A 144,179-nucleotide genomic window follows, 5' to 3' on the forward strand; every position below is an offset into this window, starting at 1 on the left:
AGCGAAAAATAAAGCTAATGGTCTAAGCTTTTCATCTGCCTGCTTCTGTGCCTCCTTACCCCCGGTGTTGGGCCGGACCTGTGAATATATATATATATATATATATATATATATATATATATTACCTACTGGCGGTCGCCAGTAGGTATATATAGTTAGGATTTTTTCCCTATGGGATTTTTGAAAATTCTATGTCTAATAACTTTGGCGTTTGTGGACGGAATTGGTTGAAATTTTCTGGAAAATGGAACATTTTGTTTCTGAGCAGCCCTTGGAAATTTGGGGGGGTTTCGTCAAGGGGGGCCGAGAAAAAAGGGGGGTCCCAAAACGTGTTTTTAACATTGAGTTTTCCATAGGGCGGTTGGCCTCACTTTTAGCCCGAACGGCTGAATGGATTTCCATGAAACTTGGCAAAATTGTAGGGACTGGTAGCCCGATGTGCCTTTTCTAGGTCTCAATATATGTGCTCCAGTGGATTTTGAGAAATTAACGTTTAAAAAAAGATATATATCTGTAAGCGCGATCCGGGCAGCGCTCCGGTCCGCGGACCTTAAGCGTACCGGAACTTCGCGTAGCTAAGCTGATTGGCTCTCCGGTGTCTGTCAACATTCTAAACAGTCCGGAGCGGCCGCCATCTTGTCTCTCGGTAGGATTGAGAGACAAGAGGAGGCCAAAACAAAGGCGAAAATGACCATAAGGGGGCATACTAGATCCTCCCTGACCCCCTAGGTTTAATGTGGAGGTTTTAAAAGGGCCCCGCGGGGCAAAAAAAACAAAAAAAAATTTTTGTTTTTTTTGCGTGGGGAGCGCCCGGTCCGCGAACTGGGAAGCGTTCTGGGCAGCGTACTGCAATGAAAAATGAATGATAGACTTTTCAAATGCTGTATGTTAATTGATTGTTGTTTTTGTTGATTGTTTTTTATTTTCTTTATTTTTTAAGCATTTTTTTTTAATGTGATTGTGTTTCATAATTTATTAAACTTTCTAACATTTCATTGTCAGAAATTTCATAATTATCATGGAATATACATTGTAGTCTCTGAGGGTGTAAAATGTCCTCATTTGCAAGGAGGTTATCTACTGCTTGTACACATTGCAGTAGTTCATTGTCCCAAGTTTCATCGAAAAATTCAATGTCAATTTGATCAATTGTATCAATCAATTCTTGGCTGCTCTCTTGCAGGTCCATTTCAAAAGAAACTTGGTTTTCGCCTTCCATTTTGCCTGAAATTTGGATTAAAAAAATATATATTAGTAGAGATAGGGCAATGTTGGGAATAATTTTAGATAGGCATTTTTTATCAGTGAATTTATCTTTGGGCAGTGTATAGTATCAGAGTGGAAGTAGGAATATAAAAAAGTGTATGTGATTTAACGTAAGTAAATTCATAATTATACAAGAGAAGCCTAACTCCATCCATAACTATAACAGAGAAGTCTCTCTAAATCTATAACTACTACAGAGGGATAGTATATATCTATCAGAAAAAGTTTACCATATTAACTTATAGTGCACAATATACTTCAGTTTTAAAAATAAAAACTTACCTTTAGAAAGAAGTTGAAGGAATTAGTGAAAATACTATTGAAATGTACAGCAAGAAGTAGTAGTCAAAATGGCTGTGTTTTCTTCTCTTCCTTTATATATATTCAGGTATATAACCAATGAAATGTCAGGTAAAAAAAATAGAAAATGAAAGTAACATTTTCATTGGTTGTCAATTCCAACACTTCAGATGTGTTTTGTGAAGTAATTTACCTCAGGGTATTTAGAGAGGTCTACAGGCTAAATGACTAAATGGAATTCCAATCAAATTTGTGAAAATGGTAGGGATTGGTATGTAGTATGAGCTAATCTATATTTGGTGAAATTATTTCCAGTGGCTTTTCTGTGAACTACTTTCCCACCTTTTTTGATGGTGCGCTTCCCAGAGAGCGACCCGGTACGCGAACCGTTGAGCGCCCCGGTTCGCGAACCTTAAGCGTTCCGGGAGTCCACCATTTTGTGTTTCGGTCGAATTAAGATACAAGATGGAGGGCAAATAATGTTCAGAATGGGTAGAAGGGGGCACGGTAGAGTTATCTTGACCCCCTAGGTTTTCTGAGGGTGGCTGAGGAGGCTTATATGTGCGAAAAAAAAACATTTTTAAAAAAAATTTTGCGAGGTTAGCTCCCGGTTCGCGTACCGGGTAGCGCCCCAGGGAGCGTACTTTGTTGGAAATTAGTGAAAAATGTTAGAGTAAAATAATAATTGTGAGTGATCAGATGTAGGGTAGCTCTGAGAAGAGCTTTTGGGTTTATGGTACATTTAGGTACTTATAAGTAGGTACCAATGCACATTCTTAAATTCAGAGTGAAAACTCTGTTGCCCTCATCTGAGAAGTGAACTCCATCTCCTCTGTAGATATCTTGCATGTAGTAACGCAAGTTATTGTTGTACAGGGAGCCCATTCCATGGTCTCTCATGTAAGCTGAAACAGATTTGTTTACATGCTTCCTCGACTTCTCAATTTGTGGACAAAATTGGTTTGACCACCTCCATTTCTGTCTTTGGCATATATTTGAATATACCAAGGCAGTCTGAGGAAAAAGTGCCATTAATTGCTCAAAGGTGTCCTTTAAAAGCATTTCCAGACCTACACCAGTCAAAGTGCCCAAGTCATTACCTCCACAGTGCACAATTAACAGGTCAGGTTTGGGCAAATGCATAAAGGTTTTCACCAATGGTATCAATTGGTGACATTTTAATCCTCTGTGGCCAAACCACTTAATTTCCACATCTTGTAAATTGAGGTTAGGTAATTTCCTGTTTTCAACGTACCTTTGAGCCCAGTGAATATAACTATGTCCAACAATCCAGACAGAAAACATGGTGAGAGAAGGTTCTCCTGCAGTCAGATGAAGTGTGGCAATGAAATGGCAGTTGAAAAAATGAGAGTTTAAAATGAAAAAAACTGTGGAGTTTCTGTGTTCATGAAGCAGTAACAGTGATTGGTGGATTTTGATTGCTGAAAACAGAAAGTTAGGGTGCACGGATGTGTTCTTTGAAAGATGTATTTTGAATGGTCAATAAAAAATCATTAAATGAAAGAATGCACTGGATATGCAGGTGCACTGAGAGTTCAGAGTTCAATTGCAACAAAGTTGTGTGAACTTGCAAACACCAGAAGTCTTCCAAGAGGTGGTTGCCATGCAGAAAAGACAGAAAGGGCAGAGGGGGGAAGGGTTTTCATTTGAAAAAAAGTGAGGGAAGAGTTTTGATTGGGTGACATGAGAAATATGTGTGAAGAATTACAGCATTTCTGTGCTTTTGATAGCTGCAGACTCTGGAGTGCATACCTTTTGCTCTGCTGAAGACAAATTGGTGTGTTTCTGAGACTGTTTTCAAACTCAAAGTATTTGCTAAGGTGAGAAAATATTTCTTTAATTTAGATAGAGAATAGTGTGCTTTAAGGAGAAAATTATGAATTATGTGGCGCAAATTGCTTGTAAATATGCTCCCACCTGTGCATGGAAAATTTAGATTTTGAATGTTTGTGTTACATAGCCATGTTAAAAGTGACCCAACCATGCAGGAAAGGCAATCAAAAAACGCTTTTATGTGTCTTAAGGACATTTTAAGTAATTTTCCCATGTGCAGTGTTTTGAAATTATGATTTGAAAATCGTTTTTGAGGTAAAGGAATTGTTTTTAAATTTATGACAAGGACATAATGGTGTATGCTTCTTTATAAGGCAATTGACTGTCCCTGATGTTATTTTTCCCATTTTAATGTAAGACTTTTCTCTGTGGCGCAAATTGCTTGTAAATATGCTCCCACCTGTGCATGGTAAATTTAGATTTTAAATGTTTGTGTTACATAGCCATGTTAAAAGTGACCCAACCATGCTGGAAAGGCAATCAAAAAACGCTTTCATGTGTCTTAAGGACATTTTAAGTCATTTTCCCATGTGCAGTGTTTTGAAATTATGATTTGAAAATCGTTTTTGAGGTAAAGGAATGTTGTTAAAATTTATGTGCGCCATATGCCCCCAAATTTCTTTTTCAGGGGTGCAGCAGGGTGTTATTGAGACACCCCTGCAGCATTGGAAAAATTCCTAATTTGCGATGAGCAAATTGTTAATCGCAAATTGCACCTTCATTTATATGAGCCTCCTAGCCCATGGAAATGAATGGGTAATTTGCAATTAGCAATTTGCTCATCGCAAATTTGGAATGGTAAAGAATCGCTATTTATTCCTTAAAATTCGCTATTTTGGAAATGCAAAATAGTTATATGATACATATGGCGGTTGATGTCTAAGAAGATAAGAAGCTTAGGGATACATTTATGATGACTGGCGCAATGAAGTTGACATCACTTACTTCATTGGTAGAGCTTTACATGTATTATGTCCTCTGTATTCTTCATCAAGCGTAACTTTAATCTGCAATCCTGAGTAGGCCTCACCTTAAACAAACCTCTGGATAGGCCACATCTTATTGTCATCCTGAATTAATCATTTAAAATGCTAGGGACAGATTTATGATAGGTGTATGCCTCTTTTGCGCCACTTAGAAAACACTGTCCATGGGGAAATGACTTAAAATGTCCTTAAGACACATGAATGTGTTTTTTTAAAACGTTTGCAATTTTTTTGGGTCACTTTTAACATGGTTATGTGACTCAAACAGTCAAAATCTAAATTCGCCATGCTCAGGTGGGAGCATATTTACAAGGAATGTGCTCCATGGGGAAAGGTCTTATAATGTAATATGGGAAAAATGACATCAGAGACACTGAAATGCCTTATAGAGAAGCATACACCATTATGTCCTTGTCATAAATTTGCAAACCATTACTTTTCCCCAAAAACGATTTTCAAATCATAATTTCAAAACACTGCACATATGGAAATGACTTAAAATGTCCTTAATTCAAAATTTGCTATTCCTTATTTTGCGATTGCACTGAAGGATTTGCAAATTTTACGATTCCTTAAATGCAATGTATCAAACAAAAAATATGTAAAAAATGATATTAAGGATTTGGAAACTACCACCAACTTCTAGTTTGTGGTAATTTGCGAATTCTTTTCAAAAAGCATTTTTTTCCAAAAAACAAAAGGTCCCATATGACGCCCATACATGCCCTTAGGGCATGTAGGTGTGCCATATGCCCCCAAATTTATTTTTCAGGGGTGCAGCAGGGTGTTCTTGAGATACCCCTGCACGCTTGAAAAAATTCCTATTTTGTGATGAGCTAATTGCTAATCGCAAATTGCAACCTTCATTCCTATGAGCCTCCTAGCCCATGGAAATGAATGGGTAATTTGCAATTAGCAATTTGCTCATTGCAAATTAGGAATAGTAAAGAATTGCTATTTATTCTTTAAAATTTGCTATTTAGGAAATGCAAAATAGTTTGATGGTACATATGGTGGTTCATCTGTAACAAGATAAGAAGCTTAGGGATACATTTATGATGACTGGCGCAATAAAGTGGACATTACTTACTTCATTGGTAGGCCTTTACATGTATTATCTCCTCTGTATTCTTCATCAAGCGTAACTTTAATCTGCAATCCTGAGTAGGCCTCAACTTAAACAAACCTTTGGATAGGCCACACCTTATTGTCATCCTGGATTAATCATTTAAAATGGTAGGGACAGATTTATGATAGGTGTATGCCTCTTTTGTGCCACTGTGCGTCACTTTTATGATGCAACGGCGGTGCTAATTTGCAATTAGCAATTTGCTCATTGCAAATTATGAATGGTAAAGAATTGCTATTTATTCCTTAAAATTTGCTATTTAGGAAATGCAAAATAGTTTGATGGTACATATGGTGGTTCATCTGTAACAAGATAAGAAGCTTAGGGATACATTTATGATGACTGGCGCAATAAAGTGCACATTACTTACTTCATTGGTAGGCCTTTACATGTATTATCTCCTCTGTATTCTTCATCAAGCGTAACTTTAATCTGCAATCCTGAGTAGGCCTCACCTTAAACAAACCTCTGGATAGGCCACACTTTATCGTCATCCTGGATTAATCATTTAAAATGCTAGGGACAGATTTATGATAGGTGTATGCCTCTTTTGTGCCACTGTGCGTCACTTTTATGATGCAGCGGTGGTGCAAAAGATTTGCTATGAGGCAACAACATTACAAATTGATGCATTTAGGCAGATATGTCATGGTGTAAAAAAAACGTACCACATGAAACCGATGCAGCAGTGATGCAAAAGATGCACCATGTCGTAAGACAGGCCTCACTTGGGGCCATATGTATCAAGCTAATTAGCATTCGCAAAGATCAAAATTCTACGAATTTTGGCCTTTGCGAATGTTAATTAGACAAATGGTATGTATCAAACAAGTTTGATGCAAAATAAGGAGTAGCAAAATTTGCTATTCCTTATTTTGCAATTGCACTGAAGGATTTGCAAATTTTGTGACTACTTAAATGCAATGTATCAAACAAAAAATATGTAAAAAATGACATTAAGGATTTGGAAACTATTGTGGTAAATTGGTGGTAATTTGTGAATTCTTTTCAAAAAGCTTTTTTTAAAAAAAACAAAAGGTCCCATATGACGCCAACACATGCCCTTAGGGCATGTATGTGTGCCATATGCCCCCAAATCTCTTTTTCAGGGGTGCAGCAGGGTGTTCTTGAGACACCCCTGCACCCTTGGAAAAATTCCTAATTTGTGATGAGCAAATTGCTAATCGCAAATTAAACCTTCATTCCTATGAGCCTCCTAGCCCATGGAAATGAATGGGTAACTTGCAATTAGCAATTTGCTCATCGCAAATTAGGAATGGTAAAGAATCGCTATTTATTCCTTAAAATTCGCTATTTAGGAAATGCAAAATATTTTGATGATACATATGGCAGTTCATTTCTAACAAGATAAGAAGCTTAGGGATAGATTTATGATGACTGGCGCATCACCAGGGATGTGCCAGTCATCTTGCGCCGCTGTTCCGCCACCCATGGTGTGCTGCATTTACAATGCGGCGCAGCATGGGGCAAAAACGGCACAGATGCTTGACGCATCTGTGCCGTTAAGGTGGCGCATTGCTGGAGTTGTATCGCAAGTGCGATGGAGCTCCAGCAAGGCTCAGGGGTGCACCATCTCCACAATGTTGCGTCAAGACCTATGCCTGCTTCAAGCAGGCGCAGGGTTTTGACGCAGGTTTCTCCTATCTGATTGTAAATGCGGCACACCATGGGTGGCAGAGCAGTGGTGCACGTTAACTGGTGCATGCCTGGGGATGTGCCATTTAACATAAATCTACCCCTTTACATTTAAGTATGTGCAGGGGACACAGAGTCGGTGAGGCTTATCCAAGGTTAAGAAGAGATGAGTCCTGTTCAGTGAAAAATTAGACATAGGCTTCACCTGCTCAGCATCGCTGGACATGGCTAAATAATAGCTGCAAAATGTTACTCTTGTTAAACAATTTTACTATTATAATCTGTGAGATTTGTCTCTTACTCTGCAACATCTCATTGTTGTTATCTTTCTTTAAAGATAAAGACAACCTCAACATGAGCGACAATCTGCAATCAGTTGATTTTGACCTCATCTTTGAACTTGTAATTGAAACATCAGTGGATGTTGATCCCTTGGATGATTTAAATCCTGAGGATGAAGAAGAGCGTGATGAGGATGCAGATTTGTCCGAATTATATGATATAGGATGGGAAGCTGACCTGCTTGAGCCTTTGGAAATATAAACATTTATTTTTAAAATTTATAATTAATAAAAAGTAAAAAGGTAAACCGTTTAATTTAAAAATAAAGACACCTTCAAAAGCAGGTTATGTGTAGTGTCTTCAATAAAATATTAAAATATGCTCATAAAATTAGATCAGATTCACATATAAAATAGCATAGGTAACATAAATATAAATGTCATTTCTTTTCTGGTATTTCTGTTTTGTAAATTTGCCAACGACTAAAAAATCTTCTAATTAAAATGTCAAGTAGTGTGTTAAGTTTTTGATCACTGTTACTGATTTACTGTTTGGTAATAATGGTTAATAACATTATTTATTATATTTTTCCACAGATTCAACTGCAGATCATTTCAAGATTTCACCATGCCTACAATAGAAAGACAGATAAAGGCTGCAAAACGTCAAAGACAGCAGGTGAAAAAAAATACGCAGCAGTCCTCTAACAAAAAGATTTGTCAAGTCACGAAGAAAGCACCGGGTAAGAGCACAAAACAATTTATAAGAAATATGTGTAGTAAAAAAAATATTACTACAGAAAATGTTTCAGTCCATAAAACGAGAAGGAAATCAAATGGAAAGGAAAGGCCAATGAAAAATGTTACTGCTAGAGCAAGAGATAACTCTGTGCATGATAGTAGAAGGAAACAACAGTTTAGGGAGATTCGTAAACGAATGTTCCGGAACAGGATAATTGGCAATTTGTTAAAAAATATTAAGAAACGTCAACAGAAACTGGTTTTTTATAAGAGAAAAAAAAAAGTTGAGAAAGTTATTGATCAGGCATTTGAAATTAAACGTAAGTTATTTATTTTGATAATCAATAGAATTAGGAAGCTAAACAAGGCAATTTTTGATTTCAAAAGAAATAGTAGATGGAAGAGAATAGTTAATCGTAGTAATTTTTGTGAAGTTTTTTCTGGAGAATGGATGCATAGTTCAAGCTGTGAGGCATTTTTTAATGAGGAGAGTTATTTCCAGGATAATGATTTGGTGCATGCAGTTGACACCAGTGGTCGTGCTTATGAAGTGAAAGATGGTTGTCCAGTTGAAAAAGAAAAACTTATGACAACAGAGGCAGAAGAGGTGTTAGGTAATGAGGTTTTAGGAAGACGTGCTAAGGGTCCTGTGTACACCTGGAAGTGTAGTAGTATTTGCAGTGTGCGACAGGATTCCATCAATTTGCTTTGTGATTTTGTACGGTCATTTAATAAGAAAAGTTTGAAGCAGAAAATGATGTTGTTGCAAGAATTAGATCCTTGCAGAGTAAGAGAAGTGACAGGTTTGCATGGACATTCACTGGCTTGTCTTTCCAGGAGAGTATGCCAGAGTATTTTTCATCATTTCAGGATGCTAGCAGTGCATCATAACAAAGTGAGGAAATTAGTTAGAATGTTGTATTATGCTAAGAGTCCAGCAATTATGCTTAAACAATTATGCGCTGCTCTTTTGCATGGTTCTGAAATAGATGTGAAGAATATATGTGAAGAAATTGAGTTTTGTTACTTTGGAAGTAAAGAGGAGAATGTTGAAATTGAGCAAGAAGAAGAGGGTCATGTGGAAGATAGTGTACAGGTTTCCAGTACAGATAATTTCCAGAGGGAAATTGCGACGTTTGAGGTGAAATCAAGTGAGAGGCCTAATTTCACTTGTGTGTGTTGTCGACGCACTTATTATAAGAATCAGACTAAGTTAGTGGATTTATATGCAAAAAGTGAAAGGGAAAATAATAGTGAATGGAAGGATTTTGCAACATACTTGATGGTAGAAAATTGTTTTGATTTGGGATTGGATCAACGTGTGTGTACTTATTGTTCTTGCAAATTAAATCAAAACCAGATGCCTGCTAGAGCAGTTCATAATAATCTGGAATTGGTTGAGATTCCTTCTGAATTGAAGGATTTAAATACTTATGAATCTATTTTGATTCAAAGTATCCATCCCTTTCAGGCTATTGTAAGAATGGAGCCAAAGACAGGGAAATTGCCTCCATCAGATTTACAGAGAGGATTAAAGGGAAGAGTTGTTTATTTGCCTCTAGATTTGAAGAAAAACATTAACACAATTGGAGTAGAAAAAGTGGAAGAGGAACCTCTGGTTATCTTAGTTAATGGGGTTCCGACAAAGAATAAGAAAATATGGCAAGATTTAGTAGATGTTAGGAAAGTTAAAAAGGCAACATTGTATTTGAAAAACAATAATAAATACTATAAGAATGTATATGTTGCAGAAGAGGAAGTAAGTGAGGAAGAGGATAGCGATTTGTGTGCTGGTCAAATTGAGAAAGTAGAACCCTCTACTAGTGAAGAAATATATGAACATTATAGTGTTCATCCTTTGCATTCCAAGGAAGTCATGGGGAATGCTATTGAGTTGTTTCAAATGAAACAAGCCAAAGGGAGTCCCATTAGTGTTTGGGAGGAAAGTTTGGAAGCTCGGTGTTTCCCACAGCTTTTTCCAACAGGTCAGGGAGGAAGATATGATGAGCGACTTCATCAAATTCCTGCTTCTGAATACCGGACTTTGCGATTGTATGCAGGAGATGCTAGGTTTCGACAATGCATTCCTTATTTGTTTCATCTCCTGTTTGAAAGCGATCTGTCTGGACTGTCATATGCAGTGAACCACATCTTGAAAAGTGGTATACACATGCAAAACATCTCGGCAAGTGACTTTATGGATAAAGTCAATGTCCAAGATAGTATTTTGGATTCTCACCTGATTAATCTCATGGCGTGTCAGCGTGGTACTAATGAGTACTGGTACCGTCGTCATGGTGATTTAAAATGTATGCTGAGGAATTTAGGTACTCCCACATGGTTCCTCACTCTGAGCTGTGCCGAGTATGGCTGGGAAGACTTACTTGAATTTCTACGAGAGGCAAATGCTAACGTAGATAACATCGAATTCAAGACACCCGGAGAACTGTGCTCTTTGGATCCAGTCAATGTATGTAGGTACTTCAATCATAGATTTGAAGCTATGATGTCTTTCATCATGAATAAGAAGAATCCACCTCTTGGAGAGGTGTTGGATTTCTTCTGGAGAAAAGAGTACCAAGCAAGAGGTGCTCCTCATATACATATGTTGCTGTGGATCAAGGATGCACCTAAATTTGGAACGGATCCAGAAGACTCAGTGATGAGTTTCATCCAACAGTATTCTACGTGTGCTGTTCCAAACGCAAAGGAGAAGAAAAGCCTAAGAGAAAAAGTTCTGCGTTTCCAAAGCCATCGATGTGGAAAGTACTGCCGTCGTAAATTCCGAAACAAGGACAAGTTCTACACTAAATGTCGTTTCGGCTTTCCACGACCGGTGATTTCTAAAGGAAGAGTAAACAGTTTGATGTCTTCGCTGCGACACAATGTCATGAAGAAATCACCTAAAAACACTTACAATTTGAAGAGGAACGAAGAGTCCAAGTACATCAACGACTACAACCCGGTGATTTTGTCCATGTGGAATGCTAACATGGATATACAGTTTGCGGCTGATAACTGTATGGCTGTGGCTCGGTATGTGACGTCTTACATCACCAAAAAAGAGAAGACAGAATTGAAGGATATGTGGGAGGACATTTCCCATGAAAAGAGCCTCAGCAAGAAGTTGTACAGTTTCAGTCTGAAGATGTTGTCGCATCGAGAAATCGGAGCGTACGAATGTTCTGACCGGTTGTCTTCAGCAAGTCTCTATGCCAAGTCCAGGAGTATCGTTTGGGCGAGTCTTGGTCTTGCTGCAACGCGTAATCGAGTTCTCAAACCTGTGCGGGAAATTGAGTATTTGGCGGAAAAGGAGCCAAACAATACCGACATTTTGAAGACAAACATGTTGGATACATATTATCCAAATCAAAGCAGTCACCTCGAGAATGTTTGTCTGTATGAGGTTCTGCAAAATTACATATTCAAGAGGAACATCAAAGAAGATACTGAGAAAGGAGTGTATGCTGTAATTGGAAGTGAGGGATGTCTGGTCAAGCAAAGAAAATGCCACTTGGTAAACCATCGAAAATTGAGTGGCGAATCTCCTGAAAAAAAGGAGTTTTTCTATTTAGCACTTTTGCAACTTTTCAAGCCTTGGCGTGCAGAAGAGGAACTGCTTGGAGATTTCCTCTGTTACGAAGACTCTTTCAATGCCGCCAAGGAGACCATAGAATGTCCTGCTTTTCCCAAATATGTAGAAATGTTGAATGCGGAAATTGAGCAGGAAGCAACAATTGCAGCCGAGATTGCCAGAGACAGTTCTCAGGACAGTCAGAGTTCTGCTTCATTGAGTCAGGATCCACTAGGAAGACATGTTATCGAAAATGAAGCTGCCACTGCTATGAATGAAGTGGAAAGAGCCATGGCACATGCTCAGGAGGATGCGGTTAACTTAGAAGAGTTGGAAAGACAACTCAACGTTGAGCAGAGGAAAATATATGACGAAGTTACCATGCAAATTGATCATGGATTAAGTCATGATAAGAAAGAGTGCTCATGTACGTCGTTGAAGCCTGTCCGACTGTACGTGAGTGGAGAAGCGGGAACTGGAAAAAGTTTCCTCATTAAAGCAATATCATGCTATTTGCAGGAAAGGACAGAGTCATCGCTGTCTTGTGTTGTCACTGCTCCAACTGGACTGGCAGCACATAATATTAAAGGGATTACTTTACATCGTTTACTGATGCTGCCAGTGGAGCATGACAACAAATTACAATATCACAAGCTATCTGGAGATGCTTGTTTTGAAGTTTCAAGAATCTTGAGGAAAATGAAACTTCTTATCATTGACGAAGTAAGCATGGTTTCCAATGTCATGCTTGCCTTTGTGCATTTGAGGATGCAAGAAGTTCTCAAAACAGAGTATGATGTGTTATTTGGTGGCAAACACATCATTGTTTTCGGAGATCTTTTGCAGCTGACACCAGTGAAAGGGCAACCTGTGTTCAAAATGCTCACGCATGAAGATACCAGGAAGTGCCTAGGCAGCATTGGCAACGTCAATATATGGTTAAACTTCAATTATGCTGAACTGCATGAAAATATGCGTCAGGCGAAGGATGAAGTTTACAAGACTATTCTACAAGATGTTAGAATTGGAAAAGTGACCGAGCATGGAAAAGAAACTTTACATGCACGATTACTGTCAAATTTATATCCAGAACAAGATGTTGTGCCTGAGAATATTTTTCAGAAAATTACTGAGAAGAAATCTGGAATATGTTTGATGCCAACTCTTGCAGAATGTGCCAAATTTAACAACAAAATGTTGCATTTAGAAAAGCAAGAGATTGTGAAACTGGAAGCTATTGATAGAGTAGAGCATATGGGATCAACAATTATTTTGTCTGAGAATCTGAAAACAAAATTGGATTCATTAGAGAAGAGTATATCTAAAACTGCAGGTTTTGAAAAGACTCTGAATGTGTGCTTGAACTGCCGTATAATTTTAAGAAGGAATTTACATGTTGAAAGAGGTCTGGTAAATGGATCAATGGGTAATGTTGTTGATTTTGTGAAATACAGAAATAGAGATGGAATTGAATTTTTTAAAATTAAATTTGATGGCATTGAGGAAGTACAGCTAATTGGTCGTTGTTCTGCTAGATTTTTGCTTGTAAAAGACTTATATGTTCGCCGTAAGCAGTTTCCTGTTTGCTTGGCATATGCGGTGACAATCCATAAATCGCAAGGTTTAAGTGTAGACAGTGCATTGGTGAATATTGGCAGTTCTGTGTTCAAGGAGGGTATGGCATATGTGGCATTGTCACGAGTTAGAACTTTATCGGGATTGTACTTGATTGAGTGTGATGTCACAAACATTTGTGCGGATCTAGATTGTGTTAAGGAATACAATAGGTTAAGAAGAGAGTATGCGCCACATTTGCCTCAGTATCCTTTGTTTGAGAAACGTGTGGTAGGCCGGAAACGAAGAAATGAGAACAATACTGGGGAGGTTGTAGCAAAAAGACAAAAAGTCAATGAACCTAAAATTACAAGCAGAAACAAAAAGGATTCTGTTGAAGATGTTGTTGGTTTTCAGTTTGAAAACAGTTCTGGTGTCAACTGCTATGCTAATGTAGTGGTTAATGTTTTGTTTTCTCTAGAAAATGTAAAAGAAGAGATTGTGGTCAATTCTGATCAAAGATTTTGCAGTTTGTTAAATTCTGTGTTAGAGAAATGTAGCACTGATAGAAGAAACATAGAAAGTGTGTCTGAAATTCGAAATCTGTTAGACAGATGTTCAGGCCAAACACAATTCTCTCAAAATATTCAGCAAGATTGTCAGGAGTTTTTAATGTACATGCTTGATGTATTACATGCTGAAGGTGTAGATGTAGATCAGCTGTTTGGGCTTTCTTATCAATGGCAGCATGACTGCGAGAACTGTATGGTATCAAGTACTACTAGTGTAGACTCAGAAAGATTTATATATTTAACTTTGCCAGACAGTAAATCAGTCTCCTTTAATAAGCTAGTAAAAGCAGCTGATCACAACATGGAGTGTAGCCAATGTAAATCTGAAATGATGTCCACATTATTTATACGAACATATGGCCAGTACGTCATTTTAATGTTCCAACGATGTAGGCCTGATGGAACAAAATTGACAACTTTAATTAAAAATTTTGTAGCTTCGCAGTTGTCAATATCAGGAAGGACTTTTGTAACTGCAGCAATTATATATCATGACGGCCCTTCAATAACATCAGGACATTACACAGCTTATTTAAAGTCTAGAAATGGCTGGTCATTCTGCAATGATTCTGTTTTAATTTTCAAAAAAAAATTGCCGTATGACCTTAAAAACTCTTACCTGGTGTTTTTAAAACCAAAATTTTAGGGAAATAATCTCGGGATGTGCTCTGTGGAATTTCAAGAAGTTCTAATGGCTCCTACACAATTTGGCCTTGAGGATAAGTGTATTTCAGAGACATAACTTCTAACCATAGGACTGGACATCATGGAGAAATATGTGCACTTTGAATGAGTTCAGAAAAACTGTTTCTTTTTATAAGCTAATTGAAGCAGCCAATCAAAACATGGAGTAGAGGGAATGTAAGTCTGCAATGCTGTCTACTGTTTTACATTGCTTTGTGATTAAAAGTGATGTAGAGAATTAAATAATTGTAGTAGTCATAGAGGTAGTGTAAGTCTGCTTCATAGTAAGCAGTATCAGTGTCATAGGAAATGTAGAACATGACTGAGCAAGAAGGGGAAGATATTACTATTCCAGGATTGTGAAAATGATCTTCAACATTTTAATTCTGAAAGTTGCGGAAATGCCAAATGACGGGATTGGCTTACAAGAAATCCAAGAGTTATAAATGGCTCTGACCAGATTTGGCCTTGAGGAAACTTGTGGTAGAGAGCAAGAAGTCATTTATTCGATGTAACGTGTTTTTAAAAACGATGGAGATTTTCTTTCAGAAAGTGGCGGGCTGAAAGTAATAACAGCACAAAAGAGTGTAAGCTGTTCATAGGACATCCTTGGACGTCATGGAAAGTAAGTTAACTTTAAGGAGTTCTGAATTCTGATTTCTGATGTTGTATGGGTTTTTTAAACACAATCATTTTGATTGTGTTTTTTTTTCCCGCTGTTATATGATGAATACCTTTAAGTCACTGTTTTTAGTGAATTTTGATACATTCTGAGAACAGCAAAAATAAACCATTTAACATGTATAATTAATTCTGTACTGTTTGCATTTATGATGTACATGTAGAACTGTGTAGGAGGCATGGAGAAGGTGAGGCTTCTGTAAGTGTCAAAGGTGTTGCATACAGTGCTGCACTTCTGCGTATTCTTTCATATGCTAGACTACATCTGCACAATGAGATACCTAAGCAAAGGAAACGCAAGTGATGTGATTGAGAAATGAGCAAAATAAATTGCACGTATTTCAATTACATCACCTGTGTTTCCTATCATTACGAATCACATTGTGCAGATCAAGTTTAGGTCTGTCCAGGGAAACATAGGAGGTTTGTACTTTGTTGAAGAGTGCAGTGGACATGACTCACTTCATTGGTAGACTTTCACAGATATTATCTCCTCTGTACACTTCAACAAGTGTAAATCTCATCTTGAACTCTGAGTAGGCCTCACCTCAAACAAACCTCTGGATAGGAGACATGTTATTGGCATCCTGAAGCGACACTTTTCTGAAACAAGAGCAATGCAAAAGATGCACCATGTTTTAAGATAGGCCTCACTTCATCTGCATCAAGATACTGTTAGTTTAAAATGTATATCTTTAGGACTGTGTAGGGGGCCTGGAGAAGCAGAAGCTTCTGTCAGTGTCAACGTTGTTGAAAAACTATTTGTCCTTCAATCTTTTCCCTTGTCTTTTGTAATTTTTAAATACATGTTTTAATATTTTTCAAATGTTGGTTCTCTCTTTCACAGATTGAAAGTATAAAAACAAAAAGTGAGTAATTTAACGGCAATTATAAGGTAAATATTTTGTACTCTTTTCGTTACATTTCTATCACATTCACCTACTATTAGTTCCACTGCTTCACTTCTTTAACCCTCAGTTTCCTGCCTTTGCTACTTTCCTCATTCCTTTCTCTATTACCTACTTACTCAACTCCTTCCACTCTTTTTCTCAGTCCCTCTCTTCTCATAGTTCCTCAGTCTTGTTCACTCACTCAATTACTTTCCCACCTTTTTTTTTGGACCGCTTCCCGGGAAGTGGCCCGGTTCGCAAACCAGCAGCGTTACGGGAGTCCACCATTTTGTGTTTCGGTCGAATCAAGATACAAGATGGAGGGCAAATAATGTTCAGAATGGGTAGAAGGGGGCACGGTAGATGTATCTTGACCCCCTTGGTTTTCTGAGGGTGGCTGAGGAGGACCATAGTTCTTCACTCTTGTTCACTCTCTCTGTTTCTATTAATGTCACTGTTTGTGACTGATCAAAAAAATTTTTTTAAAAAAAGAACAGTAACTATAAGGGAAGGAAACAGACAGTTATGTTAAAAGAAAGACAGCTATAGGGAGTAAACTAAGGATACTGTTACCCGCAATCCACTGCTGATGATGTTACTGACCATGTCATGAATGATGTAATATGTGACATCATCAGCAGTGGATTGTGGGTAACAGTATCTCTTGTTTACTCCCTAGAGCTGTCTTTCTTTTCACATAACTGTCTGTTTCCTTCCCTTATACTTACTGTTCTTTTTTTTTAAAAATAATTTTTTTGGTTAGCTTCCGGTTCGCGTACCGGGTAGCGCTCCGGGGAGCGAACTAAGAGAAATAGAGGTTGGCAGAGTTCCAAATATTCTACCAATTTTTTTATAACGGGGAGGTAGTTCTGAAAAGAACTTTTTTTTTTAATGTTTTTGTTGTTTTATATTTTTTTTAGTATTTTTTGAACATTTTTTTACTTTTTTTGTATTTTCTGAACGTTTTTATATTTTTTTTGGTTTTTTTGGGGGGGGGGAAACAAAAACGATCCATTGTAAAGGGCTCAACAGGAGCAACAAAAACAAAAGAATTTATTTTTTGGGGCGTTTCGGACAAACATTAACATGATTCTGAATAGCTCTCATGATCAAAATGATGCTACTTTCCCTGTAGCAAATGAAATCGCCGCAGTGCACGCACACTTGCTTCACGTGCCCAAACAACATTTGAATGTTTGGGATCATCTCCCTCGCCTCTGGTCCCGACACCTCTGGAACAACCGATCTTCTTGCCATCGGAAGGGGATTTTGTTGCTCATCACGTAGCTGGGCAGCACTATAATTATTAGGATGCCACCTACTCATATGCCGATGCATAGTGTGATTGCCGTAACTGTATTTTTTTTCAGTTCCCCTTGACAGTCTATCACCGCATATACGGCAAAACACGTAGCGTGCATTTACTTTTTTTTGCCCCTCAGGAAATTTATAGAATTGCCAAATGTAGTTCTCTTTTCGATTATACCTCCTGGGCTCCTCTGGCAAAAACCTTGGCTCTTCCTCCTCTTCCTCCTCTTCCTGTTCTTCCTCTTCTTGTTGTAAAATTACTTCAGCAGGTGGTCCTCTCTTCTTTGGATTTGGTGGAGGTGGTGGGTTAGAACCAGCTGAAGCTACTAATGAAGCCATGTCACAATGTAAATAAAGGGTCTTTCTCTCACCAAGATGAAAGTCAGAGTGAGGAAAGAAGGAGGGGTTTTCATCATTTGGGAAAAGCAAAAGTTCTAAACCAATGAAAAGTGTTCATTTTAGATCACATGACCTAGTATTACATCATTAGGAAACCAAAAGTGAAATGAACCAATGAAAAGTGTTATTACCGAGTCACATGACCTGCTGTGTTTACGTTACGCGGTCGGCGCCGCGCCCCGGATCGCTTCCGGTTCGCGTACCGCTGCGCTTCCGGGTACGCTAACGTAGCACGTCATATGACGTATCACCCGAGAACGCGAAACGTCATGCTGACGCGACGCGTCACGATGTTGTTTTCTAACGCGACAGTTGCGCAAACGGAACATTTACCGGTTCGCGGACCGGGTCGCGGCTCCGAATTGAGCTAACGGGAAGCTAACCGGTTCGCGTACCGGGAGCGAAACAATAAAAATAATTTAAAAAAAATTGTATTAAAAACATGTAAAAAATATTTTTCGATTTAAAGAAGAATACATTGTAAAGGTTTTGATATTTGCTATTAAAAAACCATTGAAATTCACTGAAAAAACCATAGGTTATAGACCATATATAGTTAGGAATTAGCATTTACAAAACCTTGAAAATTCACTGAAAAAACCATAGGTTATAGACCATATATAGTTAGGGATTAGCATTTACAAAACCTTATTTTACTCACACAAAACCATTGAAATTCCATATATAGTTAGTTGTACTAACTATATATCGCGCACCCGCAATCCACTGCTGATCATGTCACATATTACATCATTCATGACATGGTCAGTGACATCACTGATGACATCACTGATGACATCTCAAATGACATCACTGATGACATCACTGATGACATCTCAATGACATGACTGATGACATCACTGATGACATCTCATTTGACATTACTGATGACATCACTGATGACATCATTCATGTGATAATACGATGAACTTCTTCAGACTCTAAAATAACCTTAGATACACTCAGTGTAAACAGACACTCACAGACTGTCACTCATCCATGGAGTTACTCACACACCTACTCAGTCATGCAAAGAATCAATTACACCTCCATTTCCTCAACTATACAGTTATACATACCTTACTTATTCAAACATATACTAACACATATTTACTCTCTTTTACAATCCCTGATACAAGTTCACAATGATCAATACAGCCACTCACACATTCACGGGCTCTTATGCACAGTTATTTATATATGTCAACTCTCACATGTACTGTGTTTTACATATGTTCTTACTTTGACATGTAGCACTCAGATATCCATTCACTCACCAATGCACTCAGTCAACCGCCCATACACCTGTTTCCACATGCACTTTTGAATCCATATATCTAGTGAATCAACTGCTTACACATCTATGCACAGAGTCATACACCTCCCAGCCACCCACACACACACTCAGTCTCCCATACAAATACTTGGGCAACCAATCAATAACCCATATACTTACTCATATAGCTACTGATCAAGACATGCAGCAGTTTACAGAACAACAGACATAATGATGCACAAATTAAGACAGTTTACTCACTAACCCATGCACTCAGTGACACACATTTAATCACTCACTCATACAGTCAGTCACACACCTACTAAATCCTTCATCCAGACACTTATACATCCGCTCATTCTTCAATATGTAAGACATTTGAGATGTCATCAGTGATGTCATTTGAGATGTCATCAGTCATGTCATCAGTCATGTCATTGAGATGTCATCAGTGATGTCATCAGTGATGTCATTTGAGATGTCATCAGTGATGTCATCAGTGATGTCACTGACCATGTCATGAATGATGTAATATGTGACATGATCAGCAGTGGATTGCGGGTGCGCGATATATAGTTAGTACAACTAACTATATATGGAATTTCAATGGTTTTGTGTGAGTAAAATAAGGTTTTGTAAATGCTAATCCCTAACTATGGGGCCGATTAGGATCGCGGTTTTTCCGCATCCTCGGGGCCGGCGGAAGGCACCGCCGGCCCAGAGGATGCGGAAAACCGCAGCGGACTGACCAAAGACCCACCGCCACATTAGGATGGCTGGTGGGTCCTGGTTTCCGTCCGCAGCTTTTCCGCCGCGGCTGGCTTACAACCGCGGCGGAAAAGCTCTAATATGGTGATGGTGTCTGTCAGACACCGTCCACCATATTAGGATGGCCCGTAAAGTATGCCTTTCCGCGGCGGGTTTTCCGCCGTGGAAAAACATACGGAACTTCACTGCGGGGGCCCGTTGCGGGCCCCCTAGGTGAAGGGGGGGTGGGGGGTGCACATGGGGGGTACCTATGGTACCCCCCTGCATTTGCATGCAGAAAGCGGCAGGCACCGCGCGGTGCCTGCCTCTTACTGCATGCAAATGCAATGCGTGCATTTTTAACATTGCGGCGGGTGCAGCTTGAAGCTCCACCCGCCGCAATGTTATAAATAGAGGATGTGACCGCAACCCTTGCGGTCACATCCTAATTGCACTGGAGGGAACTCCGCATGCCATGCGGAGGTTCCCTCCTGCTCTGGGGTCGCGGACGGACTCAAGTCCGTCCGCGATCCTAATGACCCCCTAAATATGGTCTATAACCTATGGTTTTTTCAGTGAATTTTCAAGGTTTTGTAAATGCTAATTCCTAACTATATATGGTCTATAACCTATGGTTTTTTCAGTGAATATATATATATATATATATATATATACATATTTATATATTATTGCCAAGCACCAGCAGTAGGTAGTGACCAAGTTTCCAAAGGAAAGTTTTTTTTTTCATTTGCCTATGTCTTCAAGGTTGACAAATGTTCACAAAACTCTCCAAATAAATTCCACACTAAGAGGCCTATTAGGTTGGAGGACGGACCTGCGTCCGTCCGCCACCCCCAAGGTGGAGGGACCGTCCGCAGGGGCAGCGGCGGTCCCTCCATTGCAATTAGGATGTGACCGCCACCTTGCGGCGGGTGCTGCTTGATGCAGCACCCGCAGCAAGGTTAAAAATGCATAATTTGCATTTACATGCACATTAAAAGGAAACAGTACAAGTTTCAAAGGGACAAAAATGATTATTTACAAGGGCGCATTTTCACGTTTGCGCGAAAATACGATGCAATTAAAGCTGCTAAACCCAATTTGTCCCAAGCTTCCATCGACAATGGGCTGACCTTTTCCTCCATAGTTTCCCAGAGTTCATCTAATACTGATCTGAGCTCCAACATCGATAGTGGCTCTGAAGCAGAAGCTGGCATAAATAGAGCTCAGTTGGGGTTTACACGGCTTACCCTGGCACAGGAATTGGACTGTGTACGACAGGACCGACGCGACACTCTGCGTCCCAGGAACAAGCCTCACTTAAAAGCAAAAACCTCAACTACAAGCGCAGGCAACGACGGAAAGCCAGCGCAAGACGCCAAACCAAAGTGGAAAAAACAAAACAACAAGAAAGGGAACAACAAGAAGTAAGGGATACTTTACCAGCACTTGATTGTGGTCTTTCAGTCTTAAACCTCACTCCTACTAAACTTTCGAGTTCTGATTTGCGTATTTTGTCTATGGGCTTGTCATTTTGCCCACCTCATGATTTCAACTATGCCAAAACCCGTATAGATCTGTTTAAATATACACGCAAGTTGAAATTAAGGAAACATTTCTCAGGCAGCAAATCTCGCAAGACACAGGATAAACCCACTGAGGTTACTACGACTATTGGACCTGCAGTCAATGATGCACCTCTCTTGGATGATCTGGAGGCACTGCGATATGAACAATCTATTTCGCAAAATAGCCAAGACTTGCCCATCACTAGTTTTAAATGTCAATCTAATTTCAAACCTAAATCAACATTCACACCTCTAATGACTTTTGATAATATTGACATTTTTCACGAAGCCGTTACCCAGGAGATTAAAGATCTTTATGTTGAGACACTTGCATCTAAGAAATACAAGAACAGACAGAATCAAATGTATTTTGACTTGGTGAAGAGAATCCAGAAAGATGGGAATATGATTGTTCGCCAAGCTGACAAGGGCGGTAATGTGGTGTTGTGGCCAAGGAGTCTGTACTTGGAAGAAGCACTTAAGCAGCTAAATGACAGCAATTGTTACAAACATTGTGATGTGGGAGTGGTCAGGAAAGCTCAATCTGAGTTTTACTCCATGCTAATGGGCTGGCGTTCATCTGGCATTATTAGCATGGACGAGTTGAAATTCCTAAAGAATGATCACCCCATCACTCCAGTCCTTTACCTCATTCCAAAAGTCCACAAAGACGTTTTCAAGCCTCCGGGGAGACCCATTATATCAGCATGTGGGGGATTGTTGGAAAAAACTACAATCTATGTTGATTCTTTTCTCCAGGAGTATGTTTGTGGCTTACCGTCCTACATTCAGGACTCAAGTGATTTCTTAAGAAAAATCAAAGAGGTTGAATGGAGTCCTGAATTTTTGTTGGTGACACTAGACGTCACTTCTCTTTATACCAGCATAGTACATGCGGATGGTATACGGGCGGTACAATACTATCTGGGGCAAAGACCATTAGCATTACTGGAACACAACAAAATGGTCATTTCCATGATTAGCTTCTGTCTCCATAACAATTACTTTATGTTCCAGAAACAATACTACCAACAAGTGAGAGGTGTTGCCATGGGGGCCTGTTTTTCTCCCAGCTATGCCTGTCTGCACATGGGCTATTGGGAGAAGCAGGTCCTCTTTGGTGAACACCATGACATCTGCATGAAAAACATCATCCGATGGTACAGATACATCGATGATGTTTTCTTAATTTGGCAAGGGACACAGACGGAAGCTGATCAGTTTGTTGACAAATTGAACTGTAATCAATACAATTTGTCATTTACCTCAGAGATAAGCCCCAATGTAGCGCACTTTCTGGATGTTACTCTCGAAGTCAGTGAGGGTCAGTTACAAACCACCTTGTACAGGAAGCCCACTGCGGGTAATACGGTATTGCATGCGCAGAGCCATCATCCTCCCCACCTGATAAGAAGCATCCCCTATGGGGAAATGCTTCGAATCAGGAGGGTATGTAGCATTGAGAGCCAATGCAAGCTGGCCCAGGAGGCGAGCAAACAGCGGTTCCTTGCGAGAGGTTACAGCGTTAACATCATAGATGCTGCCATTAACAAGGCCAATGCGATATCTAGAGACACTGCCCTCATTCATAGAAAACCCCTAATAACCTCTACTGAGGGCAAGGAACAACCCACTAGATTGATTTGGACCTACAATAGACAGCATGGGGCTTTGAGAAAGATCATTAACAAACACTGGGATCTTGTCAGATTTGATCCGGTCATTGGTGAGCGTATGCCTAGGAAACCGTACATCACTTATCGCAAAGCCTTTTCTCTTCAGGACGCATTAGTTAAATCTAGTCCTGAGGTGGTTTTGTCCGATAATTGGATGCTTGGGAGTAAAGGGTTTAGAAAGTGTTCCAACTGTAAAGCCTGTCTACATGGTGTCAGCAAAACCGAATACACCGTTCCATTTACAGCTACGCCCCGCAAGATCCTTAAGCAGCTCACATGCAAAAGCGAGTATGTGGTATATGTGCTGGAGTGCCCGTGTGGACTGCGTTATGTTGGCAGCACCAAACTGCAGGTCCACAAGAGGGTGCTCCAGCACATTAGGGCTATCAATACAAACGATGCCGCGTTCCCGGTTGCCAGGCATTTTAGGGAGTGTCACGGTAATAATAGTGCACTCCTTAGATACTTTGCAATTGATGCAGTAGGTCCTCTCAGGAGAGGTGGCAATAGGGAAGGCCTCCTTAGAGCTCTGGAGACCAAGTACATTATTGAATTAAACAGCAAATCACCTTGGGGCTTAAATTTCACTGAAGACCTTCATACATGTCTTTGAAATGTCTTATACAAATTACATCAGTGTTACAGTGATACCATCTATACAAGGTTTGATTCTGGGCTAGTATGTTTTTGAATGTTTATCTCCTCTCCAGTTCCATAATGCATTTATAGCATTTTTGTCTTTAGGTTAGAGTAACAGAATATGTTCTAACTACCTGTGCTTGTGGTTGTTCCTGAAAGCAGCGTTGCAATCAATGCATCATCATAGGTTGGGATCAGCCTATGGATCTTAATTCATTGATTTTAGCTACATATGAGTAATTATGTATACACATATGTTATCACATTCACTTATTAATTTGTTTATTCACTTCGACCCAAAAAATAGTTTGGACACTTGCGTGGTGCTCCTTTTGGCATGTTAGTCTCGACTTGCTTTTCGGGGCTGGTGTTGCAAATCACATATTTGTGGTTTGGTATTTACACAATAATTGTGTTATTTGTTGGGTTTATTAACAACTGTAACAGATGGAAGGGGTCTTGTACCTGCTCTCTAGGTTATATAAAGAGGATTTATCCTTTATATTGAAAAATATTATAGAGATGCATTGTGGTGAGACTATTATGAATTTTCCTTGCAATTGGTTTCAATAACACACACTTTGCCATGCCAAATTATAATGCACTATGTCACTTTAATTGTACACATGTAATGATGAATTTGGATTATCCAGTGATTCTATATGTACTTAAAGTCTGTCTTTTATGTTATCTTTTAAGACTTGGAGGTGTCCAATCACTAGTGGCCGAATTTTAGCACTTGCACTTTAAATTTTGATCGCCCTCTCGGTGTGTCATGTGACCAAGGCCTTTCGGAGGCCGAAACGTTATGTTGGACGAAGGTGCCGATTAAAATCTTCTCACCTGAACTCTTGGGTCTCGTGTTCCTTGTTGCAGCGGCGCCTGGTAATCTTCAGCGGTGTCCTCCAGCTTTGAGCGTGTGCAAGATATAGATATATATATATATATATATATATATACATATTTATATATTATTGCCAAGCACCAGCAGTAGGTAGTGACCAAGTTTCCAAAGGAAAGTTTTTTTTTTCATTTGCCTATGTCTTCAAGGTTGACAAATGTTCACAAAACTCTCCAAATAAATTCCACACTAAGAGGCCTATTAGGTTGGAGGACGGACCTGCGTCCGTCCGCCACCCCCAAGGTGGAGGGACCGTCCGCAGGGGCAGCGGCGGTCCCTCCATTGCAATTAGGATGTGACCGCCACCTTGCGGCGGGTGCTGCTTGATGCAGCACCCGCAGCAAGGTTAAAAATGCATAATTTGCATTTACATGCACAACGCGGCAGGCACCGCGCGGTGCCTGCCGCTTTGTGCATGTAAATGCAGGGGGGGTTCCATAGGTACCCCCCATGTGCACCCCCACCCCATCTTCACCCTGGGGGCCCGCAAGGGGCCCCCAGAAGCAAAGTTTCACATGCTTTTCCAGGGCAGAAAAGCAGCAGCGGAAAAGCATGTTTCACCACACATCCTAATTTGGCTGACGGTGTCTTGCAGACACCGCCACCAAATAGCGCTCATCATCCTGCGGATCAGCGGCGGACGGAGCTGCCGTCCGCCGCTGTTCCCAACGCCATCCCACCGCCATCCTAATCTGGCGGTGGGTGTTTTCTGTCACCGTGGCGGTAAATCCGCGTCCTCCAGGCTGGCGGTGGCTTCCACCGGCCCGGAGGATGCGTATTTACCGCCATCATAATCGACCCCATATTTCAGCTTGTGTCTGGAAAGTTTTGCGGTGGACATCAAGCGGAGGCCAAGAAAAAGGGAGGGTCCCAAAATAAATTTTCCCCATGTTATAAATCCCATAGGAGTTTTGAACACGACTACAGCTCAAACCGCTGGACGGAATTAAACTAAATTTGGCAGAAAGGTAGCATTTGTTCTGCAGATCCCACTTCTTGTGATTTTGTGTAAATCCGTTCAGTAGCTTTAGAAATATTAGACGCAAAACAAATTTGTATATCTAGGGACGCAGATTCTCTGTGGATCCACCCACAGGGGATCTGCAGAGCCACACACCACAACAGAGTGCTGATTGACTGGCTGCAACCTGAATGAAAAGGTGCAACTGTCATTTTATGTTTTGGGAAATGGCCCCCGGGGCTCGAAATGTTTGTGCAAAGGGAATAAAGGGGTCAGGGTAGAGGTACCCTAACCCCATGGGTGTGTCCGAAGGGTCCCAGAGTGACTCATAAAGGTCAATAAATTGCCTTATACTGTGTTTTTCTCATGGCTCCCCAGTGGTGCTTAACGTAACCCATCGGAGGCCTCTCCACCTTTGTCCACCACTCTGCAAATATGCCTCCTGATTCACTGCTAGTTAGGGGATGAAGTCCCCTTGGATGCTGAGGGTCCTTAGATGCCAAGAACCCCTCCTGTTACCTCCAGTAAGTCCCACAGAGTTGGATTGGTGAGAACTTGTTGGAGGCCCCGCCCCCTTTCTCCACCACTCTCCAGGCAAACCTCTTAGTACACTACTGGTTTGAGAATGAGGTCCCCTTGGATGCCGAGGGTCCTTGAGTGCCAAGAACCCCTCCTATTATTAACAGTATGTCCCACACAGTGGGATTGCTGAGAGCTTGCCGGAGGGCTGAGGATTGATCTGTGAGTGGGTGTATGAGTAGTTCTGTGGATGATTTTATCAGTGATGTCATTTGAGATGTCATCAGAGATGTCATCGGTAATGCCACTGACCACGTCATTAGTTATGTAATATGTGAGGTCATAAGCAGTGCATTGTTATAGTGAGCTCAGGTAACTATCACTGCTGAATTTTGGTTTTGTACGAATGAAATCTGAGCCTAACTATAATGTCCCTGTAACCTTTGTTTTTCAGTGAATATATATCCATGCAATAATCATTATACTACAACTAATGTATCAAAATAATACCTTCAATCATATAATTAGTAGTAAATCATAATTGTATTTGCTAATTGCATCAGTAGTTTAAGTGGTATGGAAAAAGTGAGAGGGTCTCTCTAACAGGGATGTAGCCACAGAAGTGTAACTTAGAATCTTTTTCAAGAAGCGTAACACATAAGCTATACTTTTGTGCTTCACACAGCAGCCCACCTGACCAGTATTTGAGTGCTTCTCTGCATTTTTTTTAATTTCAACCAATGTGTAATACAACAACAGATATAGACCTAGAAAATGACAGACCTTACAAGTTTTACCGAATGCTTCTTAGTGGTATCAGATGAATGAGTACCAACAATGATTTTGTTATGTCTAATTAGAATTGAAAATGTTTACATTCTGAAAATATGAGACTCTGAATTAAACATTATTATGGTGTAAGGGGTAATAGTGTTCAGAGTGTGTCAATCATTTCAGTTTTCCCCTTCACACTAGTTTCCTCTGCAGTTCACCACTCTGTTAGATGCCAACATCCTTTTCTCCGCATATTATTATTAATTCCACATGCTGTATTTCTAACATGTCATTTCTTTTCTCTTCCACAATGTCTTTTCACTCTGTCCTTCTCCATCTACTTTCTTTGATCAGTTCAACTTAACCATCCCTGCACACAAACAACCCACCCACTCACTCACCTGTAAGAACTGCATTTCCTTTATCTTTGGTGCTGTTAGTATTTTGACAGCCACATACCTCTTCCACACACTTTCTCATTGGACCACAGTTACTATCATCACATGTATGGCCATCGGAGAGCGCGCTCTGCAGAGAGGCTAAGGATTGGATGGACATGTAGTATTAGCACTTTTATAGCCCACTGACCAGCAATGTGAGATGCTTTCACTGCCTTAAGCCTGATCTCCTTAGCTTCCAATTGTGCATGTCATAAATACCCACCCACAGATTGAAATCAACCAGACACCCAGATGTGACTCATTTCACAGTATGTACTAACTATGAATCATATATTGAATGGAAAAGGAAACACTCTTTGGTTATGCAATATGAAGTAACAAATGAATGATGAAAACAGGGGCAGCATCGCTGACATTGATTACCTTAAATGTTTTTACAGTCATTGTTAAGAAATTGTCTGTTAGAGTTAAAGACATTAATATAGAGCCAGAGAGGGGTCATTTTCAAAGTCAGTGCTCAGTTACTGCCTCTACCCACCTCCCTTAAAGCTCAGAATCTACTTCCTATGCCACATATTTTGTCTCAAGAACTATTTATACATAAATGCCATTTTAATCAACTTGAGACCAATCCCACGAAAAATGAAACAGTTGACTCTCCTCTAATTAATTCAGTAGGGTCAATGGACAGGAAATGGAAAATCCTTCTCTACACCACTGAAAGCACACTCAGTTGATCATTAACAAAACCTGCACAATAAGGCTTTTCCAGTTTTCTGTATATGTAGATGTATTCAATTAATAGTTTCATTACAGAAAACAAAAGTTAATGTATTAATGGAACTAGTACAAAACCAAAATCGTTATAAATGAGATAAAGCAATGTGCTTTTAAGAAATTAGGTGTCCACAACACATTTAGTAAATAATACAATAAATAGTAAATTGGCTTAAATAAGCAGGGAGGGATGTAAGCTTAAGATGAAGATTGGCTCGTCCCCAAAGAGCACATCTTTTATATTGTTCTTGACACAGAAAGCACACAAGTTCATAGCATGAATGGACAACATTAAAACCGTTGCTTGAGCATTAAAACAATCTATTAAATTCAAAACAACCCGCACATCATTTTTATTGTCTGTAAATTGGATTATTTGTTGTACAGAAGAATTTGTACTTTTTATGAATGCACAAACACTAGAAAATAAAATAAAGCTTCTGCACATTCATAACAACAGAGGATTAGTGGGTAGTCTTGCAATGTTGCAACACTAGTATGTGCTTTCCCCAGTATAGAGATAGGTTACAACAGCACACAGGATCGGTTCCATGTTTAAATATCGATAACAAAAATATAGTTAACAAAAATATAGATGTAAAAATATCGACTACAAAAAAATCGAATCTCTATACTTAAACAGGTAAGTACAACAATATCGACTCAAAAATATAGATGTAAAAAATATAGATCTAAAAAATATCGACTTTAAAAAATAACATAACTTAAATTAAATATTTAAATAATATTAATATTATTAACAGAATTAATTAAATTACATTTATATTTTAACAAATAAACTTAATTTAATGAATATAAACACAATAAATGTGTACATATACATATATTTTCTTAATTACATTTTATTATTATCTTTATTTAGTTTATACACTTTAATAATTATATAAAAATAAACACATATATAAAACATTTTGAATAAAAAATAATATTCTGTATTTAATTAACACATTAAAGTATTAAAAAATAATAATACATACATTTAATAACAAAATACAAACATTAGTAGTGAAAACATATGATAGCGAAGGGGTAAAAATTACTATTTCCACTCCAAAGAGTGCAACAGTAGGGAAATAATTGGATAGCGTAGGGGTAAAAATTACTATTCCCACTCCAGAGGGTGCAACAGTAGGGAAAGCGTTGGATAGCGTAGGGGTAAAAATTACTATTCCCACTCCAAAGGGTGCAACAGTAGGGAAAGCGCTGGATAGCTTAGGGGTAAAAATTACTATTCCCACTCCAGACAGTGCAACAGTAGGGAAAGCGCTGGATAGCATAGGGGTAAAAATTACTATTCCCACTCCAAAGGGTGCAACAGTAGGGAAAGCGTTGGATGGCGTAGGGTGTAAAAATTACTATTCCCACTTCAGTGAAAGCAACAGTAGGGAAAGCTTTGGCTAGCGTAGGGGTAAAAATTACTATTCCCACTCCAGAGGGTGCAACAGTAGAGAAAGCGTTGGATAGCGTAGGGGTAAGAATTACTATTCCCACTCCAGAGAGTGCAACAGTAGGGAAAACGTTGGATAGCGTAGGGGTAAAAATTACTATTCCCACTCCAGAGAGTGCAACAGTAGGGAAAGCGTTGGATAGCGTATGGGTAAAAATTACTATTCCCACTCCAGAGGGTGCAACAGTAGGTGAAGCGTTGGATAGCGTAGGGGTAAAAATTACTATTCCCACTCCAAAGGGTGCAACAGTAGGGAAAGCACTGGATAGCGTAGTGGTAAAAATTACTATTCCCACTCCAGACAGTGCAACAGTAGGGAAAGCGTTGGATAGCGTAGGTGTGAAAATTACTATTCCCACTCAAGAGAGTGCAACAGTAGGGAAAGCGTTGGATAGCGTAGGGGTAAAAATTACTATTCCCACTCCAGAGAGTGCAACAGTAGGGAAAGCGTTGGATAGCGTAGGGGTGAAAATTACTATTCCCACTCCAGAGAGTGCAACAGTAGGGAAAGCGTTGGATTGCGTAGGGGTGAAAATTACTATTCCCACTCCAGAGAGTGCAACAGTAGGGAAAGCGTTGGATAGCGTAGGGGTGAAAATTTGTATTCCCATTCAAGAGAGTGCAACAGTAGGGAAAGCGTTGGATAGCGTAGGGGTAAAAATGACTATTCCCACTCCAGTGAGTACAATAGTAAGGAAAGCGCTGGAACACAAAACAATAAAAAAACTAACTATCAAATTTTTTTTACATTTTATTTCCAATATAAACATAATTAATATATACATTTAAATATATTATTATTAACAAAGATAATAACAATTATTTAATTACACATTTAAAACTATAATATCCACCACACACACCTAAAATTAATTACACAATTACATTTAATATTGACTAATTAATTAATGAAAATGTATATATTTTTTAATTAATAAATTAATGAATTACCAGCTTTCACACCATATACACTTAAAAACACCACAACACACACCTAAAATAATTACATATTTACAATTAATAATTACTAATTAATTAAAGGTAATTAATTTAAAAAATATTTATTAATTAATCAATAATAAATTAATAAAGTACCACCCTTCACACCATTTACACGTATGAACTCCCCAACACACACCTAAAATTAATTAAACAATTAACATAATTAATTATTAATTGACTAATTGAAATTAATTAACAACTAATTATTACACTATTAATAATTAATTAACACATTAATTAATCAATTAATTTTTATATAATTAAATTACTTCCCACCCTATTCCCCTATAAACCCACAACCCGCTACGGAAGTAATAACACAAAATTAAACATAAAAAACATTAATAACTAATACAATTCCAAAACATATAATAAAATAACAAACAATTCTCATTTAAAACACTAAAAACATAACATTATTAATAAATCGATATTTTTGTAAACTATATTTTTGTAAACGATATTTATTACAACTATATTATTGTTATCGATATTACTTACCTGTCAGTCGATATTCTGGTCAAACTATATTTTTGTTGTCGATATTTGTTCCACTCGATATTTCTGCAGAGATATTAAAGTCAGGCGATATTTCAACGTCGCTATTAGTACTCTGCACCCACAGGATCAGAGACCATGGTTTGCAACTGAATTCTGATGATCTTTTCTGAAGTGTAAGAAGCACACTTGTTAATGTGGCCTGGTTGTGTCACCTAAACCAAGCCTAGATTAAGCACCATGTTCTAATAAAATATTTTTCTTTCACAGGTTTAAGGTAACTCAATCAATCAATCAATCATAGCATTTGTAAAGTGCACTTCATACCCGTGAGGGTCTCAAGGCGCTGGGGGGGGAAGCTGCTACTGTTCGAAGAGGCAGGTCTTGAGGAGTCTCCTGAAAGTTAGAAGGTCTTCAGTTTGTCGTAGGCGAATGGGTAGGATGTCTTGGCAGCAAGGTGGGAGAATGATCTGCTGCCGGTGGTCACTCTTCGGATGCGGGGGACGAGGGCGTGGTCTGCAGAGCGGAGCTGGTGTGCGAGGGTGTAGAGGCCGAGTCGTCTGTTGAGGTACACTGGTCCGGTGTCGTGGAGTGCCTTGTGTGCGTGGGTGAGGAGCTTGAAGGTTATCCTCTTGTTGATGGGGAGCCAGTGCCGGTCTTTTAGGTGTGGTGTGATGTGGCAGCGGTGGGGGATGTCGAGGATCAGGCGTGCGGAGGCGTTCTGGATGCGTTGGAGTTGTGTCAGGAGTTTGGCCGGGGCTCCTGTGTAGAGTGCGCTGCCGTAGTCCAGTGTACTGCTAAATATTTCTCCCCTTCAGTACTGAATGGCATAAGAAAGTGTTGAATGTGTGAGTTCGTATGTGAAGTGAAGTGGGGCATGAGAGCAAAACTATTTGGTGTTTTTATTCTAATTATAATGATTATGAAATGCACCATACTGTAGAAATAGCAGTTCACGTTGCTGGTTTCGATTTGAAGCATTCAATAGATAGTCTGCCACACCTGGTTTAGTTTAAAGTGCGTCAGAAAAAATGTTGTTCCTACAAATTCCTTACTTATTTAAGTAATTGACTTCTCCAGTAAAAACTGACTTAAAGCATTCTTGTTTACCTTTACCTGCACGTGCCTTTAAATTGATATGTGCATCGTAATTTTCAAATAATGTTTTAATTATCTAGACCCATATTTATCAAGGCTTTCCGTCACCCTTGTGAGGGGGCACATGGTTGAAACAAGACCTAAGTGAGATTTATCAAGCCATGGAAGGCCACCTGTTTGGAGATGGCGTCCAACACTGTTCGGGATCTGGTTAGCCCTTGAGCCCTGCTTCCACGCTTCCACACTACCGAAAATCACAGCCGCCCCGCTTCGCTATCGTTTACTGCCCGTTTACTGCCCTACCCCCACTGCAGCACTCGTTTTACTCTCGTCTCCCGTCCCTCGTCTGCCTGGCCATCTCAGCTGGGCAGAACCGAGCCCACGCGGCGGATCCGGGATTTCAGAGGAGGCGCAGAGATGGGGGGATAACATATGCCAAGACACGCCGAGATATGAAAAAGGAACCTGTGGCTGAAGAGGCCGTCGACAGAGAGCAGGAGAGTAACTTTTTTTTGTTGCTGCTGTTGCGTTGAGTTGCGAAGCCACGTCTTATAAAATGTACTGAGCCCTGAATCCCAAGCCTTGAGCCTTGAGCCCGAAGCCTTGCATCACATTATATATGCTTTGTATTGAAAATCGGCCCCTCATTCAAAAACGGACTGCTTATCTATTGGCAGGGATACACAGCAACCACATACAAGTTTGAGGTTCTAAAAGAGCCACCCAGCTGCAAATTATCTTTCTCTGCGCCAGAGATTTAAAAAAAGCTAGAATGTCAGCAAAAGTGAGAAATAAGCAGGTTAAGGCTGGGGCAGGAAAGGAGTTTTTAAAAACTGGTCAGTCACCAACAGCACCTGTACTTGTATCCAAAGGCACGAGAAAGGGGAAAAGAAACACGCAGCAAAGAATGGATTTAAAAGCTAGAGCGCTAGCATTAGCAGAGAAGAATAGACAAAATGCCTCTACAAAATCTTTGGAAGAGGAAGAAGAAGATGAAGAGGCGGAGGCACTCTCTGAACTGTCGGCAGATCTAAGCATGCTGGCTGTGGGGGATGAAGAGGGCGAAGGAGGCAGAGAGGAGGACGAAATAGGGGATACTCTGAGTAGAGGGGAAGAGAATCTGGTCAACTCTAAACAATATCCCCTCTTCAGTAAACCTATGGCGTTATGGGGCAAACTTACCAGCACCCCACAACCAAGCCAGGAGGAGCAGAAGACAAAAGGAAAAGTGAGAGAGAAAGGCAGACAGCATGAGCAAGGTCAGAATTTGCCTCTCACCCCTGATCACGCTGTCAGCTCAAACCACTCACCCACAGCGACAGCCTCAATCAAAGTCGGATAGAGTGCCAGAGCCTACAGATTACGCAGATTCTACAGAAAACAGCACGGTTTCCCTTGTAAATGTACCTCTCTTTGGCCAGTTGTTAAACCTGGAGACCCAGGAGACTCAGGAAGCTCAGGAGATTCAGATGTCCCAACAGATGTTGCCAAAGATAGATAGGGTGGAGATATTTCCAGACAAGCTGGCTTCTCTACCAGAGCCAGAACTACATTCAGTGTCAGGAAAAGGAATATGTCTGCCCTCGGGGGTTGATGAAAATCTTGGAGCGAAAAGAGGCGACCAGGATATTTCAGCGCAAGAAATTTGAATAACTATTCTCCAAGAGTTAAGGGACCTGAAAGTATTGCAGGCTTTTCAAATATCTCAGCTACATAGTAGATTGACAAAGATGGGGGAGAGCCTAGGCAATTTACGAAGAAGGGTTGCAGAGGAGGAGGCTCGGGTTTCAGCCTTGGAAGACACCATAACCTCCAGGCAGAAGGATCTCCAGGGGCTGAATAGAAATAAATTACAGATGGAGTCAAAACTACAATACCTAGAAAATTACAATAGGAGATCCAATCTGCGCCTTGTGGAAGTATCGGAGGGATTGGAGGGTGCTGAAATGGTGAAATGGACTGAGTCCTTGTTGAAAAAAGTAATACCTGAGTTACAAGGTGATCTAACAGTTACGAGAGCCCACAGGGTACCTGCACATAAACCTGCAAATTGTAAATATCCTCGAACCATCTTAATGAATTTCTCAGATTACAGAATTAAAGAGCAAATCTTAAAGTTGGCAATATCAAGGAGAATATTTAATAATGATGAACTCAAAAACGTTAACATTTTTGCAGACATGTCAGCTGCCTCAGCCCTCAGACGGAAGGACTTTATTAAAATGATAGAATCTTTCAAGGCCAAAGGTGCACAGGTGATGATTGTGCAACAGTCCAAATTAAAAGTGATTGCCAAAGGAAAGTTTTTTATCTTCACGGATACACAAGAAGCCCAAACCCTTTTGGAAGGTCTTAATACAACATAAGGAAATGAGAATCATTTAAGAAGTCCAGAAATTTGAAAGTTTACTCTGAGGGGTGGAGACAAGGCAAATCAGGAAACGCTAAAGGATGCGACAAGATGGCATCCAACAAGAAGAAGGAGAAGGAGGGAACGACAGGGGGACAGTTGGGGTTCTCGTCCTTCTAGGGAGGGTGGGATGGGGGGGAGGTGGAGGGGGTGAAGCAGTGAAAAAAAGAGAGTTCACAGATGAAATGTTTTTATTATGCCTTATAGGAGTCTCTATATTTGCCAGAAGAACGAATAATGATGCTAATGAAAGTTGTTTCTCTAATGCATTGTGATTTTTTGACTTATGCATGGTATATTGCACATGGAGCATTGCACTTTAATGCACAGTTTTTGTTTTTTAGTATGCTGCTCTAATAGTTGTGCAATTTGCACTTTGAATATTTCTTGCATATCTGATATGTCAAACTGCGCGATTTGCACATTAATGCTATATTTGCACAATTGCTATAAGGTTCAGGCCGGATGTGTTGGTTCAATATTCGCATGATTTGCACTTCAAATATTTTCTGTACAGCTGGCCTGACAACTGCGCAGTTTGCACATTAATGCTATTTTGCACAATGGCTATAGTGTTTTGACCCGATGTATTGGTTTAATATCTGCATAATTTGCACAATCAAAAATGACTTGTTTTTTAGAGCATGTAGTAGTTACTTATTGTGGTTTTAATGTCGCTGGAAAGTTGGTAGGGAAAAGTACTTTGCATATTTTGCACATATTGCACTTTAGAAATATCTCCTTTGCACATAGAGCACACAATTGCACTTTATTGGATATTGTAACTTGGGGATAAAAATAAGCAATGATTTTTTCTTTTTTATTACATTATGAATAGGAATAAGGTGAAATTTTTGTGTTTGTATGCAAATGGATTAAACAACCACTGTAAAAGGCAAGCTATAGAGACCTGGCTAAAAGGTCACAACCCTGATGTGATCTTTATACAAGAGACACATCATAGGGTCCTATCGGATTCTAGCAAAATGTTTAAAAACTGGGTGGGTTATTATTTTTCCTCTGTATCAGGGATGGCACAGAGGGGTGTGAGCATCTTTATGTGCAGGCATGTTCAGTTCCACATTGAAGGCTCACATTCAGACATGAGTGGTAGAAGGGTATTCCTATATAGGAAAATAAATCAGACAAATATAATACTCGCTACAATCTATGTGCCAGTTTTAGATGATCACTCCCTATTTTACAACTAAAGCAAGCGCTAACAGGTATACCTGGTCAAATAATATGGGGAGGCGATTTACATTTTTTGCAAAATCCCACAGTTGATTCCACTAAAAAAGACCAGAGACAAAATAAACCACAAGTTTCTATAGCCCTGCAGGGTTGTAAGACAGATCTAGATATAGTCGATAACTGGTGTTTTAAAAACCCGCTTAAACGCGAATATTCTTATCACTCAGCAAAATATGACTCATCATCCAGGCTGGACTTTTTTTTAACATCAAATAATCTCGAAACTAGTCAATATAAGCATTTAGTAAATGCATTTTCAGATCATGCACTCATAATAATCATAGGGAAGATAGACAAAGAGGTATCAAGAAGATGGTACTTCAATAAATTAAATTTAACAGAACAGCAATGGTGTGCAGAAATTGAGAATAAGATAAGGGGCTTTTTAATATAAATAAAGGTTCAGGCGCCATCAATAAAGTACGGGATGCTTTTAAGGCACATTGAAAGGCTTAATCTCCTCCAAAGATATACCAAAACAGAAGGCTAAAAGGGAGGAGAGAATGGCATTACAAACTAGATTGACCCAGGCAAATCAAGAGTACTACAGAAATAGGTCCCCAGCCACTAAACAAGAGGTACTTAAAGCTAAAACAAAAATGAGGGAATTCTATTATGAACTAGGAGATATGGCAAGTAGATTATACCTGCAGAAAAATGATGAGGAGAGTGAGTACACGGGGAGATTGCTAGCCTGGCAAGCAAAAGAAAATCAAGTCCGTAACAGAGTTGACTGCATACGTGATAAAGTAACTTAAGTCCATATAAAGACTACTTCATCTATAGGTGTGGTTTTTTAACCATTATAAAGATATTTATCAGACGACCTACCATGTCACATTGGAAACAATCAATGACTTTTTACAGGAATTACAAATTCCAAAGTTAGAAAGTAATTCTAAAGAGCTACTACTAGCGGAATTTACGAAAGAAGAGCTAGATGAGGTTATCAGCTCCCTGCCTAATTGCAAAGCCACTGGGGAGGATGGTTTCCAGCGGAATTTTTTTAAGCATTTTCTAAAATACTTAGTCCTGAATTTTTAACGCTTGCCAACCACCTACTACGAGGGGGGGGACCCGCCAGCATCTTTACGCATTGCAGTAGTAGTCAGTATTTTGAAAAAAGATAAAGATTGGGAAAATGTTAACTCTTACAGGCCAATTAGCCTGTTAAATACTGACTACAACATTTTTACTAAACTGCTGGCAAATAGATTAAATAAGATGGTAGGATCACTCATTGGGGCGGACCAGTGCGGTTTTGTGGCAGGGAGACAACTCTATGCTAATACAAATTTTTTACTGAAGGCATTGGACATTTTTAGTGTCAATAAAGTGCAGGCACAGATTTGTTTTTTTGACGCCGAAAAGGCATTTGATCTTGTCTCATGGAAGTGTCTTTTTGCGATCCCGGAGAGTTTTGGTTTTCCGAATGAATTTGTATTTTTATTAAAGCAACTCTATAGAAACTCCCATGCGCAGATTTTAATCAACTCAGTAAAAGTAGGGACATGTCAAATAAACAGAGGTACTCGGCAAGGCTGCCCCCTCTCTCCGATTTTATTTGCTCTGTTTAACGAACCATTGGCAATTGCGATTAGGGAAAAAAAACTCATATGGCTCCGGTTAGAGGAATGACTAATATAAAACTATACGAGGATGACATTGTTCTCTTCCTGGACTCGGAGATAACAACTCAGTCAAAAGTTATGAGGGTGTTTGAGGATTTTCAAAGAATAGGCGGGTATAAAATAAATAAAACCAAAACAGAAATCATATTATGCAATTGTAGTGTAAACACTCTGCTATCTGAATTTAGACAGACATATAATACCCGCCCAAAGAGATATTTAGGAATTTATGTTTCAGAAAAAGTAGAAGAGCTCTATTCACTAAATCATATTCCATTACTGAACAAGGTGAGCTTACAATTAGCACGATGGAATCAGCTCCCACTATCAATAATGGGACAGGTTGCGCTGATTTGAATGTCTATTCTTCCACTTTTTAATTTTATTTTTAGTGCCGCTCCTTGTGCAATACAGACTTCCTTTTTTAAGCAGATAGATAGCATGTCTTCTTTGTTTCCTTTGGGCGAATAAGACACCAAGATTGGCCCTTAGCATTTTCAATTGTTGGGTTGCAGAAGGAGGATTATCTCTTCTGAATATTAGAGATTACTATAATGCGACATTTGCACATCACAGTTTTTAGGTTTTTTTCTTAGACACTCAAGACGCAGATAATTTTTTTATGATAAAGATTTTAAGGGAACATAATATCATTGATCCTTCAAGAGTGACCAAGTACCCATAGAAAGTACACTATAATACCTTACAATGGCTGCTTAAACAAAAAGCCCAGTTACTGGCATATCTTGATATTTTAAGAATTAATAACTCAACCAGACTTGCGAACATATATACAGGGAAAATGGGTATTTTGGACAGGAATACATTGAGATTGTGGAAAGCAAATGGGTATGATAAGATCCAGGATTTTATTAAGGGGAATTGTTGGAAAACATGGGAAGAGACCGACAATAGGGCTTCAACATTCTAATTTAATTTTAAAATGGTCTTTTATTAGATTAAATGCTATATTCAAAGAGCTAGACATAGACAACTTGCGTTATAAATCAAGCATTAGTGAAGCTCTTAACAGCCCCACACAAAGGAAGGTCACTATCTGGATTAAAATTGTTGACAAGAAGAAATCTCTTCTGTTATATGAAAAGATTAGGGACAGATGGAGGAAAAGGGAAGGTATACAGATTAGTAAACCAACCTGGAATACATTTAACACATTTAATGCTGCTATATTTCGAGGAGCACATTTTAAACGTATGCAATATTATTTGAAGTGGTTGATTTACAGAACACCCTCATTCTTCCATAATACATATCCGCAAATAGAAGGTAAATGTTTTCATTGTGCAGAGAAAGGCACTTGGACACATATCATGTGGGAATGTCCAAAAATTCAGAATCTGTGGGAGGAAATTGAGAAATACCTCAGATGCACAATAGACCCCCAAATCTCACTTAATGAATCTATAGCAATTCTGGGCTGCTCTCCTGCCATCTCTACGCATGACGAAGGTTTATTCATCGCAGCTTTAATAGAAAGATCGTTTATTCTGCAACTTTGGAAAACAGACAAAGTGCCCACTTTCAATGTATGGAGAGTAAAACTGTCTAAAATATGAGGGATGGAAAAGAAATATGCGTTAAGATCAGGAGCAGTGAGAAAATATGAGAAGTATTGGAGTGCGTTTGAATCTTAGTGCTTTTGATATCTCTGTGCATTTTATTTAAATAAGATCTTGGGGCCCGATTCACAGAACTAACTTAAGACAAAATCCTAAACTTACTACCATTTTGATATTCACAGAAGGCACTTACTCATTTTGGTATTCACAGAAGGCACTTACTCATTTCGGTTTTCACAGAAGTTAGGAGTCCCGACTTTAGGACTCCAAAATGCCTTCTGTGAATACCGAAAGTCTTAAAGTTAGGATTTTTCTCAATTTAGTAGTAGTAAAGTTAGGACTCCTAACTTTAGGACTCCTAAATGCCTTCTGCGAATACCAAAAGTCTTAAAATTAGGATTTTACTCAATTTAGTAGTAGTAAAGTTAGGACTCCTAACTTTCGGACTCCTAAATGCTTTCTGTGAGTACCAAAAGTCTTAAAATTTGGATTTTGCTCAGTTTAGTGGTAGTAAAGTTAGGACTCCTAACTTTAGAACTCCTAAATGCCTTCTGTGAATACCGAAAGTCTTAAAATTAGGATTTTTCTCAATTTAGTAGTAGTAAAGTTAGGACTCCTAACTTTCGGACTCCTAAATGCATTCTGTGAATACCGAAAGTCTTCACATTTGGATTTTTCTCAACTTTACTACTACTAAAGTTAGGAGTCCTAACTTTACTACCCCTAAACTGAGAAAAATCCTAACTTTAGGACTTTGGATATTCACAGAAGGCATTTAGGAGTACTAAAGTTAGGACTCCTAACTTCTGTGAATACCGAAATGAGTAAGTGTCTTCTGTGAATACCAAAATGAGTAAGTGCCTTCTGTGAATACGAAAATGGTAGTAAGTTTAGGATTTTGTCTTAAGTTAGTTCTGTGAATCGGGCCCATGATCATAATCTTTGGAAGGTCTAGGAAATATTTTCCTTTTCTTTTGTTTTTCTTATTAATATATATATTTGATTTAGCACTTTGCACTTTAACGAAAATGATCTTCCTTTTGACCATAGGAATTGTGACTGTACTATTTGGTTTGAATCTTAGGTCCTTTAATATCTCTGTGTATTTTACTTAAATAAGATCTTGATTATAAATCCTGGAAGGCTTCCTGGAAGGTCTAGGAGTTTTTATGAATGTATGTATTTGATTCAGCACGTTTGCACTTTAACGAAAATTACTGTTCCTTTGATTATAGGAACTATGTCTGCAGAGTATTTTTACATTTGTTATAAAGAGCTTTTGACAATTTCTGCCCTTTTTAAGTTATGCTAATTTTTGCGTCTTCAAATATGCTGGAACTTTTATATGAGATTCCTATATGTCCTATATTTATGTCTGTCAACTCTCAATAAAAAATAATTTTAAAAAAATGAAATATTGTTAGTTTGCCTTGTTTTTTACTCTTTCTATGTGTGATGTGTTCTACAGGACACAAAGAAAGAGGATAAAGCCTTTAAGCATTGTTTTTGTGAAGGAGGGTGTACCTTGCTGCACAAACACAATCCTGCCTACAAAGCAGGCCCCCTTGCAACCATGACTCGAGGGGGCCTGCATTAGCACTAGGCAGCCAAAATTGTACAAGCGCTAGGAAAGGACAGCTATGACCATATAATGGTAAATACAGTGCATTCCTACCCTTTCCTTTACCCTTTCATGGTGGCTCGCTGCATTGCACTGGTGAAAGAATGATAAATCTGCCCCCTAGTTTTAGTCTACGCATTCTGTGAGCACCCAGCTGATAAACTAGAATCACCTTCACTTGTCAGAGATGTAATGAAATGTATGCATGCAGGCTCATTTCTATAATGCAACATGATCAATTCTAATACAATGCGAACACCTTTTCTTGCTGTTTTATAGTCATATTTTAGCTTTGTAGACCTTCAAAGGCAGTGCAAGTGTTAGACAGTCCTAATGCCGATTAAAACAGAATAGACTCATCATTGCTCTCTTTGCTGTAGCAAGAGCAAATGCCACATGTTTGTTAAAACTCTTGTTTTTAAGAACCACACCCAGCTATTTATAAATATTAAGTGTTTAAACCTACTAACAACTATATTATTGTCGCAACTATAACCTACTGTTAGACCTTGCTCCATTGGCGTGGGTCTCCCTTCCATTTTTTGCTGTTGCCTCCTGTGTTTTTGCTATGTTTTTGCTGGTCTAGAGGCTTTGGGCACGTTGCCACTGCTATTCGGTGCCAAAGTGCAAGGGCTCCCTATTGCGGATTAGTGACTCCATGATTGGCTATTTGGTTTACTTGTCAGACCCTAGTACAGTGCAACATGTGTGCCCAGGGCCTGCAAATCAAATGCTGCTGGTTGGCTTGTAGCATTGCTTGTGCCACCCACAGAAGCAGCTTGTAAAATATGGCTCAGGCCTGCCATTGCAGAGCCTGTGTGCAGCCAGGGGCTGCCATGTCGACTTGGCAAGTGCACACACTTGCCAGTCCCTAAACCTTCCCTTTTCTACATGTTGGTCACCTCTAAGGTAGGACCAGGGTACCCCCATGGGCAGGGTGCATTGTATATAAAGGGTTGGACATGCCCTGATGTGTGTGGCATGTCCTGATAGTGAATTACAGCCAATTTAGTTTTTCACTATTGCAAGGCTACCTGTTCCCATTGACCAGAATGGCCAGTCTGATTATAACACCTTATAATCCTAACTGACCCAGGGAACTAGGTAGAAATTCTAGTTTAGTATACCTGAACTCAGAATGTTAAAATACATCTTTTAGTGAAGGTGATTTTCACATTCTGTGTTTGAAAATTCCACTTTTAGAAAGTAGGTATTTTCTTGCCTAGCCATCAGGTTGTCGCTGCAGGGGTTGTGTATTCCATGTCTGGTTTGTGAGTGTCAGGGGGCTGTAGAGGGCCTTGACTCTAGGAGTCTGATGGGTCAGGGCTGGGCTGAATAGGACCTGCATTGAATAGAGAGTAGGGGGAGGAGATTTCCTTTCAGTTACCTGACCCAGGTCTGCTCTCAGACAATGCTGTCTCCACCTCCTGCCAGGAAGCTGCAACCAGGAGGACAGAACTGGTTTTGACTGGGCACAGTCACACTCTGCCTTCAGAAGACAAAGGATTTACTGGTATAAATATTGGGGTCCAGATCCCAGAGCTTTAGATCACTTCTGGGAACCAAGACAAACCTTTGCCACAGAGAAGAACCAAGAAAGCTGAAGGAGGAGACTGCCCCTGTGCTATGCTATTTCTGGGGTTGGCCTACAGTGGTTCCTTTATTTGCCATGGCAAGGGAAAGAGGACTTTTGTGAATTTTTCATCATCTTGAAGAAGAATCTCCAAGGTCGTGTTGTGTGCTTGCCTCCTGTCTGAAGTCTCAGGGATACAAGACTTCCACACCAGCTTCCATGAATCCCCTTGCTGGGAATTCGACCTCCAGAAAGGTGCCTTCTGTTGTTTGGGCCCTCTGAGAAGACTGCGTGTCGCTAGGAGCTGGAAGCGCAACGCACCGAGGAGAAATGTGTTGCCGCCACAGCAGTTGCCGTCGCATCGCCAAAGAAGCGTGCCGCAGCTGTTTGCCATCGCATTACCGACGAAGCACATCGCATCACCGGAGAAGCATATCGCCGTGGCAGAGGTCGCCTTTGCATCATCGGAGAAGCGTGTTGCAGGGCCTGTCGCGGCTCAGAAGTTACCGAGTTTGCCGCACAGCCGATCGCACCGGATCATCGCATTGCATCAAGGCGCCATCTTGTCGTATCGTCACTGGGTCGCAGTAAGAAACGACGCATCAACTCCCCACACAGTAAGAAAGCGAGCCTCAACTCCCCTGAGCAGCAGTAAGGAACCGACGCATCCATTCCCCTCAGCGTAAGGAGCGGCGCATCAACTTCCCTGCGACCCTTTTGTTTGCATCGCATGACTCATCTAAGGTACTTTGAGAGTAAAGTGTTGCATTTACCATCTACATTGAACTAAGCTATTTTTACCATTTTAAAGTCGTATTTTTTATTACAGTATTGTGGATTTTTGACATTTGGTCTTGTGTTAAGTCTAGTAAAGATTACTTATTTTTCTAAACTGGTGTGGTGTCCATTTGTAGTGTTTTCACTGTATTACTCAATGTGTTTACAAATGCTTTATACACTGCCTTTTAGATAGGCCTGTCTGCTCGTGCCAAGCTACCAACGGGGTGAGCAGGGGTTATCTAGGAGTGCAGCCGCCTTACCCTAATAAAGAAACTGAATTAATGTTTCCTAACACTACTTGTATCACTTAGGTATCTTCTAAATTAACTGGCAATCAGCTTTTGTGCACTAGGACCCAAGAGCCAGTAGTTGATGTTGAGGACAAGTTAGCATGCCATCTAACACAGCCATACCTTCTAATTATAATAATGTAGTAAAAAGAGTTCATCTGAATTTTGGAGGATTAACTCTTGGAGAGAAGGTGAAGAACAGCAACAGGCCCAGAACGCATCCCCTTTTCAACCTGTTATGTAGCAACACCTGATCTGTTATTTCCACTTGGTTGCTTGCTTTCACTTTTACCCAAGTCTTTTTGTGGAAGACAGATAATAATGTTAGCAAACAATTCGATATTCTCTTGACCATATGCTCAAACCATGAGCAATTGTGCCCCAAATGTTGAATGATGATTTAAATTCAACAAAACATACACAGAATCAACCTTCATTTAACCCTTTATGCATAATATAATTGAATGCAAAAATATGGTGTAAAGTAGATTGTCTAAGTCTGAACCGCAATCCAGTCACTTGGGATTTAGCATCAGGTAAGGCAACAAATTCCCCAAGGTAATTATTCGAAATTGTCAAGTCCCTCACCTCATTATTGACTGGCAACAACCTCCCTGAACTTGCAATGTTCTTTCAAAAAACAATCTTTAGGATATACTGTTCTTTACAAAAGATACTACTAAAGTCACCTCAGAGAAACATACTTTTACCCCACCCACCATATGCCTCTCAAACCCCCCCCCCCCTATTACCAGTGAAACACTCCCAACACTTTTCAGCAGGGAAATCGGAATCCCTTCTAGACCCAGCACCGCACCACATATTCCTTCTCAGTCTCTCACTTATCACTAGACTAGTCCCTCCCAAATTGAAACATGCTGCAGTTAAACCACTATTTAAAAAAATCTATCTCAATCCCTCTTGCCTGGGATTTATAGGACAATATCCCTGCTTACTGCTACAGGTAAGACTTTAGAAAAGCATGTAAACCAAAGCCTCTCCCTATTTTTAGAAGAGAATTCTCTCCTTCACCCCACGCAGATGAGATTCCTCCTGAAACAAAGCACTGAAACTGTGCTCCTAGCTGTTACGGGGGGGAGCTAAAGCTGTTGCTGGACCATGGAGGGTCCTTTGCCATCATCCTCCTCGACCTGAGGGCGGCATTTGGTACTGTAGACCACAAGATACTTGCACAAAGAATGAGTGAAACCGGAATAAAAGACAACGCTTTAAATTGGCTCACTTCCTTCTTAAAAGGCAGAACATTTAAAGTCTGAGATCATTCATGATATTCGGACCCTTTTTTCCTGAACTGAGGGGTGGCATAGGGCTCAGCCCCACACTTTTTAGCTTAAATTTGGACCCACTCACTGACATCGTTCAAGAATTTGGGCTGTCAATTGTCTTGTATGCCGACAACAAACAACTGGTCGTCTTCCTTTCACCTGGTCAAGGAACACACTACCAGCAGCTGGACCCCTATCTAGAAAAAGTAGTCACATGGACGGCACATTGCTGTCTCAAACTAAGGGGCCGATTATGATCGCGGATGGACTTGAGTCCGTCCGTGACCCCTGAGGAGGAGGGAACGTCCGCAAGGGCTGCGGCGTTCCCTCCGAGCAGATTAGGATGTGACCGCCAGGGTGGTGGTCACATTCTCCATCTTTAACATTGCGGCGGGTGCAGCTTCAAGCTGCACCCGCCGTAAGGTTAAAAATGCATGCATCGCATTTGCATGCACAAGGCGGCAGGCACCGCACAGTGCCTGCTGCTTTGTGCACACAAATGCAGGGGGGTACCATAGGTACCCCTCATGTGCACCCCCACCCCCCTTCACCCAGGGGGCCCGCAACGGACCCCCGAAGTGAAAGTCTGCATGCTTTTCCACGGCGGAAAAGCCGCCGCGGAAAAGTATGTCTTTCACACCATCCTAATATGGCTGGCGGTGTCTCATAGACACCGCCAGCCATGTTAGAGCTTTTCCGCCGCGGTCGGAAGGCGACCGCGGCGGAAAATCTGGGGACGGAATTCCAGACCCACCAGCCATCCTAATATGGCGGTGGGTCTTTGGAGGCTCCGCAGCAGTTTTTCCGCATCCTCCGGCCCGGCGGTGGCTTCCGCCGGCCCGAAGGATGCTGAAAAACCGCAATCATAATCGGCCCCTAAATGAGGAAAAGACAGAGAAATGCTCAAAGCCCCTGAGAAGCAAAGAAAACTAAACTAAAGACATTTACTTGATGAGGGTATGCTGTTCTTTTGAGTGTTTTGCCTGTCATTGGATAATGTCCTCGCTATCCCCAAAACTGGTCAAACATATAAGGGAAACAAATATCTACTCACACACTCACTCACTCACTCGCTAAGAAGCTGGCTGTGTCTTCCTTCATGAAATTAACCACAATTCAGTGTGAATTAGTTCCTAATTTATCAAAGCATCATGTTCAAGAATCTCTCAAGACATGATTCCCAAAGATCTTTAGTGGGTTATGGATAGGTTAGGAGCAAGCGTTTGATTGATGGTCATAAATATCTATGTGATTGTGCTGATGGAGGGAAGTGTTCCTACTAGAACTGAGTCAGCTACTGTGTGAATCTTTCTGGCATTTCTCCTCTTCCCTTACCAAATACGTCATAGGTTGATGCCTGGTCTTGGGATCAAACTACGGGTTGAAGAAGACACACGGTTGAGCATCCTTTTAAGTTTTAATTGGCTGAATACTGAAGCCAACCGGCTTCTGAGCGGTATGTGGCTTAACATTTGCATAGTGGTGTGAAAGCATCATGAAGGTCTGTTTGCAGAACAAACATCTTGATCATCGTCAGAATATTTGGCCATCAGGATAAGGGTCAGTCGCATTTTTAGAGGTTCAATGCTGTCAGTCTGCAGAAATTTGAAGGGAGCAGGCAGAAGAATTATCCTTTTTGAGATGTAGTGAATTGCATTTAACAATATTATTATGTGCCTGGGACGTAATATAAATCATCCATTTTTCTTTGCTCTTTGTGATTAATGCTGTATTCTGAGCATGGTTAACAAATATGTGCACATAATTCTCCAAAAAAAGGATGATACCACTTCCCTTTAGCATGAAGTATTATTAGTCTCAGCAAAATACTTCAACTTTAGGATATAAATACTACAAGAACCTACTGTTGGACCTAATAATTGTCAGGCAGCGTTTCCCTAAACTTTTATCCCTTTCCTCTTATGTTTTGCTGGTTCTTGCGCTGTGCTTCGAGACTCTGTTCCCTTTGCCACTGTACTGCAGTGTGAAAGTGCAGACACCCTTCCGACACATATTACGAAGTGGTGCGGACATGAAGTTTGTAAACGTAGGTCAGGCCTGCTTTTGTGGTGTGGTTTACCTATGTGTCCGACCTGGTATTGCATGCCAGTGTGCGCAGTCGCATGGAATGTGCGTTTCAACATGTGTTTGACCTGCCACATCAGGTCTTTGAGAGCGCCCTTCCTTGCGTACTCCTGCTGGACTGTAACAAACATGACCTATTGACCTTTACTGTTTACAATGAAACAGTTTACAAAACAAAATTTACCAGGCAACAGTGCTGCAGCATATTCTGTTTTTAAAGTTTTTATAAGGATGAGGTGCAACGCAAACATCAATCGTTAGATTATTAAATGACGGACAATGCGTCAAACTATCCATTTTAAGGCCCTTTATGAATCAAGACCAAAATACTTGAGTCACAAAGTATGCAAGCATATCTAAGCACCACTCTCAACCCCCTGCAGTTTTGACTGCATGGAATGCCCACTGTGGAGACAGAACTTTCCCTGTAGAGATGCAGTGTGTGGCTCTACATTTCTCCTACATGAGGGCTGATGGCAGCTGGCCACGTTCTAAATGAGGCGTGGCTACAAGACTTTTTCTGCAGGCATTTGGGAAGCATCCTCTACCTCCTCCATAAATAGTCCCCCATAATATAACCTTGTTTTATGTCACAGGTGATTTCCATCTCTAGGGTCTCAGGTTTTTGCCTGCCTTTTTAAGGTTCACCTGCGTGGTTGTCAAATCTCTTGTACTTAATATATCTAAATAGGGGGCTCTAATCACTTTCATCACCCGAATTACTGTGTTAATTCACTAACCGAATTACAATGTTCATTCGCTTTCGTGTGGAACTTTTTTTAACTTCCCCTGGCTGCCCGCATTTACAATACTTCTACAAAAGCTGTTCACGCTGTTTAAGCCCCATTCACTGTCAAGATCTCTTCCTATGGAAAAGGCAGACATCTTCTAACAGTATGCTGGAATGCTTGCTTTTTTTTGCTTAGCTGTGTAAAGCAAATGCTTTAGCCTTAGAACGTTTGTGGCATTCCCTATTTAAGCCTCTGTACCTTTCTTTGCACTTTGTAAGCATTATCGGATGGATTTTTCTTTTTTTTAACTTTTTTGTTATTGAGGTATTTTCCCCCTTTTTTTTGTACAGGGCACTGCAAAAAAAAAAAAAGTCAAAACACTAAAAAACCAAAAAAGAACATTAACATTTCATTACATTTTACCACTTTCCTAAATTCATTTTAGCACATAATACAAATTATCTGTTAACAAACAAAAAAATAAAGAAATAAAAAATAAAAAAATAATGATGGCATTATGTAGAGCGACCCAGTATTTTCCTCCTTCCACCTCCTTATAGGTTCCCAAATTTGTCTACCTAATTTCTACCTAATTTCTTCCTAATTTCTGCCCCTTTTTTCCCCTTCTTGCATAAATTGCTTTCTCTAAATTGTAGGTCATAAGTAACTTCGCTAGCCATTGATGATAGGTCGGTGGAATACAGTCAAGCCATGCCGAAGCGATGCATAACCTTAACACTGCCATGGCTACAAAGATGAAATATCCGCTTTTTATCTGCCTATCAGCATCATTTAGGCCAAGCAGTATTATCGATGGTGTTAAAGTGATCTCTATTCCTAATGACCTTTTGAGAAACAAATCAATGTCGTCTTGTGTTGCTTGCAAGTGAGTGTACGTCGCAAAAATATGTACAATATCAGCCTCCAAGCTCCCACATCTTGGGCAATTAATTCCAGTTGTCCCCCCCATTGAGCAATTCTTGCGGGTGTATAGTATAAATGATACAGCATTATGTAGTGTTGTGCCTGGAGAGCCGCTGAGCACAGAATCTTCTGCCCCATATCTAATGATAAGTGAAAGCACTCCTTCTCTATACCTAACTTCAGTGCCCATTTATTTCCATACTTTTCCAAATCATCCTGTTTGTACCATATTAATTCAGCATAAAACCTTTTAATTGTACAGTCTACCCCTCCCTGAATAATCTCAAAAACCGAATTCCTTTCAAATCCCGCCGGGCCTTCCTTTTTTGTCACTACAAAACTTCTGATTTGCAAGTATTTAAAAAATTGTCTTGAATCTAATCCATAGATTGACTGAATCTCTGAGTATTGCATCATTCCCCGTACTCCCATAATATCCCCGATCTTTGTTATCCCCTGTCTCCCCCACTCTCTGAATACTGAATCAGAAAATATATCTTGTGGAAATGCCAAATTATTATTCATTCTAGTATATGTGTTGTACTTCCCTAGGCCAAATTTCTTTGTGAATGCCTTCCAGATGTTATGCGCTGCAATAATTGTTTTTAACCTGGTCCTTTTAAAATAGCTAGAGTCCGTATATATCAGAAATGCATTTTCCACCTCTCCACCCAAGACTAAGGCATATATGGCTATTGTGCCTAGCTCATCCTGCCCTTCCATATCTGCTCCCCCTAGTAGGCCTGTCATATATTGAAGGGCAGCTTCCCAGTAGTAGAGTTTCAAATCCGGGAGAGCCCATTCTCCCCTATCCCTTGGCAGTGCCATAAATCTTAGTGCTCTTCTAGTCTTACCCTTAGCCCAAACAAACCTATTAATCATGTGCTCTAAAATCTTGAACCACTTGGCTTCAAAGAATAACGGGACTACCCTAATAAGATAGAGAAACTTAGGGAGGATCATCATTTTCACAATGTTGGTAGGTCCTACTATGGAGAGATGCAGATTCTGTAGCCTATCTAAATCCTTTTTCACTTTCGTAATTTTGGGAGTTATATTTGCTTCAACTATGGTGTCTAACTCTGAAGTAATTGTGACCCCTAAATATACTCCTGACTGTACCACCCACTGGTCAGAGCAGTCCACAATTTGTCCACTGTGGGCGCGCGACGTCCACCGGGACCCAAAACTCCAGGAACACAAAATATTGCAATATTTTACTACTAAACAGGCAGTCACAAGTGCAGTTACCTTACAGACAACAGGATCATGATTTGAATAGTGCAGGCGGTGCAGTGCCACCGGGGCCAATAGGTATCATAACTCCTCTAAACACCAAATATTGCTATTATTTACTAATAAAGAGGTAGTCACAAATGCAGTTATCTTGCAGGCACCAGGAGCATGATTTGACTGGTGCGGCAGGTGCAGTGGCACCAGGCCCAAAAATTGTCAGAACTCCTCTAAACACATAATATTGATATTACATCAATGAATTCTATTAATTCCCTCTTTCATTTCATTTTTCAAAATGTTTCTATTATTTACCTTCCCCATACCACTAGTAATAGCACAGTGTATTTCCTTTTTGTACATAAACAAGCCATAACACTTTACCAGACTTTCTGTAACATATATTGTACAACTACTCAGCAAGTTACAACTTACGTCAAAAAAACAGCTTATTATTAATCTCATAGGCGAAACCTAATGCATTTACCAATGCTTGTTAAGCATTTTGTGTAACTTGTAAGTGTGCGGACTGCAGCAGCGGTTCAAGGGACGCCCACCCTCTGTGACTGTGCTTTGAAAGTATTCCAAAACAAACACATTAATGAGGTGAATTAGATTCAAACCAGCCTCAAGCCTCTGCGTTTGACCAATGTCAAAGCTTCAAAAAGGCACTCATGTTTGCCACACTGTTAAAAAATAAAAGAAAGAAAGACCCAAACATGGATTCACCATGCTGAGCGTTTAACTATTGCACTAAATTACAGTAAGACAGCTGTAATTCAGCCTGCACGTTGCAAGAAATATTTCCCTCCAAAGCTTGTCTTAACTTTCTTTTTTATTGAAACCGAAGTCATGTGGGTCCAATTTAAACTCTTCACGCAGCACTGGTCTTGATAAGTCAATTTATCAACTGCTTTTTATGGAAAAACCCAGACATGCGATGTTTGGCAGTGTGTAATTATCACACTGTGAATGAAAAGGTCAAAGTCTAGCCAAAGTAGCACTGCTGCAGGCCACATGAAACCATTCCAACCTTTCTCTGTTAACCTCGTGGTGCTCACAGACTTGCCTCTAAAATAATTCCTCGTGCCTGACTCAACAAGCCATTGGTGTGTGTGAATCTGATGTATGTGCACATATGATTGATTTTATCAAAAGGAAGACAATCCCAAGAGGATACATGGTGCCTGCTTGCAAAGCTTTTTATTCAGCTGCATTATTACCCCACGATTGTGTAACACGACACTCAAACAAATACCACCGAAGGGTGGAAGGAGGCGCTCCGGGGCAGGTTTAAGAATACCCACAAATCGATATTTAGTAGTTATTCTCAAATTCCAGGCCGACTCCTTCTCATCCTGAAAAAAAGGGATTAAGCTTTATTTTTACCAAGCATAGGAGGTGTACATCCCTTTCGAAGGTTGTGAGGAGAAGGGAACACCCCAAACATAAATGTGGGTGTAGGGAAGTTGTTTCTCCACGAAGACATTTATTTTCTCTCTGGAGGGCAAAAAAGGTGATGTTCTTGTACACAAGCAAGCGCATGTCATCAGGCTTATTTGTACAGCCGGTCAAGCTACACTGGTGGAAATGCCAGCACACGGGCCTATCGAGGAATTCAGAAACATTTATCTGAATAACACTTGAAATCCTGCACCTGGCACGGTTTCCCAAGGAATCTTCAAGAAAGCTTTGCGAATGGCAAAGAGCCCTAAATATACATGCCTGCGAAGGTGTAACGTATTTGCAACTTTTTAAGAGTTTTGAGTCTGTAAAGTGCCTGGGCGCTAGGCCCACATACTAGAGAATGACACACACGGACACCGTAGTGGGGTGCTGGCAACTGGCCTGGAGCACGTGCACTCCGGCCCCTTTTATTAACAGGGTCACCTGACTGGTGACGCCTGTGGTGGGTGGGTGTAAATTGTGTGACATCACGGGCAGACCACTAGAATGTCTCCAGCCGGATACTACATCCCTCCCAAATTTTAATGAAGCAAAACAAACAAAAGTCCAACATGTAAGAAAAACAACTAAGCAAAAATCACCACCAAATGAGTCTCTTCAGGCCGTCTGTTGGACAGTGTTAGAGTTCTGGACAGCATCGTCAGGATGCCTCCTTTGCCTAGGCGACGTTTTGTAGACCGGCCTGGTCTCGCAGTGGTGAAGTTCATATGTAAAAATTTTGTGTCGATGCATCTGGAGCTGTGGTGAAATCCACTTCGGTGTCGGAGACGATCTCTGTGAGTGAGGCCTTCCTGCGGGGTGTCACGCTTGGTGACCCTCCGGCTCCTGACAGCTGAGCAACGTTCGACTTGCCTCTCTCGCCTGGACTCCACTGCCACTGGAGCCTCTTGGAGGGCTTTCCCTGCTGGCTGAGATGGGACCGTGTGGACTGTGCAGGGCTTCGCAGGAGCCGCGCAAAGGCGTCGCTGAGGAACTGCCAACGGACTCACAGCCAAGACGCTCATGTAGCCTCCGAGGGTGGTGTCATGGTCTGGATGTCCTCGTCGTCTGTACTCGAGTGCTGCGTCTTCCTTTGCCGATCTTGTAGGTGACCAGTCTTCAGCTGTAACCTTCGTGCTTCCTGCGCCTGATGTGGAGCAGCGGCCGACACATCTCTCCCACTCGGACCCCTTTTGCACGTGGACTTCGTCGAGGCCCTTGTCCCCTGGACTGCCACATGACTGCGTGGGGTGTGCGGGATGTTGTATAGGCCACGCTTAGGGTTGTTGCAGAACTCTCGACAGGGCCACGGTCAAGTCTTGTGTAGTCCCCAAGGGCGAATCTCCAAATGGCCCGGTGTGCTCGACTTCGGCAGGCTTTGGATGAACTGGGGCGTACAGACTGTTCCTCGGTGATTTGCCTCTCTGAGCTTTGGTTTTTCTGGGTGTGTGAATTTACTCGGGTGGTGTGATGCTCCTTGGTGGTGATGCACCTGGATGGTGGTAGCAAGATGGTAGTTTTCTTCAGTTGGCATCTTCTGTCGGGGTGACTTGAGGGAGTGAGAAGGACTTGAGGGACTTCGTGGCACTGCTCCGTTGTCTGCAGGCAGGTGCACTACGAGGTGTGGTGCTATCGATACCAAACAGCCGGTGACGGGTGAGAGGACGGTCGAACTGCGAAGCGTGGAGCTGGGACGCAGACTGCGCTGCTAGCGGCTTACCGTAGCTCCTCCCGCGGAGCTGTCTCCAGTGACGTCTCTGCACCCCGGGGGCTGACTTGTGTTGATGAACACCTTCCTCAGTGCTGATGCGAGTCTTTGGTCCTGTCACTCTTCTCTTTTCCATCTTGTGCACCTGTGTTGGTTGTCTGCTCTGTGGCGTCATGCCACTGTTCTTTCCTCCTTTGCGGAATGGCATTGTGCCACGCTCATCTCCTTCTTCCGACCATGCTCTTCTTTGGATGTGGCGTCCTGCCACCAGTCTCATGTTTGCGCCACAGGGACATCTTGCTGGTCATGTCCGGTTCTTGGGACTGTCTTTCCATCCTTTTGCGGGCCTGTTGAAGGCCTGTCCTGTCAGTGGGACTCGCATGTGCTTCTCGGGTACTTCCGTTGGCACCATCCCCTCCTCAGGGGTTGTGTGGTGATCTGGGTCTCCTCGCTCAAGGGCATTGTGTTTGTGCCTCGGGGATGCGCCTTCGTGGCAGCTGCTTTTTCCTTTCTTCCGGTGCGCTTGTCCGGACTGGTCACTTTGCGTGACGGGCTCCTTGTCTGCTGTGCGTTGTGATGTCCGGTCACGTGTCGCCATGCTGTCGGAGCGCCTGTCGCTGTAGCGGCTTGCTGCATGGAGTGTGCAACTCCTCTCTTGCCTGCTGTGGGTCACTGCCGACTCCGTCTTGAGGCAGTGTGAGGAAGGATACTGTGTGGTCTTTGGCCCACTGCGGGGCTTCGCTGTGGCGGTGGAGACGTGGGTGCTCTCCTACCTGCGTTCAGCAGTGCTTCTTTGTGGAGATGTCCCCTGGGTGCTGTCTGTGCAGTCAGGCTCACTGGTGCAGCTTTCTCTGCACCTCTAATTTTTCGTGCTCAGTCTTTCCTTGGATGCTTTTCCTGTCACGTGGTGTGCCTGGGGTGTAGTTCACGGTAGTACCTGTATACTGGGCGGAGCAAAATTATGCGATCTCTGCACTGGCGGTGGTGTTGAGCGGCCACTTGTGGTGCGTGCTCTGCACCAGTCTTCTCTTTTCCTTTTTTTTTGGGCAGGGATAGCCACCTTGAGATGCTGGTGTCTGGTGTATCTTCTATCCTTGGTAGTGGTGGAGGTGGTTGGCGTTGGTGCTTGTCTTTGGTTTTGCTTGTAGTGGTGGCTGTTCGCCACTCGGGCGTGACGCAGTCACCTTGCTGGCGGTGGCGTCAGACAGCCACAGGGGTTACATATTCAGCTCACATCTTTCTTGCGCGCATCGTGGGCTGGATAACCTTTGACTATCCTGCTTGGGTTTATCTTGGCAGAGGCAGCTTTTGACTTCATGGGCCGAGACAGGTCATGCAGGGCTAGGAATGCTCTGTGAGTCTTTGGTCAGCGCTTAGACCTTGGCTGCTGCCTTCACTTGGTGGCAGTGTTGTGCTGGCCTGGTGTGAGGGTTGAGCAGGGCAGCACTTTTCTGGGACTGTATCGCCTTGACACCTGGATGGTCCTCTCAGGCTGTTCTCGGGACCCTCGTAGTGGTGTTTCCACTTGCTGGTGGGCGGTTGCAGCGGTGTCAGCCGGCAGGTGAGACGGAGTCATGGGCATCGCGGGCCTCATTTCCCTTTTATTCTAGTTTTTTTGTTTTCAGTGCCGTAATTGTAGTGGCCACTAGGGTGGCGCTGCAGGCAGTTCCCCGGAATCTCGGCACTTCACTGGTGCTGCAGACCGCTTGGTTGCCTTTTGGTATTGGCGGCTTTGTGGCTCACTCAGGCATGGTGCAGGAAGGTGCTAAAAAGCAGAGGAGACACTGCTGTGGTAAGGTGGGGTTGCGCGCTGATGCACACTCATCTACCTAGTGTTGGGTAAAGTACCTATCTGCTGGCCATTATTTCTACCATTGACAGTCACTTTTCTTGCAGGGTCCCTCGGGTCGGAGTGCGGAGTAATAGCCGCCCTCTGGTGCTACTGTTGCCTCATTTGGCCGCTACAGTTTCTCCGGTGCTGTGTGCCTTTCTGCGCTGTACTCATGTGACCGCAATATGGCGCTCTCTCCACCCTTTCTTTCAGTGCACATTGGCTTCCTTCAGATGGAGGGGATGTCAGTCCGTGGCTCTACTCAGCGCTGGCTGCCATGGCCCCCGGCTCTCTATTACTGACCACAGGCATAGTTTCCTGGCCTGCAGCAGGGTCACTCTTCCCCACCTCACGGACGCTGCCGAAGACAGAAGCAGCCTGCTGGAAGCAGGATCACTGGACGGGACGTGTCTCTCCCGGGCGGTATACTTTCTCATGCTGATCGGAGACAGCGTGAGGAGGTGAGAGCGGCCGCTGGAGTGGCACTGCAGACGCGAGCTGCGCCATGCAGGGCAGTTAATCTGTCCAATTCTCCCCCGGCTTCTTGGGCAGCTAAGGGAAACCTTCCTTCTCCGCGCTTCCCCTTTCACAGGCTGAGGGCCGCATGAAGATCGCAGGTGCGAGTATGGGGTCGCTTAGGCAGCTGGGCGATGCATTTACTTCCTCACCTTGCTCCGGTTGAGGCTTCAGCAGGCGGCCACCGTACCTCATATCCTGGTGCCTGGCTTGGGCTGGTGCGGGGGTGATGATCTACCTTTCCTGGTGCCGGTTGCTTTAACGCATTGAGTACAGTGGTACTTGTAGGTGCCTCTACCATTGAGGGCTCACGTCGCTCCTTGCGACCATTTTCCCCTCGCTTTATTTGTCCATGGTTGATCCACATAGCGGGGGCTGCAGGTGGGGCTGCGGACCCTTGCTGGTGGGCACCGGCGTGCTCGCTCTCCGGGAGGCTTTACTCTTGCTTTCCGGTGATCGCAGTTATGCTGTCAGTAGGAGCTTTGGACCGGACTATTCTTCCCCCACCATAAACAGCGGCCATCACACGCGTGGGGCCGACCCGCTCGTCGCCATTGTAAAGTGGCTGGGCGCTAGGCCCACATACTAGAGAATGACACACATGGACACCATAGTGGGGTGCTGGCAACTGGCCTGGAGCACGTGCACTCCGGCCCCTTTTATTAACAGGGTCACCTGACTGGGGACGCCTGTGGTGGGAGGGTGTAAAGTGTGTGACATCACCAGCAGCCCACTAGAATGTATCCAGCCGAATACTGCAGAGTCCACATGCCGGCTCTCAACATAGAAGCCACTTTCTGCTGAAGTGCTTCTTTCAAGCTGAAGAGCCTGCGATTGTTCTACAAAAAACTAGTTACTTCTTTCTCAAATATGAGTTATCACAAGTGTCTCAGCTAATCACTTCTTTCCTTTGATAGAATGCATTTCTGCTTCTGTCTGCAATGTATTTATATATTATAATGGATATTTACAGTATTGAGGTGCACCTTTTTTTAAATCAATGAAATATACACATTTTGCCTCCTCAAACTATTACTCTCTTATCAATTTGGTTTGTTAATGCAATTTATCAGCCGCGGCTGCTGGAGGTAAGAGCGATGAGGTGGTGGAGCCGGGTCGGGGGAGATTATGAGAGACGCCCATGAGGGAAAATTAATTATTTATTTAATTTTCCCTCGTAGTCGTCTCTCGAAATTCCCTCTACCACCCAGCCCCATTTCCCCACTGCTCATATCTGCAGCAGCCGCGGCTGCATTAAAATTAAACTTCCTATTCCTTCCTGCCAAGTCCATTCCCAATGTGCTGCTCCAGTCCAGGTTTTTTCTTTGAACTCCGAGACTTGAAGTCTTGTGTATTCCATTATAGTACAGAATTATACGTCACAGAATTCACCTGGAGCTGCACATCATGCATGGACCTCGGAAACATGGCAGGTTTGCCTGCTTGAAATTACATATATGTGCAGACAGTGTAAGTACTAGGGGTAGGTGAATAATTCTGCTCTACCGATTGAGTTTGTGGAGTTTTGCCCACTCTGCATTCCGATTGAAACGCTGAGTTCTGTCAAAACTTCCCCAACTGCTGAGTGGCGGAGCTTTTTCTTACTCCTGGCTCGCCAACATTAAGTTGGCATGTGTGGGAGAGAATTTGCGTCCCCTTGCATGATTTTAAGGCAATGAATGCCTCCCAGTGAGATTTCTCATTGCGGGCTGTCACGGTAGGTCCAACCGTTTGTTTTAGGAAAGCTGCAGCTCGGGTAGAAAATCTACTTGAGCAGTAGAAAGAAGCAGCATCCTCACGCGTGCTGTAGGGGGCTGGCTGTGCTGATTTTACAGTGCAGAAAAAGGTCGCGACTCTAAAGATCAGCACGAAGCATGCTGTGCTGAATTTAACCCGCTGTGGAACTCCGCAGAATCTTGCGGAGTTTTTATATAACTCTCTGGAATTCCGTGGAGTCAAACTCTGAGGCTCTTGCCCACTCCTAGTAAGTACTACATAGATAATCATATATAGTTTTGTAAGAGAATGGAAGTTCTCAGAAGTTGCCAGCTGTGTGTAGTGCTGAGTCTCATACAAGAAAAAGGTATAAAGTGAAGTTGGTTGGAGGAGTAGAGTCCAGGGAGAAGCATGGCACTGCTGCAGCCCAAAATCTCTGTCTGTACTCACAGCTAAAGTTCTCTGGGTACATCAATCAAAAAAGTACAACTACAACAATCTAAAGAGACAATGTACATGGACATGTGGTATGAGTAAACAAATGAAGATGAGCAACCCCACAGTGATGGAGAACAGGACACAATCTATACATAATACTGTGGTTTTGGAAAAATTGCTGACCTTGTTGAGCTTAATACTGCTGCAGCATTATACAATTGGAGAAAAGGCATGGTAAAGTGTAGAAACAGAGTAGTGGCTCATATAAAGGTGTTATGAGAGATAAGTACATAGTAGATTTCCATCTTCTTCGACCTTCTTGCCAACAGTGATGAGCACCTCACTCTGGCACTGTGGCCTGGACAAACTGAGTGATTTTTGATCCTTCCACTTAAACTACAATATTGGCAAGGCGAGAATCGTTAAATGTATACATATATCCTCAAATAATATGACTGGAGATAACTCTCCGCATTGTAGATGAATAGAATGGAAAGCTCATACTAAGCTTTATAACCACATGCATAAATAGCAGCTGAGTTCAGCCAAATACATTCAGCATTATTTTCCGCACAACCTGCCAGCAATATGCTGCATAATTCTTCTGTCCCTGCTTCAGAATGTGGCACAGTGTGCTGTAGAATATAAATCCAGTCCAACCGACCATAGCTTTGAACATCTTGGCATCAAGACATTTTCCAATAATACCAGCACGTGCTTCTAGCACCTAGCAACCAGCATCAAGTAACATGTTCCACCAGGTCATTAGTGTATTCATAACCACTAGGTGCACATACATCCTCACGCTACAATCACAGCAGAAAATAAAACCAGTCAAAGAGAGTGTTTATCCCATGCCCAGCATACTTAGCAGTTCTAGGTGTGTTACCTATAAATACATGCCAACGATAAAACTAACCATAAGCTCCAATGTCTATGTGGACCCAAAAGACATGCACACCTTCCATCATCATCAAAAGACAACAATCACGATGCCTGGCGCAACACACAAGAATTACACCCGGCAAACTATCAGAGAAAGTTGTATATCACCATTCCTAGATATCGAGAGAGCAATCACAAATTACTGGTTATGCTAAAAGCTACACTTTATATACCACTGCTCAAACATCCCACATCACCTATTGCAAACCAGGCTTTCATAAGTAACAAGCTGCAAACTGCGGGCTTCATTTACAACTTTTTGACGCAGGGCTGCGCTGCAGGTCACATTGCTGCAAGACCCTGCTTCAAAAGGAAAGGGCAGGAATATACCTTATCTATGAGATACGGTGCATTCTGTCCTCTTTCACTGCACCGGCACACAGATGGCTGCCTTGCCAATGCAGGCACCATTCAGGTTGTAGGAATGATTGTTTTTGTGCAGGAAGGGACACCTACCTGCAAAATACCAATCACTGGAGACGTTTTTCTTTTTGCAGCACACATAGAGGAAAAAATGAGGAGAAATAAAGGTATTTGTCCTCGTTACACCTCCCCTGGAGAGGTGCATGGTGTTGATGCATTCCCAGATTCATGCTATGTTGTAAATCTGGGAATGTGTCAAGATCCATAGGCATTGAATGGGAACACACAATGCAACGCCCATGGCATGCCTCTCTGTGGCAGTGTGAGGCAATGTAACAACTTGTGCTGCGTTGCCTTAGGCCATATCTATGAGGCCATGAAAAGCCACGCAGGTTGGCTATGTGGGGCCTCGTCGATAAAGGTCTGCACTCTCTGCCGCCGGAGAATCAAAAAAAGTGAAGCTCCGGCTGCTCATGGTGCTTGTAAGCCCCTGCAAGTGCATTTCACAACACAAATTCCAGTCCATAGAACACCTATAGAAATTGTCTAGTCACAGCTAGAGGGTTGAGGCAAGAACAGTCCGCATCTATCAATATAAGTAATGTATGGGAAATAGGTACTGGTGTAAGGAACCAAGGATTACACCTATCTCTACTCCATATTTTAAAGAAAACTCCAAATCAACAAAGAACACAAAGCGGTTCAGCACACAGTGATTAACAAAAGGCACAAAGGCACAAAGGCACAAAGTGGTACAACACACCACGATAATATTTGTTCACGGGAAGACAGTCTTTATGTGCACATCCAAGAACTTCTAATACAATATTTTTCTTTTTTCAAATAGTTCTTTATTAGGCTTTTCTTCATACACAGACAGGTTGGTCAAATACAATCCAGTAGCCGACGTGTTTTGTCCCAGAGGGACTTCTTCATGGCTCCACAATGTAAAAAAGTTATTTCTCTTGGTATGGTTTATATCCTGAGATCACACATTTTGTATAGTGTGTATATCCTTGCACACAGATCGTGGTATGTGCTATATGAAATGCAGGCTCAGTGTACTCAATGCAGGGCCTGGATTTGGCCTCTTGAATGTAAATTCCTTGTTTGTAGAGGCTTGGAATTTACATTCAAGAGGCCGAATCCAGGCCCTGCATTGAGTACTGTGAGCCTGCATTTCAGACAGCACGCACCACGATCTGTGTACAAGGATACAAACACTCTGCAAAATGTGTGATCTCAGGATATAAAACATACCAAGAGAAAGCTTGGGACTCTGACAACCTTTTTTACATTGTGGAGCCCTGAAGAAGTCACTCTGGGATGAAACGTGTCGGCTACTGGATTTTATTTCACCAACCTGTCTGTGTATGAAGAAAAACCTAATACAGAACTTTTTGAAAAAAGAAAAATATTGAATTAGAAGTTCTTGGATGTGCACATAAAGACTGTCCTCCCCATGAACTCTACCTATAGAAGTTGGTTGTTCACTGATTTCACCTCAAGTCAGAGAGCACTAGTCACAAAGGTAAATGTGCACATAAAGATTTACGTATATGTAAACTTAGTTCTGCTTACGTTTTTGCTATTCACCTTCACAAGTGTATGTTTATTACTAGGTGCAGACGTACATCTCCATTCCCTCAATCCTGGGAGAGGATCATGGTAGAATAGGATTTACATGTGGATTTTGTGATGGAAACTCATAAAAAGATCTGTTTTGTATGTATAGTTTCAGACAATTTCTATGTGTCATCCTGACTCGCACACTAAAATAGCCTTACCGGAACAGGACTGTAAGTGTTGTGTAAGTAGGCAATAGTGATGTTATCCTTTTATCAAGCACTATTGCTACCAAATTGGGTATCCTGTTGCAAGGACAAACAGTATATCCATAGTGTAACATAGTCTGAAGAAGTGAAAAATATCTCAATATGGGTATTAAAGTAATGATATGGAGAAATACCACAACACAGGCAATGAGAGCATGGTATTCAAAGAAGTTTTTATGACACATAATTTGAAGGCAACAAACTTAGTTGTATGCTGCACTCTGTTGCTTCCTGTACCAGGTTTGCGCTATATAAATACCCATACAAAATCATATATGAATGATTGGGGCTACAGATTAATCAGCCGATTTTCTGTGGCTTATCTCAGTGAGCAATCAATCAATCAAAACATTTGTGGAGCGTGCTACTCACCAATAGGGGTCTCAAGACGCTGGGGGGAGGGGAATGCGGGGTGAATGTGAGGTGGTCCTGGGTCAGTCATAGGTGGGCGGGGAGGGAGTTCCACGTCTGGGCCGTCAGGTAGGAGAATGATCTACCTCCAGCGGTGGTTCTGCGGATCCGTGGGACGGTGGCGAGGGCGAGGCTGGCGGAGCGGAGTTTGCATGTTGGAGTGTAGAACGTGAGGCGGTTGTTGAGGTATTCGGGGCCTATGTCGTGGATCGCTTTATGTGCGTGCATGAGGAGCCTGAACGTGATCCTTTTGTTGATGGGGAGCCAGTGCAGGTCTCTCAGGTGGGCTGATATGTGGCTGTGGCGGGGGATGTCGAGGATGAGTCGTGCGGATGCGTTCTGTATGCGTTGGAGTCTTTTCTGAAATTTGATTGTGGTTCCTACGTATAGGGTGTTTCTGTAGTCTAGTCGGCTGGTGACGAGGGCCTGGGTGACCATCTTTCTAGTTCAGGTAGGGAACCACCGGAAGATCTTGCAGAGCATGCGCAGGGTGTTGGAGCATGAGATTTTTATTTATTTATTTTTATTTTTATTTAGAGAGTTTTATATAGCGCGAACGTGACCCTTGGGTATCAGAGCGCTTCACAGATACATATACATGAGGTAGGTTTGAGATACAACTCGCATAACATTACCATATAGTGAATGAGTTAGGTAAGTATAGATCTACATAGTAAACGTTGCACACTGATATGAGGTAGGTTAGGTATACATCTAAAAGGGATATATCCTAGAATATGTACAATTGTTTGGTAAAATTAGGCTAGTATTAACATCGGGATTACACATTTCTATATAATTTCATTCTGCGTCTATCTCCCAGGTTATCATATATGTTATTCTACTAGCCTACTATATTGTATGTTGTATTCCTGTACAAATAGTATAGTGTACCTGTGTAGCTATACCTACACAGGTTCTGGGTAGGTATAGCGCCGCTAGGTTGTTCCCCATTTAACTAGAGACTTTCTCTTTCTTCCATTCGATGTTCCATTTTGGCACATCTAAGACTCGGTGGCGGTGAAGTCCTTTCTTGTCTATGTAAGGTACTTACTCATTAGGAAGATCTCTTAGCTTCCATTTTGAATGTTGCCGTGTTCAGAATTTTCCTGATATTCGGAGGGAGTGAGTTCCATATTTTGGGGGCTGCCCCAGCGAAAGCTCTGTCGTATGTTTTCTTCTTCCAGAAGATGGGTGACCTCAGCAGCAGCTCCTTGGCACTCCTGACTGGAAAAGGAGGAAATACTACCAATATAGCTGTGCGCCAGGTAGGGTCGTGATCGTGCTATCACGTACCATTTTTCAAAATAATTCTTGCACTAAGGGACTGGCAGCCCTTAATTACCGAGCATCACGCCAAAGGAGGACTCACATGTATAAAGTCTTTACAAACAAGTAAATATTGAACAAAAGGAGTGCCTACGGCCTACCCCCCATTTCATTATACTCCTGGCTGGTCTGCCTACTCCAGATAGCTCAATCCTCTGGGCCAGGAATCTTGGTGTTTTGAAGTGGAGCACTTTGTGGGTGATACATGCCATTTTAAATTGGATTCTTGCTTCGTATGGTAGCCAGTTTAATGCTTTTAGGTGTGGTGAGATATGGTCGAACTTCCTCGATCCGGTAATGAGACTGGCTGCTGCATTGAGGCATGCTTTTAGTGGTGCCGTGGTAATTTTTGGTAGACCTGCTAAGGTTGTACATCCGTATTCAATCCTTGAGATAACTAATGATTGTATTGCCAGTTTGAGATCTGCCAACGAGATGAATGGTTTCACTTTCCTTATGTAGTTCAAGTGAAAGCGGGCATTTTTTGCCATTGATTTGATGTGGGCTTTCATGTCTAGATTCTTATCCAATGTGATTCCTAATGATTTGGCTGAGTCCACTAGAGTAGGGGTGCAGTTTAGTGCTGTGATCAATTTGGTCCATTCCTTCACCTCTGTGTGGGTCTTTGGTGGTGAGATTAATAGGAATTCAGTTTTTTGTGCATTTAGCTTCAGGTGATTACTGGTTAACCATCGTAATGTCTCTTTTAAAGCCTCATTGATTAACCTAATGTCCTCCAGAGATGCGACCTTGATGTAAATCTGCGTGTCATCCGCGTACATGTGATAGGATATGTTTGCGTCTCGGAGGATTTCTGTCAGAGGTTCGACGTATAAGTTAAAAAGTGAAGGAGCTAGTGTAGATCCTTGAGGGACTCCGATCGAATTCGGACATGATTGGGATAGTGTCTGGTTGACCAAAAATCTTTGTGATCTGTTCTGAAGGAAGGATTCAAACCATTTCAGCACATTTCCCGACAATCCCATCTTGTTGTATAGTCTGTCTAGTAATTTTTTTATGATATACAGTGTCGAATGCAGATGACAGGTCAAAAAGGACTAGTAGACATATTCTATTGAGATCTAGGGCCTGTATTGCGTCATCGACGATATGTAGGATCGCTGTTTCCGTGCTGTGGCCTGTTCTGAATCCCGATTGGCAGTCGTCCAATAGCATGAAATTAGCGATGTGTTGGCTCAGTTAGTTTTGTACACATTTCTCGATTAGTTTGGCCAGTAACAGAATATTGGTAACTGGCAAAAGGTATTAGGATCTGCTGGGTCCGCTGTTGGTTTCTTGATGATCGGGACAACTTGCATTCTGGAAGGATCCCTTGTGATAGCGAGGCATTTATTATTTTTGTCCATATTGGGATGATGATGTGGTTGATGTTTTGTAGACATTTGGCGGGGAGTGGATCATTATAGTGGTTATTCGGTTTGATATCCGCTAGTGTTTTGGCGATGGTATTCTGATCATATAGCTTGAAGGTATCCCAATGCGCTTTGTATATTGCTTCCTCTGGGTCGATTGTCAGAGTGGTATTGTTCAGTCTGTGTGGTTGGTTGGGCAGGTTGTCCGCTGCCATCTTGAGCTCTGTTTCCAAAAGTGTTGGCCTTGTCGGTGAAGAAATTTGAGAATTCTTCACAGCTCAGCTGAGTTTTAGAGGTTTCTTGGGCCGATTTTGCAAATTTGTTGGATTGTTGCTTCAATATCTCAAATAGTTTCCGTGGCCTGTTTTTGGCGTTATCCAATTCTGATCTAATATATTCTTTTTTGGACTTGAGGATCTTTTTGTTGTACTCGTTTCTGATTTTTCTGAGTGATTTCAGCTCTGGTGTTGCAGGGTGTTGTCTCTATTTTCTTTCGGCCATTCTTAGTTTCCGCCTATCTTCACTCGGTGTACCATTAACCCAAGGGTTTTTGTCCTTTCCAGAGACCCTTTTCAGTTTTAGTGGCATGGTGGTGTTAACTATGTTTGTTACCCATTCAAGCAGGTTGGTGGATAGCTGGACTTGTTGTAAGTTGTTGAGGTTTGGTTTCCTTACCTTATGTCTGGATGTTCTATAAGCATCAATCGGAACTGTTCTAATTTCCTCCCCTCGACTGTGTTCTGTGGGCACGTACACCTGTAGTAAAGACAGATTTTTTTTCTGTTATGTACCTAAGAGTCCTATCTGGCCGATTGTGCCTATCTGTTAATGGCATGGCCATCTCATTCCTTTTTTTGAGAGACTTCTGCACTAATTCTTGGATGTACTCAACTTTGGATTGTGTGCCTACAGTGATTTCCAGGATCTTTTCCATTGTTTTCAGTGTGTTTAGGATGTCCTGTGACATATTGTCAATTTGTGTCTGTATTTCTTAAATGTCTCTCCGGGTCTGAGGCCATGTATTAGGAGTGTTCATCCTCTCAGTTCGGTATTCACAGTTTGTGTTCCCATGTTTTAAGATCTGTTCCTTTTCTCGCATTCCTTTCCTTTGCGCCCTTAGTTCTGTTGTCCGTGCCTCCACTATGTGAGAAGTGCGATGCACTAACTGTGTCGTGTGATCTTTCTGTCACTTTTGGGTGACGAGCATTTCGTGTGTTCCTATCTGACCTTTGTGTTGTACATGGGGAGTTTGAAGGAGGGGTGGCATTTTCCATATCACTTGTGTCTAGATTCCTATTTATAGGCGATGTCACTTCCTGTGAGAGCAGCGTTGATTCTTCCTTCCGTGTTTGCTGCGGGGCAGTATTACCAGTAATTATAGGTATTTCTTTTCTCTCTGTAGCCTCTTCATCCAGCCTGTCTTCACTCTCCGTTAAGTCTCCTGGTGTTGTTGAGCGTTGTGGACTCACCTCTTGAGGGGGCAACAATGATTCTTCCCTCTGTGCTTGTGCCGGAGCGGTGTTAGCCAATAGTATCGGTGTTTCTGTGCTCTCTGTATCCTCTCCGTCCAAACTATCTTCTGTCTCAGTTGTGTCTCCTAGTGGCATTGGGTGTTGAGGATGCTGAGGCTCATTGGGTAGAGCGATGTCTGTGTCACCTGGTGGCGCTGCGTGTTGTGGATCCTGCGGTTCTCTCGGCAATATGCTGCCTGTGGTGGTAGAGTAGATGGAGTCTAGAATATCTACTTGTGCGGTCCGAAGATGTTGTTGATTCCTTGGGTACTCTACACATTCTTTTAAGGTAGAGAATATGTTGTCAAATTTCTCTAATTCATCATTAGCTGCTTGTATAAGCACTATTCCATTCTTGTACAATGTTATGCAAAGGTCTGCTTTGAGTCTAGGTGATGGTATGATAAATAGTTTTATGCCATGTGGTATATTGCTAACAGTGTTTTGGTTGAGCTTCTCTGTAATGACAGTGCGCCATTTAGCCGTTCTTCTGGTGAAAAATATCATGTCATTTACGATCATGCCTTGGTCTCGGTTAAAGGAGGGGTCAGCGATCAATGTGTCCGGGTTTTTCCTCATTAGATTGTGCTTAAATTTTTTGGCTGAGGTCTTGGATAGATAAGTTGGATATTTTATGACATGTGCGTTTATGCCTGCCGCTTCTAAGTTGTTATCGGCCATTTTTGCTAGTTAATGTCACGTTCTATGGTGTTAAGGTCTCTTAAAGCGGTGAGAACTCTTTAAAATGTCACCAACTATCTCCAACTGTTTTTAAGTTTGGTTATTTCTTACGTTGTTTCTCCTTTTCTTAGTTGCTAATTCTCTTGTTTGCTATATTCACTTACTCCCCTGTCTTCCAGTGGGTTCCGCTGTTGTTTATGTTTTCTTCTGGTATCCAATGTTGTGATCCTTTATGTGATCCCCTTCTCTATCGTATATTTGTTTGCTTTCTCTGTAAAATTATTTTCATGCACCTATATGTCTTTTCTTATCTCCAACCTAAATTGCTTTCTCTGTAACATTTCTTTTTTTTTCCATGCACCTAAGTGTCTCTTCTTAAATTCCACATTAATGCAAATCCTTCTCTTTTATGTATTTTTCAACAGTATAGCCTTGGTTTACGAATTGGCAAATTTGTTCATGTATTGTTAGAGTAGTGTTGTTTTCCGGTCAGGCCGCCTTTTTAGGGTTAGGCGGGCCAGGGTCTTGTTTTTCCCAGCTAGCTGTGCTTGCTTGTAGTTATTTTCTTCTCATGATGTCTGTAGCGGTCGCCAGGATGAATCCCAGGTTGCGTGCATGGTCAGTGGGTGTCGGTGTGGTGCAAAGTGCTGTGGGCCACCAGGAGTCGTCCCAAGTGGATGGGGATGTCAGAGGATGAGGACCTCCGTCTTGTCTGAGTTCAGTTTCAGTCGGTTGAGTTTCATCCATTCAGCGACGTTTTTCATTCCTTCCTGGAGGTTGAGTTTGGTGGTGGCTGGGTCTTTGGTGAGGGAGAGTATGAGCTGGGTGTCGTCGGCATATGCGATGGTGGCGAGGGGGCTCATGTAGATATTGAAGAGGGTTGGGCTGAGCGAAGAGCCATGGGGTACGCCGCAGATGATCTCGGTGGCCGCGGAGTGGAAGGGAGGGAGGCGGACTCTCTGGGTTCTGTCGGAGAGGAACGAGGTAATCCAGTACAGCGCTTTACCTTGGATCCTGGTGTTGAGGAGGCGGGATATTAGGGTTCGATGGCAGACTATATCAAAGGTGGTTGAGAGGTCTAGGAGGATGAGGGCGGTTGTTTCCCCGTTGTCAGGTAGGGTCCTGATGTCGTCGGTGGCTGCGATGAGGGCGGTCTCGGTGCTGTGGTTGGCTCGAAATCTGGACTGGAATGGGTCGAGGGATCCATTGGCACCGAAGAATGCGGTCTGCTGTTTAGTGACGATCTTCTCGATAACTTTTGCAGGGAAGGGAAGAAGAGAGATGGGGCGGAAGTTCTTGAGGTCTTTAGGGTCCGCTGTGGGTTTCTACAGTAGGTTGTTGAACTCTACGTTCTTCCAGCTCTCTGGGAAGGTGGCAGACGCAAGGGAGTTGTTTATGACGTTCCATAGGTGGGGAGCGATGATGGTGTCAGCTTTGGTGAAGATGTGGTGAGGGCATGGGTCGGAAGGAGAGCCGGAGTGGATGGTGTTCATGATGTGGGCGGTGTCTTCGGTGCTGATGGGAGTCCAAGCACTAAGGGTGGTTGTAGGGGGCGTTGGTGCGGTGTCTGGGGCGGAGTCTGGGCACCGAAGTTGTTGTGTATAATGGCGATCTTGCGGTGAAAGAACGTGGCGAGGGAGTTGCAGAGGTCTTGCGATTGTGTGATGTTGTTGCTGATAGCGCTGGGATTGAAGAGCTCTTTTACGATGCTGAAGAGTTCCTTGCTGTTGTGTGTGTTGTTGTCCAGCCATTCTTTGAACGATGTCTTTTTGGTGGTGCGGATCAGCTGGTGATGTTTGCGGGTGGCGTTCTTGAGAGCTGTCATGTTTTCTGTTGTCTGTTCGCGGCGCCAGGTTTTCTCGAGGGTTCGGCAGGATTTCTTTGATTCTTTGAGGTCGTCGATGAACCACGTTGTTTTCCTGTTGCTGAGTTTGCCTGGAGCAGAAGTAATTGTTTGGGTGGAACATTTAATTGAGGCAATAGGCCAATTGTGTTTAGCTCAGTGACGCATGGTACTGTATGTGATGTCTTTCATCTTCATGTTGGTATTGGTCTGGGTTTATCTGCAAAGCAAGGAAGAGTGTGCCACACTGGTGCAATTTGAGTGTGAGTTGGCATCTCACAGATCCTTGTCACTTGCTAGATGGTACACTGAAAGCATCTTTACAATCTTCAGAGTTAGTGAAGAATGCTATTGACTTCGTAGTCCATCCTAGTGCAGTAAAAATGTATTTGGACCTAATATACCCTGTGCACACGCTATGTATACATATGCACTATCAGTGCAGAAAGCAAGCAATAATTTAAATTAAATTAAAATTCCATAAACACCGGAAAAACACTGGTTCTGTTAGTTTTAATGGCGCGAAAATGTGTAACCACTGATAACCACTGTTTTTTTAAGGTGTTGAAAAAACTGAAAAAAACCCCACCAGAATTGACCAAATATAGAAACTGAAAACAGGAAAGCCTAGTATAGATAATGTCAGAAAGGATTTAAGTGATTCTAGGTGGTTTATGATGATGGAACATATTCATATTTTGCCAGTTCAATCACATAGTGCACCTAATAGTAGGTTTTGGTTGCTCATGTATATTTCACTGTCAGTGTTTGTGGTAAGCTATTTGGTTTAAGCATACGCCTGTGTACCTCCCACCACATGTTACATCTTTGCAAGTCCATGGTTGGTACCACCAAATGTGTATGAGTGTGTGCATGGGCCTGTGCTTGTGTTTATGCCTGTGAGCACAGTTGTTCAGATGTGCCTTGGTGAGTGTTTCAAGTGTTGTAAGTGGTGATGTCTTTGCTGTCATCTCGTCACACATAATCTGTGAAATAGACATATGAAGGAGCCCGGAAAACTGACCAGGTGAGACGATCTCGGTTCTTGAGCTTAGGGGAGGTTAGCATATCTAAGTCCTACACCGGGTCTCCACCTCCCCCCAAGCAGTATCAGCTCACAGAGAGACCCGTGATTCTCCCACAATCCTCGGCAGCACTAAACAAGTCCCTGGTGTCCACAGCTAGAAAGAAGGAGTCTGAAAACACTCCATCCTTGTCTACCACGGGGGCCATAACTAAATCAAAATACAATTAAGTCTACAAAGGGATAATTCAACACCCCTTCATCCTGAAGCAGGGTGTCCACCTCCCCCACTTATAAATTGACCCTATGCCCATGACTAAGAGGTGATATTGGAAGTGATCTGTTAAGCTTGGAGATAATCGTAACTAAGAGAACAGCTGACCCGGGTTGGGCTGTAGATCACAACTTGCCCAGAATACGGCCTCCCTCTTCTCTTTTATCGAGGTTGCTATATCATAAATCACTCTCTCCTGGTTGCATACGGACACAAAGGGACCCAGGAAGTCCATAGGTTGATGAGCTCCACAGGAGATGACAGAACAATGATTTTAAACCCTCTTGCCCTGAAATACTGACCCACAGTCACACCGGTCTGCCTATACCAGTAATGGCACCATAATCCTGGAACCAGACACTTAGGGCTAGCCCTACATCACAAGCACTTTGGCCTCCAACAAGAACTCAATCTGAAAGCATGCCCACCAATACCCACCCCTGAACAAACAGCATATCCCAACAGAACAATAAACACCACCACTGGAACATGCTGCCATCTCAGGTCCTTGCACCCATCAATCAACTAACAGACAGCAAACCAACAATGTGTGCCTATCTCCCTAAAGCCGGCCCTTACTCCCACAAACTCTCATACCTCCTTAATCTCTCACACAATAGAAGAAACAACTTCAAATACAAAACCATTAATGAAAACCCAGAGACACTCATAAATGCACACTTCTAATGCTACAAAAAAGCAAACTAATAACCAACCTCATCTTCTTCACCCATAACACACATACCTCGCTTAAAGACCTTACTCCTTCCCTCCAGGTATAACAAAACACACATATTCCACATGAGAGGAAATTACTATGGTAGCATCACAAAACGCAAAGCTGAAATTACCATTACAGTCTTCAACAACAGCAAAATCATGATCCAAGCAATGGACGCAAACCCAAATCTGCTCAACACGTACTTTAGGGTGCTCCTCAACATGAAAAACAACCTCAAGGGTAATACACAGCAATCTCACAAAACAAATTCCCTCACTTCACACCTTCAATTGGTGAGTTTAACCCCCACAACTTTCAATCCAGGCCCTTCCTCTCCCTCACCTCACACCCACTCTGACTATTTACCCCCTTGCCCCTCCCATCAACAAGCTACCCACAGACATAAACAATGACCCAGGACCATCCCACACGGGGCTGTTCCCTTGCCGATCGACCCTCACCACGTACATCAGGGACATAGCACACATGCCCTAATAATACCCACACACTACCCCAACAAGCCACCCATGTTCATTGTGCCCACCTCTATAACATACAAAATGACCCAATATACAAACCATTCCCACCCGACTGATCCTACCAACTTACCACCCCATTGAAACCCCCTCATCAGTTCCCCCTAAATATACCAAGCCCCCGTTCCTCCACCACCCAAATGCAACTCTTCCCATCTTCTACATTCCCTCCCTACTACAACCCCGCCCGTCAACTTTCCCTGTTCCACCCATCACAAGCCCCACCCCAACCAACAACACCAGATTACCCCATACCCACCCTATTGTCAAAGCCAGCAGACAGCAATCTCATTCTGTATCCAGATCACCACAATTTTACTTCTAAAACAAAAACACCAATGTGAAACTAGATGCTTACAACAGTTCTATCAACAGGGCCGGGCTGGGAACCGAAAGCAGCCCAGTCAAATTTTGCCAGACCAGCCTCCGCCCGGCGCGTAGCGGGCGGGCATGGTGAGCGAGCCGGACCAGTACTAGGGGAGGTTGGGGGGTCCTCCTCCCAAGTAAATTTTGGAAAAAGACAGACCAAAATGGTGAATTTTACAGCACATTTTTCATTACATATTCAAGTGTATCAACTTTCAAAGCAGAGTAAATAGTAGATGATGACCTTAAAGAGCACCAGGTTACCCACCCTGTCATATGTACCCATAGACATTCTTTCAGAGAGCACCAAAAATAGACACAAGTAGTGAATCAGAGATAACAAAGTAAAAGTGAGACCAGCTCCCACATAGTGTGTAGCGAGCAAGCGCAGTGAGCAACCACTACCAGTCCCCCCAAGAAATTTTTGGAGACAGAAAGGCCAAAACAAAGCATTTGTCAACACATTTTTCATTGCATATTAGATTGTATCAACTTTTAAAGCATAGTAAATGATTACCTTATGGAGCACCAGGATACCCAGTCATAAATCACAGACATTCCTACAGTTGCATCAAAGGCAGCGTGGGGTGGCACTGCTGCAGAGTTGAGATTTTGTTTTCACCCTTAGGGTGAGGGCAAAAATGGAGAGCCCGATAGGGACCCGTCTCAGTGCATGCTATTTAGAACTACACCGGCAGGACCCGGCCCACTTAAAGCCCTGTTCCTCAGCAGAACGAGACTGAGTGTGGAAAATCAAATGACTTCCATTGCTGCCCTTGTGCCACCCCTTGCGTGTAGCGTTGATGTTGACTAACATTATCCACTATAAAAATGCCCAATCAATTGGCATTGGCTGTTCCTGTTTTTAAATGAGTTTGTTCCACAGCTCGGTGATACCTATTAGTCTGGCAAGGAAGTCTGTGAGAGTCCCAGAGATGTTGGAATTTGCCTACCAGGGGGAAGGCAGTATTTCTTGCACAACCAACGTGCTGCTATTTCACATGCATCTATTTGCAAGGTAGCTCATGAGGGTGGATGCCACTGCATCTCCCACTAGAGGGCACTGTGTTCAAGGCTAAGCAAGGAGATGTGCATTCATATAAACCGCTTACACTCGTTTGAAATCCTACGTCTTCATGTCTGTACGAGACAGGTGTACATCATTTACAAGTAGCGACTGAATACACAAAGTGCTTCCGGTTAATTTGGAGAACTAGAAGAACACAAACATAAAAAGAAGAGGACCCCCAATGTGCATGTGCTGACTCCAGACCCTACCCTAAGGGTGAATGACTGTACCGCAGCACGCAGACGTCACTGCGTGCGGCACATCACGGTGCAGCCACCCATTCCAGGTCAGTGTTCACAGGTGGATTTTTAACAAAAAAAATTAAATCGGGTGATATCACAGACACGTCCCAGATGGTGCGTGTAGCACCACCACCACCAGCAGCATTTTATGCAGATTGTGCTTGTTGCTTGCTCGGTCACGCCTCAAAGTCCAAATTGGCCCCAGCCACAAAACCAGCCCCCTGTCACTAAACCGGCCCCCAACCCGTCCAGCCTACCGGGGGATTGCCCGGTGCCCGGAATTGCCAGTCCGGCCCTGTCTATCAACACTAAATTAGCTGAGCTAACCTTACTCTTACACATACTTCACAACATAGGCACATGGATGAAACACCAACACCATCTACCCTTCTGCTTCAAAACCACAGAACAAAAAGCACCACACTATAACAGGGTCACCTAAACACTCTCAAAAGGAAGCGTTGATTGAAGACTTTCTCAGAAGCTACAACTCCAAAACGGCCAACAGTCACCTCTTGACTGCCCCCATGATTCCAGCCACTACCAGCAGACATAGAAACACCCGGCCCCAGAAACAAGTGGAATCAACTCAGACAACATCATCACAATACAACTGGGCACCACACCCAAATCCAACTCCTAGTGCTCTTGCCTGCAATGAATTCTCCATAACTTCAGATCTGCACTCAAACAGCACTGAGATCTCAGAAAGCATTACTGAACTTGAAACAGACCTGATCTTCCTTGCAGAAGCATCCAGCCCAACCTTGATCTCCTGTGCCATTCGAACAGGCCCTCCAAAATAGGAGGAGGGGTGTTGCTTATTCACCAATACATCCTTCCATGCAAGGATCTTACCTTGAGACAAGTGGCTCCATTGAACATCTCTCCATCGAAATCCAAACCAACAAAAAGTACCGACTACTGGCACACATTATCTATCACCCTCAAGGGGACAATTTTGCATTGGCAGAGCAGTTATTTTCCAAAAAAGAACTCTGTTATGCTAAATCCATCAACCCATTAGAGTAGTCTGACCAAAATACAGCACCCCCCACATCTAACTGAAGAAACAGAAAAACTGAGATAGAGAGCTCAGAAACCTGAAATTCATCTTCCTCTCCTACGAAATTGCATATACACAACAACATGTACCCCCTTCTGTTGATCTCAACAATCTCATAAAGCTATGCAATGACTTACTAAGGGAAATCATTGACACCATGGCACCAGAATCACTCAAAAGCCAATCATTGAAAACTAAATTCAGCATGCTAATAATCAAAAAACTCAATGGTACAAAGTTGCCTGTTTTACAGGCAGGATTGTTTTTGTGAAGTAAGACATATCTTCAGACGTGAAACCTAGCCAAAGAGGCATGCATGTCTATGCATCATGCAGAATGCATCAAGCCTAGAGAGAGGAAATAACAAGAAGAAAAACAGGTATTTCACCTCCTCACACCTCTCTGCTTCAGGCGTACCAATTTCATGCAATCGAGCTTTATAAACCTTAGTTAATCTGGAACTGCATGACATCAATGGGTAGATGCAGTGGAGCACCCATCTTCCACACATGGCATGCCTACCACTAAGACATTTAACGCAACACAGCACAAGCTGCTGTCTTTGCTAACATTGCTTTACAAAGCCAAACAAGGCCACACACATCAGGCTTTGCTTGGCTTTGTAAATCTTAAATATTCGTTTGCATTGCCTGTGTTGCCTTGCATAATGCAAAGGCTCAGTAAATCTGCACTTTTGTGTTTAGTGCTTCAAGTGAATCCTAATTCTGGGCACCAGAGAATGTTTTAAGCTGATGCATTGTAAGTATTGGGATTTCTTAGTTTTATTGTTTCCTGGTGTATGACTTGGTAGAGTCAATGATTGGTAATTTATTTTGTAATTGCTTGTCTACATATCATAGCAGCATCAGAGGAAGAAGAGACTATAAGAAGAAAACTTTCAAACAACAGCACAACCTTACAGTGAGGATTTCTTTTTTATATTAGTCATGATTAATTGACAATAAAGCCAAAATGAGATGGAAGATCAGGGATTTCCCAGTGTCTTAAGTCATTAAATTCTGTACCATGTTATTCCACCTGCTTGATGACAAGAGTGACAAAAGTTAGCCGTATCAAACAAATGAGGTTTCAGTAACACAAAGGCAATTCCAAAGGAAATGTAAGTCTGTCGCAACCATGAACTGAAAATCCACAGTAGTCAGCAACAACTGGTGGACAAAAACAGAAGCAAAAAAAGCCTTTGGTTATTTGCAGATTCATAATCTTGAGAATATATACAATATTTATAATGTGCAAACATCTAAATAACTGTACAAATACAATAGCACATGCACATGGGGATAGAAACTCTGATTACAGACAGCAAATTAGACACTGCTTTGCAAAAACACAAAATCTGTTGTTCAAAATGCACCACCCTCAGTGTTTTGACGGGCTGCTCGTGGTTGAGGACATCCTGGCCAACATCATATTGAAATGACAAGCCATTCTGGGGGATCCTTCTTTAACATGCAGAAAGTGTAAATCCTTCAGAGGATCTCAGAATCTAAACTGCCTTTCATTAGCCAAGTCAACAGCATCGTCATGAGCACCGCCTACTTCACAAAATCTTGAAACCTTCTCATGAACATCCTACCACATTGGATTGCACCGGTCCCTGCTCTGGTCACATCCAGACTGGACTACTCTACCTCTATCTACATATGCCCTATCCGGTTACAGATCAAAGAGTGACATTCTTGCATGCTGCAGTCACTGCCTATGTGTTTGTCCCACGTATTCTGCAAATACCATCCTGTCCGATGTAATAGGCTGGCATTCCTGAGACTGCATGCCACCCAACTTGCCACATACTAGTGGTCCAAAAAGAGATGCAGCATGTTTAAGGCTCTAACCTGTGGAATTTCACACCCCTAAGGTAAAAGCTAACGAAGATTTCTTGACATTTGGGAAAGGACCCGCCTATTCCTGAAAGCCTGTTGTCCTAACATGATGTGTTGTACTAACGACTGTCTTCTGTTTAATTTCATACAGACCAGGAGACCGGCCAGCTTAAATAGAGTCTCCACAGTACTCCTCCTCCTTTGAGTACCTGTACCTGCAGATGGCTTCCAAGAGTTAGGGCACCATTGTAAAAATAAATACAAACGTTAACTAATTTCATAGTGGTGTCGGTGCTCTTGTCTTTCTGCCTTTCACGTTGCTAATATGTGTTGTATCTGTGGAAAAACGTGGATCTTTTCAGAAAAAGAAAGCAGGCTGCGCCACAGTATCAAATATGTATATGCACTAAAGATATCAGAGATTGGAAGGACTGAAATGCAACGTGTGTGTGTGTGTGTATGTATGTGTGTGCGTCTATAAAAGAGACAGTTGATGGAATCAGCATGAGGCCTTCACTGCACTTTTACAAATAGGCGATGATTCCAAGCAACTATCAAATGGGCTTGTTTAACTCACTAGAAGTGATTCCTCCAAGGAATGCTATGGATTAAAAGGATTTACATTCCAGTCTTTTCTCATCCTTGAAATGGAATGTATTCCCTCTTGGAATTAATGAAATTAACAGAAGTCTAGATCCTGGTACCTATCAACATGATTATCCAGCCATGCATATGTCTATTCATTCTTCTGTTACTCCAACAACCTCGAATTTACCCACATCTTTGAGTGTGTCTGTCTAAGTGTTGCTGTATGTGTCTTGTCTGTGTATCTGTGTAGTCTGCATGTGCCATGGAGTACACATAGGGCTGTAGGTTAGTTTGAATGAGTTTCTCTCTATATATTTGTACATATTTAGAAAGTTCATCGAATCCCCCGATAGGGTATGCAGGCTCTTGCAAGTCCAGGAGACTGTTCAAATGTTCCTGGAGGCTATTTGAGCACAGCTATCGAGTGATTATCCGCACTTTATGAATCCTGATTGATTGATGCCAGCCAATGGTCCAGGACCTCAGGGGTCCATTTGGGAACAGGATTCACTGCAACATGGGCCAGAAGCAGAGCTTAGGCAGGTTCAGGCAGGTCCATTTGGGGCTGATCAGCTGGACAGTTGCAGGGAAGCCTCTAAAGCTTGTTGTGTCCCTGTGGCTCAAACAGGAGGTCAGCCAACTGACCACTGGAACCACTGCTGTGGAGCCTGGGTTTAAGGCAAGCAGGTCCAATCTTCCCCTTTCAAACAGAAAAGCAGTACTTCTAGTGAGTCTTTTTGACAGATCCAGGAGTGTTCTGTAGAGAGGTTCTAAAGATGCCACTTTTATCCCCAGTGGGGGTGGGGATGCATCCTTTGTCTAACCTTCCCCCTTTCCTGAATTTGGCTCCAGCTTGTCTAGAGTAACAAAGGGCAGGCAGGTCTAGGTGTAAGCTGCAGTTGTTAGCGGCAGTGCAAGAAGCCCCTAGAAGTCAGGAAGCGGATGGCCATTCAATGAAGCTACTCTTTGAAGCTCAGGAAGGCTGAGTACAACACCCCAGGACATCCTGCTCAGGAGAGCAACACACTGTACCACAACCAAGGCCCTTTTGTTCCCATGTCTTGAAGGAATATACAAAATGCCACAGTAGAGCCATTCACAGTCATGCAACCATGGACACTGGCAGGAATGCACATTTGGTCTAGGTAGAAAATGCCACCTTTCTAAAAATGGCATTTTAAAATATATTTACTTAATATCCGACTTTACCATTGAAGAGGATTTTAAATTACAATTCATTTGAGTTAAACAGCATATCTCTATATGTTTCCAAACTGAAGTTGTCACTTATCAGATATGATACGGTAACCCAATATTAGTTAATGGGAGAGATCGTCTTACAATATTGAAAAATGACTTTGGGAGTTTTTCACTGTCAGGACATATAATACTTTATTTTATTTATTTATTTGACTTTTTGAATTTTCTATAGCGCACACCAGACCCACGGTAGGGTATCAGAGCGCTTTACATAGCGAGCCAGGAATTGGATGTAACATATATTAAAAAGTGCCATAAAAAAAGAAGCATAGCCTATAAAGTAACAACAAAGCATAACAGAGTTTGGGGGATAAAAGCAGAATAGAGAGTTGTTCTGAGCAATAAGAATCAATTCGATATTGTGTGTCTTAGCTTCGAAATATCAGTAGACGGAGAGTATAGTCAAGTTTGAGGTTGTAAGCTGGTGTGGTGATTGTACGTATTTAAGGGAGGAATCTGCTCATGAAGAATAATTTTGCTTCCTTTTTGAAGAGAGGTGTCGGGACGATTTTTCTGATGGATGGCGGAAGCGAGTTCCAAATTCTTGGCGCTGCTCCAGAAAATGCTCTGTTGGAGGTTTTAGTTTTGTTGAACCACGAGGGTTTCAGGAGTAGATTGTCTGCACTCCTAGAATGTCTGTTTCCTCCAGATAAGGTACGTTTCTGGGCTAGGTACTGGGGGGTGTTGTGGTGTTACGCCTTGTGAGTGATGCAAGCCATCTTTAAGTGAATGCAAGCTTCATAGGGTAGCCAGTTGAGTGCCTTTAGATGTGGCGATATGTGGTCAAATTTCCTAGATCCTTTTATGAGTCTTGCTGCGGCGTTGAGACAGGCTTTTAGAGGGGCAGTTGAGATTTTGGAAAGCCCTGAGAGGGTAGAACATCCACACTCCAGCCTTGATATTACTAAGGACTGAACTGTAGTTTTGAGGTCCGGGTTTTTGATGAATGGCTTAATTTTTCTGAGATAGCTGAGGTGAAAGCGGGCATTTTTAGCCATCAGGTTGATGTGAGCTTGCATGTTAAGGTTCTTTTCCAATGTGATTCCAAGTGATATTGTGGTGACAAACAACGTTGGTGTACAGTCAGAGCAGTGATCATTTTGGCCCATTCCTTTGTTTACCGGGAGTTATTGGGGGAGATTAAAAGAAATTCAGTTTTTTGTGAGTTTAGCTTGAGAAAGTTGGTTGCTAACCATTGGACTGTTTTTTCGAGAGCTAGATTCATTGTCTTTATCTCTTTGATGGAGGTGATCTTAATGTAAAGTTGAGTGTCGTCCGTGTACATGTGATAGGAGATGTTCGCCTGCTGTAGTAGATCGGTAAGTGGTTTGACGTATAAGTTGAATCGTGTGGGGGATAGGGTGGAGCCTTGTGGTATTCCTAGTAGGTTAGGTGAGGAGAGAGAAAGAATCTTGTTGGTCATGAACGATTGCATTCTGTTTTCCAGAAAGGACTTGAACAGGAGAAGAACTGTGCCAGAAAAACCCATCCTGTTTTCTAGTCTTCACAGGAGTTTATCGTGATTGACCGTGGCAAAGGCTGAAGAGAGGTCGAGCAGGACTACTAGGTAGGTTTCATTGCAGTCAAGAGCTAGGAGGGCGTCATCTACTATATGCATGATGGCTGCTTATGTGCTATGGCCAGGTCTGAAACGAGATTGGTGGATGTTCAGTAGATTGAAATTTGTGATGTGTTGGTTCAGTTGTTGCTGAACTCATTTTTCCAAGACCTTTGTTAGCATGGGAATGTTGGTTATTGGTCGGAAGTTGTTGCGGTCGTAGGTGTTAGCTGTTGTTTTGTTTTGGATAGGGGTGACTTGGCCAGTGTTTAGGCAGTCTGGGATATGACCTTGTGTTAACGAGGCATTGATGATATTGGTCCAGAGAGGGGAGATGATATGGTAGATGTGGGGTAGGCAATTTGATGGGATGAGTTTTTGAAGTGGTTGTTGAGTTTGGTAGTCGCTAGAACTTTGGTGATGTCATTGAGATCGTAAAGTTTGAAAGTAGACCATTGAGAGTTATTTGTGGGCAGGGTTAGCTCATGTTCTACCGGGTTGATGGCTTGAGTGATCTTTGGGGTGGCTGAGTTGATTTCCGCGGTACTAAGTTCGAGTTGGAGGGAATTCGTTCATTGCTGCGAAGAATGAGGACAATTCTTCACTATTCAGCTGTGAAGCCGATGTTAAGAGTGAGGATTTGGCCAATTTGTTCGATTGTTGTTTCAGAATTTCAAAGAGTTTTTTTGGTCTATTTTTGGCATTCTTTAGTTCTGATTTGAAGAAGTCTTTTTTTTGATTTTAGAATACTTTTATTGTATGAGTTTCTGGCTTTCCTGAGTAGTTTAAGATGGAGGCAGGAGGAATGTTGCCTCCATTTCCTTTCAGTTGATCTGAGTTTGCGTCTCTCTTTATTCAGAGCTCCGCTGAACCATGGGTTTTTATCTTTGTCCGGAATTCTTTTGAGTTTTGGTGGAGCGGCTTGGTCGAATACTTTGGTCATCATGGAGTTATAGTGAGCAGTGAGGGCATTAAAGTCTGACACGTTACTTAAACACACATGCTCTACCTTTTAAATACTATGTACCCTGACCTATGAGTGGTTAGGGCCTACCTTAGGGATGACTTATAGTTTAAAAAGAAAGGGTTAGGCCTGGCAGAAAGTTTACTTTCCCTAGTCGAAATGCAGTTTAAAACTGCACTTCAGGCTGCAGTGGTATGTCTAAGACATGTTTACAGTGCTGATTTAGTGGGTGGCACGAGTGCTGCAGTTCGCTAATAGCATTTTATTTACAAGCCTTGGGTAAAGGTAATATTATTAACTAGGGACGTATAAGTAAATTGAATGTACCAAATATGTGTAGGCCAATGTTATCATGTATTAAGGGGAGAGCACAAGCACTTTACCACTGGTTAACGGGCACAAAGTACACCGAGTCCTAAGAGCCAACAAAAATGGGTGCAGCAAAGGAAGGCAAAGGGAGGCAAAAATCAAGGGTGACCATGCAGAAAGGGCCATGACCAAAATGACTTCTACTGCATACTAATCGATACCTTGATGAGCTTCCCTGTTCCAGCATTAATGTGGACAATGGCCCTGTTCTGCAGTGGCACTTGTCAGTTCTATGCGCTTCTGAATCCAGTTTGTCCCCTTTGTCACCACCCTCCAGATCAACTGGCTGACCCATGGGGATCCCTTCTCCTCACCTGTAGGAGACAATTTGTCATCAATTGGTCCTAAACATCAATAAAAATTGGTTCAGCAAAGAAAGTCAAGGGGAGTAAAAAATCTGGCTGTGATCCTGCAGAAAGGGCCAGGCCAAACAGTTTGTTCGTATACCTGTATGTATGCTTGTCTATGTGCATTGATATCCGTTATAATTTGTGCATGCATCTGTGATGTTCAGTTTGCCTGTTTGCATATATGCTTGTGTTTTTGTGCATTCACTATACAAAAGTCAAACCAAAGGGCTTCAATAGTGTTTGTTTGCATTAGTTTCTTTATCTTTTAAATGTGCTCCATGCTATTGTCAATAATCCGTGGCTCACTGTTCTTGCTCATTCCTGCTACTGCTGAAGCGATGAATATCTCTCCACGTCTCCTCTCACAAATGAACCATTGAATAGGCAAAGGTACGTGTTTGCAAGTGTGTGAAAGAGAAAGAGAAAAAAGTCAGAGTTCTCCTTTACTCATCAAGTTCTCAGTGCTGAACTATTTACGTCTGGTGATGCCATTGCTCCCTTGTGGACAGTCTAGTGTGCAAGAGCATAAACATGTAAAATACACGTAACATAAAACGTTATGTTATGTGTATCTGTATTGATTAGAAGGTATCCTGGCCCTGAAGAAGGAACTGCATGGGCTGAGCCTGGTTTGGGCTAGGTGAAGAGCCACGTCTTCAATCTTTTGCAGAATTCAAGAACTGAAGCAGTGTCTCTGATGTACGGAGGCAGGTGGTTCCAGATTTTAGGAGCGAGTTAAGAGAAGGCATGACTGCTGGATCTGGTTCTGTGTATGCAGGGGATGTATGCGAGAAGGAGTCCCGCTGAGTGTAGTTGTCCAATAGGTTTGTGGAAAGTTATGCGGTTGTTGAGTTACGTGGGGCAAATGTTGTGTAAGTGTTTGTATGTATATGTGAAGAGTTTGAACAGTGCTCCTTTGTGTATTCGGAGCCAGTGGAGCTCTTTGACGTGTGGGGTGATATGAGTGTGGGATGTTGGATGTGGGAGGTTGAGGGTGAGCATGGAGGTTGAATTGTGTATGGTCTGGAGTCTTCTAGTCAGTGGAGCTTTGATTCTAGCATAGAGTGTGTTGCCATAGTCTAGCTTGTTGGAGATAAGGGCTTGAGTGATGGTTCTGCAAGTGTTAATGGGGAGCCATTTGAAGATTTTCTTGAGCTTCTTGAGTGTGTAGAGGTAGGAGATGAGGGAGACTACATTATTTGGCCAATCATGGTGAGGTGGGTATTGATTATTACTACTTTGAGGTTCATTGCATGGGTTGCCTGGAGGGGTTTGGGTTGAGTTCAGCAGGCCATTAGGTGAAGTCTCAGAGTGAGGTGTCTTTGCCAAATATTACTATTTCTGTCTTGTCTGTGCTGTGCTTGAGGCAGTTGGTTTTGATCCACCTGGTGACTTTGGCCACGCAAGAGGGGAAATTAGTTTTGATGTTTGGCGCTTGGTCGGAGAGAGAGGGTATGAGTAGGTGTGATCAGCATAGGGTACAATGTTGACTCTGTGGTCATAGATGATGCTGGTGAATGGGGTTATGTGAACAGATTGGGGCTGAGTGAGGTTGTGGGCATCCAGGCCACCTGTCAGGCAGGAGCAAATCCAGGGAAGTCTGGGATCTTGGATGCCGGCTTTGTGCAGTTGTTGAATAAAGGGTGGGTTGGGAGATGGCATCAAAGAGTGCAAAAAGATCTAGTAGGATGTGTGCCACAGTACCACCTTTGTCCATGATCACCCTGATATTGTCATTGTAGGACATAACATTCCTTACACAATTCAAAGGCTGATATCCTTGACTTTATGCCAATGAAATACGTTTTCTCATTAAAATAAAAATTACGCTTTCTCTATGATGTGCACATAGTAATTTGGTGACTTATGGAAGCAGTGAAATGTCATAGCCCCAAGACCAGAAGTAACCCGTTTCAATCCAGACATTAGCAAATGAAGGGGCAGCGGTCGTAGTGATCACCACTGACACTGCACAAGAAGCAAACCATATCTTTTAAAAATGTTTTATTGTTTCAGTCTTACAAAGCATTGGCAATGCATTTGTTACACACTTATCTTGGTCTCGGCTTCCTTTCTCAGCTTACAAATGGACCTGGCCATCACCCAAACATAATCTTATGGTCATTGAGCCAATAATCTAATTTAAAGGTTTCAAAACTTCTTATCCCATAGCTCGCTCTCTGAGTTGATGAAATGCATCTTGGCGCACTCCCAGCCTCTAAACCCTGGTTCAGCATAAAAAAGCCGATAGATGTATTATTTCAAAACACAGAATGTCCCAAGCAACAAACACACAAACTTCCTGAAGAAAATCGGTAAACACCTATCTAGTCAAACCTAAGAACATCTTCTGAATCTCATTCCACAGCACCCATGACTGTACTCATTGTATATACATCATGAAAGACATAAAGGGTGATACCCTCGGTGCTCTATAATTTTGAGTGCTTAAACTCTACTTAAAAAGAAAACATTTCAAAACCTAAGTGAATAAAACATCAAGCAACAACTAGGATATCACAAAACTGTTACACAAATGCAAGGCGTACCACTCTTAGCAACCTAGCATATGAAATCCCTGAACAGCAATATTGCCCATAAGGGTGCAGTGGTAAGATGTGTAGTGAATTTCAGGAAAAAGATACATCGAGAACAACATAAACTTGTCACATGCAATGTATTTTAACCTATTACTACTTATTCTATGGTTAATAATATAGGCCTTAAAACAACGATCAGCAAAGCCAAAAAATGGACGATACAATTGAACTCCATTATAGACAATGCACATTTAGAACTCCATTAAAGACAATGCATATCTAGAATTCTTACTGCTACATAAAACTTTAATTTATATCTGTTACAATGATGACGCATAATTGAATCCAAATAACATGCCCATAAAGGGTTTTAGTTTTAGTTTAACAAATTCCATTTAATTCTGTAACCTATGCACTGCCGAAAAGAAGTTGCTTGTTGGCAGGGGTGTGGCTTGGGCAGTAAGACTGGCGGGGTGTGAGCTTCAGATTTTCCATCAGTCATGCTGGATAAAATATATTGTATGAAAAGCAGGGCACAGGGGTTTATGGAGCAGAACAAAGGGAGAGGCATGCGGATTGTTAGGGGTATTTAAAACTCAATATTTTTTTTAATAACTCATTTTTAAGAACTTTAAAACAGAGACGTGTGTGTGTGTCTTTGTCTGTCTTTAAAAATCCCAAGTGAAATCCGACAAACACCTCACAATACCTAACGTAAATCAGTTGTACCCAACTATTTACTATAGATTGCATTTATTTGGGGGGTGTAACACCCCAACCCCACCCCCCCCCCCAACCTCCCGAAGCTACAACCCTGTTTTTTGGACACCATCTTCAGCATAAATCACAAGGGTTTGCAGACATTTAATATTATGCAAACACACAGGGCCTGCTCTGGGGCAGTGTGACCGGTGCCACCGCACCAGACGCTGACTTGGGGACACACTGTGTTTTCAAGTATATCATGATTTTAAAAGCACCATCCGCCATTTTCCTTTCCTCCAGCAATTTTCAGACAGCAATGAAAATGCCAAGATAACTCTGCTGATTAATGGGCCTGCTGGAGATCGAGGTTTTGCCTAGTGGTAGTTTGTTATGTTATGTTATATTTATTTATATCGCGCACAGCTACTCAACAGAGTGTCCCGGCTCATGCAGTGGAAAAAGGAAACTAAGGTCAAGCAGTAAGTAGAAAAGAAGGGTTTTTAATTTCTTCTTAAAGATCGTAGGGTCCTGGATACCACTCAATGCCAGTGGCAGTGCGTTCCAGGCTAGGCCAGCTTTCTGACCAAAAGAGCTCCCGCCAAGCCTTTGGCGGTTGAACCTAGGGGTCTGCATCAATAATTGAGAGGAAGAACGCAACTGCCTCCCTGGATTATAAAAGGCAAATCTCTTCTGTAGATAGATCGGCCCTGAGCCATAGAGGGCCCTATTGACAATAGTCAGCATTTAAAATGTTATTTGAGACTCCACTGGGAGCCAGTGCAGGGTGTGTAAATGAGCGCGCACACTACACCTATTAGACAGGCCCTAGTAGGAGTCCAGTAGGAGTCCAGCAGCCGAGTTTTGTACTACTTGCAATTTCTTTAGGCGGTAGCCAGGAATACCCACAAAGAGTGCGTTAGCATAGTGCAGACGGGACAGTATCAGGGCACGGACCACCGTTTCTTTGGCCGGTCTGGGAAGAAAAGGGAGAAACTTCCTCAGTGCATTCAGAGTGCCAAAGCAGGTCCCAGCCAATTTCTTAACCTGTGTTGAAAAGTTCAAATTTTCGTTGAACCATACGCCAAGATTTTTTGCAGCATTTCTCCCGGCGCTGGGCAGGGGAAGTCAGGGGGCCACAGCCTTTCTCTGAAGTTTATGGGAAATGAGCCATAAAGGAGAACCTCAGACTTCCCTTCGTTACACTTAAGCTGCGCCTGGGCCAGCCAGTGAAAAACAGAAGACAGGCAGTTTTGCGCAGCAAGGACTGAATTGTCATCCCGTCCCCAAGAGAACAAGAGCTGGGTGTTGTCAGCGTAGGTCATCACCTTAGCCCCTAATGATTCTGCTAGATAAACCAGCGGAGTAACATATGTGTTAAAAAGAAGCGGGCTAAGGGATGACCCCTGCGGGTCACCAGTGGCCACCTGCTGAGGCGCCGAGGCAAATGGAGAAAGCCAGATCTGCTGTGACCGGCCTTCCTGAAACAACCCGATCCAGCGCAGCACTGACCCAGATATACCTCTCTCCGAGAGACGATCGAGGAGCAGGGAGTGGGGCACCATGTTGAACGTTGAGAGATCGGGCATAACCAGGGTTGCTCTCCCGCCGGTGCCCAAACACTACCAGATCGCCTCTGATACCTCTAGCAATTCGGACTCTGTGCTGTACGATGGCCGGAAACCAGATTGTGCCGAGTGCAACAGACACGAAGCCTCCACATGATTGGTAAATTGATTTGTAACCACCTTCTCACAGAACTTAGCCACACTTGGCAAAAGCGAGATAGGGTGGTAGTTACTTTGTAGCAGTGGATCAAGAGATGGCTTCTTAAGAAGAGGAAGAATTAAAGCATGCTTCCAAGACACCGGGATGGCGGCCTCTTGAAGAGACATGTTGACCATTAAATTGACTTCGGGATTGATGATGTCCGCAGCAGCAGCCAGGAGTCTGGCAGCACAGGGGTCAAAAGGAGAACCTGACTACAAAGCCTTGGGAATTTTAAGTGAGCAGTACTATTGGCATGAAAGTGGAAAACAGATTAGCGGGGCCATAGCCAATGGCCCAAGCGGTGCAACTACAGCCACCCTAGTATGGGCCGTAAAAGAATCTTGTATACTGCGTATTTTGTCCAAGAAAAACCTAGAGAGAATGTTGCACCAAGACTTCAAAGCTGGCGCGGCAAGAGCCTGAGCGCTGGGGGTCATAAAGCTTTGCACAATCACAAAAATTTATTTTGAATTATTGTTCACCAAGTCGATACGTGCAGTGTAGTTTTGGCCCATCTAAAGTAGCACAGGTTGAGTTAGTATGCCTGCTGCAAAGCATGTGTACCATACAGATCAGAAAGTGCACGTAATGTAGCTAGTTCAGTGTGTTAATACTTTTGTCAGAGAGATCCTTTTGCTTCTTGGAATTTATAGGTTAAAATTCGAATATAGAACAGTTAGCTATTAACTGTCATCAAAGAGCTGCATGCAAACTGCAAGATATAAGTTAGAGAGTCATGCTTTTTTCCCCAGTCTTTCATTATCCTAATGATGTATAAAGAGTTAAATTGGATAGGAATTAATTCTAGTTAGTGAAGAGATGCCACAGCCATTGTTATTCATGTATTTATAGTGTTTTGTATAGCACGAACAATGACCAATAATCTATCAGAGAGCTATGCAAAGAGCTGATGAGGGTTGCATTACAGTAAGCACCAAACATTTATGATACAATGTACATAGAAGTCGAAGAGCATAGTACAACACAATAAGATACCAATAAGATACCAAATAAACTAGCGTGAATTACAGTTATGAAATGTTCTCTTATGGCACATACTTTTTCTAGTAGTAAGGCCTTAACTTCCTTCTTGAAAAGTCAGAGGCGGTAATTCCTCTTTTTGACGATGGTAGAGAGTTTCAAATTTTTGGGGGTGGGGAGAAGGGAATGAATTCGGTTTTCTTGATAACCTTTTTGAGAGGAGAGTTTGATTAAACGTTGCCTATCACCAGCATACATGTGGTACAAGACTATTGATTGTTTAAGGATTTCCTTGAGTGGTTCTATGTATAGATAGAAGAACGTTGGTGAAATTGTTGATCCTTGTGGAACATCACTGTTAATGTCATCTACATCAGATAGGGTTCTGATGATTTTAGCTCTTTTTTGTCAGTTCTGCAAAAAGGAGTTGAACCAGTTAAGGACTGCTCCTGATAGTCCCATTCAGAATTCAGGTGTTTCTCTGAGGCATTTGTGACTGACCGTATTGAATGTGGCTGATAAATCCAAAAGTATAAGGAGACAGGATTTGTTTTGGTCAAGTGCTTTTTGGATATCATCAAGGATGTTTGGAATGCAACCTCAGTGTTGTGACCAGGTCTGAAACCAGATTTGTGATTTTTTAATATGTCAAAATTCTTAATATGTTCACTGGATGCCCCAAGATTCAAGAATGGACTACGGGCGGTCGCCAGCTGGATGACGTCCAACTGTCTCCAGCTGAACGCAAAAAAGACGGAGATTATGATCTTCGGCAAGCAAGCGGAACTTTGGGGCGATACGTGGTGGCCTTCAGAGCTTGGTCCCACCCCGACTCCGGTTTCGGAGATAAAAAACCTCGGGGTGTGGTTAGATCCCACTCTCAGCTTTGTCTGCCACACTAAGCGTACCGCTGCCTGCTGCTTTGGCGTCCTGCATAGCTTAAGACCTGTGCTGAAATTTTTTGATGCTTCGACCAGGCAGCTTATTGTGCAGGCGACGGTGATTTCTCGGCTCGACTATGCCAGCTCCCTTTTGGTAGAGATAAACCTGGCCGAAATCACCCGTCTTCAACGCGTGCAAAATGCGGCCGCCAGAGCAGTTGTGGGGTTGCCCAGGTACTGCTCCACTGCTAACACCTTGCGCTCTCTTCATTGGTTGCCGATCAAGCAGAGGATCCAATTCAAAGTGCTCTGTTTGTCTCGCAAGATTCTTAAGGGCTCTCCCCCTCAGATTCTTTCGAATCTCTTGTCTCTCTATGTCCCAGTCCGCTCCCTACGCTCATCCGATCTTGAATTTGCAGTAGTCCCCCGGTTTAAGCGCAGCCTTGCTGGCGGCCGCTCATTTCGAGTACGTGCTGCGGCTTTGTGGAATTCCGTTAAGACCTTCTTATTTCCCTAAATCTGTTTCTTCTTCAGTTTGTCCTTTTTTAGCTGTGTAATGTTGGTACCTTGTCGGGCGCCAGGACGCTCCTTTGCTGGAGCAGCTGTGCGCGTAATAAATGCTCATAACATAACATAACATAACATAGCTGATTGTGGGTGCATTTTTCAACCAAATTAGTCAGGAAAGGTTGTTGGATACCTGTCGGAAGTTGTTTACGACTTTGTGGTCCATGCCCGTTTTTTTAGTAGGACATGGGAGATACCATGGTGTTATGTTATAAATTCTGAGCTTATGCTTCTCGAGAACAAGCACTCTTGAACTATACTGTCTACTAGTATGGGTGACATGCGACTCTACACCTGATGGTCCGCTATCCTATGTAATATTTCCTATTTATTGATATACTAACATATGATTCATTGACTCTGTATAATGTGAGTGATGTAAAGTGCTCTGACACCCTAAACTTGGATGGGTGGTGCTATAAAACAAAAGAAATGCATGTGAGAGAGTGGCTGTGGAGACTTAAGGAGCACTGCTAAAAGGTGGTTTTGAGGGGATCCCTGGAGAAGGAGGTCATGCGGGGCAACAAACATTGTCTGCCCTCATCGCCGCCACTGACGTCATCAGGACTCTGCTGGACAACGGCGAGACCACAGCACTCATCCTCCTAGACCTCTCTGCCGCATTCAACACCATCTGCCACCGCACGCTACGCACACACCTCCACGCCACAGGGATCCGAGACAAGGCTGTATTGGACCACCTCCTTCCTTTCCAGCAGAACCCAGAGCGTATTCCTCCCCCCATTCCGTTCCAAAGCCTCCGAGATGATCTGCGGTGTACGCCAGGGATCCTTCCTCAGCCCAACGCTGTTCAACATTTACATGGCCCCGCTTGCACACGTAGCCCAACAGCACGATTTCAACATAATCTCCTACGCGGAGGACCCTCAGCTGATCCTCTCCCTCACCAAGGTCCCCATCACCGCCAAAGCCAACCTCCACGAAGGAATGAAGGCCGTCGAGACTGGATGAAGACCAGCCATCTGAAGCTGAACTCGGACAAGAAGGAGGTCCTCATCCTCGGCTTCAACCCTTCATCCTGGGACGACTCCTGGGGGCCAACGGCACTGGGGGCAGCCCCGACACCCAACAACCATGAAAGCAAACTGGGAATCATCCTCGACTCAACGCTCTCAATGGCCAAGCAAGTCAACGCCGTCTCCTCCTCCTGCTTCAACACCCTCCGCATGCTCAGCAAGATCTACAGATGGATCCCGACAGATACAAGAAAGACAGTCACCCATGCCCTCGCCGGCAGACGACTCGACTACGGAAACGCCCTCTACACGGGAGCCCCGACCAAGCTCATCAAACGACTACAACGCATCCAAAATGCCTCGGCACGACTGATCCTCAACATACTACGCTACGGCCACATCACCCCCCACCTGTGAAACCTGCACTGGCTCCCCATCGACAAGAGGATATCCTTCATGCTCCTCACCCATGCACACAAGGCACTCCACAAGACCGGGCCAGCCTACCTCAACAGACGGCTCTCCTTCTACATCCTCAACTGCCAGCTAGGCTCCGTGACCTCTCACTCGCCACCGCCCCCATCCAAAGAGCAACCACCGGTGGGAGATCCTTCTCCCACCTCGCTGCCAAGACATGGAACACCCTACCACTGAGCCTACGACAGACCCAAGACCTGCTGACCTCCAGGAGGATACTCAAGATCTGGCTGTTCGATCAGTAGCGCCCCCACCCCCAGCACCTTGAGACCCTCGCTGGTATGTAGTGCACTTTACAAATGATTGATTGATTGATTGATTGATTGTCATATGGGGCGCCACCAGTGCTGAAACCGGCCCTGAAAGCACATTATCAACAGTGCAAAGAAGGATTCTACTTAAAGCACATACAACATGGTACCCTTTTTAGCAAGGGAGTATGTTTCATACAAGTGGGCTTTCCTACCTTTATTACATGCTGTGTAGCATCATGGATGACTGCCCCAATCACTGATAATAGCTACTGCTGTAAGCATAACTGTAAATATGTGATGTAAACAAAATGTAAAAAAGCGACTAGCGGGGGGCGCTAGAGGGCGCACTGCGGGATGGCTGGCTAATGTGGCAGCTCCGCCGGACGGATCCATGCCTTGTAGAATTACACAACAATAAAGGCGACTTCAATATATTCGGCAGCAAAATCGGAAGGTGCAGTGAGTCTAAGATGCGCTGCAGATGACTGAATGGTGGACAGTAGACGGTGTAAAAACAATCGGCTCTACAGAAGGCTGTGATCTGAGACTGGTAAAATGGCGGCCGCCGCACAGCAACCCTATTAATAGCCGCGGCGGAAGATCTCTGAAGACACTGCTGAGGGGAAATAAGCCTCCTTCAGGGACAGTTTGCAGAGGATATTGCGGAGACTCCAGGAAGCAATGGCAGGTTTGCTAAACTCTCCGTAAATTCCATAAACGACAGCACGAGGCGTGAAGCAAGATGACGGCACCCAGTGTAATTTAGACATAAATTCCGCGATGTTATGTTATGTTATGTTATGTTATGTTATTTTTTATTTGTTAAGCGCACATACGCCCGAAGGCTTCTTGGCGCTGGAAAGAATCAAACATAACAGTGCATAAAAAGACACAAATCACTACTTACAGTAAACCTGAGAAAAAAGAAAAGTTTTAAATGTCTTCCTAAAGGTAAGGAGGTCCCTACTGTGTCGCAAAGTCAGGGGGAGAGAGTTCCACAGTGAGGCCGCTAAGAATTGGAAACTGCTGCCTCCCTGACGTTTCCTTTTAAAACGGGGGACCTCAAGTAGGTTGTGCTGGGCAGATCTCAGACTGCGAGGGGGTTGGTATCTACGCAGTAATTGTCTAAGGAAGATAGGGCCCTTACCCTCCAAGGCCTTAAATACAATGCAGCCTACCTTAAACATTGCTCTCTGCTCCACAGGCAGCCAGTGCAAAGTCTCCAGTCCATGTCTAATCGATTCCCACTTCGGGACTTTACAAATGAGTCTCGCTGCTTGATTTTGCAGATATTGCAATCTTTTCAACTGGCCGATGGGAGCCCCCAAATAGAGGCCATTTGAAAAATCGATGTGAGAAAGGACAAGAGCACTGACTGTTTGAATTAAAGCCATACCTGTGAGGAGATGTGCTATCTTCTTGATCTTCCTCAATTGGAAAAATCCCGTGGAAACCACTGTTCCAATTTGACTTTCCAAGGAAAGATCCTCACTGAGAGTCACTCCTAAACTTTTAGTTGTACAAGATTTTTTAGGAGGCGAGCCCATGTCCGATGGCCAAAAACAAGGGTTCCAACTGATCTCACTCTTCCCAGGTAGAATGAGCTCAGTTTTTCCCGGATTTAGCTTAAGGTGGTTTAGCGACATCCACCTTTGAATAAAAGACATGGTTGCTCGAAAATCCTCAGCCGCGTTGTCTGCGTTTAAAACAAAGACCAACTGCAGATCATCTGCATAATTGTACACATCAACATTAAACTGTTGTAGGGAGAGCAAAAGAGGCCGCATATACAAATTAAATAATAAAGGGGACAAGGAAGATCCTTGGGGAACCCCACAGAAGGAGATATTTTTAGGGGCTGTAAAAGAACCCAGACGGACCGACTGGGTACGTTCTGAGATAAAGGACCTGATCCAAGCCAAAGCCGAATCTCGAAGTCCGGCCTGTTCGACACGGTTGACCAAGATGGTATAGTCAACCGTGTCGAACGCGGCGGACAGATCCAATAACACCAAGGCCTGGTGCAGGTCCCTGTCAGCATTAGACCTCAAGGTGTTCTGAACGGCCAATATCACTGCCTCGGTGGAATGACCTGGCCGGAAACCTGCCTGGTTAGGTTGTAAATAACCCGAGGTTTCCACAAAACTCGATAAACAGTTGGTCACATGAGCTTCCAATATTTTGGATAGATAAGGCAGTAACGATATTGGTCTATAATTTGAGAGGTCAGAGGAATCAATGCCGGGTTTCTTTTTTAAAGGGATCAGCAAGGCCTGTTTGAAACTGGCCGGGACAGTCCCAGACATCAGGGAGTTATTAAGCAAAGGAAGTAGGCTGTTAGGAATTGCCCGACCAATCTCCCTCATTATTTGAGGAGGACAAACATCCTGAGGGGACCCAGACTTAACTCTGGTCAACAGATGTAGGAGGATTTGGTCAGTAATTAAAGGAAAAGAGTGCAAAGTAAAAGGATTAAAAAAGGTATCATCTATCGGCATGCAGACTGGCAGCCTAGATAGAGTATCCTTAATCAATGCTATCTTGTCAAAGAAATAGTCATTCAAGGAATTACATAGAGATTGTGAGGGGACAACTGGAGGAGAAGTTCTCTCATCATTGCACAACTCAGTCACAATCCTGAAGATTTCTTTCGACTTATTAGTCGCATTAAGTATTTTAGAAGAGAAATAGTCAGTTTTGTGAGTGTGCAGTGTTTTTTGGTAGGCTTTACGGATTAAGCAATATGCAGTCCTAGCATGAGGGCAGTAGTTAATACGCCATGTCCTCTCATATTGCCTCACTTCAAGTTTTAATTTCCTCAGCTCCGGTGTGTACCACCTATGTGCACCCACACCGCGTGAGTTATCGAAGCGAGTGAGAGGGACACATGCGTTAATGGCTAAATTAAGCCATTCTTGAAGCCTACAATCAATAGTCTCCACATCCAAGCTCTGTTCTGGCAAGGTAGACTTTAATAAGTTTAAAAAATTTGAAATGTCCAAAGAGGACCATTTCCGAATCAGACTGGTAGCCTTCAGTTTAAATTGGGGGGCTTTCACAACACAAAAGGAGAAACTGATAATAAAGTGATCAGACCAACTACATGGTTTAATATCAATAAAATCAATCGGTAGGTTCAGTGACCAAATTTGATCGAGACTATGGCCCTTTTGGTGAGTTTGAGTGTCTATATGTTGTAATAAATTCAGATCACTCAGAAGAACCTTCATTTCAGCTGCTAGGGGGTCTAATAGTGTATTGTCAAACCAGAGATTAAAATCCCCGATCAAGAGTAATTTAGAATTATTGGTGGTCAGCATGGCCAGTTGCTCAGCAAGAATAGCAGGAAACATAGCCATATTTTGTGGCGGGCGATATAACAAAACCACCACAAGTGTCCCATTGACACTATCCAGCTTGACAACAATGTTCTCCACATTAGGTAAGTCCAGGGAGGAGAGTTGTCGAAGTTGATGTTTTTTATTAGAAATGATGGCCACCCCGCCCCCAATTTTACCTCCACTCGCGATTGGCGAGTGGAGTGTCTAAGCACCAGTTCCTGCATCAAATAGCTAACACAGGCGATAGATGCCCGCGGCGGCTAACATGCGCTGACCAGTTAAAGGGGGACATGTGTGCTACAATAACTACTCAGCAAATACGCGACCACCCACCTCTGCACCCTGGGACTCGCTTCTTTGCCAGTCCACTGTAAATGTAAGCGCTTCGGACCCATGCTCCTTAACAATATGTGCAGCCTGGGCTGCAATTGAGGCGGAGCATATGTGGCATTGGGCACACGACGAGAAAGCTGTGAAGGACGAGATTGCCTCATATATAGCGTCAGAGCTACTATGGGGAACTGAGAGCGGCCATTTTGGAAACTCTCAGTTTGCCCGCCAACAGGGGAAATAGCCCGATGAACTGAACGAAGCATCAATGCGCTGAGGCCTAGGAAGCGTGCACTAAAACGCCCAGGGCGCAACCAGAAACGGCACTGAGGACTCCAGTTGTACGTATGATCTGTGCTATAAAAAGTTTGGCTATGAATATCGCGCCACGCCGCTGCAGCTCGCTGGACTTTTTGTGCATAAAGCGTTATGGGCACCAACATCAGTAATATATAATAAGCTTGCTTCTAACATGTAAGCCACCAACTATGTGATGCAAATGAGGCAACCTTTTGGAATTATGTAAACCCCCTTGACACTCCGCACACCAATAACGCAGAGAGCCTTCCTGTGAGTCGGTAGACGCATACCGCGACCCATCACGCGAGACTAAAGAAAGGGGCACAGTTTCACACACGGCGGCTCTGACCACAGGCTATATCTACGCCGCTGTTGGGGTTTTGACCTGAACACACAATTGCACGAGATGGGGAAACCTGATAAGCAACAGCCAAAGCTGACTTTCGAGGCGCGGAGAACCCGGCGTGGCCAAGTGAATCAATCAGATACTGAAGCAGAAGCTGAAAATTCTCCAGAGCACGGAATGGAATCCATCCTGAAAGCGGTCCAATCTAGTCTACAGGATATAAATGGCAAACTTGACCACCTCACATGCCGTGTGGATAACATGGCGATGAAATTGGACACCCAGGGTGAAAGACTTGATGAGGCTGAAAATAGACTATCGGCGGTAGAAGATGAAGCGCGAACAAGTACCTCTAAATGCAGTGGAATGGAAAAGGTGTTGGTAGTTATAAAAAACAAGGCAGAAGATTTGGAGGCACGAACGCGCCGCAATAATGTCTGGATAGCAGGCGTTCCTGAATCGACCAATACAGGCCGCATGGAAGCGTATGTGGAGGCACTCTGTCTAGAAGTTTTTGGCGAAGATCATCTCTCTCCCATTTTTATAGTTGAACATAGGTCGCTTGCACCTAAACCACCACCGGGCACCCACCCAGGCCCTTAGTAGCCCGTGTATTGGACTATCGTGATCGTGACAACATTCTACGTATGGCGAGGGAAAAGAAGCAGGTGATCTACCAAAATAATCAACTGGAATTCTATCCGGACTATACTGTAGCAGTGCAACAGGCACGTAAAGAATAAGCAAATGTCAAGACGAAACTAAGAGATATGCAGGTGGAATACGCGATGCTGTATCCAGCTAGATTGAAAGTCACGTGGGACGGCAAACAAACGATTCTCTCCACCCCAAAAGCAGCTCAAGAATTCGTCAAGAAGATCGCTACACGGCGTGAAGAACGGAAGCAAGCGGACCAGACGCAGGATCAGGACTGAGGGATAAATGACACGGGAAGGTCTGTGTCATGACTATCAGCAAACATGCAAGTTGTATTGTGAACTCCTGATAGGTCTACGTCGCTTCTAGCGTGACAGCACGAACCTGACTGCTCCCTAAGTGGTAAGTTGTATGTTTTGTGCTCTGGAATGAGCTAGGGATAGATATGACATGAACAATAATGGACATAATACCTGGGCGCATACCCTTTTTTCCTGTTCCATTGCCATAATTCCTCATTAGCATAAAATACTTGCATTATAATACTGTGGCGCAGGAGCATCGTATATATGGCGCCATGACACTGATCATGCGAAAGATACAGTTCCTCATAGAGTGTTTATGACTGCAAAGACATTAAACTCTGGCATTAGACTGCTTATAGACGCTATGCTCAATGTTACGTACTATCTGGGCCTGCAAACCTTCTGAAGCACACAGTAATATCTAGCGTTTTTATGAAAGCCTCAAGGCAGGATGAAAGCCCGTCCAGATATCTGTGCCAGTAGGTTATATTGTGACATGATAGGCATGATGTTGGTGGACTACTGTGCTGATTGTTTAAGGTCTAGCGATGCAGACAGACATTGGACACTACCACTCTGCAGACCTGTTAGAATCCAAATCACTATTTACATGGGGGCCTTAAAAATGTCTCGAACTAAGCGAAAGTGAAAATAATTGTAACTTCTACATTTGACTCCATCAAATTGAATCTATGCAATGATTTGTGATGATGTTACCATTCTAACGAATCTGTTTATGTTGTTATTCATATATGACATGCAATATTTGCCTATACCTTAACTATGATCTGTCCACATACATACACTGGATGGTGATGTGCACCCTAGGTGGACCCCTACATGGGTACTCCCCACATGGTTTATGAGTTCTCTAAAGTTTAAGGGGGAATATGGCTTCGGCAGAATTGGGCTGCTGATGTGGGTGGGGTAGGCGGGATGGGGGACATGTTAATGTTACTGGACCATGGCGCTTGAGAGGCATTGCTGATACCCAAGATGTAATATTTCTATATGATACGTGTTCTATATGTACACAAAATTGGTCCTGCGTCTTAGGAGGACAACAGATACACAATCTTCACGACTAATTATCTATATCAACTATGACAAACAACATACCAGGTAGATTTACTTTAAGTATGCTCACATGGAACATACGAGGTTTTGCCAATCCGAAAAAGATTAGACAGCTCTTTGCATAGGTGGCACATAGACGTTGCATTACTGCAAGAAACCCACATAGCACCGCGTACCCACGCCCATATTGGCCAGAAATGGGCAGAATCCACTCACCACTCCACATACTCCTCTTATTCTAGGGGAGTCTCAATCCTGGTAAAGAAGGGCACGAATTTTAAAATCGAGAACGTTATAACTGACATCCAAGGGAGATACGTTATAGTAACGGGTATGCTTCGGGGACACCGGGTAACTATTGTCAACACATATGGGCCAAACGTTGACGCACCTGACTTCTATCACGAAATATGGCAGCACCTGCATGATAAGGTGGATAGTACCCTGATATGAGGGGGAGATCTAAACCTGGCGCTGAATGATCGAACAGATAGATCAGAGACAACAGCTGAACCACACAGAAAAGCACGAGCTAAAGTACTCGACATGATGGCAGATTTACACTTGCATGATATATGGAGGGCAAGGAATCCAGGGGTCCACGAAGCAACACATACATCAGTTGCACATAACAGCTGGTCCCGTATTGATTACTGGTTGGGTTCCGGAAACACGCTGTTATGGACAACGGACATTAGACACATGCCCAAATCCCTATCCGCAAAAAACACAGTTGATGGACCGAATGTAGAACAATGTCATACATTCACCCCAGTACAAGGATCTGGGCCTAAATCCATTGTTTTTTTGTACTCCACACCACCCTGGGTTAGACACTGGCTATATGCAAATCAGCTCTGACCCTGTGCCTCATGGGAACAGTCCAGTCCGAACTACCAAGCCATGTCTTTCCCAGACCGGAATCAAGCATCCAAGGACCGGTTTCTGGCTATCAGCCTTCATCAGCCTGGATAGCTTGACTCCAGTGGTGTGGAGAGCCTGGGACTCACGTCTGAGCATACCCAGCCCACTCGGGGTGAAAATTGCAAAAAACACAGTTGATGGACCGAATGTAGAACAATGTCATACATTCACCCCAGTACAAGGATCTGGGCCTAAATCCATCGTTTTTTTGCACTCCACACCACCCTGGGTTAGACACTGGCTATATGCAAATCAGCTCTGACCCTGTGCCTCATGGGAACAGTCCAGTCCGAACTACCAAGCCATGTCTTTCCCAGACCGGAATCAAGCATCCAAGGACCGGTTTCTGGCTATCAGCCTTCATCAGCCTAGATAGCTTGACTCCAGTGGTGTGGAGAGCCTGGGACTCACGTCTGAGCATACCCAGCCCACTCTCGGGGTGAAAATTGCAAAAAACACAGTTGATGGACCGAATGTAGAACAATGTCATACATTCACCCCAGTACAAGGATCTGGGCCTAAATCCATCGTTTTTTTGCACTCCACACCACCCTGGGTTAGACACTGGCTATATGCAAATCAGCTCTGACCCTGTGCCTCATGGGAACAGTCCAGTCCGAACTACCAAGCCATGTCTTTCCCAGACCGGAATCAAGCATCCAAGGACCGGTTTCTGGCTATCAGCCTTCATCAGCCTGGATAGCTTGACTCCAGTGGTGTGGAGAGCCTGGGACTCACGTCTGAGCATACCCAGCCCACTCGGGGTGAAAATTGCAAAAAACACAGTTGATGGACCGAATGTAGAACAATGTCATACATTCACCCCAGTACAAGGATCTGGGCCTAAATCCATCGTTTTTTTGCACTCCACACCACCCTGGGTTAGACACTGGCTATATGCAAATCAGCTCTGACCCTGCGCCTCATGGGAACAGTCCAGTCCAAACTACCAAGCCATGTCTTTCCCAGACCGGAATCAAGCATCCAAGGACCGGTTTCTGGCTATCATCCTTCATCAGCCTGGATAGCTTGACTCCAGTGGTGTGGAGAGCCTGGGACTCACGTCTGAGCATACCCAGCCCACTCGGGGTGAAAATTGCAAAAAACACAGTTGATGGACCGAATGTAGAACAATGTCATACATTCACCCCAGTACAAGGATCTGGGCCTATATCCATCGTTTTTTTGCACTCCACACCACCCTGGGTTAGACACTGGCTATATGCAAATCAGCTCTGACCCTGTGCCTCATGGGAACAGTCCAGTCCGAACTACCAAGCCATGTCTTTCCCAGACCGGAATCAAGCATCCAAGGACCAGTTTCTGGCTATCAGCCTTCATCAGCCTGGATAGCTTGACTCCAGTGGTGTGGAGAGCCTGGGACTCACGTCTGAGCATACCCAGCCCACTCGGGGTGAAAATTGCAAAAAACACAGTTGATGGACCGAATGTAGAACAATGTCATACATTCACCCCAGTACAAGGATCTGGGCCTAAATCCATCGTTTTTTTGCACTCCACACCACCCTGGGTTAGACACTGGCTATATGCAAATCAGCTCTGACCCTGTGCCTCATGGGAACAGTCCAGTCCGAACTACCAAGCCATGTCTTTCCCAGACCGGAATCAAGCATCCAAGGACCGGTTTCTGGCTATCAGCCTTCATCAGCCTGGATAGCTTGACTCCAGTGGTGTGGAGAGCCTGGGACTCCCGTCTGAGCATACCCAGCCCACTCGGGGTGAAAATTGCAAAAAACACAGTTGATGGACCGAATGTAGAACAATGTCATACATTCACTCCAGTACAAGGATCAGGGCCTAAATCCATTGTTTTTTTGCACTCCACACCACCCTGGGTTAGACACTGGCTATATGCAAATCAGCTCTGACCCTGTGCCTCATGGGAACAGTCCAGTCCGAACTATCCGATCATAATCCAATAGTACTGACCCTCAAACTGCCACACTACAAGCCACCTTCATACAGCTGGAGGTTCAATGCCGTTGCGCTTACGGATTCACTATATGAGGATACGATAGCCACGGCAATTAAAGACTACTTTCAACTGAATGAAAGCTCGACGGAGGACCCGAGTCTACTGTGGGAGGCTTTCAAAGCTACAATACAAGGGGTATGCATAAGTATCACGGTGGGGATACTACGTGACATTCAGACGCAGCTAGAACTAGAACGCCAATATGAATTAACCCAAAACCAATCTATATTGGGAGAGATAAGGAAGGAACTTACTGAATATCAAACCTTTGCTGAGGATGAGATCAAGTATGTTCATAAGCGCCCCAAGGCTAGAGCCTTTGGTGAGGCAGGCAGACCAGGCTGGGTATTAGCGGCCAAAATCTGCAGAGGGCGCGGGTCCCAGGCGATTTTACCAATAAGAGATGAAGCAGGCATTACTAGCACAGATCCGCTTGATATTCTGCGAGGATTTGTTAACACATACGGCACGCTTTATCAGTCCCAACCAACTGCATCAACTGAGGAGATATTTAAATATCTCGAGGATGCAGCCATTGCCTGGCTCTCAGACTCACAAAGGGCATATTTGTCGCTCCCGATAACTGTGGAGGAAGTCACCCAAATAATTAAATCACTGCCAAATGGCAAAGCTCCTGGACCCGATGGGTTCACATGCAAATTTTATAAACACTACGCTGAATTATTAGCTCCTCGCCTTGTCGCAATGTTCGGTGATGCTTTTGAGAAGAACATACTTCCACCAACACACAGGGAAGCAATGGTGATCGCGCTCTTAAAGCCAGCAAAATATCCGGAGCTCTGTGATTCATATCGTCCTTTATCACTCATAAATGTGGACTCTAAAATCTTGGCTAAAATACTTGACACTCGATTGCAACCTCTCATGACAAATTTGGTCCTTCCAGACCAATCTGGCTTCATACCATCAAGAGCAACCACGCATAACACTCGCACATTGTTCGCCTTATCCCATTACTTGATCCCCAGTACCAAAGCTGTGGCGGTCATGTTAGACGCCGCCAAGGCATTTGACTCCATCGAATGGTCCTACCTCATAACAGTACTAAATAGGATGGGCTTCCCTCCGATGTTCATTCAATGGGTAAAACTATTATACACACATCCGGTGGCTAAGGTAAGGATCAATGGCTATGTCTCCGACTCAATAAAGATAGAACGCGGGACACGGCAAGGCTGTCCATTATCTCCCCTGTTGTTTGCCTTAGCTTTAGAGCCACTTGCATGTAAAGTATGACAGCACCATCATCCCTCTGCGCTACAATTCCCCAGTAGGCCACTGCACATATCGCTATATGCAGATGACATGCTACTCTATGTTTGAGACCCCGAGACTCATTTAGCGCCCTTGTTGCGAGAGTATATTAAATTCGGAGGGCAATCTGGACTTCAAATCAATTGGGACAAATCATCCATTATTCCCCTCACTGACACTACATTGCCACACACCACTGAATTCCCAGTGGAATGGCAGGAAGATCCCATTAAATACCTGGGAGTATGGTATCACAGAGACCCAGAAATTGTTATTAGGACCAACTATGGTAGGGTGCTGCTGTCAATAGAAGATAAGGTAAACCGATGGATACAGCTACCACTGTCACTAGCCAACCGTATAGCGATTGTCAAAATGGTCATCCTCCCTAAACTCCTTTACCTATTCAACAATATCCCAATCCCCCCACCGAGGGAGGTTTTCAAACGCATATCTTCTGTCGTGACTAGGATGATTTGGGCAGGCAAACAGGCACGTATTGAATTACGCACGCTGACACTACCATACTCCAAAGGGGGGCTCTGTGTTCCAGATTTTCTACTGTACTATCTATGTGCGCAGGCACAATATGCCACATACTGGTATCACCAGATTCCATACATGACACATACGGCTATAGAGGAGGGTGATGCACGGCCAATACCGCTAACCGCAGTTATTACGCACAAAGGTCCGCCCCTACATGCTAAGGATATGATTACTATTGACGCTACAAATAACGCATGGCAAAGACTAGGCCAGATGGCACACAAACTTCCACTTTACGTACCAGCTCAACCACTCCATTTCCACCCTGACATATGAAGAGGTGGCATGGGCTTATTGCGACAGGTCGGTCTGGATACATTGGGAGACCTATACAATAACGGGAGATTCCGTACTATACAGGATCTGTCATATGTACAGAACCAAACGTTAATGTTTCGCTTCACCCACTACAGATTGCAAGAAGCGATCAAACAACTGTACCCTAACTATCCAGATGAACCATCGCATCTCGACTCGCTACAACTAATACTGACATCTCTAAACTCTACACATTTAGTGTCTCGTCTTTACACCATAGCGCAAACTGAAATTAATGGAAATACTCACAAAGCCATGGACAGATGGAACTCGGTATTGGACACACCTCTCTCAGAGGAGGATTGGCAAGCGACTTGTAGTTTGATTAGGATATTAACACCAAACGGTAATTTACGGATTGTACATTTCAAGTATCTGCACCAAACATACCATACACCTGTAAAACTGTGCAAATATGGGCTTCGCACAGAAGCGTGCAGTAAACGTTGTCTACGACCAAGCTGATTTTATATATTTAGCATGGTATTGCTTAAAGATACACTCATATTGTGAACAAGTCACATCAACCCTGGTAGAAATGGTGGGTATAACCCTTGAATGTTCTATTCAGGTGTGTCTCTTGGGGCTTTTGAGTGACGTCCGAGCTATGAAGCGCACATTCTGTACAGTGGCGTTATTGCTCGCCAAGCGGCGAATATCCATGTGTTGGGATAGTAAAGTAACCCCGACTATTAAACAATGGCTCAGTGATATGCCCCACTATCAAGACACGCTGCGAACATATGAAGAAGAACTTCCTACCCGATCCAGACCAAAAGACTATTGGCAATATTTAACGCATTACTTAAGTGCTAATCCGCTTACTTCATGATATGGATTATGTATGTCCTTTTAATTACTTAATGTACCTGCTGTAGCTGTGCAACATATATATACTTTTTAACACCTATATCACTAGGTTGACGAATGCTGTAGTGCACTGGTCTAAGTTGTTTTACTGTATTTGAGATGTATTGTTCTTAAACACAATAAAAAGATTAAAAAAAAAAAACGACTAGCAATGGAACAACAGCAAACTCATATGTACCATAAAGGAAATAGATAAAATGCAAATAAAGAAAATTTAAACAAAATGGATGACTGCCCCAATATCGTGATGTTTTCCCCAGTTATAAAGTGGAAAGATCAGAAAGAAACAGAGGAACGAATACTATTTACTTACAAAAGAGAAACAAAAGGAACAGAATGTGGACACTGCAACTCTAGAGCACTTTCCATCTCTCACCAAGGAGCTAATTCACAGTTTTGCTCAAAGTGTTTCATCTGGGTCTCCTTTAGATCCCCTCCCTCATAAGATCTGGAAGGAATGTGGGCAAGAACTACTTCCCTGGATGCACCAAATCTGCTGCCAACCACTAGATGATGGGGTGGTACCAGAGGCCTGGAAGCAGGCAGTGGTAATCCTCCTACTCAAGAAACCCTCTTTAGAGTCTTCTAACCCGGCAAACTTTAGGCCTATATCCCTTCTACCATACCCTGTAAAAATACTGGAAAAGTGGTCAGCAAGTCACTATCAGGTTTCCTTGACGAGAATGATCTACTGGACAGGGACCAGTTTGGCTTCCGCCCAGGTCATGGGACGGAAACAGCCCTAGCGAACATATTGGACAATTTGCGAATGCGTGCCGACAATGACAATTCATCGGTTCTAGTGTTACTAGACATGTCGGCCGAATTCGACACTGTGAGCAATGAGGTGCTGCTGGGCAGGTTGGAGCGAATGGGGCTGAAAGGCCGAGCCCTGAAATGGTTGCAAACATACTTGTCGGAGAGACATCAGGTGGTAACTATGATCCCGTTTACCTCCGCCAAGTCCTCGGTACGACATGGGGTGCCACAGGGCTCGGCAATAAACCCCATTCTCTTCAATATATATCTACGCCTGCTGATCCCCATCATAAAGTCATTTGGGGTTGACCTGGTAAACTATGCTGACGACACTCAACTGGTGTTTTCCTTGGAGGGAAAGCAGGCAGTGACCATGGAGATCTTTCAGGAATGCATGTTTCAAACTGCAAGCTGGCTTAAAGAAAATTCTTTACAGTTTAATAGAGGGAAGACAGAGGTGGTGTACTGCTCCAGTGGCAAAAGGTTACAGCATCTGCCTCTAGAGTTTAAACTTACTCCAAGTGACGACCCCTAGTTCCAGTTAAGACCGTGCGCAATTTGGGCATTCTGGTCGATGATGACCTTCAAATAGCATCACAGGCCAATAAAACGGTCAGTGTCTGCTTTGCCTTGTTGAAGGCACTGCGACAGATACTTCCATTGATGCCGGAGGAGACAAGACCCCTGGTAGTCAGGAGTATAATCCTATGTAGACTGGACTACTGCAATTCCCTGTATCTGGGAGCTCCCCAATATATTTAGCAGGGATTGAAGAGGGTCCAGTCCATAGCGGCAAAGCTGGCACTAAACAGGCAACGTAGATCTTCCACCAGCCGGGCTTTGAGAGATCTCCATTGGCTCCCCGTTAGGGAGAGGATCTGTTTTAAATCACTGTGTATGGTGTTTAGAGCAGAACACGGAACGGGCCCGATCCCTATGCAGGAGAGATTTACATGGTATAAGCCAGTAAGACATCTCCGTTCATCTAGTGCCTTTTTGATAACTACGGCCAAATTTAAGAAATCCAGGACAGGAGGTAGGGCTTCTGCGTAGCAGCTGCACCTCTTTTCAACGACCTTCCTCTGAGCATTAGACAGGTGACCTCCCTGTTAAGTTTCAGAAAGAGCCTAAAAACCTGGCTTTTCCCCAAGGATTTAGAACAGTGTCCTCACTGAAAATCTGGCTCATTGCCCGCCGTCACTATCGGCTAAGTTGTAGCGCCACGATACCCTTGGGGTGACAGTTGTGCTATATAAGTTCTGCATACATACATACATACATACTGTGGTTAAAGAGAAAAAAGCTGCTGATAAGAAAACTAAGACGTTTCTTAAAATAATATGTTGAAAGCTGCAAAGTGAGCAAAACCAAGTTGATAAAATGGGAAGTCTCAAATCAGCTAAGAAAGGGAAAAGGAAGTGACAGCAAGAGTAATAAATCAAATAAGGAAGGAGATACTTTAACTATTGGATTGCCGCACAGCGCTTGCCAGGGGAAGAAGGTGGACGGCACAATCTTGGGTGACACAGCTGTGAGGTGTGGTGTGTTGTTCTAGATTAGTTTTAACTGTTTTTTGGAGGAATGATCTCTCTGCCATATAATATGGGAGGACTCACTATGGGCACTGTTTTATTGTTGCCTCCTTAAGCACCTGCATTTGCACCTCGTGTATTTTTGTTTTCCCATCATAGTGGAATGTTGTGCATATACAAGCAATATTCATACTATAACTATTATATTCATTTATTTGGTTGTCATGCCCAGCTATTTATTGCCCTGTAATACAATATGAGGTGTTTGACAATTATTATATTGTAAACACATTACATTGTTAAATGTATGAAAACTTTCAATAAACAGATTCAAACAAAAAAAAGGAAGGAGACCATTTAACAATGCGACAGAGACACTTTAAAGAAATTAGTCACAATGGTCCGCAGTGGGGTAACTCAGAATCGTATATAAAATATGAAACAGAATAAAAGGAGAAGAGAAGCAGTCAAACAAAAGGAACGTGTTGAGGCTGTAGTTGATAAAACATTTGTTCTGAAGAGGAAGCAATTTATGTTGATTCTGAGTAGAGTGAGAACACTGGATACAACAGTGTTGTCTATGAGGAAAAGAAGCCAAAAGCAAAGACCTTTGAACAGAAATAATTTTTGAAACACTTTTAGTGGTGAATGGAAGTATACTTCCAGTACTGGGACTTTCTTTAATGAAGAAAGCTACTTCCAAAGGAACACATTAATGCATGTAGTAGAAACAACTGGTTGATGAGGTGAAGGATGGTACTTTCTTTCCAAAAAGGGAGATGGTACCTAGGAATGTTGAAGAAGTGATAGCTGGAGATGTACAGGGAAGACGTAGACTGGCCCCTGTTGAAAAATGGAACTACAGCAGTATTCGCAGTTTTCAGCAGGAATCTATTGATATATTGAGAAGTTTCCTACGTAACCTTCCATGCAAAAGTCTGAAACAGCAGATAGGGATTTTGCATGGATGAGATCTGTGCAAAGTAAGGAAGTATACATATTTACAGGGACATTCACTAGCATGTTTATCAAAGAAAGTATGCACGAGCAGGATTCATCACTTCAGAATGTTAGCTGTTCACCACTCTAAAATATGAAATTTAGATAGAAGGCTTTGCTGTAGAAAAACTTGTGCCCTTTGTTTAGGAAATAATAAATATTGCTCTTTTGCATGGTACAATATCAGAGATAAAAGATGTGAAGATGTTCAATTGTGTTTCTTTGGACCTGAACAGGAGACTAGAGAAAATGAGGAGTTGGTATGTACAGGTGTAAAGGAACAGTACACAGGTATTAGTGTTGTCAGAAGAGATTAGGAAATTTAACACAGTTTCTTCTGAGAAACCAAACTGTGTTTGCTTTTATTGTCAACGCACTCACTACAAAAGCCAAACCTGCAATGTAGTTGTATTTGCAAGAACTGAACAGTAGAACAGAGATAAATGGCAAGAATTTGCTGTTTATTTATTTGTAGAGAAACTGCTTGACTTGTCCACTTGCCAAATTATATGTAAGTACTACTATAATTAATTAGAGGAAAAGAAAATGCCATAATAAACATAATAAGTTAGAATTAGAATCTTTTCCAAAAGAATGACAAGATTTAAATGTTTATGAATAAATTCTCATAGAATGTGTACGCCCATTTCAAGCTATTGTTCGTATGCAGTCAAAGACAGGGAAGCTGCCACCAACTGACCTTCAAAAAGGACTTAAAGGAAGAGTTGTCAACTTACCTTTAGATTTTAAACAGCATATTGAAATTGTTGGTGTACACACAAAAGTACATGAACAACTAATCATTCAAGTAAATGGTGCCTACGAAGAATAAACAAATCTGGACTTAGTGGATGTTAGTAAAGTATAAAAAAGCAACATTATACCTGGTTCAAAATAATATTTCTTATAAAAATGTTGATGTAACACATTTGGGGGATGAAACATTACAATCAAATGGACAGATTAAAAAAGTAGATTGATCCAGATCTGAAGAGATTACAGCATCCACCTTCCGCATTTTAAAGAAGTTAACAGTGATGCTATTAATCTCTTTCAACCGAAGCAAGCAAAAGGAGCTTCTGTGCGTGCATGGGAGAAACATTTAGAAGCTAGCTGTTTTCTAAAACTACTTCCCACTGGAGGAGGTGGCAGCTTTGATGACCGCCACGTAGAAATACCAGCAGCTGAATACCAGTCAACCAGATTATACTCAAAGGATCCAAGATTTCAGCAGTGTATTCCCTCTATATTCTATCTTCTGTTTGTGAATATCTTGTCTGGACTTTCATATACTGTTAACCACATACTAAAGATAGGACTTAATCTTCAAAACCATTTTGAAAAAGAATTCATTTACAAAGTTCATGGAAAGGATGAAAACTTGGAATACAGCTTAAATAATTTGATGGTGTGCCAACGTGGCGCCAACGAGAATTTGAATCGCCGTCATAGAGAACTCAAATGTATGTTGAGATATCTAGGTGTACCTACTTCACACTCAGTTGTACTGAGTACACCTGGGATGACCTGCGTGAATTTTTGAGAGAAGCGAACTTTAACATTAAAGATATCAAAGTGAAGGCAGACAGAAAACTTTGCTCCTTGGATCCCGCTAATGTTTGCAGATATTTTAACCACAGGTTTCAAGCTATGATGTTTTTCATCTGCAACAAAACAAATCCTCCTCTTGGTGAAGTAACTGATTTCTTTTGGTGAAAAGACTACCAAGCAAGAGGTGCTCCTCATATTCACAAGCTATTATGGATAAAAGATGCACAGAAATTTGAAACAGACGGTGATGAGTCTGTCTTATCTTTCATAGAACGATATGTGACATTCACCATCCCAAAAGACGGTGAAAAGGGCTTGAGACAACAAGTTCTGCACTTTCAAGCTCATAGTTGTGGGAATTACTGTTGTCAAAAAATACAGATGCAAAGGTAAATTTAATGCAAGATGTCAATTTGGATTCCAACGACCCGCCATTTCACAAGGCAGAGTAAGCAGCTTTTTATTAGGCCTGGTGGAGTTCACAGAGAAAAACTGCCATTCGCGCTGATCTCCCTGCTACTCGGGTAGGAATTCTTCCTGAGTGGCTGCTCGCGCCTGCCAACTTACCGTTGGCAGTGCGAGTGGGGAAAAAACTCTGCCGCACTACATGAGCTGAGTTTTCTATCCTCCGCAAGCTCGGCTGAGTTCAGAAAACTCTGCAATCTCCGTGAACGGAGCCGAGTTCACCACCCAGGCTTCATTTTTATCTGTAGTCAGACATACACTGGCAGAAAAATCACCAAACAACATATACAACCTGAGAAGAACAGAGGCCTTGAAGTATATTGATGACTAGAATCTAGTCATTCTGAAAGTGTGGAATGCTAACATGGATAATCAGTTTTTTGCAGGCAACTCCATTGCTGTTGCTCATTATGTCACTGCATATATTACAAAATCAGAGAAGATACAGATGAAAAAAATGTGGGAGGAGATTCCTTACCAACGCTAGGTTATTCTCAAAGTCAAGGGTAATTGGTTGGGTAAGTCTATGCCTTGCAAGCCCTCGAGTATTGAAGTCTTTTCCGGCAATTCAGTATCTAGCAGAGTTTGATCCAGAAATATGTTGGATACGTACTATCCAAGAAGGAGTCCACACCTACAAAACATGTGCCTTTATGAAGTAGCTTAACATTACAGATACAAAAACAATGTAACTGAAAATATAGAACAAGGAAAATATGCAGTAGTTGGATGTGAGGGTTGATTGGTGAGATACGCAAAAGGACATTTAATTAACCACAGAAAACTTACTTGCCAAATTTCAGACAGAAAAGAGTTTTTCTATTTGGCAATTCTACAACTCTTTAAGCCTTGTGTGCTCAATCATACCTACTTGGAGACTGTGACTGCTTTGAATATTCTTTCAATGCTGTGAAAGACAGCATTCAGTGTTCAGTCTTTGTGAACTATTTACAAATGTTAGATGATGATATTGTACAGAAAGAAATGATTGCTGCTGTGGTAGCTGAGGAAAGTTACCAAAGCAGGTAAAGTCCTGTACCACTGAGTCAAGATTCTCTTGGACAACTCAGACAGGAAAGTGTTGGTTTTGAACAATTTGTTGGACAACCCAACAAAGATCAGTAAGAAATTTTTATAGAGATAAAACTGAAAATAGATCACAGATTCCTGCACAAAAAGAAAGAATGTGAATGTTCATCATAAATTCAAAATTATTATACATCAGTGATCGAGCTGATACCAGGAAAAGCTTTGAATTAAAGATCTCACTGCTTACCTATAGAGGAGACTACAGAATCAAATTTATCATGTGTAATAATAGCACCAACTGGTTTAACTGCACACAACATTAAAGGAATTACTCTACATCAACTACTAATGCTACCTGTTGAACATGACAATAAACTGGAATACCAGAAGTTATCCCGTGAAGATTGTCATGAGGTGTCAAGAGTATTAAAGAAACTGAAACTTTTAATCATTGACGAGGTAAGCATGGGCTCAAATGTAATGCTTGTCTTAGTACACTCGAGAATGCAGCAGATTTTTAAAATGGGGTATGACGTGCTGTTTGGAGGAAAGCATTTCATTGCTTCCGGTGACGTACTGCAACCTACCCCCCTCAAAGAACAGCCTGTTTTCAAGAATCTGCTCCATGACAAAACCCAGAATTCTTCTGGAAGTATTGCCAATGTAAACATTTGGCTAAACTTTGAATATAAGGAACTACTGATGAATATATGGCAAACATCTGACATAGAATACAGAAATATTCTCAAGGACATTAGAGTAGGAGTTCTGACAAAAGAGGAAAAAAGTACCTAAGAAAATCAATCTATCAACAAACATTTCTCCTCTACGAATACAGCAGCACAGCTAATGTTCAATTTCATTGAAGAAGACCTGTTTAATGCCTACACTTCAAGAGTGCTCCAATTTTAGTGAACAATTACTGAAACTGGACAAAGAAGAAAATGTGGAAATTACAACTATTGACAAAATGGAACCCAAAGGGGAAACAGCACTGCTTAGTGGAAAGCTACAACCAAAATTAGATTAATTGAAGAAATCTGAATCAAGGACTGTAGGATTAGAAAAATGTTTACGCATGTGCAAAAACGTTAGAGTTATTTTGCGTCATAATTTAAATGTTGAAGAAGGATTAGTAAAAGCGCAATGGGTAAATGTATTGATTTAATTAATTTTCCAAATATGAGGTTGAATATTTGGCTATAAAATTTGATCAGATAGATAGCGTGAAGCAGATTGTCCTATGTATTGTATGTTTTTTGCTTGTGCATCTGCAACAGTTCCCATCATCTCCAGGCTACGCTGTAACTATTCATAAATCTCAAGGTTTAAATGTAGACACAGTTATTTTTAATATTGGTGGTACTGTATTTAAAGAAGGTATTTCTTATGTTACATTGTCTCGAGTAAGAACATTATCTGATTTGTTTTTGGTTGATATTGATGACAGGAAAGTTAGTGCTGATGCAAGTTGTGTCAGAGAATAAAATCAATTAGGAAGTATATATGCTCCTCATTTAGGACAATATCCCATTTACGAAAAAAGGATAATCTGTCCAAGGTGGAAGTTCACAAAAGAATCTACAGATGTTGCTGAAAAGAATGAAAAGAAGGAGAACAAGGAAAGTCGGTTACCTGTTGTCAAACACTTCTGGTGTCAACTGCTATACCAATGCTCCTCTCAATATGCAGTTTCATTTACCACATCTTATGAATGTAATTGAATAGAAACCACAGAAGATATTATGTTCTGCACTGTGTGCTTTGCAACAGCTTTTACTTGGTGATAGGACTATAATATATTGTGCTTCAGGCATTCGAGCTCTAGTAGCTATATGTAGATATATGTATTGGGCCAGTCCTATTTACTCAGAACACTCAGTAAGATGCACAGGAATTTAAAATGGCCCTCCTTGGAATTTTTTAAGAAGAAATAAAAATAGATAACTTATTGGGACTTAGTTACAAATGGAACCATGACTGTGAAGATTGCTCTTTTAAGTCTACCACTCAAATACATTTGGAGAGGTTTCTGTACCTAACACTAACAGATGCCAAAACTGTGCCTTTTGACAGATTGATTAAAATGGCTGACCAAAATATGACCTGCTCACATTTTAGATCAGATGTTATGTCTACATGGAAAAGCCCTTCTTTTCATGCTGCAGGAATGCAGAGCAGATGGATCTAAATTGGAAACCAAAAGTACAAACATTAAAGCAGGACACATATAGATTTCTGGAAGTACTTATACTTCTTTGACTAGCATCTTTCATGAAGATCTTAACGTAACATCTGTACACTATACTGCCTATTTAAAGAGTGAAACTGGATGGATGGAATTGACAGCCACCTTATATCCTAACCAAAACTACCTTTCAAACTACAAAATGTGTACCTTTCCTTTCTTCAAGCAAATTTCCAAGGAGTATTTCTGGAAAAAAGTAACGTACTGTTTTTCTTCTGCGTGGATTGTCAGTGTTTTAGACATCAGTCAGCCTATCGGGGTGATGCCTTTAAACAATTCTACTAAATTTAAGAGTCTGTTTATCTTCCACAAAGGAATTCATATAACATCTAAATACTACACGCTGTAAGTAAAGTGTGAAACTCGATGGACATAATGCAATCACAGAAACCTTAAATTGAAACCAAAGCTGCCTTTCAAACTACAAAATGGTCACCTTTTGTTTCTTCAACCAAACTTCAATGTACTATTTGTGGAAAAAAAGTATTGTATGAGATTTTCCCTACATAGATCATCAGCGTTTCAGACATCATTTGACCTACCAAGGGTGATGTGTTCAAAAGGACCTCCAAAATTTAAGTGTGGTTTATATTTATTAGTAGTATTGTACAAGGTATAATAATAAAGGACAAAGTTTTAAGATATTTTTTTTAGATTAGAGTAGTAACTGTAGGTAAAACAACTGTTTCACAAATTGTAGTAAGTCCAATGCATTGTTTCACTTATTAATAGTGATATGCTGTGCAGGTTCTTTTTTCTACAATTTATGCAACAGTTTTTGCCCCACTGTTCAAGGACGAAGCTTCATGCAGTACATTGTGTATGGTGAACATGTATGGAAGCTAAGAACAGTAAAAAAGGGAAAATTACATGTTTTACCATATTGTGATATACTGTTACAGCATAGGCAGTGTTATGTTTCTGGAACTTTGTAAATCAAATACTAACTTTATTTCTATTATTTTTCTTTTACAACAGTGTTTGCAGTGATAAGCCAGATCTGTGAACATACTTCTAGTGCCACAGAAATTCTTATTTGACATACTGACATACTGACATAGAGAGGGTCTTTATGCATAAACAGCACTTGATATTCTTTGCCACCAATTTCTTTTGACAGAAGGGGATGGTGAAAACTGCTGTGCAATTGATTACTGCTTTGCAGTGCTAGGGCAACTGATCCTCACTGCCATCAGAAGACATTTTATTTGCAAATGGAAAGCGAAACAATTTAATTTGAACAAGGGAAACAACAGGTGCTAAATTGGTAATAGAGTATTTTTTAACAATGTTTGTGATTGTTTTTTCCCCACTGTTGAAAAATAAATATTTCTACAATACATCGTTTATGGTATACAAGTACAAAATCTGAAAACAGTAAAAAACTGAAGGAAATTCCATTACTATAATGTGAAATACTATTACAGCACAGGAAATGTTTACTAGTTTGTTTAAAATATAAATGTTGGAGTCTCATGGAAGCACTCAGACAGTCAGACACACACTGATAAACCCAGTCATACACCCATCCAGTCACTTACTCAGCCACTTACACACCAATACAATCAATAACAGACCAAGACAGTTACACAAACATCTACAACCACATATACTTACTTTCCCCTTACAGATAGTGACACACCCACTCACTCACTCATACTGGTTCTAACACATACACAATACTCATCCATACAGCCACTGATACAATCATTCACTCATTTATACAGAGACTCTGGCACCCACTCACTCACCAAGGCAGTCATTCATTCATGTACTCAGTTACCCACAAAATCACTAACACGTCCATTCACTCTCTTATGTAAGCACTGACATACCCAATCACTCCCCCTACAGGTATAAACACACAATCACTCACTCACTCATACAATACTCACACATCTGTCACTCACCCATACATACAATCACACACCCACTCATACAGTCACTCACTCACCCATTCACCTACACACATACACATTCACTCATCCATACACCGACTCATGTACCCACTCACTCACCCATAGAGCCACTCGCATACCCTTACCCACTCATACTGACACCAATATAGTCACTCTCGCATACCCCTACTTATATAATCACTCACTATACAGCCACTCACACACCAACTAATACATGTATACAGGCAATCACATATTCACTCACTTACCCATACAGGTACTCACACACCAACTATCACACCTATATACCCCCTCATCCCCTCATTCACTCACCCATACTGACACTCACATACCCACTCACTCATCCATAAACCACTCAAGCACCCACTCACTCACTCACTCACTCACTCACTCACTCATACAGCAACTCACACAACCTTTCAGTCACATATGCAGCCACTCACACACCCATACACTCACTTATATAGCTACTAACACATACACTAACTTACCTATACAGTCACTGACTCATTCATCCATATAGCCAGTCCTGCAGCTACTCATACACCCACTCACATATCCACTCACTCACCCATACAGTCACTCACTCACACACTCACTCACTGACCCACAGAACCACTCACACACCCACTCACTCACCCACACAATCACTCACTCACGTACCCAAATGGCCACTCACACACATACTTAACCATCTATACAGCTATTCCCATTCACGCTCACTCATGCAGGCACTCAGTCACCCATACAACTACTCATGTACCCACTCACCACCCCGCACAAGCATTCACACAGTCAGTCACTCACCCATACAGGCACTCACACACCCACTCACATACCCATACAGGTACTCATGCATACACTCAATCAGCCATACAGTGCTCATGCACTCATTCACTCAGCCATATACCCACTTACTCACCCATACATCTACTGGCAAACCAACGCAGTCACACAGTCTACTCACACAATACCTTACTCACTCAGACAGATACTCAAATAGCCTCTCACTCACCTATACACTACTTAGGTTCCCACTCACTCACCCATATACTTATGCACCCATTCCATCACCCATACAGCTACTCACACACCCACACACTCACCCATACAGGCACTCACAAACCCACTCAGTCACAAATACAACTACTCACCCACACAAACACACAGCCATACATGTACTCATACAGGCACTTACATAATCAGCCATCCACCAATATACCCACTCACAGACCTTCTTACTGAACAAAATAGCCACTCACTTGCTGATAGTACCACTCACACATTCACTCATTCACCCATACACATACCCACTCACTCACTTGCACAGTCACACATACAGCCACTCACACATGCCCTCATTCACCCATATAGTCACTCACACACCCATCTATACACTAAGTCACATATTGACAGACAGAACACGATGTATTCACACTGTTATAAACATATAGATATTATATAATTATTGTTTATTAAACCCAGAATTGGTGGGTCTAACAAGAACTGGGACCTTCCTGTACTAATGATAGAAAGGTGTTTAGCCTATCGCGACTCCACAAAATTGATTAAAACAACCTTTCAAATGTTTTTCCTCTATAATAATATTACTTTTTTTAAATGTTGAATAATAAAACTACTTTTATTGCTTTATTAGTAAACCTCTTACCTTAAATATATATAAAAGGCTACAATGGGGGTGTGAGTGGTTGTGTGAGTTGTTCTGTAGATGATGCCATCAGTGAAGTAATCAGTGATGTCATTAGATATCATGAGTGATGTCATGAGTGATGTTACCAACCATGTCATGAGTGATGTAATATGTGAGGTCATGAGCCGTCCATTGCGGAGGCGTAAGTTGTAGTTAGCTTAGGCAATAATAACTGCTGAATTGCTATGGTTTTGTATATGTAAAATTTTAACCTAACTATAAAGTCCCACTAACCTTTGTTTTTTTCAGTGAATTTCTAAGGTTTTATCAATTCAATTTCCCAACTATAACGTCATTGTAACCTTTGGTGTTTTCAGTGAATTTCTAAGGTTTCTTTTATTCTATTTCCTAAGTATAACATCGCTGTAACCCATGGGTACTCACAAACTTTCTCTTGGGGGCCAAATTTACAGTGTGGTTTGTGGCCTAGGGCAGCACAGGTAGGGGTGGGGTCAGTGGGGGAGCAGGGCCAGAGCAAAAAAATAACAGTGACTATGAGGTTGAACACAGGCCCCTGCAGCGGACACATTAGTCCACTGAACCACCACATCCAGCATACACACATCTATCTATCTATCTATCTATCTATCTATCTATCTATCTATCTATCTATCTATCTATCTATCTATCTATCTATCTATCTATCTATCTATCTATCTATCTATCTATCTATCTATCTATCTATCTATCTATCTATCTATCTATCTATCTATCTATCTATCTATCTATCTATCTATCTATCTATCTATCTATCTATCTATCTATCTATCTATCTCTATCTCTCTCTATCTATTTATCTATCACTATCTTCTCTCTCTGTCTCTCTCTCTCTCTCTCTCTCTATCTATCTCTGTCATCTGCTTATCTATGTCTATATCTATCTACACTGTAACTAAGTAGGCGGTTAGTGGTCTAGTCGCCAACACGCCGACGCCTTAAATTCCAGCTCCCGAGCGGGCGCGCCAAAGGCAAGCCCGTCTGCGCCAGAACGTTGCCAGGGGATGTTGTCAGTTTTACAGCAGGGACCCTCTGGGAGACGAATCTCCTATACACAAGAGACACTCTTGGCCTATAGGCATTCACTATCTTGAACAGGCGACAAAGAGGTTCGAGCAAACAATGGTAAGAGGGCCACAAGGAATGACAGGTGTGCCAACTGTGGGTGGGCCCTGGTAAAACAATCACCCTCCCTTCCTGACCCCCATCCGTGTAAACACCGCAAACAATAGGAACATGGGATGAACAATGATAGCAGGTGGGAGCCAAGCGGGACTGGGCAGGATTGATTGACAGAGACCTGACATGCAAGGATTATATCTGAATGCCAGATCTATTCCTAAGCATGCAACTGAGATATGGGACTTATTAGAGGACCTTAAGCCGACTTATGTCTTCCAACCGAAACATGACTTAACAACGATGCCACCCCAGCACTAGCAGTAGCCTTTCCGGGCGATTATGCAGTCACCAGGCTGGATAGGCCCTGTAAACATGGGGGGTATAGCCATTGCTACCCGACTCCCTTACTACATTAGGACGTTGGATAGGGTCTCTTCCGCCAATTTGGAGCTCTTAATATTCAGAGTAGAGAGTGTGCAGGTCACGGAATGGACAGGTGCACTGGTATATCACCCGCCTGGGTGTAGTAATAGGGAGTTTTGCACCTCATTACAAGATAGACTGGCACCTCATGTCTTGAACGCCAATACACTTTTATTGATAGACGACTTTAACCATCACCTAGAGTTGCTTTCCAATTCAGATTCCGCCAGCCTAATTGCAACTATGGAATCTCTTGAGCTATCGCTGAGAGTCACCAGCTCAACCCACAATGCAGGCCACATGTTAGATGCCATTTTTTCCAACATATTGGATTTGGCAGATAAGCCCCCTCACGCACTTGGCTGGACTGACCATATGGCATTAAGCTTTTCGGTGCTGCCTGTACATCCAGCAGGGCGGGAGCAAGGCCAGAAGAATTTCCGAAGACGCTGGGCGAGAGTAACCTCCTCCACCTTTAGCCAGGTCTATAGTGACCCCTCGTTTAATCTGGACGCGGACCCTAATTCCGCCTGGGAAAGGTTAGAGGGAGCGATCCAGGTAGCCCTAGACGCCATAGCGCCTCCGAAAAGGGTTACTATTCAAGGGAGGGCAAGCCCTGCTTCCTGGTACTCGGACACCCTTAGAAAAGAGAAGTCCAAGTGTAGGGTCCTGGAGAGGAGATGGAGGAAGTCAAAGGGGGAACTAGATGAATTATTATATCGAAAGGCACATAGAGTCTACCTAAACAGCTGTAATACAGCAAGAAGGACACATCTGGGTGTACGCATTACACAGGCCAAAAATTCCTCTAAAGAACTATACAGGATCCTGAAGGAATTTACTAATCCCAAGGCCCACTCAGGAACTATGTGACGATTTACCCAGGTATTTTACCAATAAGATTGATCTGATTTATCAGTCCTTTGACTCGGCGAGAGAAGAACCGGTGGAGGGATACCTACCGAGAGACGCGCCACAGGAAGCGGCCTCTTCTTGTGGCCCGGAGTCCTTTGCTGACGTCACAAGAGAGCAAGTTGGCTCTCTACTGAGTCGTGTAAAATCGGGCTGGCCATTAGATCCTGCACCACCGGCTGTCATGTCAATACTTAGTCCGGTCTTCGCAGATGCGCTTTCTAAAATATATAACATCTCGCTGGAGACGGTATATTCCCGAACAAGTGGAAAAACGCACGGGTAAAGCCACTTCTAAAGAAGGCATTAGCGGACCCGTCTGAGTTGCAGAACTACAGGCCAATCTCGCTTCTCCCCTGTTGTTCGAAGGTTCTCGAAACCCTGGTGAACAGCTATCCCTTTATCTGGAACAAAACAGCCTTCTGGACTCCTCGCAGTCCGGCTTCCAGACATCACATAGCACGGAGGCCGCACTGTTAGAGGTGACAGATATCATAAGGATGACACTTGATAGAGGAACCCCAGTGATCCTAGTCCTCCTTGATCTGTCAGCAGCATTCGACACTATCTCGCATAAGATGCTGCTAGACAGATTGAGGGGGATTGGGGTGAAAGGCAGGGCTCTTAAGTGGATTCAAAGCTTTCTTTCGGGCCGTACCCAGAGCATCTAGCTGGATTCATTTGTATCGCAGACCACAGGGGTGGACAGGGCCTTCCGCTGGGATCTGTCCTGAGTCCTACACTGTTTAATGCATACATGACTCCCTTTGCCGATATTATCAGAGGCCATGGCTTTTAGACCATCTCATATGCGGACGATACCCAGCTAATTGTCCCCATTGGGGAGGACATTATGTCAACCCAACTGAAATTCAGAAGCTGCATGTCCGGCATTGCCAGCTGGATGAGGAGGAATTTCCTACAACTTAATTCCTCAAAAACGGAAATTCTGCTGTTCGGGAAGGGCGATACAATCTGGTCTCCGGAGTGGTGGCCTGCCGGGCTGGGTGAAGGCCCCCGGCCTAGGAGATGGGCTAAGAACTTGGGCATCAGGATAGATGATAAACTGTCTATGCAGGAGCAGGTCAAGACAGTCTCAGGCACTTGTTTTGGCACAATTAAGGATGCTTAGGAAGATCTTTCCCTGGATCCCTTTGTCAGCGAGAAAAACCCTGGTCTAGTCACTCCTGGTGAGTTGGCTGGATTATGGCAACTCGCTCCTGGTTAGGAAACAAGCTATCTTCAAGATGCTCTGTGTGGACTTCAGATCATTACAGGGGAAAGGCCCCACCTATCTCAGAAACAAACTCAGGTGGTATCAACCGGCTCGACAATTAAGATCTAGCAATGCCAACCTCTTGTGTACCCAGAGAATACATAGGGTAAGGAAGGGCGGTAGAGCCTTTTCTTATCTGGCTGCTAACCACTGGAACAAACTGCCACAGAACATTAGGGCCTGCGGTGAGCTGACCAGCTTAAAGAAACCTTTAAAGACATGGCTGTTATAGAGGTACACACCCAATAAATTACCTTCTCCTTATAGCGCCGAGAGATCCCCTCAGGGATGATTCGCCTGCGCTTTATAAATCCACAAAGTAAAGTAAAAGCAAAGTAAAGTAAAGTATGTATCTCTCTCTATATCTATCTCTCTCTCCCGCTATCTCTCTCTCTATATCTCTATCTATCTATTGCGATCTCTCTCTATATACATCTCTCTCTCTCTATCTCTATCTCTCTCTATATATTTCTCTCTATCTATCTATCCCTCTCTATCTATCTCTCTATCTCTCTCTATTTATCTATCTCTCTCTCTCTCTCTCTCTCTCTCTATCTCTCTCTCTATCTCTCTCTCTGTCTCTCTCTCTCTGTCTCTCTATATCTCTATCTCTCTGTCTGTCTCTATCTGTCTCTGTCTCTGTCTGTCTCTGTCTCTATCTGTCTCTGTCTCTGTCTATACCTCTCTCTGTCTCTATCTGGCTCTTTCTCCATCTGGCTCTTTCTCCATCTCTCTGTCTCTATCTGTCTCTATCGCCTTCTCTGTCTCTATCTATTTCTGTCCGTCTTTGTCTCTATCCCTGTCTCTGGCTGTCTCTCTCTCTCTATCTGTCTGTCTCTATCTGCCCCTGTCTATCTCTGTCTATTTCATCTGTCTCTGTCTCTGACTGTCTCTGTCTCTATTTGTATCTCTCTGTCTGTCTCTATTTCCATCTGTTTCTGTCTCTATTTGTCTTTGCCTCTGTCTGTATCTCTGTCTCTGTCTGTATCTCTGTCTGTCCCTGCCTCTGTCTGTCTCTGCCTCTATCTGTCTCTGTCCAAACAGGAAGCTTTGCGCTCACAGCTGACTTTTGAAGGGTCTTTTGGGAAGCTTTCCGACGGTGCCATGACATCACAGAGGCCGGCAGCAAACACAGAAGATGGCTGGAGGAGACTACGTAGTGAATACCTATTTAATACGTATTCACTACGTATGCTCCTGCGGTCATCTTCTGTGTTTACTTTTGGCCTCACTGGAAATGTAGAAACAGCAAGGTGAGGTCCGTGGGCTGCCAATGAAGGCCTGCCGGGCCTCTGGTGGCCCGCGAGCTGTACTATGAGTACCAAGGCTGTAATCTTTGCATTTTTTAGAAAAAGTTAAGTTTTTTCAATTTTATTTCCTAACTTTCATCTGTTTTTTTAAAATTTATTTCCTAACCATAACCTCCCTATTGCCTTTTTTAAAGTTAATTTTTAAGGTTTATTTGGGTGGTTTTATGGTGTGTACTGTAATATGTTGCTTACATCAGTATTATTATTATTTCTTTTAAATTTGGGAGTGGTGGACCCGTGTTGACCTGTCACAGGGAAGTCACGACTCTGGTGTGTTTTTTGGCACTACTGAAAAAGATATATAGACACTTTAAATGTTTTGTTTAAGGTAAGTGGTTTACTAATAAAAGTATTATAATTATAAAGGAGAAACATTTTAGAGTTTGTTTTAATACCCTGTCACTACACATGCACTCCTCCAATGACCCAGTCAGCACCATGTATGTATCCAATCACTCCGCCAAAACCCAAGCACTTATAAATTCTCCATGCAATCTACTTGCAGTACTCTAATCATCCAGTCACTAACCATGTACTCGTGTTATAACCCAGGCATTAACTCATGCACTGCTCTAATCCCCCTGAGCACTACCCATGCAATCCAGCCATCTCCCTGTCACTGCCTCTGCACTCCTCCCTGTCACTGCCTCTGCACTCCTCCAATCACCCAGTCAGCACCATATACTTATCCAATCACTCCGCCAAAACCCAATGATTTATAACGTCACCATACACTCTCCTTGCAGTACTCTAATCATGCAGTCCCTACCCATGTACTCATGCAATGACCCAGGCACTAACACATGCAGTGGTACAATTACCTGGGCACTGCCCATGAAGTCCTCTAATCAACCAGCCATCACCATGTACTTATCCAATCACTCTGCCTAAACCCAAGCAATTATAAATTCATCATGCACTCTCCTTGCAGTACTCTAAACATCCAGTCACTTCCCATGTACTCATGCAATGTCCCAGGCATTAACATATGCAGTAGTACAATTACCTGGGCACTGCCCATGCAGTCCTCTAATCACAGAGCCAGCACCATGTACTTATCCAATCACTCCACCAAAACCTAAGCAATTATAAATTCATCATGCACTCTCCTTGCAGTAGTCTAATCATCCAGTCACTAGCCATGTATTCATGCAATGACCCAGGCACTAAGACATGCAGTGGTTCAATCACCTGTGCACTGCCCATGCTGTCCTCAAATCATCCAGCCAGCACCATGTACTTATCCAATCACTCTGCCTAAACCCAAGCAATTATAAATTCATCATGCACTCTCCTTGCAGTACTCTAATCATCCAGTGACTACCCATGAACTCATGCAATGACCCAAGCCGTAACTCATGCACTGCTACAATCCCCTGAGCACTACCCATGCAACCCTCTAACCACCTACACCCTACTGATTCACTTCTCCAATTTTCCATGTTGTACCCATGCAGTCCAGCAATCCCCCTGTCACTACCCATGCACTCCTCAAATAACCCATCCAGAACTGTGTACTCATCCAATCACTCTGCCAAAATCCAAGCACTTAGCAATTTACCATGCACACTTCGTGCCGCACTCAAATCATCTAGTCACTACCCATGCACTCATGCAATGACCCATGCACTAACTCATGCAGTGCTACAATCCCCTGAGCACTACCCAAGCAGTCCTGCCATTGCCCTGTCACTACCCATGCACTCCTCCAATCACCCATCGAGCACCATGTACGTATGCAATCACTCAGCCAAAACCCAAGCACTTACAAATTCCCTGTGCACTCTCCTTGCAGTAATTTAATCAGCCACTCACTAACCATGTACTCATTTAATGACCCAGGCACTAACTCAAGCACTGCTACAATTCCCTGAGCACTACCCATGCAGTCCTGCCATCGCCCTGTCACTACCCATGCACTCCTCCAATCACCCAGCCCGCACCATGTACTTATCCAATCACTCCGCCAAAACCCAAGCACTTATAAATTCACCATGCACTCTCCTTGCAGTATTCTAATCATCCAGACAGTACCCATGTACCCATGCATTGACCCAGGCATTAACACAGACAGTGGTACTATGACCTGTGCACTGCCCATGCAGTCCTCTAATCACCCAGCCAGCACCATGTACTTATCCAATCACTCTGCCAAAACCCAAGCACTTATAAATTCACCATGCACTCTCCTTGCAGTATTCTAACTATCCTGTCAGTACCCATGTACTCATGCAATGACCCAGCAACTAACACATGCACCGGTACAATCACCTGAGCACTACCCATGAAGTCCAGCCATCTCCCTGTCACTGCCTATGCACTTCTCCAATCACTCAGCTGGTACCATGTACTTATCCAATCACTCCCCCAAAACCCAAGCAGTTATACAATAATCATGCACTCTCATTGCAGCACTCTAATCATCCAGTCACTACCCATGCACTCATGCAATGACCCAGACACTAACACATGCAGTGGTACAATCACATGTGCACTGCCCATGCAGTCCTCTACTCACCCAGCCAGCACCATGTACTTATCCAATCACTCCACCAAAAACCAAGCACTTATAAATTCACCATGCACTCTCCTTGCAGCACTCTAATCATCCACTCACTACCCATGCACTCATGCAATGACCCATGCACTAACTCATGCACTGCTACAATCCACTGAGCACTACCCATGCAGTCCAGCCATCGCCCTGTCACTTTCCATGCACTCCTCCAATCACCCAGTGAGCACCATGTACTTATCTAATCACTCCGCCAAAACCCAAGCACTTATAAATTCACCATGCACTCTACTTGCAGACTCTAATCATCCTGTCACTACCATGTACTCATGCAATAAACCAGACACTAACTCATGCACTGCTACAATCCCTTGAGCACTACCCATGCAGTCCAGCCATCGCCCTGTCACTACCAATGCACCCCTCCATGCACCCAGCTGGTACCATGTACTGATCAAATTACTCCGCCAAAACCCAAGCACTTATAAAACGACCATGCACTTTCCTTGCAGCACTCTAATCATCCAATAACTACCCATGTACTTATGCAATGACCCAGGCACTAACTAATGCACTTATTTATTTATTTAATAAATCTTTATTTCGACATATGAATGTCATAAAAGAAACACAGTAAAATACAGCTTTAAAAATGTTAAAACATCAATTACTATGAGGAGTTTAAAAAAGAAATATGACACACATTTTCCATCACCATGGGATGGGCGTATCCCTTAAGCTATCCCTTTAATACAACAGGAACTCATTACCCCCTACCAGGTTACACCACTCAAAATAGTTCATTATTCCAGACATTTCCTCCTGATGTTCCACATTGAAGCCAAAAATTTCGTAACCCCAAAAACAATACATGGCGACAGGTCAGTTTTTAATATTCGGTATGATTGGTGATACTGCCTAATGCCCAGATTTTTGCAGATGGGAATTATCCACTTCTTCCTAGGGGTCATGTAGGAGGGGCAGAAGAAGACCATGTGTACGTCCGACTCTAGTTCGGCATCGCACACTGTACAGTTTGCAGGGGCGTCAGGGTACCATCGTGCTGTTAGACCTCTGAGCGGTAGGGAGTCATATCTCCATAGGAGGTATAGCTTCCTGTGGGCGCTCGGGCTGATTATGTCCAAGACAGGCTCGAATTTGTAATTATCCTTTTGCTCAAGGAATGACATAGTTAATGGCCCTATTTTGGGGTTAGATTGGTAATCAGACACATCTTTATAATAATATGTTTTCACCAATTCCCGCCGGGGTAGCCCACTACACGCTTCTGCGGGGTTCCTCCAAACTTGGGGATACCCCAATCTATCGAACTCTTGCCTGATATATTTTAACCATGGGATATTCCATATGTTTGGCAGCTGTAGGAGTTCAGTCAATTCATTCCTATAACTGGCCAATTCAGGAGTCGCCCATAGTCGTCTCCAGAAGGTAAGAGGTTTTAGGCCTAGTTCCTCCTCTATTGATCTGAGGCCCAAATCTAATCTAGTGGGGAGAAGGGGCGTGCCGGGTGGTAGAGATAGCAGCTGCCTAATAAACCTGTTTTCAGTGGTGATAATGTCTGGGTGGCAGCAATGTCCCCATAACTCGCCCCCGTAGATCACCGCACCAGGCACTAACTCATGCACTGCTACAATCCCTTGAGCACTACCCATGCAGTCCAGCCATCGCCCTGTCACTACCAATGCACCCCTCCATGCACCCAGCTGGTACCATGTACTGATCAAATTACTCCGCCAAATCCCAAGCACTTATAAAACGACCATGCACTCTCCTTGCAGCACTCTAATCATCCAATAACTACCCATGTACTTATGCAATGACCCAGGCACTAACTCATGCACTGCTACAATCCCCTGAGCACTAACCATGCAGTCCAGCCATTGCCCTGTCACTACCCATGCACTCCTCCAATCACCCAGCCAGCACCATGCGATTATCCAATCACTCTGCCAAAACCTAAGCACTTATAAATTCACCATGCAGTCTCCTTGCAGTATTCTAGTCATCCAGTCACTACCCATGTACTCCTGCAATGACCCAGTAACTAACACATGCAGTGGTACAATCACCTGTGCACTGCCCAGGCAGTCCTGTAATCACCCAGCAAGCACCATGTACTTATCCAATCACTCCACCAAAACCCAAGCCCTTATGAATTCACCATACACTCTCCTGGCGGGAAACATCCTTAACCACGATGTTTAAACAACGACTTACCAGAAGAACGAAGAGTGAACAACGAAGAAAGCTGAACCACGAAGGTAACATCCACGAACGATGGAACAACGAAGGATGGAACCACGACTTTTAGAACACCGGAGTTGCCCGTAGGATAATTTAGGAAAACTTATAAATGGGTAGATGGGGGGTGTGGGGGGACTCCCCCCACAAATACGATTATAAAAATATATATAGTTAGAAATATAACGTGATGAATACATTTGTAATAGTTACGTTTCAAATACAGCTAAGGTTGTTTACATTTTAATTACCGGTTTATGTCAGGAGATGGCAGTGTTGCTTTGATTTTAACAATTGTAAAAGCTTAAAAATCAAGAAAATAAAAAGATCAATGTGCTCGTTTTTCTAAACAGATGTTAACTAGTATTTTAGAAAAAAAAGTAATAAATCTAAATTTTTCGTGGTTTAGGGAGTAGTGGTTAAAAATGTAGTGGTTAAATAATGGTCATGGTTTAGCCTTCGTTGTTCCAGAAGTCGTGGTTTAGGCAGTAGTTGTTAAGTCATACAATCTCCCCTGGCAGTACTCTAATCATGCAGTCACTACCCATGTACACATGCAACGACCCAGGCACTAAACACATGCAGTGGTACAATCACCTGTGCACTGCCCATGCCGTCCTCTAATCACCCAGCCAGCACCATGTACTTATCCAATCACACCGACCAAACCCAAGTACTTATAATTTCACATTGCACTCTCCTTGTAGCACACTAATCATCCAGTTAGTACCCAGTACCCATGTACTCATGCAATGACCCAGGCACTAACTCATGTACTGCTTCAGTCCCATGAGCACTGCCCATGCAGTCCAGCCATCGGCCTGTCACTACCCATGTCCTCCAATCACCCAGCCAGCACCATGTACTTAACCAATCACTCCGCCAAAACCCAAGCACTTATTAATTCACCATGCACTCTCCTTCCAGTATTCTAATTATCCAGTCACTACCCATGTACTCATGCAATGATCCAGGCACTAACTTATGCACTGCTACAATCCCCTGAGTACTACGCTTGCAGTCCAGCAATGCCCCTGTCACTACCCATGCACTCCTCCATTCACCCAGCTAGTACCATGTACTTATCCAATCACTCCGCCAAAACCCAAGAACTTATGAAACCACCATGCACTCTCCTTGCAGCACACTATTCATTCAGTCACTACCCATGTACTCATGCAATGACCCAGGCACTAACTCATTTACTGCTACAATCCCCTGAGCACTACCCATACAGTCCAGCCATTGCCCTCTCACTAGCCATGCACTCCTCGAATCACCCTGCCCGTTCCATGTACTTATCCAATCACTCTGCCAAAACCCAATTACTTATAAATTCACCATGCACTCTCCTTACAGTACTCTAATCATCCAGTCACTACGCATGTACTCATGCATTGACCCAGGTACTAACACATGCAGTGGTACAATCACCTGTGCACTGCCCATGCACTCCTACAATCACCCATCCATCATCATGTACTTATCCAATGACTCCACCAAAACCCAAGCACTTATCAAATCACTGTGCACTCTCCTTGCAGCAGTCTAATCATCCAGTTACTACCCATGCACACATGCAATGACGCATACACTGTTACAATCCCCTGAGCTCTACCCATGCAGTCCAGCCATCGCCTGTCACTACCCATGCACTCCTTCAATCACCCAGCCAGCACCATGTATTTATCCAACCTCTCCGCCAAAACCCGAGCACTTATACATTCACAATGCACCCTCTGTGCAGCACTCTAATCATCCAATCACTACCCAAGTGCACATGCAATGACCCAGGTACTAGCTCACACACTGCTACAAACCCCTGAGCACTACCCATGCAGTCCAGCCATCGCCCTGTCACTACACATGCACTACTCCAATGACCCAGTCAGCACCATGTATGTATCCAATCACTCCGCCAAAACCCAAGCACTTATAAACTCACCATGCACTCTCCTTGCAGTACTCTAATGATCCAGTCACTAACCATGTACTCGTGTTATGACCCAGGCATTGACTCATGCACTGCTATAATCCCCTGAGCACTACCCATTCAATCCAGCCATCTCCCTGTCACTGCCTCTGCACTCCTCCAATCACCCATTCAGCACCATATACTTATCCAATCACTCAGCCAAAACCCAAGCAATTATAAATTCATCATGCACTCTCCTTGCAGTACTCTAATCATCCAGTCACTACCCATGAACTCATGCAATGACCCCGGCAGTAAAACATGCAGTGGTACAATCACCTGTGCACTGCCCATGCAGTCCTCTTATCACCCAGCCAGCACCATGTCCTTATCCAATCACTCTGCCTAAACCCAAGCAATTATAAATTCATCATGCACTCTCCTTGCAGTTCTCTAATCATCCAGTCAGAATCCATATACTCAGGCAATGACCCAGCCACTAACACTTGCACTGCTACAATCGCCTGAGCACTACCCATGCAGTTCAGCAGTCTTCCTGTCACTGCCTATGCACTTCTCCAATCAACCAGCTAATACCATGTACTTATCCAATCACTTTGCCAAAACCCAACCACTTATAAATTCATCATGCACTCTCCTTGCAGTACTTTAATCATCCAGTCACTACCCATGTACTCATGCAATGACCCAGGCCCTAACTCACGCACTGCTACAATCCCCTGAGCACTACCAATGCAACCCTCTAACCACCTACACCCTACTGATTCACTCCTCCAATTAACCAGGCGGTACCCATGCAGTCCAGCAATCCCCCTGTCACTACCCATGCACTCCTCCATTCACCCGCTAGTACCATGTACTTATCCAATCACTCCGCCAAAACCCAAGAACTTATGAAATCACCATGCACTCTCCTTGCAGCATACTATTCATTCAGTCACTACCCATGTACTCATGCAATGACCCAGGCACTAACTCATTTACTGCTACAATCCCCTGAGCACTACCCATACAGTCCAGCCATCGCCCTCTCACTAGCCATGCACTCCTCGAATCACCCAGCCTGTACCATGTACTTATCCAATCACTCTGCCAAAACCCAATTACTTATAAATTCACCATGCACTCTCCTTGCAGTACTCTAATCATCCAGTCACTACTCATGTACTCATGCATTGACCCAGGTACTAACACATGCAGTGGTACAATCACCTGTGCACTGCCCATGCACTCCTCCAATCACCCATCCAACATCATGTACTTATCCAATGATTCCATGAAAACCCAAGCACTTATCAAATCACCGTGCACTCTCCTTGCAGCACTCTAATCATCCAGTTACTACCCATGCACACATGCAATGACGCATACACTGTTACAATCCCCTGAGCTCTACCCATGCAGTCCAGCCATCGCCTGTCACTACCCATGCACTCCTTCAATCACCCAGCCAGCACCATGTATTTATCCAACCACTCCGCCAAAATGCAAGCACTTATACATTCACAATGCACTCTCCTTGCAGCACTCTAATCATCCAATCATTACCCAAGTGTACCTGCAATGACCCAGGTACTAACTCACACACTGCTACAAACCCCTGAGCACTACCCATGCAGTCCAGCCATCGCCCTGTCACTACACATGCACTACTCCAATGACCCAGTCAGCTCCATGTATGTATCCAATCGCTCCGCCAAAACCCAAGCAGTTATAAACTCACCATGCACTCTCCTTGCAGTACTCTAATAATCCAGTCACTAACCATGTACTCGTGTTATGACCCAGGCATTGACTCATGCACTGCTATAATCCCCTGAGCACTACCCATGCAATCCAGCCATCTCCCTGTCACTGCCTCTGCACTCCTCCAATCACCCAGTCAGCACCATATACTTATCCAATCACTCTGCCAAAACCCAAGCAATTATAAATTCATCATGCACTCTCCTTGCAGTACTCTAATCATCCAGTCACTACCCATGAACTCATGCAATGACCCCAGCACTAAGACATGCAGTGGTACAATCACCTGTGCACTGCACATGCAGTCCTCTAATCACCCAGCCAGCACCATGTACTTATCCAATCACTCTGCCTAAACCCAAGCAATTATAAATTCATCATGCACTCTCCTTGCAGTTCTCTAATCATCCAGTCTGAATCCATGTACTCAGGCAATGACCCAGCCACTAACACTTGCACTGCTACAATCGCCTGAGCACTACCCATGCAGTTCAGCAGTCTTCCTGTCACTGCCTATGTACTTCTCCAATCACCCAGCTAATACCATGTACTTATCCAATCACTCTGCCTAAACCCAAGCAATTATAAATTCATCATGCACTCTCCTTCGCAGTACTTTAATCATCCAGTCACTACCCATGTACTCATGCAATGACCCAGGCCCTAACTCATGCACTGCTACAATCCCCTGAGCACTACCAATGCAACCCTATAACCACCTACACCCTACTGATTCACTCCTCCAATTAACCAGGCGGTACCCATGCAGTCCAGCAATCCCCCTGTCACTACCCATGCACTCTTCAAATCACCCATCCAGCACGGTGTACTTATCCAATCACTCTGCCAAAATCCAAGCACTTATAAATTAACCATGCACTCTCCGTGCCGCACTCCAATCACCCAGTCACTATCCATGTACTACTGCAATGACCCATGCACTAACTCATGCATTGCAACAATCCCCTGAGTACTACACATGCAGTCCGGCCCTCACTCTGTCACTACCCATGCACTCCTCCAATCACACGGCCAGCACCATGTGCTTATCCAATCACTCCGCCACAATCCTAGCACTTATAAATCCACCATGCACTCTCCTTGCAGCACTCTAGTCACCAAGTCACTACCCATGTACTCATGCAATGACCCAGGCACTAACAAATGCACTGCTTCAATCCCCTGAGCACTACCCATGCAGAGCTCTAACCACCCAACCAGCATCATGTATTTATCCAATGACTCCGCCAAAACCCAAGCACTTATAAATTCACCATTCACTCTCCTAGCAGCACTCTAATCATCCAGTCACTACCCATTCACTCATGCAATGACCCATGCACTAACTCATGCAGTGCTACAATCCCCTGAGCACTACACATGCAGTACAGCCATCGCCCTGTTACTACCCATGCACTCCTCCAATCACCCAGAGAGCACCATGTACTTATGCAATCACTCGGCCAAAACCCAAGCACTTACAAATTCACTATGCACTCTCCTTGCAGTAATCTAATCAGTCACTCACTAACCATGTACTCATTTAATGACCCAGGCACTAACGCATGCACTGCTACAATCGCCTGAGCACTACACATGAAATCCAGCCATCGCCCTCTCACTACCCATGCACTCCTCCAATCACCCAGCCCGCACCATGTACTTATCCAATCACTCCGCCAAAACCCAAGCACTTATAAATTCACCATGCACTCTCCTTGCAGTATTCTAATCATCCAGTCAGTACCCATGTGCTCATGCATTGACCCATGTACTAACACAGACAGTGGTACTATAACCTGCGCACTGCCCATGCAGTCCTCCAATCACCCAGCCCGCACCATGTACTTATTCAATCACTCCGCCAAAACCCAAGCACTTATAAATTCACCATGCACTCTCCTTGCAGTATTCTAATCAGCCACTCACTAACCATGTACTCATTTAATGACCCAGGCACAAACTCATGCACTGCTACAATCGCCTGAGCACTACACATGAAATCCAGCCATCTCCCTCTCACTACCCATGCACTCCTCCAATCACCCATCCAGCACCATGTACTTATCCAATCACTCCGCCAAAACCCAAGCTCTTATAAATTCACCATGCACTCTCCTTGCAGTATTCTAATTATCCAGTCACTACCCATGTACTCATGCAATGATCCAGGCACTAACTCATTTATTTATTTATTTATTTGTGGGTTTATACCGCGCTAGAATCAAAACCCGAAGGAATATCTCTGAGCCCAAACGTCAGTGAACAGATGGAATAGGAGAGCTGAGACTAGATAAGGTGCAAAGACTGAAAAGGAAATGTTTTCAGCCTCTTCCTGAAAGTTAGATGGTCCGTGCACTGCCTGACCGAGATGGGAAGTTTGTTCCATAGGGCTGGGCCAATAGAAGACAGGGCTTTACCACACTGTCTTACTTTTTTAACAATAGGTACTTGAAGAAGCAGCTGATTGCTTGACCGAAGGGAGCGAGCTGGATTGTAGGGAATACATTTTCCGACCAAGTACGAGGGACCCAGTCCGTGTAGGCCCCTATGGATCGTACAACAGGTCTTAAATTTGACCCTTTGACGAATTGGTAGCCAGTGTAGTTTTTCTAGCAGGGGGCGTGAAGGGGATCTGGGAGGGGCATTTAGGACCAGCTTTGCAGCCGTGTTTTGCACCACTTGAAGCCTGCTGAGTACGCCCTCATTAGCCGATGCCGGCAGCCCGTTGCAATAGTCCAGGCGACTGAGCACCAAGGCCTGAACCAAGGTTTTTCTGGTGGTGTCTGGGAGTAAAGGAAACACTTTACGTAATAGTCCGATTACATGGAAACAGGACCCTACAGTGTTATTTACGTGGTCCTTCAAGGACAGATCTTGGTCCAATCAGACCCCCAGGTTCTTCACCACCTGCTTAGGGCTGGGAACAGGGCCTAGACCGGAAGGCCACCAGTCAGGGGTCCACAGCATTTTGGCTTGCCCAAAAAGCATAACCTCTGTTTTTCCCACATTGCATTGTAGGAAATTCGAGGCCCTCCACTGTGCGACCGCCTTCATGCCTTCAGAGAAGGACTGTTTGACCGCAGGGGTGAGTGATTTAAATGAAAAAATGAGCTGAGTGTCATCAGCGTATCGCACTGGGATAAAACCAAAAGCTCTCATAATCCTGGCCAGGGGGGCCACATAGATATTAAAAAGTGTCGGGCTCAAACAAGAGCCCTGTGGCACCCATATTGTAATCTTTACCGCAGCAGATCGAAATGCACCCATGTTAACACACTGTGTGCGGCCGGATAGAAAGCTCCTCAACCAGGCCACTGTAAAACCCTCAAGCCCAATCTCTGCCAACTGCCCGAGCAAGATGTCATGGGATATAGTATCGAACGCTGCCGATAGATCCAATAGCACCAAAACCACTAAGTGTCCCTTATCCTGGAACATACGGAGGTCATCTGTCACTGAAAGAAGTGCCGATTCGGTGCTATAATTTGGCCTGAAGCCGGACTGAGAATAGTCCAGACTCCCTGTTCGTTCGATAAAGCTCGACAGATGTATATTGACGTGCTTTTCCGTTAGTTTGCTCAGGTACGGGAGCAGAGATATAGGTCTGAGGTTGGATAGATCTGTCCATGGGATGGAGGAATTCTTCCGGATGGGTCTCACCAAGGCCTTCTTCCACTACCCATGTACTTATGCAATGAACCAGGCACTAACTCATGTACTGATAAATAAACAAGGAGAATCCTACTTCCAGTGTGCACCACAAGGATGGGGAACACTCAGTGTTGTGTAAAATACCCCTCACACACCAACAGGCCCCTTGGTGTCATGCTTCATCATCGGGGTCTTCGCACCCCGCTAAGGGGATGCGGCACGCTACGACCTGCGACTACGCGGGAGCGTTAACAAGTAATGACTATGTGTGGTGTGTGTTGAGTGCACGTGAGGGGATTAATGTGAGTGAAGGGTGTAGTGAAAAATTAAAAAAAGTACCTGGCTAGTGGGTGTCGCGAAAAAACTTTATTCCATACCCCTAGCTGGTGCTATTAAAAAGGTGTGCAAAAAACGACGTTCAATGTCTTAATTAGGGGCATAACCTCTGGTGTGCGTCGACATGTTTCGGAACTGGTGTTCCTTCTTCAGGACGGGGCACAACTTCCCAACCCTACTCACGTATTTCTATTTAAAAAGTGTTATTCTACTTATCAAAAAGTGATAATAATCTCACGAAGGCTAACAATGTGCCTACAGCGGTATGTTCGGTTCATGCAATTGCATGCCCTGAAAAAAAGAAAAATGTACTTTTAGTTTGGTTGTCAAGTAGGACTGGCTCAGACAGGTGCAGTCACCTGGAGCCCCAAACAGTCAAATTGACCTGTAAAAAAGAGGGACATACATAACACACAACATATAAGACACACTAGAAGGTTTTTAGTATATATTTTTTCTTTTGGACATACTCATAGTCACTGTTGTGAATTGCGTCATGAGCATATCCAGAAACATCAGGGTAGGTAGGTGGATCCACAATCTGTGAGGGTAAAGAAGTGGTTTCAGTACTGTTACTCCTATTACTCACTGTTGGACTCCACACTAGATCTGGGTATCTGAGAGTTGTTTTCGTGTTTCAATTGTATACTCACGAAATCTGCCTAAATTAGCCTCCTTCTACCACCCTGTGCTGCTCCGCCGTGAATGCGATAGCGAGCAACATTGCGGTATATAATGGGTATTTAGGTGGTGTCTCATTCGTTAATTAGCGGAAATAGGAAAATGGCCTTAAAAGGCACATCCGTGTACCCGCCTATCATGTTCCTTTACACGCTCTCAGTGTGACATGTATCCTAGTATCATTGGATGATTGCCGGGTTTCTTTGCAGACCAAATATGGAGTGTCCGCTTCCCTACCTATTGCGAGCCCGGACATCAGTACTTGTCGACCAAGGTCCTACTACGCATGCCTCGTTGTTGAACTGGTTTTAAACCGGACGCGCATGCGCCTTTAGTTGTTGTTGTGCCCTTGATTTGCTAATTACCAGCGCATGCGCGGATGTGTCCCACTGATCGTGCGGTGTATCGGAAACACTGTTGCTTTCCACCAACTAGGAATATTGTTTTTACCTCCATTCTGGGTCATTCCATCGGGCCATCATTTAGCAAAAGGCATGCGCATGCGTATCTCGTGTTTAGTGCGCCTTGGTTTACTAGTTACCAGCGCATGCGCAGATGTGTGAATCGCACTGATCTTGTGCGATGCATCTGGATAAATGTTGCTTTACTCGAACTTTGAGTGTTATTTATTACTTATTTACTTCAGATCCGGGGCATCATTTAATCTGTTTGTCATGACAGAAAAAATTGAAAAAAAGGGGCATGTACCCAAAAATATATTAGTACTGTCCTGGTCCATTTGTGTGCGTGTTTTTATTCCTTTTCCATGACTATTTATACCATTCTAAGGGTAAAAGACATATCAGAATCATATTGGTTTTATAGGTTCTTATTTACCCAACCCAAAGGAATAATGAAATGTTTTCAATTATGGTCCAGTGATTTGGCTCCACGGAATGTCATCATTAAGACCTGCGACATGGGTTCCCAAGCGAAATACCCACCGTTGTTCTTTCTGGAACAGGCCTGTGTCAGATGTTAGACGTTCAATAACCGTCCAACGTAAATCATTGATACAATGCTGAAATTCCAAAAAATGTGACGCCATCTTGGTGGTCGTTTTTTTACAACGTATGTTGCTTTTGTGTTCACCTATCCTCACTTTGACAGGCCGGGTGGTCATGCCTATATATTCCAAACCGCATGGGCACGTTATCATGTAAACCACGTTCTTCGTGTTACAATTAGAGAACTGGCGTTGTTCCCATGATGTGCCATTCCTAAAGGTTAGGGTTTTGCTTTTTTGGGTTTGATGACAGCAACTGCAATTGCCACAGGGGAAATGTCCTTGAACCCCAGTCACATTCTGTCTTCCTGTGGGGTTTTGTCGTGGCCTGGTATGTACCAACATGTCTTTGATGTTTCTGCCCCTCCGGTGTGCAAGCATTGGTTTCTCAAAATCCAGGTCTCCACAGTTCAGTATACCCCAATGTTTGTTTATGACTTTCGATACCTGGTTTGATATGGATGTATATGTCGTAACGCAGATTGGTCTTTTGTTTGATCCCTTATCCTTTGGATTGTCTTCTAGAAGTGCCTCCCTGTGGTTGTTCCTTGCGTGTTTCATTGCTTTTTCAATGGTTTTGACAGGGTATTGTCTTTGTATCAGTTTGGTTTTCAAATCTTTTGCCTGATTGTTGAATTGGTTCAGTTCTGTGCAATTTCTTCGGAGTCGTAGGAATTGACCATACGGTAGATTCTCCCTAAGGTGTCTGGGATGGAAACTATCGTATCGTAACAAACAGTTTCTGGAGGTGGGTTTAAAATGGGTGGTACTTTTCAGCCTTCCCTCTTCCGTGTATATATTCAAATCCAGGAAGACCATTGATGTGTTGGAGATAGTACTGGTGAATTTCAGGTACTCATTTTGGTTGTTGAGCCAGGTTACAAAACTAGTGGCACTATTTATATCCCCATTCCATATGATGAAGATATCATCTATGTACCGTTTCCAGGTGTCAATCTGGGAACGGTATGGGTTATCTTCATGTAGGATCTTATGCTGTTCCAAATGGTGGACGTATAGTCCCGCTAGACTTGGGGCAAAGGTGCTACCCATGCTTGTTCCATGGGTCTGTAGGTACAGGGTGTCCTTGTATTTGAAAAAATTGTCTTTCAAAGCCATGGCGATGCATTCCAGGACCAGATTCCTTGGTGTCTGGTACTTCCATGCATTGCTGTAGAGGACTTCCTCTATGATCTGTAGTGTCTCCTCATGAGGTAAGCTCGTATATAAGCTCTCCACATCGAGGCTTAGTAGGAGCTGTGTGGATGGATCAAATTCCTTCTCTTCCAGTAGCTGTAGTACCGCTTTGGTGTCTTTCAAATACGTGTTTGTGGATTGTACCATTGGTCTGAGGAAAGCGTCAGAGAATTTGGACAAAGGCTCCAGAATGGACCCGATCCCGGAAACAATGGGTCTTCCCGGTGGACTTTCGATGTTTTTATGTATCTTCGGGATACAATAGAAATATGGTATTTTTGGGGTAGGTTGTTGAAGGAAATCCGCTTCCTTTTTGCTAAGCCAGTCATGGGCTAGGCCTTCCTCTACCATGCCGCCGATCTGGATCCGAAGACCTTCCGTTGGATCTCTTTCCAACATTTTGTAGTTCCGTTCATCCGATAGTAAACGCAGGCACTCTTTATCATATGCCTCAAAGGTTTGCAATACTATTGCTCCCCCTTTGTCTGCTGGTTTTATAACGAGCTCATTGTTGGTTGACAGTTCTCTGAGGGCTTGTTGTTCATCACCACTTGTGTTATAGAAGACATTCTTCCCTTTTGTATTCAGTTGGTTGACCTCCGTGGTTACTGCTTTTTCAAAGGTTAAGATTTCTACGGGAATTGTAGAATCTGGTGGGGTGAAGGTGGATTTCAACTTCAATCCTGTGTCTGTTTTGTCTTCTGGTAATGGCTTGTCTTTGAAGAAGGCCTGTAGTTTTAGTTTCCTGAAAAAGTCCTGTAACTCTTTGTTGAGTTTGAAGATATCTGGTTTCTGAGTTGGTACAAACCCCAAGCCTTTGTTTAAAACAGTCTTCTGTGTCGCTGTTAGGGTCATGGGTGTGAGATTCACAACTAAGTCCCTCTCTTGCTGGTTGACGGTTGGTTGGGAAGCGATCCTGTCATGCTCCTGGTTGTCCGGGCGTTGGGCTGCTCCTGGTCTTCCCACGCAACTGTATTGCCTTTCCGGTTCCTTCCTCGTGCGTTCTGGCGTGCCCCTAAAAAAGGTTGTTGTGGCCCTCCATACTGTTGTTGTTGGCCATAGTAACCATCACTATATTCTTGATTCCATACTGGTCCAAACTGAAAAGGGTTGAATTGTGGTGGGCCCATGAATTGTGGGAATTGATTTTGTGGTTGGTACCCACGCCATCCCCTTTGTCTAGGGAACTGCTGTCTCCTTTGTCTCCAACCTCCTCTGCGTTGTCTGTTTCCTCGATTTCCGCTTGAATTGGAACCTGAGGACCCATTGTCAGAAGTGTCGCTATCCACGTTGCTGTAGGTGCTCTTGGAGACGTAATCCACCTTTGTGTATGGATATGCATTTTCGGGGGTACATTTTGCCACATCTTTAGTTAGTTTATTGGTTTTACTCTGTTTCAGAGTGAACTCGAAGTCAGTCATTTGTTGGTTTAGTTCCTCGAGTCTCGTTTTCAACTCCTCTGGTGGAATGTATGTTTTTAGTTGGACCTCTATTTTGTTTATTTCAATTTTCAGTTCCTGTGTGATCCTGGCAGCTGTCTTAATTATGAGAACTAACCAGTCTCTTGAACAGTGCCAAGAAATCAATGACCACTCTTTCTTAAAAATTAGATCGTTTTGGAAGATGAGTGGTTCATTTTTAACAATTAGGCCAGGTGGTGCCATTTTGTTACGAAGGTACTGAGTCATGAACAGCCCGTGTAAGGCTGCTTTGATTTGGTTACGTCTAAGGTTCAGCAACTCATTCCAGTCATTTGTTTGTGGGCCTGTTTCCTGGTTACATAGGCCTTCAAAAAGGTTGGTATCAGATAGGATCTTGTCAATTTCGTCCTCTGCGAAAGTGATGCCGTGTTCATCTTCCATTTTAGATGGACCGCTGGCTTCTTTTATTATACCTGAGTGTGTGTCCCTATGTGTGTGTCAATGTATGTCTGGAGAAAAATAGCTCCCGCAGCTGCGCGCTGCCTAGAGACTAAAATAACAATGAAGGGAGGTAGAGTAAAAAGATAGGATTCCTACTCCACAGGCACTGATAAATAAACAAGGAGAATCCTACTTCCAGTGTGCACCACAAGGATGGGGAACACTCAGTGTTGTGTAAAATACCCCTCACACACCAACAGGCCCCTTGGTGTCATGCTTCATCATCGGGGTCTTCGCACCCCGCTAAGGGGATGCGGCACGCTACGACCTGCGACTACGCGGGAGCGTTAACAAGTAATGACTATGTGTGGTGTGTGTTGAGTGCACGTGAGGGGATTAATGTGAGTGAAGGGTGTAGTGAAAAATTAAAAAAAGTACCTGGCTAGTGGGTGTCGCGAAAAAACTTTATTCCATACCCCTAGCTGGTGCTATTAAAAAGGTGTGCAAAAAACGAGGTTCAATGTCTTAATTAGGGGCATAACCTCTGGTGTGCGTCGACATGTTTCGGAACTGGTGTTCCTTCTTCAGGACGGGGCACAACTTCCCAACCCTACTCACGTATTTCTATTTAAAAAGTGTTATTCTACTTATCAAAAAGTGATAATAATCTCACGAAGGCTAACAATGTGCCTACAGCGGTATGTTCGGTTCATGCAATTGCATGCCCTGAAAAAAAGAAAAATTTACTTTTAGTTTGGTTGTCAAGTAGGACTGGCTCAGACAGGTGCAGTCACCTGGAGCCCCAAACAGTCAAATTGACCTGTAAAAAAGAGGGACATACATAACACACAACATATAAGACACACTAGAAGGTTTTTAGTATATATTTTTTCTTTTGGACATACTCATAGTTCAAAAGAACATGTCGACGCACACCAGAGGTTATGCCCCTAATTAAGACATTGAACCTCGTTTTTTGCACACCTTTTTAATAGCACCAGCTAGGGGTATGGAATAAAGTTTTTTCGCGACACCCACTAGCCAGGTACTTTTTAAAATTTTTCACTACACCCTTCACTCACATTAATCCCCTCACGTGCACTCAACACACACCACACATAGTCATTACTTGTTAACGCTCCCGCGTAGTCGCAGGTCGTAGCGTGCCGCATCCCCTTAGCGGGGTGCGAAGACCCCGATGATGAAGCATGACACCAAGGGGCCTGTTGGTGTGTGAGGGGTATTTTACACAACACTGAGTGTTCCCCATCCTTGTGGTGCACACTGGAAGTAGGATTCTCCTTGTTTATTTATCAGTGCCTGTGGAGTAGGAATCCTATCTTTTTACTCTACCTCCCTTCATTGTTATTTTAGTCTCTAGGCAGCGCGCAGCTGCGGGAGCTATTTTTCTCCAGACATACATTGACACACACATAGGGACACACACTCAGGTATAATAAAAGAAGCCAGCGGTCCATCTAAAATGGAAGATGAACACGGCCTCACTTTCGCAGAGGACGAAATTGACAAGATCCTATCTGATACCAACCTTTTTGAAGGCCTATGTAACCAGGAAACAGGCCCACAAACAAATGACTGGAATGAGTTGCTGAACCTTAGACGTAACCAAATCAAAGCAGCCTTACACGGGCTGTTCATGACTCAGTACCTTCGTAACAAAATGGCACCACCTGGCCTAATTGTTAAAAATGAACCACTCATCTTCCAAAACGATCTAATTTTTAAGAAAGAGTGGTCATTGATTTCTTGGCACTGTTCAAGAGACTGGTTAGTTCTCATAATTAAGACAGCTGCCAGGATCAAACAGGAACTGAAAATTGAAATAAACAAAATAGAGGTCCAACTAAAAACATACATTCCACCAGAGGAGTTTAAAACGAGACTCGAGGAACTAAACCAACAAATGACTGACTTCGAGTTCACTCTGAAACAGAGTAAAACCAATAAACTAACTAAAGATGTGGCAAAATTTACCCCCGAAAATGCATATCCATACACAAAGGTGGATTACGTCTCCAAGAGCACCTACAGCGACGCGGATAGCGACACTTCTGACAATGGGTCCTCAGGTTCCAATTCAAGCGGAAATCGAGGAAACAGACAACGCAGAGGAGGTTGGAGACAAAGGAGACAGCAGTTCCCTAGACAAAGGGGATGGCGTGGGTACCAACCACAAAATCAATTCCCACAATTCATGGGCCCACCACAATTCAACCCTTTTCAGTTTGGACCAGTATGGAATCAAGAATATAGTGATGGTTACTATGGCCAACAACAACAGTATGGAGGGCCACAACAACCTTTTTTAGGGGCACGCCAGAACGCACGAGGAAGGAACCGGAAAGGCAATACAGTTGCGTGGGAAGACCAGGAGCAGCCCAACGCCCGGACAACCAGGAGCATGACAGGATCGCTTCCCAACCAACCGTCAACCAGCAAGAGAGGGACTTAGTTGTGAATCTCACACCCATGACCCTAACAGCGACACAGAAGACTGTTTTAAACAAAGGCTTGGGGTTTGTACCAACTCAGAAACCAGATATCTTCAAACTCAACAAAGAGTTACAGGACTTTTTCAGGAAACTAAAATTACAGGCCTTCTTCAAAGACAAGCCATTACCAGAAGACAAAACAGACACAGGATTGAAGTTGAAATCCACCTTCACCCCACCAGATTCTACAATTCCCGTAGAAATCTTAACCTTTGAAAAAGCAGTAACCACGGAGGTCAACCAACTGAATACAAAAGGGAAGAATGTCTTCTATAACACAAGTGGTGATGAACAACAAGCCCTCAGAGAACTGTCAACCAACAATGAGCTCGTTATAAAACCAGCAGACAAAGGGGGAGCAATAGTATTGCAAACCTTTGAGGCATATGATAAAGAGTGCCTGTGTTTACTATCGGATGAACGGAACTACAAAATTTTGGAAAGAGATCCAACGGAAGGTCTTCGGATCCGGATCGGCGGCATGGTAGAGGAAGGCCTAGCCCATGACTGGCTTAGCAAAAAGGAAGCGGATTTCCTTCAACAACCTACCCCAAAAATACCATATTTCTATTGTATCCCGAAGATACATAAAAACATCGAAAGTCCACCGGGAAGACCCATTGTTTCCGGGATCGGGTCCATTCTGGAGCCTTTGTCCAAATTCTCTGACGCTTTCCTCAGACCAATGGTACAATCCACAAACACGTATTTGAAAGACACCAAAGCGGTACTACAGCTACTGGAAGAGAAGGAATTTGATCCATCCACACAGCTCCTACTAAGCCTCGATGTGGAGAGCTTATATACGAGCTTACCTCATGAGGAGACACTACAGATCATAGAGGAAGTCCTCTACAGCAATGCATGGAAGTACCAGACACCAAGGAATCTGGTCCTGGAATGCATCGCCATGGCTTTGAAAGACAATTTTTTCAAATACAAGGACACCCTGTACCTACAGACCCATGGAACAAGCATGGGTAGCACCTTTGCCCCAAGTCTAGCGGGACTATACGTCCACCATTTGGAACAGCATAAGATCCTACATGAAGATAACCCATACCGTTCCCAGATTGACACCTGGAAACGGTACATAGATGATATCTTCATCATATGGAATGGGGATATAAATAGTGCCACTAGTTTTGTAACCTGGCTCAACAACCAAAATGAGTACCTGAAATTCACCAGTACTATCTCCAACACATCAATGGTCTTCCTGGATTTGAATATATACACGGAAGAGGGAAGGCTGAAAAGTACCACCCATTTTAAACCCACCTCCAGAAACTGTTTGTTACGATACGATAGTTTCCATCCCAGACACCTTAGGGAGAATCTACCGTATGGTCAATTCCTACGACTCCGAAGAAATTGCACAGAACTGAACCAATTCAACAATCAGGCAAAAGATTTGAAAACCAAACTGATACAAAGACAATACCCTGTCAAAACCATTGAAAAAGCAATGAAGCGCGCAAGGAACAACCACAGGGAGGCACTTCTAGAAGACAATCCAAAGGATAAGGGATCAAACAAAAGACCAATCTGCGTTACGACATATACATCCATATCAAACCAGGTATCGAAAGTCATAAACAAACATTGGGGTATACTGAACTGGGGAGACCTGGATTTTGAGAAACCAATGCTTGCACACCGGAGGGGCAGAAACATCAAAGACATGTTGGTACATACCAGGCCACGACAAAACCCCACAGGAAGACAGAATGTGACTGGGGTTCAAGGACATTTCCCCTGTGGCAATTGCAGTTGCTGTCATCAAACCCAAAAAAGCAAAACCCTAACCTTTAGGAATGGCACATCATGGGAACAACGCCAGTTCTCTAATTGTAACACGAAGAACGTGGTTTACATGATAACGTGCCCATGCGGTTTGGAATATATAGGCATGACCACCCGGACTGTCAAAGTGAGGATAGGTGAACACAAAAGCAACATACGTTGTAAAAAAACGACCACCAAGATGGCGTCACATTTTTTGGAATTTCAGCATTGTATCAATGATTTACGTTGGACGGTTATTGAACGTCTAACATCTGACACAGGCCTGTTCCAGAAAGAACAACGGTGGGTATTTCGCTTGGGAACCCATGTCGCAGGTCTTAATGATGACATTCCGTGGAGCCAAATCACTGGACCATAATTGAAAACATTTCATTATTCCTTTGGGTTGGGTAAATAAGAACCTATAAAACCAATATGATTCTGATATGTCTTTTACCCTTAGAATGGTATAAATAGTCATGGAAAAGGAATAAAAACACGCACACAAATGGACCAGGACAGTACTAATATATTTTTGGGTACATGCCCCTTTTTTTCAATTTTTCTGTCATGACAAACAGATTAAATGATGCCCCGGATCTGAAGTAAATAAGTAATAAATAACACTCAAAGTTCGAGTAAAGCAACATTTATCCAGATGCATCGCACAAGATCAGTGCGATTCACACATCTGCGCATGCGCTGGTAACTAGTAAACCAAGGCGCACTAAACACGAGATACGCATGAGCATTCCTTTTGCAAAATGATGGCCCGATGGAATGACCCAGAATGGAGGTAAAAACAATATTCCTAGTTGGTGGAAAGCAACAGTGTTTCCGATACACCGCACGATCAGTGGGACGCATCCGCGCATGCGCTGGTAATTAGCAAATCAAGGGCACAACAACAACTAAAGGCGCATGCGCGTCCGGTTTAAAACCAGTTCAACAACGAGGCATGCGTAGTAGGACCTTGGTCGACAAGTACTGATGTCCGGGCTCGCAATAGGTAGGGAAGCGGACACTCCATATTTGGTCTGCAAAGAAACCCGGCAATCATCCAATGATACTAGGATACATGTCACACTGAGAGCGTGTAAAGGAACATGATAGGCGGGTACACGGATGTGCCTTTTAAGGCCATTTTCCTATTTCCGCTAATTAACGAATGAGACACCACCTAAATACCCATTATATACCGCAATGTTGCTCGCTATCGCATTCACGGCGGAGCAGCACAGGGTGGTAGAAGGAGGCTAATTTAGGCAGATTTCGTGAGTATACAATTGAAACACGAAAACAACTCTCAGATACCCAGATCTAGTGTGGAGTCCAACAGTGAGTAATAGGAGTAACAGTACTGAAACCACTTCTTTACCCTCACAGATTGTGGATCCACCTACCTACCCTGATGTTTCTGGATATGCTCATGACACAATTCACAACAGTGACTATGAGTATGTCCAAAAGAAAAAATATATACTAAAAACCTTCTAGTGTGTCTTATATGTTGTGTGTTATGTATGTCCCTCTTTTCTACAGGTCAATTTGACTGTTTGGGGCTCCAGGTGACTGCACCTGTCTGAGCCAGTCCTACTTGACAACCAAACTAAAAGTAAATTTTTCTTTTTTTCAGGGCATGCAATTGCATGAACCGAACATACCGCTGTAGGCACATTGTTAGCCTTCGTGAGATTATTATCACTTTTTGATAAGTAGAATAACACTTTTTAAATAGAAATACGTGAGTAGGGTTGGGAAGTTGTGCCCCGTCCTGAAGAAGGAACACCAGTTCCGAAACATGTTGACGCACACCAGAGGTTATGCCCCTAATTAAGACATTGAACCTCGTTTTTTGCACACCTTTTTAATAGCACCAGCTAGGGGTATGGAATAAAGTTTTTTCGCGACACCCACTAGCCAGGTACTTTTTTAAATTTTTCACTACACCCTTCACTCACATTAATCCCCTCACGTGCACTCAACACACACCACACATAGTCATTACTTGTTAACGCTCCCGCGTAGTCGCAGGTCGTAGCGTGCCGCATCCCCTTAGCGGGGTGCGAAGACCCCGATGATGAAGCATGACACCAAGGGGCCTGTTGGTGTGTGAGGGGTATTTTACACAACACTGAGTGTTCCCCATCCTTGTGGTGCACACTGGAAGTAGGATTCTCCTTGTTTATTTATCAGTGCCTGAGGAGTAGGAATCCTATCTTTTTACTCTACCTCCCTTCATTGTTATTTTAGTTACTAACTCATGTACTGCTACAATCCCCTGAGCACTACCCTTGCAGTCCAGCAATACCCCTGTCACTACCAATGCACTCCTCCAATCACCCAGCTAGTACCATGTACTTATCCAATCACTCCGCCAAAACCCAAGAACTTATAAAATCACCATGCACTCTCCTTGCAGCACTCTATTCATTCAGTCACTACCCATGTACTCATGCAATAACCCAGGCACTAACTCATTTACTGCTACAATGCCCTGAGCACTACCCATACAGTCCAGCCATCGCCCTCTCACTACCCATGCACTCCTCCAAGCACCCAGCCAGCACCATGTACTTATCCAATCATTCCGCCAAAACCCAAGCACTTATAAATTCACCATGCACTCTCCTTGCAGTACTCTAATCATCCAGTCACTACGCATGTACTCATGCATTGACCCAGGTACTAACACATGCAGTGGTACAATCACCTGTGCACTGCCCATGCACTCCTCCAATCCCCCATCCAGCATCATGTACTTATCCAATGACTCCGTCAAAACCCAAGCACTTATCAAATCACCATGCACTCTCCTTGCAGCACTCTAATCATCCAGTCACTACCCATGCACTCATGCAATGACGCATGCAGTGCTACAATCCCCTGAGCTCTAGCCATGCAGTCCAGCCATCGCCCTGTCACTACCCATGCACTCTTCCAATCACCCAGCCAGCACCATGTATTTATCCAACCACTCCGCCAAAATCCAAGCACTTATACATTCACAATGCACTCTCCTTGCAGTACTCTAATCATCCAGTCACTAACCATGTACTCGTGTTATGACCCAGGCATTACCTCATGCACTGCTATAATCCCCCTGAGCACAACCCATGCAGTCCAGCCATCTCCCTGTCACTGCCTCTGCACTCCTCCCTGTCACTGCCTCTGCACTCCTCCAATCACCCAGTCAGCACCATATACTTATCCAATCACTCCGCCAAAACCCAATGATTTATAACGTCACCATACACTCTCCTTGCAGTACTCTAATCATGTAGTCCCTACCCATGTACTCATGCAATGACCCAGGCACTAACACATGCAGTGGTACAATTATAAATTCATCATGCACTCTCCTTGCAGTACTCTAAACATCCAGTCACTTCCCATGTACTGATGCAATGACCCAGGCATTAACACATGCAGTGGTACAATTACCTGGGCACTGCCCATGCAGTCCTCTAATCACCCAGCCAGCACCATGTACTTATCCAATCACTCCACAAAAACCTAAGCAATTATAAATTCATCATGCACTCTCCTTGCAGTAGTCTAATCATCCAGTCACTACCCATATATTCATGCAATGACCCAGGCACTAAGACATGCAGTGGTACAATCACCTGTGCACTGCCCATGCAGTCCTCAAATCACCCAGCCAGCACCATGTACTTATCCAATCACTCTGCCTAAACCCAAGCAATTATAAATTCATCGTGCACTCTCCTTGCAGTACTCTAATCATCCAGTCACTACCCATGAACTCATGCAATGACCCAGGCCCTAACTAATGCACTGCTACAATCCTCTGAGCACTACCCATGCAACCCTCTAACCACCTACACCCTACTGATTCACTTCTCCAATTTTCCATGTTGTACCCATGCAGTCCAGCAATCCCCCTGTCACTACCCATGCACTCCTCAAATCACCCATCCAGCATTGTGTACTTATCCAATCACTCTGCCAAAATCCAAGCAGTTATAAATTGACCATGCACACTCCGTGCCGCATTCAAATCACCCAGTCACTATCCATGTACTCAAGCAATGACCCATGCACGAACTCATGCATTGCTACAATCCCCTGAGTACTTCCCATGCAGTCCAGCCATCGCTCTGTCACTACCCATGCACTCCTCCAATCACCCGGCCAGCACCATGTATTTATCCAATGACTCCGCCGTAACCCAAGCACTTATAAATTCACCATGCACTCTTCTAGCAGCCCTC

This window comes from Lissotriton helveticus, chromosome 2_1, assembly GCF_964261635.1.
Source record: "Lissotriton helveticus chromosome 2_1, aLisHel1.1, whole genome shotgun sequence".
Lineage (NCBI taxonomy): Eukaryota > Metazoa > Chordata > Amphibia > Caudata > Salamandridae > Lissotriton > Lissotriton helveticus.